Here is a 144,179-nt window from a genome sequence, read left to right on the forward strand (position 1 = left end):
CTAATTCAATCTTGCCCACCCTGTATACTATTCCAATATTTGCTTATTTGAAGTACAAATAACAAGAAAAGAAAAACTTCTGACCGGGCTACAAAATAATCATACACGGACACAATGAGCTTCTTAAAAATTCATGGACAGCAGCGCACGTAGATACACTATGTAATACAATAAGAACAAATACATGACAACGAAACTCTCACAATAATTGGAAAGCGCCCTGTGTTTCTGTACATTACGTTACATAAGTTAATAATACTTTACGAACAATTTATATGACAAAATCAATCTCAAAGGTAAACATATTCTCTGTTGCTATACAAAACGCCTCCTGTGCATTGCAATACATAAATAAGATCAAATTCATGAAGAAATTAGCCTCTAAACACTTACAAAAGTGAAATCTGTTGCTGCGCGTTATGTGTAGGCCTCCCAGAAATAACCACTTCCAACTATGCCACAAACAATGCATACGTTACATACAAAGGTTACCTCGTTTAGAAAGATTCTCCATCTTGATCAGTTTGCCGGTGAGTTTTTTGTTTCCCATCTAACGTCTTCACCTTTCTTCTGTTTTGGGCTTGGATTATTCTTGTGGGATTTCGGATCTGCATTGAGCGTGTGTGCCGTGGATCGATAAGTACTGGTAGTAGACACTCAACATAGAATTGTTGTAGCTGCGTTTCCATATTCTTCTTCCAGAATTGATCATCTCTCTGGATGTATTCTATTTTAACACCTTTATGTGTCCACAAACCAAAGATACAGTACCTTCTCCGTGTAACATGGAGTTGCCCCTGCACTTGGTAATAGTAATTATGTGTGGTGTTCACGATATTGGCGTTAAGCTCTTCGTCAAATTTCCAGAAAGTTACTTTCTTCGTCTTGATGGCATGTGCAGGTGTTATATGTTTCACAGAAAAGGTACCCTTAATTTTGATAATGCCATCCTCACCTACCAGGCCGTCTGGGTTCGCTCCTAAATAGGGAATTGTGGGGTCAACAAACATGGTGTTACCGTCAAGTTAACCTCATTTTCCACATGTTCAATGGCAGTGAGTTCTTTTTCCCTACCGTGCCGCATTGCTTCACAGTCCCAGTCACTGTAGAGTAGGTTTTTGACTAGTATCTCGCAGCCAGTGTAGGGCTTTCTCTTGCACACTACCCCGAAATGGGATGCTGTGAGTAACTTACGACTCTCTTGCTTCCAAATTCTGCAGTTCCTCTGCATTACAGTGCTCCTTTCGAGCTCTTGACGTTCCTGTTCTGTGTGTGATAACGACTGTAGGAACTCTTGACATCTTTGCTGTAGCATATCAGGCGAAAGGTCTGGATTTTGGGCATTTGGACCGTAATCCTTGTTATGCGTATTACCAACAGACGTAGGCTCAAGTCGCAACCTCTTTCTGGTTCTGGGATGCTGCCGGTTCTTGGAGAGGTTTAGTCGACGCTTTCGCCTTGACTCTAGCAACTTCGTGAAATATCTGGGCTGTTCTCGGCGCACATTTCTTTGTGTAGGCTGTAAAATGGAGTGTGTGTGTTATGAGAAACCAGAGCAGCGGAACATAGTTCTCTCGTTTTCGCTTTAGGAAACTTTGCTATTATGGAGTTGAACTGTTCCACAGGGTTGTTGTCTAAGTTCTTGAGGAGACTTCTGCAGTGAATTGCGAGTTGACCCAATGCTTCCACGATGAGCGGGTACAGACCGGCTCCCTTTAGTTCTGGAACAATATTAATTTCTTCTGCAGATTTTCCAGAGCAGAAGTAGCCACACTCAACGCAATGCAAATGTTCACCGAACACATGTCTTGGCCCGTTGATAATATCTTTATACAACTCTGTATGTCGACAAGCCGGTGTCAAACCGTCCTGACTAATAAGATGTTTCACGGCCTTTGTCACTGCTCCTCGTAATCTCAGAATGCTGGATCCGATTCGTTTTCTCAGGTGAACATACTTCAGTTTACTATTAGTGCTTATGAGTCTCAATTTCTTACAATAGTTCCGCAGTAAGTGATTAGTACACTCTATTTTTTCCATTGTGAAATCGGTGTAAGGTCTGGCTTCTAGCATTTTTGCATACACGCTGGAATCCCCATCAGCCACAAGAGTAGCAAACTTCACACCGTACAACTCCAAACCTCGTTTAAAGCCCTCCATAATTATATCCGACTCCATGCTCGAGGATGTTTCCGTCCAGTTCTTGAAGCAGCGATGCGGCCGGACTACCTCATTCCTGGACGCTGCCCTGGCGCACATTGTGCAGTACTTGTTTCTCACCCCGATATAAAGCACCTTCTTAGTGTGGAAGTCCACGATGGCGGCCTGTGGGGCACAGAGTAATGTAATTATTCACATGACGATTCGTACACTTACTAACAGTAAATACATTACGAATTTCGTAGATATCTCAAAATGGCAATTTCAAGCGTTTAAAAAAATAAAAAACACTTCCATTTTTTGGTGCCATTTTCTTAAACAAGCCATTTTTTTGACATGTAAAATTATGTCAGATTGTTCTTACGTACATGAATATTAACCATGCCAAATTTTGTAATGACTACATGTCTCCATACCTGAAAGGTTGACCATTTGTCTTCTTTACTTCTAATCATAAATTGCACTTAACGTTAGTTTTTAATTTTCCATAAATTTTTAGAGAAAATGTACATAATTTCCATACTAAAAATTTCAAGCAAATCTGAGGCTAAAATGTGAGACATAACTAATATGAAAAAACCTTATCTAATTACATTATACCAATGTCTATCCCAGTGACACAAATTTTGAATTTATCAAAGCAGAAAATTAGACTGATATTTCATATATAACTGACCAGAAGATTCAGCCCTATAATTAACACTGTAGTCCAGCAACACTCGATCTTCTAATTAAATAAAGCACCTTTTATAAACTGAAAAACTTTCTTGCAGTTCCATGCTTACACACACTATACATTATTTCACATAATACTTTATACATATTCGTTTTCAAAATCAACAAGAATCTCATAGAAAAAGAAAAGGAACAAAATGTTCATAATGACGAATTAGCAGTTTGGCAGTTTGGTATATGCCCTGCCTGAAATGAAATGGAAGGCACCTTTAGTATTTTTTTTAACAACACATTGCCTGTTCTTATATATAGCTGATATTTTTGGCTTGTAGTGTGCCAAAATACAATCTGTGAGCCTACTACAATTACTGCTACCCCCTCCATGTAGGACTGCCTTGACGGGGCGAGGGGGCTTAGTAGGGAGGTCATTTTCATCTCATCATTTCACCATTCTTCACATCCATATCTCACGTTTTTCACCATTCCATCACGTCATTCATCTCCATATCTTTGACCTCCCTCTAAGAAACTAAGGTAGGGAGGTCATTTTCATCTCATCATTTCACTCATTCTTCACATCCATATCTCACGTTTTCACCATTCCATCATGTCATTCATCTCCATATCTTTGACCTCCCTATAACTAAGGGTCCTGCTAGAGGAGACAACCTCGATAAAAAAAAACCTATCCCAAGGTGTGAGTTGCACGTGCCGATGGGACAGTGTTGGCTGTAGGGGTAGGTGCAGTCGCGAACGTGGCCTCGGGGATTTCGGTTTGGTCCTCGAGTAGCCTCCATTTTTGGGGGTAGGCCTTCCTCGGCATAGAGGGCATGTCGAGGCGACAATTTATGGACCCTCCACTTAACATAATTTTTGTATATGGGTACAAAAAACAACTCAAACGGGCGGAAACCCCCAAAACGAGCGCGGCCTTCGAGCCCGCTTCAATTGGTGGAAAAGACAAGTAACGTGCCACGTTTCCTTGTGATTAGCATTGTGCAGAAGACCGAGAGTAACGATGAATCTGCAACAACCAAGAAACCTGGAGCTGCTACATTAAAGGATGTGTCACCGTTCCTGATCAAGAAACAGCTAGACTACACCGCTGGTTCAGACGTACCAGAAATAAAAAAGCTGAGAAACGGGAGTCTACTGATCCAGACCACCACAGATCGCCAGACCAACAACCTTTTAAAGATAAGATCTTTGGGCGACTTCCCTGTTAATGTTGAACCTCACCGTCAACTTAACAGTAGTAAAGGTGTGATTCGCCACTGGGATCTGCTAAATGCTGAGGAGGAAGAGATTCTTAAAGCACTCTCAGACCAACATGTGACCGCAGTGCAGCGAATAAAGACGCGTAAGTCCGGAGAACTAGTACCAACTGCTTCACTTATACTGACGTTTCAAACGACCACTCTCCCAGACAGGGTACGGGCTGGATATTTGAGACTCAAAGTCCGTCCGTACATCCCTAACCCGATGCGTTGTTTCAAATGCCAGCACTTTGGGCACACTCAGCCTTCCTGCAAGGCCACTAACGCCCTTTGTGGTAAGTGTAGTCTGCCTGAGCATGGGACCGAACCTTGATCTTCTGGTCCCAAATGCATTAACTGCCAAGGCGAGCACCCAGTCTGGCATCGTGACTGCCCCTCTTTCCAACAAGAGAAGAAAATCAGAGAGTTGGTCGTCACAGAGAAAATCTCTGCGGGTGAAGCCAAACGACGTCTCCGTGAAAGTATACGCACCACTTTACCTGTGCCATTCGCTACAGTTGCTGCAGCTGCTCTTAGCCGTCGCAGTGTAGGTGTACAAACCAGCGACGTGTCAACCCAAACGACAACGCTTCCCGTAGTAGCTCGTCCTGCTTCGAGGAAACCAGCAACCACTCCTCGCTCCACAGAGAAAAAGTTCAAACAGGTACACACGAAATCTTTAGAATATTGCCATTATACACAAATTAGTTCTGCATATCACAGCTGTAGCTATGTTTATCTTTTGTGTCACGGGAGGCGCTCTGCTTGACATGCGGGGGTATAAATACAGCTTCGGAACCTAATTCGGGGGCATTTTCATTACCGACTCCGATGGATTAACATCTTAAATACTCAGCTCCCTTTGGGGTGTAAGGGGTGTACTTCCACGTAGTACACCCAAATGTCAACCTCACTTCCACGTCAGTACACCCTGGACTGCAGACTAACGAGGCTCTGGCGACTGGCACTATGGCCAGTATAATTTTGTGTGTTTTGTCCTGTTTTTTGTCCTTGTGTGTGCTGGGTGCCCATTTACAGCCTCAGCTTTTAACAGAAGTCAGAACATTTTAAGATTTTTAGTTATGCAACGTTCGAGTTGTTATTTGTAATGATAAGGGGCTGGCCCCCGCATAATGTGACGGGAGCAAAATAGCCTAAGTGCTGACGCTCCCAAAATTTTAACTTCAAATCAAAAACTCAGCTCCCTTTATGGGAGGGTTCAAGAACTCAGTCTTCGTTCCCAAATTAGCTTAGAGACATAGTTATTCTGTCGTATGGGTAGGTTCGCCCTGTGGACATGCTAACATGTCACCATACGAAAGAATAAGTTCATTTCAACTTTATTTTGAAGTTTTCTGAAATTTTAAATAAAATCTTCACAAAATAATGTTAAATTTCGACTCAGAACTTACTGTTATTCTGACGCATGGTAGGTTCGCCCTGTGGACATGCTAACATGTCACCATGCGTGAGAATAAGTTAATTTACGATTTCTTTCAACTTTGTGATAATTCAGTTTGATTTCTTCGAAACATATACGTAATATATTTTCAATTTTTGCATAAAGCAACAGGACTTAATGTTATTCTGCCGTATGAGTAGGTTCGCCCTGTGGGCATGCTAACATGCCATCATACGGAAGAATAAGTTGAGATTATTTCGTCTCCATGATTATTATTTATTGATCAAGTTATTTATTATTGATATCTGGCATGGTTAGGTTTCGCCCTGTGAACATGCTAACATGTTGCCATACCCGATATCAAGTCGATGTCTCTAATATTTTACGAATTATAGCCGTTTGTATTTCTGCATATATCTTGAAGCCAGACCATAATGTCCAATTTATATTAAGATCGGAGTCAATACTTAAAACCTTCCCCAGTCACGTCAAAGTCATGCTTCATTATGTCAAGGAGCGTTCATAAAGTTCCAAGCAAGCGCCTGGTCGTCTTTATATAACTGATATGACAGCTTGATCCATATTATGTAAATAAACTGCAAACGTCGCGTGGATTTAATTATAAGAAGGAAATATGTTCTGTAACTAAGATGTAAATTTATAAAAGTATCTTGGAAATAAACCATCTTCAGGAAAATAATTGCCCATAAAGAAGCCTACTGAAGACGTAGACCTTTCTTCAGAAACAGATGTTATTCATTTATAAAATCTCCCTTTTCCCATAGCCTGTAAAATGATTTAGTACATAACAGTCGAAGCTTCATATCCCACGTATTTGTACTACTATACCCGTACCTGAGAGGGGTCAGAGTATCCCATTAGCCCACTGAGTTTTAGCCGAGGTGAAGAAACAGATGACATAGGATATTGAAAGGTGATTGAAGGAAATAGGAAGGTAAAGATGAGGATGGACGCTTTGTCTTCGTGATTTTTTTTAATGTAATAGCTGCGATTGTATAGTTTTTCGAAGGCGATTTATGCTCGAGGACGCTGACGACAGAGGGTGGCCTAAAGGTTCGAGAGAGGAACCGCCACGAAGCCTAGTTCAGTATGAGAGCAACCTAAAGTGTCGCGATGGATGTTTCCGCTCACTTTCTTCGTCTCCTTCGAAGTTTAGAGCTGGCGATCGAGCGCAGGTCTCTCTCCAGCCATGCAGCTAAGAAATGATGATTTTAAAAGGATGGTATTTGTTTTATTTTGATTTTGAGCGTTTTCCCTCATCAGTTGTTATGTTTTCCTTCCTAATTTTGCGTAACGCTATGCGTCGCTCTTCATAGTCATTCACCTGTTCATACGTGCTGATAGGAATATTGGCAGCCCTGAAAGGACTCTCCCTGGAATTGAAGGAAATGAAGGGAGAGATAGGTGTTGATAGTGATCACGGCGGCATCTTACACAGTGTTCTCTGTGTTCGGCGAGAATGGACGATAATTTCTATGTTTACCTCCTATCATCTGCATCGGAGGAATACTTTCCAAGCAACACCCTCACCCATTTCACCGTAAAACTTGCTAAACGGATCGATCTGTCTCCAGAATTGTGGGAAGTTGGATTGGCAGAACTACATTATTCAACTCTATACGACAATATTTTGGAAACTGATTCTGGAATGTTAACTTTTCCTGTTCGGACATATGCAAGTGCTGAGGACCTGATATCTACCATCACAGAATCTCTCCCCGACGACCTGGAAATAAGGAGATCCGTTCTCGAGAAATTCTGGCATTTTTTGACGGAACCGCAATGGGGAACATTTGGATCTACAGTTTGTCCGGATAACACACTCTATATTAACGAACAACCATTTAATTTTCCTGCAACAACATATACGATAGAGGATCTGATTTATTTCCTGAAAACAGACCCTGCGAATGTAGCTGTTCCTACTCATCTCAGGTTTTTCTTCAAAGAGGCCGTGTACAAACATCTATCCGTGATAGGGGTTCCGAAGCCTGAACCTGACGATGCTCCAACAAATACCGTTACACCCATAGACGAAACTGATGACTATGCTAAATTTCGATATGACATATTGAAATCTATTTATTCTACGCACGCAATGTCCAATAGCGTTGTGGATAAAAAATCCTATATATTCATTTACTCCGATCTGGTGAAACAACAATTGGTCGGGGGAGAAATGGTACGTCTGTTGCGTCTTACCCGAAAACAGTGTTCGGACACAAATACATCTTGCACACTACCCGTAGCCCATCATACATTCGACCCGATTCATTACGTTCCTCTGGATAAAGCCTCTTTCGAAACAATAGAAATTGCGTTGTACGATAGAAAAGGAAATCTCCTACCTTTGAGAACTGGGTCCGTACCCACAATCGCTGTTTTACATTTTCGTAGAAAAGCAAAGTCCTTTTAAAAAACAGTAGACCTTTATTTCTCTCAGTCTTTGTCGAAAAGCGAATGAATCACCATGAATTCACAGACCGAATATTATAGTAACCAAATCCGTGGAGGAATTGGACCCATCTACCGTTCAACTAGAAATCAAAAAGGGAGAGGATTGGGGTCACTTTTCGCAGGACTCTTTAGAATGGTGAAACCTCTACTCTGGAGCGGTGCAAAAACGATCGGAAGAGAAGCTTTAAAAACAGGAGCTAATATTATCACCGATATTGCAACAACACAACAAACTCCGAAAACTATTGTTCGTCAACGGATACGTGAAGCGGGTCAAAATCTTCAAAGTAAAGCACAACGGAAAATCGACTCTCTGGTAGGTTCCGGTATAAGAACAAAACCTGCAACAAGATCAGTTGATGTTAAAACGTTCAGCCATCCGTATTAGAACATCTACGATCCGTAAAAAACTAGCATCCAAAAAACGAAGGAAAACATCCACGAAATCTTGGAGAACACGTAAAAGAAAAATCATACAGAAGGTCGCAGGAAAAGATATTTTTGGATAATGATGGAGGATAACATGTGCATGATCTCGCAGTTCGACCTCTTCCGGAAAAAACCTATTCAGCAAAATGTGGAAAAAACGTACACAGCCACCTACAAACCTATCGCTTCCATCGATAATCAGAATATAATTCAGTTTGTCATACCGGGGGCAAAAACTGATTTTTTCGATCTTTCATCTGCCTATCTCCGTCTGCAAACGCAAATGGTTAAACAGGATGGAAGTCCCATGAGCGCTTCCGAAACCGAAAATGCCCTCACAAAAAACTGCGGGGTCGTGAATTATCTTCTCCATTCACTTTTTTCCCAATGTACAGCGACTCTCAACGGCATTGCTGTAACAACCGCCGATAACAATTACGCATATAAAGCGATCTTCGAAGCAGCTATCAATTACGGAAGCGATGCCGCAAACACTCATCTAACGAATGCCCTGTGGTATTTGGACACACCTGAACATCAAGATAAAATCACTGCCGACAACACAGGTTTAACCACCAGGAAAGAATTTTTCCAGTACGTTCCGACGACTAGAAATCCTACGGAAGTGACAGCCGTGGTCGAACTTATGGGAAAACTTCACATAGATTTCTTCCACCAGTCTAAATACCTGATCAACGGTGTTGAAGTACGTATCGATCTAGCTAGATCACGTGACGCTTTTTACATCTGGGGAGATCAGACATCACCTACAGTCTGAATAAAAATTTTAAAGGCTGTTCTCGAAATAAATCACGTCATTCCTACTCCTACCACCAGTTTGGCCATAGACAGAGCACTCACTTACGCTCCTGCTCATTATCCGTTCACCAGAAGCGTCATCAAAGCTTATTCTTACGTCGCAGGAACGCAGCAGATTTCGATCGATAATGCTTTTCAAGGTCCTTTTCCGAATGTTGTTATTTTTGCTATGGTATCCACCGCCAGCTTTCTCGGAGACAGTAAGAAAAATCCGTTCGACTTTAGAAGTTATAACCTATCTTCTTTCCATCTTGTGAAAAATGGAGAACTCGTACCTTCCGAACCTTTACGGATCACCACAGGAGGAAACAGCGGATTGATAACACGTGCCTCTCAAACTCTATTTTCCGGTACAGGCATTCACCACGTCAATTACGGACACCAGATCACACGGAAAATGTTCGAGAACGGATTCTTTTTCCTGATTTACGACATAACGCCAGACTCTTCAGGAAACGACACCTACACTAGTCTCCAGGAACAAGCTATCATCGGAGCCGAAATGCAGTTTTCTCCTCAGCTGACGGAAAATATAACATGCCTTTTATATGCTGAATTTGAATCTGCAGTAGATATACCTAAAGATAGAAGTGTTATCGTCCATCAGTGAGACAGAATTTTCTATAAATATGTGTGCCTGTGTTTCTGACTCACAGTGTTATCGAAACAACTCCGATGTAAACATTATACTGCTTGTGATGGAAAAACCTACCAAAGTGATAAGCCGTACTATTAAGCATAGTAGTGTTTCTTCGAAAGTGACAACTTCAAAACCTGTGAACATACAATCGTTTCCCGAACTACTTGACAGCAGATTTTACCCTGGAACCGTAGAAATGACCAAAGACAGACACGTTATTATACATTATTGAAAACATATGTAACATGAGATGGGAAAACTCATCGAACTGATACTCAATGATATTATTCATAATAGTGTTTTTTTGACAGTAGCAACTGCCGAATCTGTTGACACGCATTCGTGCCCCCGAATGGTAGACGGATTTCACCCTGATAGTATAAAGTGCCCAAACCTGTTGACACGCTACCGTTCCCCCAAATATTAGAAGTATATCACCTTGAGAGTATAAAAATAACAGAACCCTGCACTCTTATTTTACGTTTTCGAAAACATAAGCAGCATGAACACGTCGCAGATCAGACAGATTCTATCTTGTAACTGTTCCACCAGAAACATTTTCTACGGTGTTTACCCGAGAGATCTTTTACCTCGGACGTTTTCTACCCCGGCCTTGATCATCGCAAACACTGACAAGTCCGACTCCCGGGGTACACACTGGGTGGCCTTCTATTTCGACAAAAACAATGTGGCCGAGTATTTCGATTCATACGGATTTCATCCTTTCTATCAAGAATTCGTAACTTTCCTGAATCGTCATTCCTCGGTTTGGACTTACAACAACATTCCCTTACAGGGAGTATTGGCCACAACATGCGGACATTACTGTTGCGTGTATGCTTATTACAAAGCGCGCCATGTTACAACCAAGGATTTCATTCAGGCATTTCCACCAGGCATCAGTAAAGATGGATATATCCTACACCGTTTCCGTCAGATCTTCAAATGTTTACCACATTCCACGTGGGTCAGAGGGGAACAAGGGTGTTGTTCTATCCACGCGACCCGGTGTTGTGTCATGAAAAAAGCTATATAAAATGTGTGCTTCCGTATGTTTCTCTCAGTGTCATCGAGACAGCTCCAGCTAACACATCATGGAACCCGCTGTGGATTCTACAATGGAAAAACACGACAAACTTGTGAAACGTATGACCCGTCAGGATGAGGCTTCCAAACGTAAAACTCGCAAACGTGTGCAACCTGTTAAATTCGAGACTGTCACTATCAAGAACGAGACGGTGGACGAGGGAATGGATGTGACTACGGATTGTGATTTCATAAAAAAGACGTAGGTAAATAGGCTTTTGCACAGATACAATTCAGTGTCCTGAACTACACACCGTAGAGACATGTTTCGATCTCTATCTTGCGAACACGTATTTTCTGAACAAAGAGAAGAGCAAGTACGTAGCGATAGGATTCGAAAAGGAATCCCCTTTCAATTTAGTGTGGGAGTTTTCGCAACAGGGGAGATCACCCGTACGTATCGATTCTAAACAGATTAGAGAACTGTGTGCTTCGAAATCTGACTTATTAAATTACGTCGAAACAGGTCGACGATTCAATTATTTGGTTACTGGAAATATCACCGTTAGTGGTGTAAATTTTTTCGGGAAACGGTGTATTTCAATGTATCAACATCATTCACCAGATGCTTTTATTTTCACAGATTCTGAACTACACTTATTTTTGTGTAACCTTTTTAGACCTCTGCAAAAATTAATGAACGACCGTTATCATAAATTACAACCAGAAATGGAGACTTTTGTATATTGTGTCAAAAAGAATATGAGTTCAGAAAAAAAAGAAGTACCCAATGTAGTGAACTTTTTTTATGTATTCTGGTACAACGAATTGATGATTGAAATATATCTTCAGAACAATCTTGGACACACATTGACATTGTAAATAAGTTATGTTATGTATCTGATGCTGTAAAGTATCCATTGTAAATCTATTCCAAATTGTAAATGAACCATTGTTATTTTCATGTATTGTAAATCAGTCTTTCTTATTTTATGTATTGTAATATAACCCTTCAGGTATTGTAAACCTTCTATATCATCAATTGTAAATAAAACATTTGTGTTATTCTATATCCATATTATCAATTATAAATAAAACATTTGTATATTTTGAACATTTCTTTTATTTATTACAATAAAAAGTGTACATTTTCCAGACATTTTCAACTGCACAGGTTTTTTCACCTTTACCATGTTTTTTACATTTTAAACTTTCTGAACTGTTTTTGACACTGTTTAACATTGGACATTCAAGTTCTTCGATATTGCATACAGTCATTTTGTCCTCACCTTTTTTCCCCACTAATGTTTTCACCCATTCCATTTTCTCCGTACCTTTAACATAAACTTTCTGATTCATAAGCACTAAATACAGAAGATCTTCTAATTTCTCGTACGGTAGCCATCCATCATTCCAATCGAGACCATGTTTGTTGGTACGGAGCCAGTAATTCACTCGGCGATACTTTTCACTCAACAAGTGTAAACCATATGGAGGTTTCACTAAACAGTCAAATGCACTGTCGAAAGGAAATTTTAAAATTCCTACTTCTTTACACACAAATTCTCCTTCGACTCCTCGAAAACATTGAATGTCCGAAAAACAGGTATCCATTTTGTTCAACAGGTGAACACTGTCAATGTATCATCAATACTGCCCCGACATACCGCACACTTGTCCAATTGAGAGGCACAGAGACCACAGGCTACAAAATGTCGACACGGAAGAATTACCACACTGCAAGGGTTTTCAAAACATATTTTACAGAGTAGCACAGAATCCACACTCTGATTATCGGATGTTTTTACAGTAGTTTCCACACTGTCGCAATATTTGCAACTTTTCGAATCACTGTGTAACGCTGCAACACTCTGTATGTAAGTACAGGCTGGTATTGCCTGGTAATGTTCTAGAATCGGGCAATCTTCGGATGTCCAATCACACGCTCCGTACCCACAATGGAAACATGTTACCCTATCACTGAATCCTGAATAATAAAAACCTGCAGTGACTAATTCTTCAGCAGTCTGACGTAATCCTATTGGCCACTTTGTGTAAGTCTTGTATCTCGCATTCACCGACATATAATCGGTGGTATAAGGTCCGCCTGCAATCAGACGAGTATGGTAAGTATACACTCTCATATGTCGAACAAAGGAAACTCGTCTGATACTGTAGGTGACGGCGTTGTAGGTATCGGCGATAAATGTTCAATCTGGTTATCCTCACCATCAACACGAAACAGTGATCTGCGAACACCGGAAGAAAACACAGGGAAACAGGGATGTCCTTCTAATTTACGTAACAAAGAACGGTTGCAGGCTGAACACCACACGGAACTTCTGTTTTCCAGCAAAACAAGCCACTCTTTCACTCTTCCCTTCAATGCTTCATGGGTCTCATCCTCATCCTTCCTGCGACGTAGTTCGCACGTACACCTGTGACTTGGGAATTCTGTTTCTTCATCTACTCTTTTTTTTCTCTCGTCTATCTTCTTTAGCGTCTCGCAATATTCATGGACACCATTTCCTAATTCGTCAAACAGGTAACATCCACACCAGGGAGGTTCACGTAGCCCCACATACATAAACGGAAAATAGTTCAACAGACGGTGCAGGGCTGTTCGGTCACTATCCAGCTCCCCGCAAGATCGAAACATTTCCCAGAACTCCTCGTAACTAAATTCGTAAACATTCAGCCATCTACTAAACAATCCTGTACCACACACGTCCATTCTAACATAACTATTTTCCAACTCTTCTATTTATACCTTCTTGTATCTACGTCACATCCTCCAACGGTCGTAAACGCTCAATACATGTTCAAACTTGCCCCGATTAGCAAACCAGACATTTACCATCCTATCTCCCTAATTAAACGCACATCAACGCCATCACCGGAAACACGTATCACAATTCCAAGAAAAACAACCGCCATTTCCCCCGAATTTCAAACAACGACCGGAAACACGTACTCCAATTCCGAGAAACCGTCACCGGAATCCACTACTTTTCCTCCTCACCCCAACAACCAATCAAAATCCTCCACAGAAAATAAAACTCCACCCACACACCAATCAAAATCATCCTCACAAAATAAGCCACGCCCTTTTTATGACGTCATCACGCAAAAACCCACACTTGCTTGCCCACACACCTACATCATCAATTGATCTTTGATCGATCTTTTCCAATCAATTGATTTATCGACTTCAACGCGGGTACATAACTACTGGATATAACATTATTTTTCCCGTTTTGAACGTCAGGGCTTTAAAAATACTCCGTCCTGATTCCGTCCTGACCAAAACTTTTGCGTCCCACACCCCTTGCTCTTCATTAAAGGTAAAAGAGAAATCATTCAATTCTCGACTTTTCTCTCTGTTTTGAGCAAAAATATTAACTTTCCTTTCAAAAGATGCTCGGTCATAGTCAGTTAGATTACACGCTATGTTCTTGAAGAATTCACGGACTGTATTAAATTTTTGTGTAACCAGAAAGAAAAAAAATTGTGTAACCAACAAGAGGAAATACATTTTTGTGTAACCAACCAGAGGAAATAAATTTTTGTGTAACTAGAAGAAATAGTTTTTTGTTCAACCAGAAAACTAAGTGCGGGTACTATTATTAATTTTCGTTTCTTGCAATGGAAATCTCTTCAACATTGATAGAGAATAGGTCCTAGGTTTGAGCACTGGTCAGGCAATGGTGTATCATTGTGTTTGTCCCATCATTATTTTTTCCAGTTTATTATTCATCTTCATCGTCATGCTTAACACAAATAGCAGAAAATTGACTTAATGAGCGTTTTGTATTTCTGCGTTGCCGCATCCATCTGACTCGCCCAGACTGAAGACAGAAGAAAAAAGCTCCCTTTTCCGCTTTTTATATGTTTGTACATCTCGCATTTTTTCACTTAAAACAAAAATGTATGCATCCAAAGATTTACGTGCTTAAAGCGCTCTCGCTGTGTAAGAAAAATTACTTTCTATTAAATATGTAAGCTACAAATATCGCCAAATGCAACGACGGTCAGCAAATGCATCTCATCCTGGAAAAATGCCGTATTACTTCCGAGTTGCTCATCCAATTGATATGGAAAGGTCTTTACTTTACCCAGATATCTCTTCTTCTCCTCGTCGTCAAGTGCTTTCATATGATCCATTTCATCCGATATACAAAATGAGATGAAAGGCTAAAAGTACGCCGGCCTATATGAACTTCTAGGTTTCTCCAACAATAGCAAATAAGAAGCAGGTATTAGGCACATAGGTGCATTTATACCAAAATTCTTAGCTATAGAAACATTGAATATTCACTGCAACATTGCCAAAGGAATGATTATCGAAGCTGAAGAAAATTCAGTTGGTAGCCACAAGGAGACAGGTATCATTGCTACATTTAAGCCAAATTCAGAATTTATGGAACCTATCATCTATTCCCCAATCCCACCAGTCTATTCCCTGTTTCTATTGATAATGTTAATTACATAGAGATAACAATTACGAATGAGAAAAATGAGATCATCGATTTTGCCGGTGCTAATACCACTGCGATAATAGAAATTAATATTTAAAATTAATAAATAAATACCAATGGAAAATATCGAGAGTTATGAGTTGCAGTCATTTGTTCCAAACACAAGGACATTTGCTAACCTCAATGACCCGAATAAGGAAATTAAATTTGATATTACAGTAGGGGATGGTTTTATTCATCCACATAGATCGGATCTGTATATAAAATTTGATATTGTCAAGTAAAGTAATGGTGAAGAATATCCCCCTACTGCTAATGAAAAACTTATAGATAATTTTGTTCCATTTTTATTCTCACAAATTGAAATCAGAAAGCATGGTACAGTCATTGACAGAATTGATTATCCTGGGATTACATCCACTACAGTGGGGACATTAAAATTATCCAAATCAGAGAGTGTATATTATAAAGTTGGTGGATTCGAGGCTGGAACAAAAATTGAAACAAAAAGTCACACAGTACTGTTCCCCATGAGATTTCTATTTGGCTTTTTCTCTGATTATAAAGAAATTCTGTGGAAAGGTGGTTTAAGTATCATATTTCGTAGATCACCCAAAGTTCATAATTCGATAATGAGATACAAAACTTTGAATCCAGATGGAACAGCCAATGATGCTAGTTTACACGAAGCTATAAAATGTGTGATTCAGTCTATGGAGTTATGCATGCCTATAGTTGAATATGAATCTAATTATGCCCTCAAATACAAAGCCAACATTTTGAAAAATCCTCAAATTCCGATACAATTTTATACATATCAATGCATACAGAAGCCACTGGAGGGTAAAGTTTTGAGTTCGATATTACTAATCAGTTTCAATCTCTACAATACGATATGCCAGAGTTTGTAGCTGTATTCTTTCGGACAGGGAGAGATGACAATCAGGAAAAAGATAGCAGCGAGTTTGATAATTATAAAATTAAAAATGCATATGTGAAGAATGGTCGAAATGAGGTATTCCCACGTGAAAATTACTATTCAAACATTGCAGATCAAGATTATTTGAAGTTATATGAAGCATTTAGTGCATTTAAGAGGGTAACTGTAGGAAACATCGATATGTATTATAATCCAGACGAGTTTATAATTCACAGACCAATGTTTTTAATAAATGCATAAAAAAGAAAATTGCTAGTTATTAATGATCGAACAAATATTAAGTTAATATGTGAGTTTCATGAAACTTTACCTGAAAATACCATATGCAATGCAATTTTAATTGTAGAGAAATCATACATATATGATGTAAAGAATGAGAGAGTGATAGAACAATTTTAATAGAATAGAATAAAATATAATATAATTTTATTTATTTACTTTAGAGCAAAATTTAGCCTTACGGCTACTCTACTCCACCTAACTCCGCAAATAGATATTACAATAAATAAGAAAAAAATGTTAAAAAAATATATTAATGTCTATATTAATTAACATTTATCACATTGTTTACTTGTGTTATAATGTCCATATTCTCTAGTATGGACATTGCAATCTAATATTTGCAATTTATTATCATTGCCATCAAGAGCTATTTTGTTTCTAAATATTGTATGCACCAGGGTTGGCATGTTTAAAACAAAAGTGTTTAAAACACTTTGTTTTACAAATGTTTCAGGGCCGGTTTTTCAATTTCCAGTTATTCTTTCTGTTAACTATCTGCCAGTTGGAGATAATCGCCACTCTTAACCAGCACCGGTTTTTTGAATGTGAAAGTAACTGGGAGTTAGCGAATCTTGAGTTTGTACTCGAAAATAGTATGTTGGTAATCAGTGGTCAGAAGTAGCGAGCTACTTGTAGCGTTGCTACTGTAGCTAGCTACAAAATTTCAAGCTGTAGCTGTAGCGACGCTACATTTTGAAAATTGTAGTTGTAGCGGTAGCGAAGCTACAAAATTCCTGTAGTTGTAGCGAAAATTTCGCTACAGCTACATTTTTTCTCGGCATTTTGAGGTGAATTTTGAATGTGGCAACAGCGTCAGAAAAAATCGACAATAACCCTTAATTTTGCAGGAGGTTCATAAAGACAGTCTATTACATGGAGGTACAGATTATCTAGATTGTAGATTATAGATATCTGCGTAATTTATTTAATTAGTATCTGAAGAATTCAGATATCCAGATAAACTACCTGACATATATGAATATGTTCCAGCTAACAGCTACGTTTTTTTAGCTGCATCGTTATTTTGGGGAGAAACATGCCTCGTTTGCTGCACCACTGGAAAAAAGTGGCTCGTTTGCGTCACCCCCGGAACAAATCCTGTGGATATTCATGGTGTAAGAGACACCAAAATGTCATTAATTGCTGTGTAACACAACTTGCAGTGCAAAAACGAGCAATGGAATTTCCACTGCACTGACAAGGGAATAGTGCCAGCAATAAATGGCTCAGTACGTTAACAGCATTGATCATCGTCAGTATATAAGATCTCACCAGCAAGAAATCATTGTTACAAGAATCATAGAGTTTCTGGAATTACAATTATTTTCGCGATATTATTTGTTCACAAATTTTAAAATTACAATACGTTTAGAACACTCAGGTTTACACGACAGTTTCGTCAATGATTTTATCATATTGCAAAAAAGTATGTACGAGTTATTGACTTTCCTGTAGAAAAGACAATTTTCTTTAGTTAATATACATAGTTTTCAAATTTATGTATTTCTCCTACTTTTGCGTCACTTTTCTGTAACTTTTGCTAATCATGACATCATCATCATCATCATCCTTCGCTGTTTCCTGCCTCTGGCTGGGTCGGCATAGAAGTCAAGCCTCTCCATTTTTTCCTGGTCTTTCACAACTCCTCTCTTTCCAAGGTGTTCCAATCTTGTCTCCTAACACTCCATTATCTGCTCTTTCCACCGACATCTTGGTCTCTCCCTTGGCCTTATTCCCACTCCTTGTAAATTGTAAGATATTACTGGTAGTCTTTCTGCATCCATCCTCTTCATGTGTCCAAACCATCTCATCTGTGCCTGATCTATCCTGTCCTGAAGCTTCACCACACCCACTGTCTGTCGGATCTCCTCATTCCTTATTCTATCCCTTCTAGTCTTCCCCAATATACTCCACTGCCTGCGTCTTTTCTTTGTCTCTCTATGTCATTGTCCAAGTCTCTGCTCCATACGTAATTATTGGCACATAGTATGTGTTACATATTACCTTCGTGCATTTTATAGGTACATCCCTATTCCATATTAATCTTCGAAAGCTTTGATATAGTCCACCATCATTCATTTGTCCTCTTCTGTTTACCTCCTCATCTATTCTTCCACTTCTCTCAACCATGACAATGAGGATAAATGGTTTATTTGATTATTCTATAGTCACTTTCTGCTACTTTCGGCTAATTGTGAGAACGAGGAAGAATGATGAATGATGAGCAGTGTGGAGAATGGAGGAGCAGGAGGATCTCATCCTCGCAACTTGGCGTCTTTCCCAGTTTTTGTTTTGAGTCCATTTTATGCATAGATAATCTGATCGAGACTGGATCCTAACCATTATGTGCCTCTCCTGGGTATCGAACCTGGGGTCCTTTTGTAGTCAAAGGGCTCCAGGTACTTTTCATTCAAAATGCGAACTTCATATCAGTCTATAAAAAATGAAATATTTATTCTCAAGAAAAATATGTTGATGTGAACATAAAATACGTAATCCTACCAAATTTTATTTGTGTATAGTTGTAATAATTATGTATTTTGGGTAACACCCTAATTGCAATATTCATATATCAAATTTGAATTGATATGAACCTTGCATAGGTATGGTATTCTCAAAAACTATAGTAAAATAAGTAACTGAAATAACATTGCTATCAAAATTATCGAATGACTGGAATCATTATAAAGAATAACAGAATATATTTACCAGTAGTAGGGGATTTTTTAATACCCATATCATTGTTTTCATTTTTTATGCAGAAGTAGCGCAAAAAGTAGCGAAGTAGCGACTAGCGAACAGGAATAGCGTAACGAGCTACTTTTTGGTAAATGTAGCTGTAGCTGTAGCGAAGCTACATTTTGGAAGAGTAGCTGCAGTTGTAGCGAAGCTACTTTTAAAATGAAGCGTTTTGATCACTGTTGGTAATGCTGAAGTGCGGAAAATAGGGAATCGATCTGCGCGCCATCTATTAGTATAGTTTCAAACCACGTGGATTGGCATACAGCCTGGCGTTCAAATATAGAACTACAAGCGCGCAGCGCTCGAAAGCACCAAAAAGTATACACGGAAAGAGCGCTAAGTCCACCTACAAATGGAAATTTCGCCGCGCATGCGCACTTCATCTCTTGAGGTCTGCGACACTAGCGACCATTCTCTTTGCTAGCGACGTCGCACCTTAGGGTAAAATCGCGTGAAGCACGTCGCTCATCGCACATCGCCAGAAAATCGCAGAGACACGTTTCCGGTAATTCAAAACCATGGAGTTAAATGGGGAAAAGCATAGTGGAGACCCGCTCATCGCGAGAGGTTCCCAAGAGCAAACACGGTTTGATCTTGGCATGGTATTACGATAGAAGTTGTATATTCTAATGAAACCTTTCTCGTGCGGTTTTGAAATATATCCTCCAAGTGTTTAGTTTACTTCAAAATAAAGTAGTATTCGCGTCTGTTGTGACAGTAAAATAACAGTATCTCAGCAGGAAATTTAGACATACGAACTATTTATTTAAAACAATAATCATTAGTAGACTCTTCACTCAACAAATAAAATATTCGCCCCAATCATTAAGGCCGGCTTTAGACGAAAGCATTTCCTTTAGCATTTTTGCTATCATAAATGCTATGTAAAAGTATCCAAATATCTTATAGCAGATATACACGCAACGCAAGCATTTCATGTAACTTTTCGGCTAGCTTTTGCGACTACAATGTATAACAAACATATACAGCATGCACGTCGAGTTACAGCATCTATGTTGAGTGCACGGTGTTTAAATTTGAAACAACTAAAGTATTCTTTCATACGTATACAGTAAACATGGTAAAGTATGTATTTAAGCAGCGCCATTGTTTTCAACCTAATAACGTTTTACTCGAAATGTTATTCCTCTCGGTTGAATAGTTATCGGCTTTTAAAAATGTGAAGTGATGCATTGTTTACATCTCACGCGGCCGCCATTACTATTAAAAGTGCACTCGTGACCTAGAGGTCTCTTGTGATTGGTTATGTTTCCTTCTTCAGCTGCCAGTGTGTTCCTCATTTCTGATTGGTAGTTCTATAGTATTAACGATGGATTTAGAGACGGTTTCTAATTCTGTCGGGAACTGAATAAAAGATAGCTCTCACACGATCGTTAAGTAACGAAGCTAGAAGTCAATGCCAAAGTGAGGACGTACCTATTTTTCTTAACTGCCGTGTGAGACTGGCTTAACACAGAGAAAACTTGACCTAATATCTATTGCGTGTTCAACTCAATGACGTCGTATGGGGATATATGTGATCTACTTGCCTGAATATAGCTGACGATGTCAGCTCTTCTTGTTATTGTGGTAGGCTTTCATAGTTTATTTGACAATAGACAGAGCAACGACGTTAGTCAGAGCTTTTTGTAAAGCTTCTTCACTCGACGATATTAAACAAATAAACATGGATGAAGGTTCCTCAAAATGCTTTTGTTGTGTACTTGCTGCTTGTCAGACAAATCTTTGATTTCCTGAGAGAAGAATGCACGTTGTGTTATCTTGATGCAAGCAAGTGTGGCGCCTTGAATTTCAAAGGTGGTAAGGTCTTCACTCCTTTTGTCTCTTGAGTTTCTGCAATTGCTGATGAACCTTCTGCAGAGTGACACTACTCTCAGTAGCTTGGATAAACTTGAATATCTAGATATGATTTCTTCTTCACTTGTTACATGAGTGACCAATGTGGTAGCTGCTACCTTACGCTGCTCTGGAATAGTGTTGTTGTCTGGACTGAATGTTAAACTCGAGGATGGCCACTGTGTCTCGTCTTCCATGCCACCAAAGCTGAAGTGATCTGATTGTTTTTGCATCGACTCCTCGTGAGATCAGATCTGCTGGATTGTCCTTTGAAGGAATGTGCTTCCAATCACTGACATGTGTGAGTTCCTGTACAATTGCCACGCGGTTGGCAACAAAAGGTTTCCATTTACTGGCTGGTGACGCCAGCCAAGCTAGGACGATTTTTGAGTCGGTCCATAGGTGAATGGTGTCTATGCATAGACGCAGTATGGGCAATGCTTTGTGTACCAGTTTGGCTAGTAGAACTGCCGCACATAATTCCAAACGTGGAAGAGTGGTTCTCTTCACCGGAGCCACTTTGGACTTTGAACACAATAAGTTCACACTTATGTGACCCTCTGAATCAATTGATCTTACGAAGAGAACACTGCCATAGTTTCTGTCTGATACATCAGAGAAACCGAGAATTTGAACTTTACTTATGTCTCCTGGAGCCAGAACGAATCGTGGTATTTTTACTTCGTTAATACATGTGAGCCGCGAATGAAGATGACGCCATTTTTCCTTCACATCTATAGGAAGCAGATCATCCCATCCTACATTGTGGAGCCATAACTGCTGCAGGAATGATTTGTATGTGATCACCACTGGTAATATTAGTCCGATTGGATCGAACACTTGTGCAATTATCCTGGCAACTTGACACTTTGAGAATCCCTTCAATGAAGCCACGTCTGCTGCTACGGCAACCTTACTGTCCATGAGAAATTCGTCCGTGGATGGGCCCCATGAAATTCCCAATGTTTTTATGCCTCCTGTGTCGAATTGCACTAGGTCCTGTACTGCCTTCAATTCTTCAGGAATAGATTGTAACACTGCCTTGCTATTGGAGCACCATTTACGTAGATTGAATCCTCCCTTCTGGAGTAATTCTGTGAGACGTTCACGCAGCTTTATTGGACCTTCAATGCAATAATTTCCTCCCAGAAAATCGTCAACGTAGAAGTCGTGTGTTAAGACATGAGTGGCTACTGTGAAATTTGATGATTCATCTTCTTCCAACTGTTTGAGGCATCTTGTGGCCAAGAATGAACTTCAAGTTAATCCATAAGTGACTGTGTTCCAACTGTAAACATGGATCGGTTCGTCAAGTGTTGCTCTCCATAAGATACATTGAAGTGGTCTGTGTTCTGAATGCATGTTAATTTGCCTATATATTTTAGCCGTGTCTGCAGTCAGTGCGATTCTGTGTCTACGAAATCTGAGCAGGATTGAAAACAATTCTTCTTGTATCGTGGGACCCCTCCCCTCCATGTAGGACTGCCTTGACGGGGCGAGGGGGCTTAGTAGGGAGGCCATTTGCATCTCATCATTTCACCCATTCTTCACATCCATATCTCACGTTTTCACCATTCCATCACGTCATTCATCTCCATATCTTTGACCTCCCTCTAAGAAACTAAGGTAGGGAGGTCATTTTCATCTCATTATTTCACTCATTCTTCACATCCATATCTCATCCTTTCACCATTCCATCACGTCATTCATCTCCATATCTTTGACCTCCCTATAACTAAGGGTCCTGCTATAGGAGACAACCTCGATAAAAAAACCTATCCCAAGGTGTGAGTTGCACGTGCCGATGGGACAGTGTTGGCTGCAGGGGTAGGTGCAGTCGCGAACGTGGCCTCGGGGATTTCGGTTTGGTCCTCGAGTAGCCTCCATTTTTCGGGGTAGGCCTTCCTCGGCATAGAGGGCATGTCGATGCGACAATTTATGGACCCTCCACAATAATAACATTTTGTATATGGGTACAAAAAACAACTTAAACGGGGGGAAAACCCCAAACCGAGCGCGGCCTTCGAGCCCGCTTCAATTGGTGGAAAAGACAAGTAACGTGCCACGTTTCCTTGTGATTAGTATTGTGCAGAAGACCGATAGTAACGACGAATCTGCAACAACCAAGAAACATGGAGCTGCTACATTAAAGGACTTGTCACTGTTTCTGATCAAGAAACAGCTAGACTACGCCGCTGGTTCAGACGTACCAGAAATAAAGAAGCTGCGAAACGGAAGTCTACTTATCCAGACCAGCACAGATCGCCAGACAAACAACCTTTTAAAGCTAAGATCTTTGGGCGACTTCCCTGTTAATGTTGAACCTCATCGTCAACTTAACAGTAGTAAAGGTGTGATTCGCCACTGGGATCTGCTGAATGCTGAGGAGGAAGAGATTCTTGAAGCACTTTCAGACCAACATGTGACCGCAGTGCAGCGAATAAAGACGCGTAAGTCCGGAGAACTAGTACCAACTGCTTCACTTATACAGACGTTTCAAACGACCACTCTCCCAGACAGGGTACGGCCTCGATATTTGAGACTCAAGGTCCGTCCGTACATACCCAACCCGATGCGGTGTTTCAAATGCCAGCACTTTGGGCACACTCAGCCTTCCTGCAAGGCCACTACCGCCCATTGTGGTAAGTGTAGTCTGCCTGAGCATGGGACCGAACCTTGTTCTTCTGGTCCGAAATGCATTAACTGCCAAGGCGAGCACCCAGTCTGGCATGATGACTGCCCCTCTTTCCAACAAGAGAGTTGGTCGTCACAGAAAAAATCTCTGCTGGTGAAGCAAAACAACGTCTCCGCGAAAGTATACGCACCACTTTACCTGTGCCATTCGCTACAGTTGCTGCAGCTGCTCTTACCCGTCGCAGTGTAGGTGTACAAACCAGCGACGTGTCAACCCAAACGACAACGCTTCCCGTAGTAGTTCGCCCTGCTTCGAGGAAACCAGCAACCACTCCTCGCTCCACAGAGAAGAAGTTCAAGCAGGTACACACGAAAGAATACTTTCTGACATCCAGTAGCTCTCCAGTCAGGGCGGCATCGACCACCCTGAGACTTAAAGCGCAGCTGAAAGCTGCCCGGCGGGCGCTAAAAGCACCCGCCACCACTGCCCCTTCTTCATCCCCTTCGCCCTCTGTGTCCTTACCCGAGGACATGATACGGGACGAAGCCGCGGATGAAGAATTTATCAAGGTGACAGGGCGTAGAAACAGAGTACGCCTCAAAAAGTAACTATAATACCTACAGCTATGGCTTATTGTCTCCAATGGAACCTTAACGGTTTCGGTATGCATCTCGAGGAACTGCAAATCTTAATATCTGAATTTGACCCTGCCATCATATGTCTCCAAGAGACACATTTTCGTCCAAATGAATCAGTGATTCTGAATGGATACACGCTTTACCGCACCGACAAGCTTCCTGAGGGTCGTCGTGCACACGGTGGTGTTGCAATCGGTGTTCGAGATAACATCCACTCAACGCCAATCTTTCTCACCACCACCCTGCAAGCTGTCGCCGTGCGTGTCCGTCTACCACAGCCAATATCTGTGTGCTGTGTCTACATCACAAGGGAGGAGCGATTCTCTCTTGACAACCTCCTTTCTATTTTCGACCAAATTTCGTCTCCTGTAGTTCTTTTGGGCGATTTTAATTCCTACCATCGTTTGTGGGGCCCCGTTCAGAGCCCCGGGGTCAAAATGTAGATAAATTCCGTGAGGCATAAGGTTTAACGTTGCTGAATGATGGGACTCCCACATATTTCAGTCCTTCCTCAGGAACACACTCTGCGTTGGACTTGTCCTTCTGCAGTCCCAGCCTTGCTCCTACCACATCTTGGAGTCTTCACCCTGATCTCTGTGGGAGTGATCACTTCCCACTCATTCTTACCTTCGAACATCTTCAGCAATCACGTGAACAACACCCTCACTGGCATCTCAGTCGGGCCGACTGGGATGCCTTCGAGCGTGCAGTGGACCTTGAAGTCGATCTTGCGTCGACTCTACCACCAATCGACGCCTTAGATGTCTTTGTGTCACGAGTGCATGATGCTGCACGCACCTCCATTCCACATCCCAGTAGACACCGTCCACCATGCTGGTATACGTGTGTGCTCTAGTGCCTTTCGGACCAGTCCAGTCGCCAGTTTGTACGTAGACGCATCTGAGCCGTCGCTGTCTCTGCGAAGACAGCGGTTGGTAGTGAACTACTTCCTCCATCTTCGCTCGATGCCTTCACATCCTTCATTTCACACCATCTCAGACGAGAGTAGGCTGGCAAGGTATCGGCTCCACCCTAGTGTCACTAGACCATTTGGTGTTCGTGCAGACGAGATCCTGTCAGCACTTGATGTTGACAGTTATCTTCCTGGCGTCTCTCCACTCATTCCGCCTCTCCCTACCTTGGAGTTTCTTGCACCTTCTATCGATTTCTCTCTGACGGCCCTTCCAAAGGCAGAAACACCAATGGTTGTATACCAGCAACGGTATTTAAAACTTCGTGCGAAGCACCCAAATTTTAATGTGTTTTACACGGATGGGTCCAAGACAGTCGAATCAGTTGGTTGCGCCTTCGTCCTAGACTCTCAAAGTTCCAGTTTCTCACTACATCCTGCCTGTTCCATCTTTACGGCAGAGTTATACGCCATTCTAAAGGCACTGGACTTTGCAGACGTGAATGGGCTGCAGAAAGTCCTTGTGTGCTGCGATTCAACCAGCGTGTTGCAGTCTCTGGATTCGCCGTATTCCCGGCATCCAGTAGCGCAACGCATATTCAGACGGCTTGTGTCCTTATGTGCCAGCGCGGATGTACACTTCTGTTAGGTCCCTAGCCACGTGGGCATTCAGGGGAACGAAGCAGCTGATGCTGCCGCCAAGTCTGCTCATGCAGATGGCGACGTTCTCGTCCACCTTTTGCCAGCTAGCGACCTGCAGAATGTGTTCCGTTGTAGACTTCTTGACACTTGGCAGGTCGAGTGGGATGCGGAAACGGGGAACAAGCTTCACGCTGTTAAGCCCACCATAGGTGTTTGGCGTTCCTCGTCCCGTCCCTCTCGGCGAGAAGAAATTATTCTTACCCGCATGCGTCTAGGACACAGCCGTCTAACGCACGGTCACCTGCTCCAAGAGCTGGACCCTCCGTTGTGTCGTGTTTGCAATGTTTTTTTTAAGTACTCGACACATTCTCTTTGAATGTGTCGATCTTGCTTACCTCCGGCAGACTTTTATTTTAACCTTTCTGGCTGTTTGTCATCCCTCTTGGGTGATGACAGCAGTATTTTAACAAATGATTTTAGTTTTTTGCGAAGAGCTGGACTCTTCCACCGTCTGTAAGGAGGTGTTTAGTTTGTTTGTTCTGACTTTTTAATGTGTCGTGTTTGTCTCGTGCAGGTCTCTTTACAACATTGCACTTTTAGTTTTTCCCAAGGGGCTATCTACACCCCTTTTTTAAATTTTCAGTCAGAATTTTAGATAAGGGGACATTTCCCCGTATATATAGAAGGGTGCGAAATGGCCTTAAGTGCCGACGCACCCACAAATTTTAATTCAATCAATCAATTGTATCGTGGGACCAATCATCTTTATACTGTTCAACGATTCGCCCGTAGTTGTGGGCGAGCTTCCATCAAAAACCACTCTTAAACGTGTAGTTTTGCTTGATTCCTTGATCACACAGTAGTGTGGAATGTAGTACCTTGCCTCCTTGTCTCTGGATATATCTTCCAATGTCCCAAATGGTTGCATGTGTTTGAGTTGTTGGTAATCGACCATGAATTCTGTGTACTCTCTTTTCAATTCCATGTTCCGATCAAGTCTTCTTTCTAATTGGTTAAATCGTGAAATCGCTGCTTGCAGAGGATCCCCAAGAACGGATCTGTCCTTCTTCAAGGGTAGCTTGACTGTGTATCGACCTTCTCGATCACGAGATGTAGTTTCCTGGAAATGTTTTTCACAGGCGATTTCTTCTGGCGAAGGCAACTTATCATTTAGTTCCTCCAAATCCCAAAATCTCTGTAATTGGAAATTGACTGTATCTTCTGTGCGAACAAAGAATGAATTCGAAGGTATGTTTGTAGATGGTGCATTAGGAATTCTTCCTGCTACAATCCACCCAAATTCTGTATTTTGTAACGCTGGATAGTTTCCTGTTCTTGAAAGTTTCTCTGGCTTGAGAATCGTGTAGAACACATCTGCAGATAGAAGTAGGTCAATGCTGCCAGGTGTATGGAAGCTAGGATCTGCTAAATGTACGTCACTTGGAATTCCCCATGTGGAAGTCTCGAGCCTCTGAGCAGGCATGAAACCTTTGATGTTTGGCAAGATGGAACAAGATATGTCCATGGTGAATCCACTAATGCTGGATTTAATCTGCGTCTCCATGGTGTGAAAGGCTTGCACTGTAGCTTCATTTATCCCTTGGATAGGTATTCGGCGTTTTTGTTTCTTGATGCGTAGCTGCTGAGCAAGATGCTCTGTCATAATGTTACTCTGCGAGGCTCCATCCAAAAGTGCACGACATGGGAGCCAATCGCCGTACGCGTTCTTGATTTTTATAACTGCTGTGGCTAGGAGAACTTGCGGAAGTTTCTCTGTTCTTGACAGAACAATATGTTGCTTTAGTCTGGTTATCATTATCCTGAAAACGAGTATCATCGCCTACTGCCGATTTACTTCTGGATTGACTGGGCTGCTTCTGTGTTTGACGTTCTCTGCTGTTCTTATCTTCATGAAGAAGGGAATTATGTTTCTTGCCGCAATACTTGCAAGATCCTGCCTTGCACCTTGACCTAAATCCCTGGTGATCTGACTGTCCAAGACAATTGAAACAGATCTGGTTGTCTCTAAGAAATTTGTACTTCTGAGCTATCGTAGCTGCTTTGAAAGAACTTCACGCAAACAGCGGGTGCTTATTATTCTTCATAGTATCCTTGCAATACAGGCATGAAGGAGATACAGTTGAAACATACGATCTTGAAGGAGAAGGATGCGCAAGTTTGTGACTTTGTTGTTTGGTGTTGCCACTAAACTGTGGCTTGATTGTTGATCTTTCATTGGAAATTGGTTTGAATTTCTCTAAAGCCTTGGTTCTGTGCTCTAGAAATTGAAACAAACTGTCAAGAGTGGTGAATTCAGAATAATTCACTTCTAATTCAAAAGCTTTTCGTGTGGTGGCATCAAGCTGAGAAGTAAGATGTTGAACTAACACTATATCTGATAGTGAACTATCTCCTGCTAATAATTTTAACGCTGAGATGGAGCTAATAGCTGTGTTTGTGAACAATCGCAATTCTTCTGCGTTTTCTTTCAACACTGGTTTTATATGCAAAATATCATTGACGTGAGAAGCAGCTATGAGACGCTTGTTGTCAAAACGCTCTTGAGTTGTCTCCACGCTACACCGTAGTTGGATGCTGTAATTGGTATGCTTTCAATGATTTGCAATGCCTCACCCTTCAGTGCGATACGTAAATACTGGAATTTCTGAATATCTGAAATATCCGAATTATCATGTATGAGTGAAGAAAATGTGTCTTTGAATGATGCCCATTGGGTGTAGTTTCCACTGAAATGCGGAAGCTCTATTAATGGCAACTTGACTTGAGATTTGCACGACGCCCTATGTTTATTTTCCGCGCCGTTTGTATTTGAATGATTTCCCTCAATTAATGTTAGCATCTGCGACTTGAGATCGAAATATGAAAGTTCGATTGTCTTTCGAACTGCCGTGTGTTCATCGTCTGTGGCTTCAAATTCAATGCTATCATGAATTTCTTCTAGCTTGGGCCATAATGTGTTCAGTTGCTCCAGCCGAACCTTGATCTGTTGAACTTTCGGCGTCTCTGGATCAACACTGCTAATATACGACTGCAATTTCGTTATTTGCCCCCTGTAGGCGGCACTTTGCTTTAGAAGATGTGCTAAGTCTGCCATGCCTCAAGGTGGGAAAGTCTAAGAAATGCGTTTTGAAAGGAAAGGAGAAAATGAGGAAGTATTTGAACCAAACACTATTGTACTCACCGATCTGGCATTCTGGACCATCTGGGCATCTGAAGTCCTGGTTAGGCTGCAACACTGTTGGTAGTTGTTGACACTGACGAGTACTCGAACAGCTGATGCACGGTTGCTATGGTGATGTCACGTCTGCACGCGTGGGCTGCTTGATGCACCTCTCCGCGATACTTTCTCCTCGCTAGAAGTTTCCCGCACGAAAACGAACGAAAAAACCAGTCCCGCGGAGGAACAGAAAAAGCTGCAGTCTAAAAATAACTCAGCAACACACCACGGGTGGATGACGTCATGTCACTGGTCGCGGACCGAAAATTCCTCGTACAGCGCGAGGAGCGAAGGGAGTGGACTGTGAAACGTCACTGACAAGCGAACAGCGAGTGTTCTGTCGGTCGGGAAAGTCCCGAGCGTGTCCTTCAGCCACGTGGAAAATATCTCGCGCGCTACAACGAATGACGTAATACTTTCAATAACTTGTAGTTACTGTACTTGAAAATAATGTTTGCACAACACAGTGTCACTAAAATCACTGATGGTAACGCACCTCTTGTTCAATTCAAAGGAGATCGCGGCCTGCGGAGGACCATAAATGAATGCGTTCCGGACCGTAAAGAACCAAAACTGAATGTAGAACCTGTCCGGCTGTGAAGGACCAGAAATGAATGATGATCTGAACCGGTAGGATCTAATTGTAAGTGAAATTGTAGGTTACCACTTACATATCTCTGGTATGGATTGTGTCACTACAGGGCAAAGTTCACCGCGATCCTCTTGGGAGTTGTAAAGAAAACACAGGCACACACACTGATAACTATAACTATGTATTTTAAGGTATATACACATAACACTTGATACACTTCCCATGCACTCCTGTCTAGGGAAAGCTGTTTACACGAAGTTGCAGATGGTGTTACAACGACGCGCCACTAATGAAACGTAGCCACGTTAGGCTTACGGTATCCATAATTGTCCGCGACGGTTTCTGGCTGTGTCCCGAGTGGCTTCTCTACGCACACTGGCTGGAAGTAACTACCGCTCTAAGATGGCGGCAACTAGACACCGCGCTCAGAATGAATTAGCCAATGGGAGTGCAGGTTACGTAAGGCATTTGATATACACAAATAAACAATTGAAGCTATATGCAATATAAAATATATAAAGAAAGAATAAACGTGGTTACTTTTATAGATAAATCTCCAACAAAGATAAAAGTAGAGCCCATCTCATCAATCTATTGTATGAATGTTTTGAAATGGCTCGATCAGGAGAAAATATAAACTTTACAGCACGTGCGTCTGTAACAATCTCGAACTTGGATCCGAGTAAAAATTTGTGAAATCGCTTGATTCCGTGAACTATAGCTAGAGCTTCTCTCTCTACCCGGTAGTATCTCCGCTCCGTCTCACTGAAGGTGGTAGAAGAGCAGGCGATGGTCTGTAGACCGCTATCAACTCGATGACACAATTGCGCGCCACACCAGAAAGGAGACCCATCGGTGATAAGTACAACTGGCTTTGTTGGGTCGAAAGGGACAATAGGATTTACCTGTCGAAGTTCCGCCATGATGCTGTCGAACTCGTGTTGACAGTTTTAGTCCCAGTTCCAAGAGACCTTTTTCTTGACTAAAGAAAGCAAAAAGTGAAGTTTCGAAGCTAAGTTGGGTACAAACTTTCGATGAAAGTTGATCATCCCGAAGAAGGAACGTAATTGTGATTTGTTTTTGCCACGTCCTCTCACGTAAGCATCTGCCAGCTTAGCACAGGGTAGAAACAATGAGATACCTCTGGGTACAGATCAGGGTGACTAACACTACGAATATATGGAAAGAAACAATATATTTAACCCACTACGGAGGGTACAATTTGTAATATACTCTATGTGATCAGAAGTATCCGGACACCCACCTGAAAATAAAGTACAAGTTTGGGCAATCCTCCATCGGGAACACTGGCAGTCAATACAGTGTTGACCCCCTTAGCCTTGATGACAGCGTTCACTCTCACAGGAATACTTTCAATCAGGTGCCGGAAGGTTTCCTGAGGAATGGTAACCCATTCCTCGCAGAGCGCAAAATGAGAAGAGGTATTGATGTGGATCGGTGTGGTCTAGCACGAAGTCGGCATTCCAAAGCATCCCAGAGATGTTCTATTGGTAACAAATCAGGACTCTGCGCAGGCCAGTCCATTAGTGCGACGTTGTTGTCGTCAAACCACTCCCCCACAAGCCCTGCAGTATGGACGGGTGCTCGGTCGTGTTGAAAGACACAATGGTCATCCCCGAACTGGTCTTCGACGGTAGGCAGCATGAAAGATGTTAAAATGTCAACGTAAGCTTGTGCTGTGACATTGCCATGTAAAGCAACAAGGGGGGCAAACCCCCTCCAGGAGAAACATGATCACACTGTAACACCGCCACCTCCGAATTTCACTGTCGGCACTATACAGTCTGGTAGATGTCGTTCACCAGGCATTCGCCACACCCACACCCTACCATCGGATCGCCACATTGTGTACTGTGATTCATCACTCCACGCAACGGTTTTCCACTGTTCTATGGTCCAGTTTCGATGCTCCTTGCACCACACGAGTCGGCGTTTGGCATTTGTCTGTGTGATGTTTGGCTTATGGGCAGCTGCTCGGCCATGGAAACCAAGTTGCCGCACCTTGCGCGAAACAGTAATGGTTCTGGGAGTAGATCCTGATGCAGTTCGGAATTCCTGTGTGATGGTGGCGATGGATATTGACGATAATGCTGTACGACCCTCTTCAACACTCGATGGTCTCTGTAGGTCAACATGGGAGGTTGGCCTGCACGCTTTTGGGTTGTACACATCCCTTCACTGTAACATTGGAAACAGTGGACAGAGGGATGTTTAGGAGGGTGGAAATCTCACACACAGACTTCCTACACAAGTGGCACACAACCAACTGATCACGTTGAAAGTCTGTGAGTTCCTCAGACCATCCCATACTGCTGTCTCAAACTGTCTGCAGACTACTGAGTTCGCTGACTATGTGTTCCACGCGGTAGATGGCAGTACTATGTCGCCCTCTATGACAAACACACGTTTCGCGGTGTGTCTGGATGCTTATGATCACATAGAGTATTCTTGAATAATCATGTACAAATATTAGATAACTTTGGAAATATTTTCATACAATATTTTTCTTCTATTTTTATTTCTTATTAATTGTAGGCAATCTTCTTCTTTGGGCTTCTTCTTCTAATCGCTAAGGCTTCTTCTTCTTGTAATTACTAGGTCATCATCTTCTTGTAATTACTAGGTCATCTTCTTCTTGTAATTACTAGGTCATATTCTTCTTGTAATTACTAGGCTTCTTCTTCTTGTAATAATTAAGGCATCTTCTTCTTGTAATTACTAAGGCATCTTCTACTTGTAATTACTAATGCTTCTTCCTCTTGTAATTAATAAGGCTTCTTCTTCTTGTAATTACTAGGTCTCTTCTTCTTGTAATTACTACATATTGTGTATTTTTTCTTCTCTGGGATTCTTTCTCGATCTTATCCAAATTGACGTAATTATTAAGAAAATCGATCTCCCAGACAAACAAAGAGAAAGGGGTTAGTTAAAGATCGCCGCCTGGCCGGCGCTAACCTTAACTTGGAGCTGCAATAGATGCGCCTACCAAAAGCGCTTGGGTGCCTGCCGTGAGGTGGCGCTACACCTGTGAAAAACAATCCAAAAGCCGCACGAAACTCTCAGTTCGTGGGAACGGAAATAGACCCAGAATCGTAATTACAATTCGACTTCTTTACTTTTATATAATGATCACTTACGCTATTACTGAATATTAATTACCCATTCCACCTTATTTATATACTGTTATTGTGCTAAGTTCATTTATTTCTTCCATTATAATTAGTATTAATATCTACAATCATTATTTCACCACATAAGCGCTTTCCTTTTTCTATTTTTACAATTGTATACGTTTTCTTGAGTGCTGTCATCTCTGGCCCACTTTCTAAACTGCTTTATGCATCATCAAACATAAGTGTCGTTCCTTTTGCATGCTGACAGCTATGATCCTCTACCTCAAACACCAACAATGCAGTTTGTGTACGTGACATTTTGAGGTGGTGGATAATTTAGGACGGCCTTCAAGTTCTTGTTTAACGGCCGTATACCTGTGACGTTAATCTTGTATCCTAGGTACTCGATACATGAGGTTAGGAATTGGCTTTTGCTGGCGCTCGCTTTGACATTGTTGGCCAGACGACTCAGGACAAATCACAATTACGTTCCTGCGGGACACCGTTCTCTTGTTCATGAAGATCGGAAAATGAGTTCCCAGCACGTGCTCGGAAAAAACTATCTGATAAAAAGTTTTGAATAAAGTACGTCATATGTCCACGGACGCCCCAAGAATGGAGCTGCTTTATGATGCCAAAACGCCACGTTGTGTCATATGCCTTTTGGAGGTCAAAGAAACTGTAAAAAAATGTTCCTTGTTGAGGAATGCATCCTGAATATGTGTTTCCAGCTGAACCAGATGGTCCAGTGTGGAACGGTTGGAGCGAAAACCACATTGAAAATTAATTATCAAAGAGTTTTCCTCCAAAAACCAGGTGAGACGCTTGTTGATCATGCGTTCCATCAACTTGCACACACAGCTAGTTAAGGCAATAGGCCTGTAACTCGAGGCTGTGGCGCGTTGTTTACCTGGTTTCAGGATGGGAACAATAATAGCTTCATTCCAGGAGGTGGGGAAAGAGTCCTCCAACCAAAGCCTGTTGAATACCGCCAGAAGGAAATCTTTTGCTCCAATGGGCAGATGACGAAGCATCTCATAGTGGATCTTGTCCACTCCAGGAGCTGTATTCTTAGAATTTCGAAGCGCCTGATCCAACTCCCATTCAGTGAATGGAGAGTTGTATGGCTCGGTGTTATGACTTCGAAAAACTAGAGGGCGACGTTTCTGACGCTCCTTCTCACGGCGGAAACGTGGTTCATAATTTTTCGAGCTAGACGCATCAGAAAACTGTGTGGTCAAGATATTAGCTATGGCCCCGGAATCTGTGTACAACGTCCCATCGTGCTCCAGAGCACTGAGAGGAGTAGATGCGTCCCCCTGGATGCGACGTACTTTGGTAAGTCAGTGCAGAGAAGAAGTGAGCCACCTTTCTTGGTAACAACGACAAGTGGTGAAGCCCAATTAGAATATTCGACCGGTTCCCATAACCCTACTTTCACTAGATTTTGAATAGAATCCTGAACACGGTCTCGAATACCGTAAGGAACTTCGTAATGTCTACGAAATATCGGTGCAGAGTTGGACCTCAGTGGTATATCGACCAAATAAGGTGCAACGGGCTTGGTCAAATCACCATCATAGATTTTCCCGTATCTTGAAGAAATTTCTCGCCTTAAGTCGTCGGCACCAGCGTTAGTAATAGTGCCTTGTACGGTGTTAGTTGAAAGAACACTGGCTGCAACTAATAATCACCTCCAAGATGGTTGAATAATGTCCAACCATGTACAACCGATCAATGGATATAAAAGTTTCTCCTGACACAGATAGACAGGTAAAGTATAATCCCTATTGTCTATGTATAGTTTGACGGATGTTTGTGCTGTAACACATACATATCCTTCGTTTACACCTCGTAATCGTAGGCTGGAATTAGATTTAACATAGTGTGGAAACAACTGGTCAAAATACTTTTCGTTGAAAAGAGTAACAGCAGACCCAGTATCAACTTCACATTTAACAATACACTTACTGATTTGGAGATTTATTATGAAGCTATCCGAACTGAATTACTGTGGAATGATGACTGAGCGCATCAGTGTTGAGATGGTTGAAGCTGAACGTAGACAACTCATCGGATGTTGTGCTCCGTTAGGTTGAACTGCACTTTCTATTCACGGCTCTATCTTTCTGCTTCTTTTTGCATCGTATATTCCAATGGCCTTGTAGTTTGCAGTAGCTACAGGTTGCGTTTCTTGCCGGACACAGACCTTGTGGGTGATTCTTTGTGCAGTTGCCGCACTGGAAGTGTGAATTTTGCCTGGTATCTGTTGATTTCTGAGGTTGATTGCGGCTGTTCTGCATCATTTTGCCCGGACGTGAACTCGTCGAAGGTCCTGTGTGGCGATCTGTATTCATCCGCGTCAAATTTCTTGAGTTGGTGGCAAAAGTCACAGAATCAGCATTGTACTTATTCGAGAATAATTTAAGTTCTCGTTCTAATAACTCACAATGCAAAGCAATTTCTTGACATTTAGCAAAGGAAAGATCACTTGCAGATAATAATAATTTTCGAGTACTGTCTCAAAATACTGCTCATACACACATTTGACTGCTTGTTGTTTTAATCTCACTACGAATTAAGTAACTGATTCTCCTTGAGACTGAATACATTTTCGAAACTTGAACCTCTCTGTAAACTTGTTGGTTATTGGCCTGAAGTGCTGAACCATTTTGTCGTGAATGACAGCATATGATAGATTATATGGCATTTCAGAAGCCGTACTCATATTGGGGGGTTAGGCGTATAGCTGACAACTCTGCACTGTAAAAAGACATGTCAAGAAACAGCAATATAAGGCCATGGATGTTCCCAAGGTAAAATATTCCGGAGGTAAAATAGTCCCCCGTTCGGATCTCCGGGTGGGGACTACTTTGGGAGGTCTCTGGACTAAGGATAAGATCTACCTTACGAATAAGGATATTAAATTAAGCACCTGGAATGTTCTGAGCCTTTACCGGCCTTGGGCATTTCAGTGTACAGTTAATGAGATAGTTAAGTATAAATTAGATGTAGTAGCTGTCCAGGAAGTTAGGTGGCCAGGAGAAGAGAATTGTAAAAGTAAAAATTATACTTTTTTCTATGGTGGTACTGAAAATCATAATTTTGGAACAGGCTTTTTCATAAATAATAGAATTATCTCGGCTCTTAAAACAGTAGAATTTATTAATGATAGGATATCATATGCAGTTTTACAGGGTAGGTGGTGTAAAATTATTTTAATAAACATACATGCTCCAACGGAATATAAAGATGATAATACTAAAGATGATTTTTATGCAGAGTTAGAACAGGTCTTTGATAAATTTTCTCAGTATGATATGAAAATTCTGTTAGATGACTGTAATGCACAGATTGGCAAAGAAGAGACATTTAAATCCACGATTGGTAAAGAAAGTCTTCATTAATTAAGTAATGATAATGGTATAAGATTAATTACTTTTGCAACCTCAAAGAATTTAATTGTGAAAAGTACCACTTTTAAACATAAAGATATCCATAAATATACATGGTCTTTTCCAGATGGTGAAACTCATAATCAGATAGATCATATTCTCATTGATAAGAGAAGGCATACTAGTATAATTGACGTTCGTACATATAGAGGTGCTGACTGTGCCAGTGACCATTATTTAGTAATTGCTAAATTAAGAGAAAGACTCGCAGTGATAAATCATAAGCAACAAAATCTAAAAGTTATATAATTTAATACAGGAAAATTTGCTGATGAAAGAATTAAGAAAGATTACCAAATTAAACTGTCAAATAGATTTCATGTTCTGCAGGATTTGAATTATGATGAAAATATAAATGAAACAGATGTAAATAAGAATTGGGAGCACATACGAAATGCAATAGAATCAGCAGCTAAAGAAAGTATAGGATAAACCAAGAAAAGGTAAGCCATGGTTTGATAATGAATATCATAATCTAATAGAAATAAGGAATCAGGCTAGACTTAGGTGGTTAAATAACTCTGATGATACAAATCTAAGCAATTATAATAGAATAAAGCTAGAAGTTACCTGCATGTTTAGAAGTAAAAAAAGAGATTACTTGAAAAGCAAAATTAACGAAATTGAAATAAACAGCAGAAACAAAAATATCATAGATTTGTATAAAAGTGAAAATGAATTTAGAATGGTGTGGCAACCTAAAGTAAACTTGATAAAAGATAAAGACGGTGATTTTCTAGCTGACCCAAGCGATATTCTAAATAGATGGAAGAACTACTTTAATGACCTTTTAAATGTTCATGTAGGAGATAAATCAGAAGTAAATGAAGTCCACACAGCAGAACCTTTAGTTCCAGAACCTAACTTGACTGAAGTTAAAGATGCTATTAAAAGGCTAAAGAACAACAAAGCACCTGGCATTGATTTAATACCAGCTGAGTTAATTAAATATGGTGGAAATTCATTAATATGTCAAATTCATAAATTAATTTGTTTAATATGGAATAATGAAGAAATCCCTCAACAGTGGAAAGAATCCATAATTGTTCCTGTGTTTAAAAAAGGTGATAAAATGAACTGCAATAATTACCGTGGAATTTCTCTACTCTCAACAACATATGAAATATTATCTAACATTCTTTTAACAAGACTAACCCCATATGCTAATGAAATTATAGGTGATTATCAATGTGGATTTAAACGTAACAGATCAACTACAAATCAAATTTTTCACATCAGACAGACACTTGAAAGAAAGTGGGAATATAATCAAAATGTCCATCAGCTATTAATTGATTTCAAAAAAGGATATGATTCGGTCAAAAGAGATAAATTATATAATATATTAGTCGAGTTTGGAATACCTAAGAAGCTTGTTAGTATGATAAAAGTATGCACCAGTGAAACAGAAAGTAAAATTCGTGTGGGTATTAATGTGTCTGACAAATTTACAATTCATGATGGGTTAAAACAAGGAGATGCATTATCGCCATTGCTCTTTAATTTTGCCTTAGAATACGCTGTTAGGAAGGTAAAATAAACTAACGAAGGACTAAAATTAAATGGTATGACTCAGTTGTTAGCATATGCAGATGATGTAGACTTATTAGGGGATGATATAAATACAATTAAGAATAATGCTAAAATATTTTTCAAAACTGCTAAAGAGATAGGTTTGGAAGTTAGCAAAGAGAAAACTAAATATATGCTTACAGGCCGAAACAAGTGTTAGGTAACAAACTAAAAGTTAAAATATACAAAACAGTAATATTGCCTGTAGTATTATATGCGTGTGAAACTTGATCCCTTACATTGAAAGAGGAACACAAATTGAGAGTATTTGAAAATAAGATCCTTAGGAAAATCTTTGGACCTAAAAGGGATGAGGAGACAGGTGAGTGGAGAAGGTTACATAATTTAGAACTACATAATTTTTATTCATGTCCAGATATTATTAGAATAATTAAATCAAGACGACTTAGGTGGGCAGACCATGTGGCACGAATGGGAGAGGAAAGAGGAGTTCACAGGATTCTTGTTGGGAAACCTGATGGTAAGAGACCTATAGGAAGGCCAAGACGAAGATGGAGGGACAACGTTGAGATGGACCTAAAAAAATCGGCAGAGATGGAAAAGAGTACATAGATAGGGACAGATGGAAGGCCTGTGTTGCTGCAGCCATGATCCTTCGGGTTTAAGAAGGCTAGAGAGTTAGTTAGTTAGTTAGTTTTCAGGAGCCGTAATATTGCGAAGTACTTGGAAAGCCTTAGGACCAATGACTGCTAATAAAACTGCTGCCTTTCTTTCATTTGTCACATTCTGGGCGAGACAGAGTTGATCAAAACGCATGAAATAATTCTCGATATTTTCATTTTCTTCAACAAATTCACTGGACGTTATGTCCGAAACATTCAAATACATTGAAGAATGATATAGCCAGAATTACACACAGAATACATCTGCTTATGATTTATCTTCTTCTGGCCGTGAAGACCAAGCCTTGTAGCCATACGCTTAATACCTGGACCGTATCATTGCTTTTCTCACTCTCGTCAAGTACAGAGCAGTAGCTGGTAAGACTGCGCGTTTGCATGGTCATGCTTTTCGTTTGTTTTCTGCTGAACAGCGGCGGCGCCAGGATTGTTCATCTAGGGGTGCGGAAAGAAATTTAGGGGGTGCGATTCTGAAAATAAGGAAAACATGAAACACGCATGCAACCTTTCAAAACTGGGGGAGAAAGGTGCCAAAACTGGGGGGGGCAAGGACAGTTTACTTTCCGTTGGTAGATAAGGTTTCGAATAGTGAGGGTGCAAAAATAGCAAAAAAGGCGGGGGGCAACTGTATCCCTAATCGCCGCCACTAATTAACATAAATTACTGACTATAACTTTAGATTGACATTCATTTCCCAGGAATGCTGCCCCCTCCCCTGGACGTCCATGATGATATGTATTAAATCTTCTACTCCAAGAAAGTGGTCATACAGTGTAAACATTCAGATACACGTTGCAGTCTTATTGAACTTTGGAGTGAAATATAAAATAAAATCATCCTGCCCTTAAGTAGTGCAGGTGGCCCGGTACTGAATAATCATTTGAGGCTCGAATCATCATTTGAGGCTCGTCGTAGCCTTTTATGATGTATATTTTGAGGGCAGAGTTGGCAACACTGTGGGCCCACTGTAGCCTTTTATGAGGGGGGGGGTTTATTGCCCTCTGTTTACATCTGGTAACACTGCCGTAGTTTGACAGTGTTGTTAACCTACTGGGTTTTTTTTCACTGAGGCTCGAATTATTATTTGAGGCTCGTCGTAGCCTTTTATGATGTATATTTTGAGGGCACAGAGTTGGCAACACTGTGGGTTTTTACTGTAGCCTTTTATGAGGGGGGGGTCTATTGCCCCCTGTTTACATCTGGCAACACTACCGTAGATTTTTTGACAGTGTTGTTAACCTACTGGGTTTTTTTCACTGTAAATTTTTATTAAAGGGTCTGAGGGGTCTATGTATTTTTTATGTCTGGCAACACTGTTGGGGGCCTAGTGTTGGCGACACTGTGGGTTTTTACTGTAGCCTTTTATGAGGGGGACCTATTGTCCTTTTTTTATATTTGGCAACTCTATTGGATGTTTTTTTTGAGGCTTGGGTTTTACCAACCCATCCGAAGAAAATTCCACTATATGATTTTTTACTGGCTAAGCTAACCTACAAATAGAAATTGCCAACACCGACGAGCATCAAATGATGATTTCGAGCCTCAAATAATGATTTCGAGCATCAAATGATGATTCGAGCCTCAAATAATAATTCAAGACTCGTCGGTGTTGCCAACCCACTCTACAAAAATTCCACTATATGATATTTTGAAGCCTTTCACGGTGTATGTTAACCTCACAAGCAGTGTTGCCAACTCGGGGGCGAGGCGTAGCCTTTTATGGTGTATGTTAACCCTACCAGCAGTGTTTCCAACTCGTCGTAGCTTTTCACGGTGTATAATTTTTACACGCACGCGCGTGTATTGTGACGAATGCACTCTCTCATCCTTGAAGGATGAATGCATCTTATCGTAATTTTCCAACTGTGGGACCAAATGTTTATATATCGTGACCTTTGTAAACCTCTTTCGGGAACAATATGTCGCACACACACACGCGCGCGCGCGTGCCTGTATTGTGACGCAAGCAAACAAAAAAAACTTTGCCTGTCATTACAAAAAAAAAACTTTGACCGTATTCTTAAATAACTAACAAGGACAATGAATCTTTTTGGCTTCCGCAAACAGATCAACATGGAGACTGCACCGCCAAATTTCAATAACCTCTTACCTTCCGTATTATCTAAACTCAATGGTTTACTGATTGTTCATCTCAACAGCATTTGGACGAAACTGAATGACGATGTGGGCAAGATGTTTTATGTTTTTAATAACAATTTACATTTCTACGAAATTCCGATCGACGGGAAACTTCAAATCACCGTGAATCCGGAAAACGCAGGCGAAATCAAAATTTCTACCGGCAAGAATATTTTTCGAATCAAGCACGACAAGATGCTTTCTAACATTACGTACGATGTTTCTGCAGGAGATTATTTTTATATGGAACTTCTCGGAGATTACGACAAACTTATTCCTCTCTTTGTAGAATTACGAATCGTTTATCCTATTATAAATAACCGTTAACCAAAAATGCCTAACGACATTTTCGGCAACACCAAGCGTGTAGACCACGCAGAAGAGATTCTCATGTTGGACATTCGAGTTAAGAAGTTGAGGACCGATTTGATTGCTTTGCAGGAGACCTTAAACAAAAGTTTAGAGTCGGAAATCGCTACGCTCCAAACGCAATGTCTCGACCCCATTCTGAAAATCGATTCCGAACTGAAGACGCTGATAAAAAATTATGTCGACGTACCTTCTTACGACAACGTTCAAAATATACAGTTGAGCGTGGATTCGCTTCAAAATGATTTGGCCAAATTACAGCAATTTCAATCGAAAAATGAAGATTTGGAAAAATTGAAACTCGAAATCGAAGAACTCTACTGCACCAGGTTCGGGCAGGATAGTTCGTGCAGGCTTGTTGGTACCACAGTAGAACATGTGGCGAGCTAGCTTCTCAGCAGCAATGTTGGGTTTTCTGATGCGCCGGTAATCCTGCTGTTCTCGATTATGAAATATAGCCAAGCACCTGCGACACACCTCGACGTGGCGACTATCACTGCTCCGTTGGGTCGAAACAAGCCGAGAGAGGGAACGGATAAGGGTGTAATGGTGATGGGTTTCGTCCTTGATGAGCAGGAGGTTGATTTCTCGTACCTCGTTGTTGTTGCTCACGTTGCTCACCCGGATGGGGTGGACCTCATTTTTGTTCTCGGTGAGACCGTAAACATTGATGGCTAATTGTAGGCCCAACAAGTCACGAGCACGAACCTCAAACTTGCGAATATGCGAGACTTCTACAGGGTAGGCAATCCCGGCCATTGCATCCTCCAGGTCCGACTCATACTGCTTGTAGTGTGCAACATAGCGTGGACTGTTTTCCCTAGGTATAGGGTGTAATTCTGCCAGCACCGACCAGAGGAAGCATTTGGTGTCTTTGTTCTGAATATTGAGAACAGCTTTCCTTGCTTCAACCTCGGGTGGCAGGGCAATATAGCTAGACCCTGCCAGTGGCAGGGACTTGCTAAGTTTCAGACAAAGTTCGTGGGGGTCGCCACACAGCGAACCGCCCGAGCCTTTAGCCTGATGCTCCTCGTGCTTTGCCACAAACTCCTCGACAAACTTGTCGTAGATGCTGTCGAGGTCAGTGATATCTGCTTGATGCAGTGTTTTTGCTTTTGTGGCATGGAAGAATTTATATATTTCATCAGACGGTTTCTTATACTTGCAGCATAGCACAGCATAGAATTTAGTGGAGTATGTAGCCAATGCATCGTTGAGGATGGATATTATCTTAGCTCGCTCGCTCTCCAGAAAACTACGCACATCGCAGAAGCTGTCTGATGTTATGTTAAAGTCTTCTAATAAATGCTCAAACGCAAATCGGTCTGCTTTCTTCGCCAGCTTGACGCGTTTGGCAGGTGGCGATGCATCGAGCGAGATTACTTCTACCTTTCGCTTGGAAGGTTGCGGTAGAGATGTTCCAGTGCTCTTGCAAGTAAGCTGGTGTCGCTTGAAGTTTGCAATAGAAAAATTTTTTCCACACTTAGAGCACAGTTTGGTTGCACATATTCGCTTTCCCGGCACACAAGTACGACAGAGTCTTTGAAAATTTTTACTTAACACAGCAATTTGGCACGTAGGGCAATTTTTTTCAGAACGCATAATGCAGAGATTTTTTGGGGGTATGTTATTTAATACCTAATGCTGTGCAATGCAAAATATAATTGTTAATTTTTTTTTAACTATTTTCTATGACCTTATTTGGGTTTTTTTTTCGCCAAATTATATGCTTCTAGTCTCCTATACAATACAATATACGAACAATATTGTCAACAGTATCATATTTGAGCAGGTCGCTTGTCACCTAAACACTACAGCTCACAGGTTGGTAAAATCTGACATGAAAGCAGATAATACGCTTATGTCTTATTTATATATAATTTTCACGGGCGTACAATATTGTCAACAGTATCATATTTGAGCAGGTCGCTTGTCACCTAAACACTACAGCTCACAGGTTGGCAAAATCTGACATGAAAGCAGATAATACGCTTAAGTCTTATTTATATATAATTTTCACGGACGTACAATATTGTCAACAGTATCATATTTGAGCAGGTCGCTTGTCACCTAAACACTACAGCTCACAGGTTGGTAAAATCTGACATGAAAGCAGATAATACGCTTATGTCTTATTTATATATAATTTTCACGGACGTACAATATTGTCAACAGTATCATATTTGAGCAGGTCGCTTGTCACCTAAACACTACAGCTCACAGGTTGGTAAAATCTGCAATGAAAGCAGATAATACGCTTAAGTCTTATTTATATATAATTTTCACGGGCGTACAATATTGTCAACAGTATCATATTTGAGCAGGTCGCTTGTCACCTAAACACTACACCTCACAGGTTGGTAAAATCTGACATGAAAGCAGATAATACGCTTAAGTCTTATTTATATGTAATTTTCACGGACGTACAATATTGTCAACAGTATCATATTTGAGCAGGTCGCTTGTCACCTAAACACTACAGCTCACAGGTTGGTAAAATCTGACATGAAAGCAGATAATACGCTTATGTCTTATTTATATATAATTTTCACGGACGTACAATATTGTCAACAGTATCATATTTGAGCAGGTCGCTTGTCACCTAAACACTACAGCTCACAGGTTGGTAAAATCTGACATGAAAGCAGATAATACGCTTAAGTCTTATTTATATGTAATTTTCACGGGCGTACAATATTGTCAACAGTATCATATTTGAGCAGGTCGCTTGTCACCTAAACACTACAGCTCACAGGTTGGTAAAATCTGACATGAAAGCAGATAATACGCTTAAGTCTTATTTATATGTAATTTTCACGGGCGTACAATATTTGTCAACAGTATCATATTTGAGCAGGTCGCTTGTCACCTAAACACTACAGCTCACAGGTTGGTAAAATCTGACATGAAAGCAGATAATACGCTTAAGTCTTATTTATATATAATTTTCACGGGGCGTACAATATTGTTAAGAGCGTCAGTTTCCGTAGAGCTCTTTTTTTCCATCTTCCCTCTATACAGTGAAGCTGTAGAAGACACAATTAGCTAACCTAGCATACAACATACTTTCCTAATTAATATGGATATTGTCACACATTCCTCTTATTTTATACTGTTGTCAATGGAAAAGATTATGTACGGTAAATGTTTTGTATATTATAGGGAAAAAATGCAAAATATCCCCCAACTTTAATTCGATCCACCTCTGAATCGAATTTTTACATATTCTCACGCCGGCACATATGTTGTTCTATTTTGCTTCTTTTACTTGCCTTGCTTAATTAACTCTCGCTAATTAGCATTTTTTTGGAAGAAGTCAAATAGAACAACATATGGCGGTATGAGAAATATGCAAATTAAAGAATATTTTAGTAATATAAGGGCCCTAGCAATTAGCTTCGTCGACTAAGAGTACTCTTTTAAACATCTTCAGCTATCGTATTACTACGTGAAGACGTTTAAAATGTTTGGGTGTTGAAAAAGTTTGACCTATTTTTTATTTCTATTGTTTGCTAATAGATGGCGCTGATAGTACCTCCTCTCTCTCTCTCCCCTCTTCTCCTCTCCCCCCTCTTTCTCCTCCTCCTCTGCTGTATGACAAATAGCACAAACATAAAATCAAGATTTTGGAGAGCAAACCATAAAATTTGCATGCATCTGATGTCGAACTAGGAACTTTATCTTTCGGGGAGTCAACATTATTTTTTTACTCAGTCGTCATATAACATGAACACACGCAAATATTCACATGTGCTTTTTATTATTTCGTGTTCGGTAAGTACAAGTATATTCTTACATAAATTATTGTTTAATTTAATAAATTGTAAACTCGGAGCCTGCTATACTAACATTTCTTCTGTCTATTGAAAGCGAATGTTGCGTGCATACGGAAATAACACAGAAAAAAAAGCGGATGGAAGCAATTTAAAATCAGTGGAGCAAGGTTAGTATTACGAGAGCGTAAAAACATGTGCTTTCATTCAACTTCGAAAAATAAGAATAAATGTGTGCATACAGAACACATAAGCTTTTCTTTTCACAGTTGTAAAATCATATAAATTGTACATGAAGTAAGTTACGGGAAGGCTCTCTCTTTTATGTCTGTGTATATGTTGTACAATTAGGTACAAGTATTGTACAATTAGGTACAAATTGTTGTACAATTATTTTCCCCAGTTGTCCAGTTGGAGTTGGGGGCATAACACTGGTACTATTTGTAATCACAGTGCTTACTCATGTATTTTGTTTAATATTTTATTTCAAATTTACTGTCAGAAACTAGTGTTGCCAGTTCCTGGATGTAGGTTTACCTACTCTGTTGGTTGTCACTGTCAAGCTTCCAGTATTCGTACAGCATAAAAAGCTATAACCCCCCCCCCTCTCAAAATATATACATTGTATACGCCAAGATGCCCAATAGCCTAGCAACACAGCATGAAAAAACATGCCAAGAGGACCCAGTGGGTTTATAAGTCAGTGCTGCCAACTCCTATTTGTAGGTTAGCTTAACCTGTAAAAAATCATATAGTAGAATTTTTGTAGAGTAGGTAGGCAACACCGACGAGCCTCAAATAATAATTCAAGACTCGTCGGTGTTGGCAATTTCTATTTGTAGGTTAGCTTAGCCAGTAAAAAATCATATAGTGGAATTTTCTTCGGATGGGTTGGTAAAACCCAAGCCTAAAAAAAAACATCCAATAGAGTTGCCAAATATAAAAAAAGGACAATAGGTCCCCCTCATAAAAGGCTACAGTAAAAACCCACAGTGTCGCCAACACTAGGCCCCCAACAGTGTTGCCAGACATAAAAAATACATAGACCCCTCAGACCCTTTAATAAAAATTTACAGTGAAAAAAACCCAGTAGGTTAACAACACTGTCAAAAAATCTACGGTAGTGTTGCCAGATGTAAACAGGGGGCAATAGACCCCCCCCCCTCATAAAAGGCTACAGTAAAAACCCACAGTGTTGCCAACTCTGTGCCCTCAAAATATACATCATAAAAGGCTACGACGAGCCTCAAATGATGATTCGAGCCTCAGTAAAAAAAAACCCAGTAGGTTAACAACACTGTCAAACTACGGCAGTGTTACCAGATGTAAACAGAGGGCAATAAACCCCCCCCCTCATAAAAGGCTACAGTGGGCCCACAGTGTTGCCAACTCTGCCCTCAAAATATACATCATAAAAGGCTACGACGAGCCTCAAATGATGATTCGAGCCTCAGTAAAAAAAAACCCAGTAGGTTAACAACACTGTCAAACTACGGCAGTGTTACCAGATGTAAACAGAGGGCAATAAACCCCCCCCCTCATAAAAGGCTACAGTGGGCCCACAGTGTTGCCAACTCTGCCCTCAAAATATACATCATAAAAGGCTACGACGAGCCTCAAATGATGATTCGAGCCTCAAATGATTATTCAGTACCGGGCCACCTGCACTACTCCCTTAAAAACACAATTTTTGAACCTTTCAATGTAACCAATGGAGGAACAAAATACATAGTATATTCTATCTTCCGTCTGCCACAAGACAAAATGCGAAGAGCACAGCACCTGTGTCATCTTTAAAATCCCTTCTGCCGCACTATCCCCAACAACGAACTGTAAAATTTCTTCGTGAACATTGGGCCTCTTTCTAACAGTTTTTGAAAAAGCTTGAAATGGCACGTTTACTAGACATGTTACGTGGGACAAATACATTAAGAAGAAAACTACCCTTCATGTTACAACTCGCATTAAATAATTTTCCGAGCATGACCTGGTGATACCTTAAAAGCAGCTGAAATTTTTGCTTTAGTGTAAGGAAGAACAAGAACAAACTATTGAGTTTCCTATAAAACCTAAATCTAAATTCTAAACCCAACATTCTCAATAAATCCATGTATATTTCCGATAATTTTCTACGGCCTCCTTACTATTGAATTTCCTTAAAAAAAAACCACATTCTGATTCTAACCTAACATTCTCAATAAATTCATGTAGATTTTCGTATAGAGAATTCCAAAGCAATGCCGTTGTTAAGAATAAAGGCATTTTGGAAGAGGTAAATGAAGATGCTTGCCAATTTTATGATTGAGTCAAATTGGAAAGAAGTCAAGAAATGGACAGAAGAAATTGATTTTTTTATATATTGAAGATATTTCTACAGCTTGAGTGCTATTTGAAGAAACATGAACGATCCAAAGATGGATAACCACGAGGAAATCAAAAAGAAAGCAAGGAAGGAACGTAGAAGCAGTCCAATCTCCACTTCACCGGGTATAAAAATGATGGTAACGCTTGTCTCCTTTCAGAGTGATTAGCGCTACGAAGTCAGAGGCCGTAGGTTCGAATCTTTCATAAAACATGGACGTTTCATCAATTCTTGATTAGGGACCTTGATTTTTTTCAAACGCGATAACGTTGAAAAATATTAATTGTTGAATTAAAATGTTTCTGTATGCACAGTGACATGTTCTAAACAAATTTTGGTAACTCAAATTTCGCGTAAAATTCGAATTGTGGCCTTTTTCGCAAATTTCAACACATTACTTAAAAATGTAAAAATGCCGCGAAAATACAACATTCGTGTGTGTTAGGCTAAAAAATAAAATATACCATATTTATGACCTATTTCCAAAATTTTATACTTCAAAAAAAACTTTGGTGCGTGTCATACATGGATTAATTCCAAGAGCTAGGTGAAACAATGTTTAAAGGGATGTTTTGCACGATGTTTTACCTTTTGTGCGAACGTTGTGAATCACCGAGCAAAGTTGCTTGGTTCTAACGGAAGATCAACGTCATTCGGGGGTCAAAATCTTTCAAAACTGGGGGAGAAAGGTGCCAAAACTGGAGGGGGGGGGCAAGGACAGTTTACTTTCCCTTGGTAGATAAGGTTTCGAATAGTGAGGGTGCAAAAATAGCAAAAAAGGCGGGGGGCAACTGTATCCCTAATCGCCGCCACTAATTAACATAAATTACTGACTATAACTTTAGATTGACATTCATTTCCCAGGAATGCTGCCCCATCCCCTGGACGTCCATGATGATATGCATTAAATCTTCTACTCCAAGAAAGTGGTCATACAGTGTAAACATTCAGATATACGTTGCAGTCTTATTGAACTATGGAGTGAAATACAAAATAGAATCATCCTGCCCTTAAAAACACAATTTTTGAACCTTTTCAATGTAACCAATGGAGGTACAAAATACATAGTATATTCTATCTTCCGTCTGCCACAAGACAAAATGAGAAGAGCACAGCACCTGTGTCATCTCTAAAATCCCTTCTGCCGCACTATCCCCAACAACAAACTATAAAATTTCTTCGTGAAGATTGGGCCTCTTCCTAACAGTTTTTGAAAAAGCTTGAAATGGCACGTTTACTAGACATGTTACGTGGGACAAATACATTAAGAAGAAAACTACCCTTCTTGTTACAACTCGCATTAAATAATTTCCCGAGCAAGACCTAGTGATACCTTAAAAGCAGCTGAAATTTTTGCTTCAGTGTAAGGAAGATCAAGTAGGCGGAAAATAAACCGTTTATCAACAATACAAAAGTGAAAAACAAACTCACATTAAGCTATAGGCAATTATCAGAAACCACGAACAGAGCACTTGAATAAACAAAAGAAGAAAGAATTCATAACAACAATGCTGACAAGAAAAAGTGGCCGCTGATCTTTACATAGGCTGCCGCCAGTACAGAAAAGGGTCGGCACCTCTTTCAGCGCTTACCTGTTGCATACAATAATATCGGTCTTACTTCAGTATCTATCATTCGGCGCTCAATATGACGACATGACATAATATTACATACTAATGTTAGTGTTTTCAATTGAACGTAGGGTTTGCGGAAGAAAATTAAGGGGCGCGCAATCACACCCTCGCGCTACCCTGGCGCCGACCTTGCAGCTGAAATATTGTTTACTGAGCTTTCTGAAATTTACTGTATGTTGGCAAAGGATATTGCATCCTGTGTTACTTTTTCCGTATGTTACTATAGATTCATAACTTCAATGAAACATAATGAACAAAAACTGCGTAGTTTTGCCCCATCTTACTCTATATATTGTAGTTATCAATATTGTATAGCCTAAGGCATATCACTGCTTTATTATCACTTTCCCTTCAATTTGAAGTTTCAATAACTGAGAACTGTTTATACCTTATGTGATTTGTAATTACACTGTTATTAGTTTTATAAAGATAGTTTATGCTTTGAAACATTCGGTCGCTAGTTGGACAAGAGGAACATTTAAAAATATGATCGAAAGTCTTTAAAACAGTCAAAGAGCAAGAAATTTCTTCAGAACGATTTGTCATGATCATAAAAGTTTAAGTAATTAAATTTAGCTTACGAACAAAAGTTAGAAATACTTCATGAAATTAGGATACTTACCGGTAAAACAGAATATTTGGACGATTTCTATTCTACCGATTCATACGTCCAAATGCCGAGTTGGAATATGCACATTTAATTTCTGCAAATATTAATTGAGATGTAATCGTAGGTAACCAATAAACATTCTTTAAGATCTGGTGGCTATATTTAAATTATTGATGCCTTTTAAGACACGCAAATAAACTTCTCTAGGTCCTACAGTAGTTACAGTTTCGTTCCGCTCGTCGATCTTAACTTTTTGTCTAGAAATCCTAGAGAACTCAATGCACATTTTTTCAAGTCAATTAACATTAAGACCAGTTGTCCTTGTGTCACAGAGTTCAGTGAGTAAATGTCGAAACTAAAGCATAGGCACTTTGATATTTTTTGAAGTATTTATTGCCTGCTATTCCAAAGTCTACACCTTTCGCACCTGATGAGTTGAAATGAAAGTCCAGAGTTTCGTATTTCGGGACATTTTGTTGTTGTGGGTGTTCTGTCTTGACAGTTTGACACTGAAAGAATAACATTAGTACATATTAAATTGTTTTCAGCGTGTGCTGTGGTGAGAAGTGCACCCTAAAGAATTACCTTCTAATCACGAAATATAATTATAGAGTGAACAATGCCTAGAGGTGTTACAATCGTGTCCCTCTATAGTCAGAATCTAATATACGTGGGAGTGCAAAAGTAGGTATACGGCTGTTAGTTGTATACATTGCTCAATGTTACTTTGCTATACCAGCTCTATTTATAGTGATCGACACACGATTCTTCTAACTGAAGGTTTTCCGGATAAGAGTTTCGGCCTGGCATTACTGCATCATTCGTCCTCAACTTTGGAATTTTCCTCAAATGGTAGAAAGTGCTGCACCTACTCGGGCATTGGACTTAAGACAAAAAGGTGTAAGGATGTGTGTGTGGGAAACGCAGAATGTAAGAAAATTGAATTTTAAAAAAGCCTGAAAGTTCTCATATTCCTACGATTTTTCTTTGATTATTTGTAACAATCACAGCGTTAGAAATCTCAAGAACAAATTAACCGATGAGAATGGTTAGGTAAGGTAAGGGAAAGTTCCCCATGTATATAGCGCCATGAAGGCACATTTAGGGAATGCAGGTGTAGGGCCGCACACGTTCTCGATCTCGGACATTTTGGGAGCGATGTGATCAGCACCACACTTCGGCCATCTTTACTACCAAGAGTTACATGGTGTCCGTTGATTTGAGGCTGGGTGAGCCCCAGAGCCGCTTTATCCGGGGATACGGCCGGAAAATTTTCGACCTTAAAGTAGATCACCCACACAGGAAATCAAAGAAATTGTCGGTGTTTATTTACCATACTAGGAACAACCAATTAAAAACCTTTTTGAAAAGAATCTCTTTCACTCTCTCTCTCTTTTTCTCTCTCTCTATACATTTCAAAATATTATATTCATGGAGTTATATCAAGAAATGTAACTATATACCTACTATTGCACCCCCTAATACCCTTTGCAGCTGGGACCAAACCAAGTGACCATGTGCTACTTGGCTCGTGTCCAAGAAACAATAATATATATATATATATATATATATTCGTACACATAGTGTGTGGATGGGTGTTCTATGTATGTGCAACTAATTGTTATGTGAAGTTTAGAAAATTCGGTAAATAGAATACTACAAAGTAGGATGTTCCTATTTTTGTGACTGTTGTAGTGAATACCAATGTTACTCTAAAATATAAATGAATCGTGTGGTTGAAAACTTAGCTAACATCAATATCAATGAGTGCTGTTTTATTTCTATTCAATTTACACTCGTTTTATATAAATATTCCACAAAACAACAAGACTTACCTGTAAACGCTGCTTCCCTTGATCTTGGCTGGCTTTAAATTCGATGCTGATCGCTGCCTAAGGTTTTTTTTTTAATGATTCCGCAGACTGGAGTACCACTCTCTAAGAGGCAGACTAACCACACCTCCCATCCTGAGCTCTGAGGGCTTCCTGGACCCTTTAAGATCCAACTCGGCCCTCTGGCTCCCTTTCAGGGCTCCCTAGGGCCCCTTTGATGACCCCCGGGACCCTTTTGAACCCCCAATCTCCCTTAAGGGGAAAACCAACACTGCAAAGGAGATCCTGGAAAATGGGGGAAGCCCAGGTCGGAGGGGGACGTGGGGTACCCTCATGCCTTCCGCCCTCCTTCCCACCGAATCCCCCCTCCTCGTGGGAATGAGCCCCCCAGCGCTCCCAGACTCGGCAGTGATGGTGCAGCAGAAGAAGATCTAGGGATCAACCCTCCGTAGTAAGCGCAGAAAGGGACGAGAGAGGCCCACACATGCACAGCACAGATGCACACACACATTCACACACATACAAACCCAGCACACACACAAAAAAAAGAAATCCAAAAGCTATGAGCTAAACTAAAGATGGAATTGGGAGTTAACTACAATGACCCTAGTCTACTAGCTACCGTGTCTCCAGCTGCCATACAGCAGCCGGAAGATCACCCTTACTTGCTATGTGGTCTTCAGCCGCTTGAACGGCCGGAGATCACCCTTAATCATTACGGTGATCCCAGCTGCCATACAGCAGCCGAAGATCATCCTTATTCTCTATAGGGTCTCCAGCCGCTCGAACGGCCGAAGACCACCCTTAATCATTACGGTGATCCCAGCTGCCATACAGCAGCCGGAGATCACCCTTATTCTCTATAGGGTCTCCAGCCGCTCGAACGGCCGGAGACCACCCTTAATCATTACGGTGATTCCAGCTGCCATACAGCAACCAGAGATCACCCTTAATAGCTATAGTATCTCCAGCCGCTCGAACGGCCGGAGATCACCATTAAAATCCCATATACTACCTCGGAAATAGCGGTAACACGGAAACCCTGTTGTATATGGAGATAGTTTTCCTGTAACAGCATGTTTAGGCCCAGCCTCGTCGCCGTTCCCCCTTGTCTCTTGTTGCCTATTGAAACTCAGATAATAGTAAAGATGGTGATTGTAGTGTCGACAGAATGGATATCATATTAAAAACTACTTGAGTGATATCACAAATACTGTAAACTATCGTTGTTTTTATCTTAAAAAATCATCTAAAGAAACTTATAATTTACCTAAGCTGAACTTAACTATACATTTCCCTTATTTCTCTATCAAATTTTAATATGATTTACAGTCTGGAACCTCGTTTCCGCACTTATGAAAATACATTCTAAACTTAACATTCTCAATAAATCCAGGCAGATTTTCCATGATCGACGGCCGTCTTACTATTGAGTTTCCTATAAAACTTAAATCTAAATTCTAAACTTAACATTCTCAATAAATCCAGGTAGAATTCCGATGATTTTCGACGGTCGTCTTGCTATTGAGTTTCCTATAAAACCTAAATCTAAATTCTAAACTTAACATTCTCAATAAATCCATGTAGAATTCCGATGATTTTCGACGGCCGTCTTACTATTGGTATGTATTGAGTTTCCTATAAAACCTAAATCTAACTTCTAAACTTAACATTCTCAATAAATCCATGTAAAATCCCAATGATTTTCGACGGCCGTCTTACTATTGGTATTGAGTTTCCTATAAAACCTAAATCTAAATTATAAACCTAACATTCTCAATAAATCCATGTAGATTTCCGATGACTTTGAAGGCCGTCTTACTATTGAGTTTCCTATAAAACCTAAATCTAAATTCTAAACTTAAAATTCTCAATAAATCCATTTATATTTCCGATGATTTTCTACGGACGCCTTACTATTGAGTTTCCTAAAAAACCTAAATCTAAATTATAAACCTAACATTCTCAATAAATCCAGATAGATTTCCGATGATTTCGAGTTTCATTGAGTTTCCTATAAAACCTAAATCTAAATTCTAAACTTAACATGCTCAATAAATCCAGGTAGATTTCCGATGATTTCGCAGGCCGTCTAACTATTGAGCTTCCTAAAACTTAAATCTAAATTCTAAACTTAACATTCTCAATAAATACAGGTAGATTTCCGATGATTTCGACTGCCGTCTTACTATTGAGTTTCCTATAAAACCTAAATCTAAATTCTAAACTTAACATTCTCAATAAATCCAGGTTGAATTCCGATGATTTTCGACGGTCGTCTTGCTATTGAGTTTCCTATAAAACCTAAATCTAAATTCTAAAGCCAACATTCTCAATAAATCCATGTAGAATTCCGATGATTTTCGACGGCCGTCTTACTATTGGTATGTATTGAGTTTCCTATAAAACCTAAATCTAACTTCTAAACTTAACATTCTCAATAAATCCATGTAAAATCCCAATGATTTTCGACGGCCGTCTTACTATTGGTATTGAGTTTCCTATAAAACCTAAATCTAAATTATAAACCTAACATTCTCAATAAATCCATGTAGATTTCCGATGACTTCGAAGGCCGTCTTACTATTGAGTTTCCTATAAAACCTAAATCTAAATTCTAAACTTAAAATTCTCAATAAATCCAGGTAGATTTCCGATGATTTCGACGGCCGTCTTACTATTGAGTTTCCTATAAAACTTAAATCTAAATTCTAAACCCAACCTTCTCAATAAATCCATTTATATTTCCGATGATTTTCTACGGACGCCTTACTATTGAGTTTCCTAAAAAACCTAAATCTAAATTATAAACCTAACATTCTCAATAAATCCAGGTAGATTTCCGATGATTTCGACGGCCGTCTTAATATTGAGTTTCCTATAAAACCTAAATCTAAATTCTAAACTTAACATTCTCAATAAATCCAGGTAGATTTCCGATGATTTCGAAGGCCGTCTAACTATTGAGCTTCCTAAAACTTAAATCTAAATTCTAAACTTAACATTCTCAATAAATCCAGGTAGAATTCCGATGGTTTCGACGGCCGTCTTACTATTGAGTTTCCTATAAAACCTAAATCTAAATTCTAAACGTAACATTCTCAATAAATCCAGGTAGATTTCCGATGATTTCGAAGGCCGTCTAACTATTGAGCTTCCTAAAACTTAAATCTAAATTCTAAGCTTAACATTCTCAATAAATCCAGGTAGAATTCCGATGGTTTCGACGGCCGTCTTACTATTGAGTTTTCTATAAAACCTAAATGTAAATTCTAAACTTAACATTCTCAATAAATCCAGGTAGAATTCCGATGATTTTTGACGGCCGTCTTACTATTGAGTTTCCTATAAAACCTAAATCTAAATTCTAAACCCAACATTCTCAATAAATCCATGTAAATTTCCGATAATTTTCTACGGCCTCCTTACTATTGAATTTCCTAAAAAAAACCAAATTCTGATTCTAACCTAACATTCTCAATAAATTCATGTAGATTTTCGTATCGAGAATTCAAAAGCAATGCCGTTGTTAAGAATAAAGGCATTTTGGAAGAGGTAAATGAAGATGCCTGACAATTTTATGATAGAGTCAAATTGGAAAGAAGTCAAGAAATGCACAGAAGAAATTGATTTTTTTATAGTGAAGATACTTCTACAGCTTGAGTGCTATTTGAAGAAACATGAACGATCCAAAGATGGATAACCACGAGGAAGTCAAAAAGAAAGCAAGGAAGGAACGTAGAAGCAGTCCAATCTCCATTTCACCGGGTATAAAAATGATGGTAACGCTTGTCTTCTTTTAGAGTGATTAGCGCTACGAAGTCAGAGGCCGTAGGTTCGAATCTTTCATAAAACATGGACGTTTCATCAATTCTTGATTAAGGACCTTGATTTTTTTCAAACGCGATAACGTTGAAAAATATTAATTGTTGAATTAAAATGTTTCTGTATGCACAGTGACATGTTCTAAACAAATTTTGGTAACTCAAATTTGGCGTAAAATTCGAATTGTGGCCTTTTTCGCAAATTTCAACACATTACTTAAAAATGTAAAAATGCCGCGAAAATACAACATTCGTGTGTGTTAGGCTAAAAAAATAAAATATACCATATTTATGACCTATTTCCAAAATTTTATACTTCCAAAAAATTATGGTGCGTGTCATACATGGATTAATTCCAAGAGCTAGGTGAAACAATGTTTAAAGGGATGTTTTGCACGATGTTTTACCTTTTGTGCGAACGTTGTGAATCACCGAGCAAAGTTGCTTGGTTCTAACGGAAGATCAACGTCATTCGGGGGTCAAAACACAGACATTTTTCACGCGTGAAACCTTTTGCTTTATCGAGCAAAGTTTCATGATTTTGGCGGACATCGAGTGTCCACTTATCGTCACACGGGTGCCGTAACATTTGTCGCGTAAGAAAGATTTTACATCACCGACCACAATGACGGAGATCTGACGGTCATACAAGAGATGTAACATCAGTATTTGTCGCTCAAAAATAATGGAAAATAACTTCCTCAAAAATCGTTTTCAAAGTACGAAACTGTCACGAACAGCGAAGGCCACGTGACCTACAAATTAATACACTAGTTTAAAAGCACAATGAAGGTGTATTTTTAGGTAATGTTTGGCAGAGAAGTGTGCTAAAATAGAACGTGAATTTTGGGATATATAGCACGGAAAATTAAAAAAGTAACACGAATTTTGGAAAAAATGCAACACCGACAAATCTAGGTCCTTACCTATTATCTTCACGATGTTGCGTGAACAGCAACATTTTGGAACTTGCATGATAACCCGCACCTAAATCATGACTTCTGACCTTGCGGTTACGCGGGATCTCTGGTTCACATAAAAAAAAGGTTTTTGCAAATCTTATGTAAAGGACTCATAGACACGAGTTAAGGAACTAAGTGTCACGTTTCTCGCTGGATGTTAAATAAGTAATATACATCAGGTTCGTTAGTAGGACCGAGGGTTTTTGGACAGTCTTTTCTGTTAAAGATATATTTGTTTGATGTCAAAAGTAGTTGATATTCGATTAATTTGAAAAAAGAAACATTCATAACGTTTGTTTTATTTGTCATTTTAATGCCGAGTGTAGCTTGATGGTTGAAAATGCAAATTCTGAGGAAAATGACACGAAAAGCGGAAAAAAGCACAGATTTTTCCTTATTTTAAACGCGAAAAATCAAGATCCCTCTTCATGATCCATCCTATTCATCGCGATAAAGCTTGAGAAGTACAAAAGCGACGGAAAGTAATAATAATAATAATAATAATAACTGTAGCATACAGGGCCTAAGAAAATGACAGGAAAAGGCCAGGACGGTAGTAATTTAAATAAATGAGGATAAGATGTAAGATGCAGTGGCTGTAATAAGAGGGAGCGTGAGGACAGTTGCCCCATTTTTGGCCCCGCACTATGACTATGACCTCTTAATGCTAAGCCTTGTCTACCAAGAAAAATTAAACTGCTCTTGCTCCCAGTTTTGGCTCCGAAGTGCCACTACCAAACAAGAAGAACTATGAGCAAGAGGGTCACGGATGTAAGAAATGATGAGCTAGAATATAAAGCTAAAGGATAAATATTAGTGGGCAAATTTACCAATGAAATATAGTTAAGGGCATACGAAGACTCGCGTGAAAACACTTAGAATTATAAAACGGTTACTAGTACCCCTTTATTAACGAAATTGGTTTCCGTGATAAAGTGACAAGCGTGGTGGCTACGAAATCAGGACTCTTGGGCTCGAATCTTACTGAAGGCATGGATATGTCGTTATGTTTGTCCTGGTAATATATTTCATCATTCATCGTCTCGATTAGTACGGCGAGATAGACATGTGACGTAAAATAACTACAAAGTAAGATTATGAGTAAAGACTGACTCACAACCTAGCATTATACACACATACCAATGATACATTTGACAAACAGCAACTTATATTAAAACGAACGATGTAAAGCGAATGGAGAAAATTAAAAAGAAACATATATTCGTGGTCCAGTGACTCATGTTCACATTCAGTATCCAGTGGCTTTTGGATGACTACGCCATTTTACCTACTCTAGGTGTGAATCCTGATTGAGGCATGCATGTTAAATTTGTGTCCCTATCTATTCAATAAATTAACTCTTCATCCTCATCATCGCGATTACCTTATAGAAGTAAAAGGTGATGTAAAAATGAAAATACGTCGTTTGTTCTGTGTCAAAGCTAAAGTAGAATCTCCAATTTTTCCTGTAACTGCAATCTCCTTATTGGGAAGTAGCCTTCAGTATATCTGACCCAAAATACGTATGTGTGCTTGTGTTTTACTAAATGTTGCTGAGGAGAAGAGAGAGAGTTGATTCATGATCACGTGGTGAGATATATCAAATCAGGACGTTTAAGATGGCAGGACATCTCATGAGGATAGGCAGGTTATCACACTTGGTATTAAACCAGATGAGGCCCAAAGGAAGACCAAGGAGGAGATGGATGAATGCAGTTGAAGATGATTTGAGAAGAATGAATGTACGTAATTGGAAGAATGTATCTAGAACGAGGTGGAGGAAGATTGTTTAGGATGCCAGAGGTCACCAAGGGCTGCAGTGCAAGCGAAGAAGTAGTTGAGGAGATTTGAACACATTGTGTGAGAACCTGTAGACCTTAGTAGTGGCTTAAAATTAATTTAGAAGCTTTATAAAGATATGAAAATGTGTCACATGGAAAATTTATAGACATCAATATATTAAAGTAGGAGTCTGTTTCATGCTAGAAAGGACCAGGGATGAAGAAAGAGGCTTACGAAGTGTCTTGCATGAATCAAAATGTGGACAATGACGAAGAGAGGGAAAGACTATAAGCCTTCGAGATGTGACTTTGGAGGAGAATGGAAAGTATTAAGTGGATCGATAAGGTGTGAAATGAACAAGAAGAAGATTTTAAAAGTGGTAGAAGGAAATGGAAGTCGACAGGAGGCACTGTCGTGTGAAAGAGGCATAGATAAACCACGAGAGGGTAAGAATACTGAAGATGGTATGTGGAAGATAGCAGGAAAAGTAAGGAAGATATCAACGCTTTGGGCGGCTTAATGGGAAGAAAGGGTTTGGATTGCCAGATGTCCTCTTTTTCCCAGAAATGTTCTATATTTTAGCCGTATGTCCGGCGTCCAGGAGGAATTTGGAAAGTAAAATCATAAATGGCCTGTATTTTGAGCGTCACATAATTTAAATTAAGTTGAACAAAGAGAAATCACGCAAGTTAGAAGTCTGTGGATTGCATTTCCCAAAGTCAATAGTGAAATTTATTTCATTCATACATTGAAAACAATAATGTGTTGTGCTTGAACAAAGAGAAATATTAAAAATCAAAGTTTTGGTGTCACGTTCTGTTGATGTTACTGTTCAATGCCCGAATGGTATTTCTGTACCGATGGATCCTACAAGGTGTTTGCCAATCTTATTCAATATTATGATGGTATTGAACTGAATACCATCCCAAATGAAACATTTGGAACAATTTCAATTATGTTAAGGACATTATGTTTCATATTTCGTATTTCAAGTTATGTTAATTGCTGAATATTTGCTCGCTATTCCAGGTCATAATGCAAATGTTGAGATACTATTTTCATTAATGCCAGAAGAATGAACTGCCGAGAGAAATAAATTTATCATAGTCTGTAAAAGATTTGGTACTGATTCAGTACATTTTCAACGAGTTTGGTTATTCAGAGTTGTACATGTATATTTTGATTAAACCTGACATTTGTCCTGATAGAAGTACGAGTGAAACCAAAGAAGTTTAGTTTCTTTAGTTTTGGAAATTTTGTAATCAAGAAATCATGAAAAAATCATATTTTAAAAGATAAAATGATTTAGTTTTACATTACTTACTAACATGTTCTAGAAATGTATTACTTATCGCGAATGATTTGAGTCGTACATTTTGACTTAAAATGTCCTATTTTCCTAACCCTAAGAAAGGAGTAGAAAACATGAACAGAAGCTGTGCCTAGGCGCACATTCCCAGATTACGGTGACAGTATAATAATTAATATAGATGTGATAACATCTATATTATATAGTGTGGTGAGAGAGATCTTTATTATTAAGGGCAGTTGTGTGATATTAGTAGCTACGAGGTCTGTAGTTACTTGAGATGTTCTGTAATAATATAGAATATACAGTTTCGATGAGGTTTTGGTCTAAAATATGAATATTTGTATTTTGGGCAAATATTTATAGAGTTTGTATTTGTGATTTCGAGAAGATTTTGATATCTAAACTGTGATAGGAAAACTATAAATAGAGCTTCTATGAATACTACCTGGTGTTCGAAAGAACGCATGTGATTGGTATAGTGTGTCCCAATATATGTATACACGCATTAACACATTATAATTCACATAATTTTCGGACCTTTATTTAAATTTAATAGGAAATTTAACCTAAAGTGCCACAGGAAGATTGAAAATTCAGTAGAGGTGCAAATACAGTTTAGGAGAGAATTGCAAACCGTTTCTCCTACGTACCTTACCATCACTTGAATTGAAGCAGGTAGAACTGTTCAGAATTTCAACACGAAATTTTCCGGAAGAACGCGGACATCACAAAGCAAGAAAGGTTGAATATAACGTATCGCCAGAGTACAAGAAAATGTGTGCGGCAAATATCGAAATCAAGCGTCCTTTGCATTTTAAGGCACTGGCATTGAAAGAGTTACATTCCAAGAACAGTCTATGCTCCCAGTGCAGATGATTCTGACCGGAGAGTGTATAGTTTTGTGAGTGGTGCTTGGTAAAATGTGTCGAACAAGTGGATTAGATGAAGATGTTCTGAAGAATACCCTCTGCCTTCACCAGACCTCACGCCACTAGACCGAACCTTTGTTCGGGAATACATAAAATATCATGTTTACGGTACAAAACCAGCAAGAGTGGACGAATTGAAGCAAACGATTGAACGAGAATGCTCCCAAATACTGAAAGGAGTGATTCTTGATGTACGAGATTCCATTACTTCGCATGGTTCCGGCAGTGCCTGGACCAGAACGGTCATCAGTTTGAAAACAATCGTTGACAAGGAAAAATTATTCATGTCTGTAGATTCTGTTAAATTTCGGAAATGAACTTTACCTTATGAAACACTGGCGTGTGAACATTCAAGGTGAGTATACATTTTATTGAGACACCCTGTATACGTGGCAGATGTTACGTGTCAGTGATTATGTGAATTCCTGCACTAACACACTGACTATGATAATGATGGAGTGGTTAGCCTAAAGCGCTTTGAAGTAAGAGGTCCTAGGTTCGAATTCTGGATAAGGCATGAATGAGTCATTGTGTTTGTCCCTTCTGTTTTGTAATTCATTTTTGCTGTCACGATTTGCCTTATGAAGTAAGAAGGGGATGTTAAATAACCAAAATGCAATGTAGCCAAAGAATGCTGCATAGCTGGCTGCTCTGCTTGTGGACCATGAGTCACTGGAAGAATACTGGAAAAAATCTTGAAAAAATGGAGAGGAGATGGTACTGCTTCCAGGCGAGACCGAGCGGTGTGGAGTGTAGAAGAGCGAGTCGTGCGAGTTTCCATGCAACCACTACATCCCCTGCAACCCTTCCCCTACACAGCTAAGGAGGGAAAAGGGACGGCCTTCCCCGCCTCTCACGAACACCGACAGAGGCGAGCATTCACCCACGCCTCCTGTACGCCATCACACCACCCCGATACCGTGACCAAGATCTCCGAGGAGCCCATTCAGACAGGGCTCGTTAAAGGGTGGAAGTATGGAGTTTTCACCAACGACTGCTTTTTCAGCAACCCGCTGGTGCCTACGTCCCTCCTGGCCTAGGTTACATCCCCCACGAACCATTCACCCCTCCACAGTGTTAGTTCTCCCCCTCTGAAACCCTCCCCCCTTCCCCTACCCGAGAGTCAACCGTTTAAAGAAATGGACCCCAGTGTTTCATCTGGCACAAAAACTGGCCTCTTATATAGGGAGGGATTTCTTAGGCAACGAACTACAACTTTTTTTGTTTTTGTGGAACCTGAAAAATAGAGCATTTATATTAGTCCTGTTTATGAGATTGAAAAACAATGTAAATTAGCAAGTTACTTTATTTTGTTAATAATAATCACTTCAAGAGGCATGGCTCATGGCTTGCTTTTCCGTACAATATAGATTGATTGTGTTGTCCGTCTTCCTGTTGAGAAATCTTGGCGCGACTGTTGTCACTGACACGCCCTTCTTCACTGGCCTTCGGGTTTAAACTGTTAACAAGTAAGATTTACGATAAATATGCCTTACCTTGTATCCTCTGACAATTCGCCACTAGAAAAAAGCACCAGATAAATTTCCGGCAATATAATTAAACTGCGTTGTGTATCCTTATTGTAAAAAATCTGGAGGTTTACAAATCAATTGTTGAAGGTCATTTAAGGATTTGTGAAAATCCTCACTGATATGCAAACTAAGTTTGGAACATTTGTCGTACGTCACTGAAACAAGGAGTTGAATTACGGTTTTATACAGAAAGACGTTCCTGTCGATCGGCAGCGACTCGGAGTCGTGGTCGACTTTATATCTCACCACCGAAGTTCCCGGGTTTGAGTCCGTGCATGGCCATGGGTACTTTTCTTCTCCAATTTCATCTGATCATCACTCGTTCTCATCGCAGCGATTAGCCAAAGTGACAGAAATACGACAAGAATTAGCAAAAATCCAAATGGAAAGCCAGACGTTTATCAATATTTATCTCACATTCCAGTAATGGAGAATCTTTCCCAACGTATGTAGTACAACAGCTCTGCTCGCATTAGCTAAAGCAGCCTGGGCAACCCGCCGTATTTGTGGAAGAGCGCTCTCGTATGCACGCTTTGACTGTAGCGTTGTACGAGTAGCGGGGAGAAGGAGTCGGGCGAGGCAAGAGACTTATTATAATCGTGCAGTGGCAAAACCCTCGTCATTTGATTCATGAGTAACAGTGCAGGGTGGCATTCTTATCATGGCAGAGGGAACGGCAGGTGGTTCCATGAAAGGGGGGCGCCTTCTATGACACTATTTTTTCTCTCTGAACAAAATATGCTTCCCCACTTCTGCTCTCCTGCTTGAGGTGCAGGCGTTAAGCTCACACTGCAGGAAGCGCTCATTGTCTCCACAAGGGCAAGCGAGTTGCACAAGCCTTCGTTTAAGCATTGCAAAGAGACAGTCAGTTGCGTACCTAGGGTTGGCATGACCATTTGGAAGGGTTAAAGTTACAGTGGTGTAAGTCACTTTCTTAAAAAGAAAAAAACAGTCTGGCTCATAGCAGTTTGCTGATCAACATAACAGCTGTTTCCTTTATCACTAGACCTTAAACTGTCATTTGGAGACAGGTGAATGAATCTCTGATATACTTTACGTTTTCTGTTAATAGATTGACTTATATATGATAGATCTGGTATCTGTGTCTAAGTATTTTTTCTAAAAAAGTAACTTACACCACTGTAAATTTAACCCGTCCATTTAGTAGTCACTATTATTTTACAACAGCGTTTCATTACTTGTTGTATGAACGTTGGGTCAAAGGGAGATTATAACCACCACCAACCCCCACCCTATGGTCACTCCTCTCAAAATAATAATCTAATCCCCGATGGCGTAGTGCTGTGGCGAATCGTGACTTTCTCGGAGTGTAAGAAGAAGTAATAATAAACCGAGGAAGCTTTGAAAAATGCGTTCAATTACAGTAATACGTATCGCTTGTACTATCCTTTGCATTTAGAATGTTAGCTCCAGGCCCATGCTCAAGGTATTGCAAGGTGCCCTTGAACTCGGAAATATTTAAATGTGAACCTATAAAATCAGACGAAAATAACATTGACGAAATTTCAGAGTTTGCAAGAATTTCGATTTTTTCCCCTCCCTGTCGTCGTGTGGATTGACGATAATAAGTGCTGCTTAAACTTCGAAATTATGCTGAATGCTTCTAAATTGTGCTAGGATTTATTATTAATTATTTTTTCGGATAATTGTAATTCTGCATCTACTTTTCTGGTGTTTTGAACTTTTGTTACTTATTTTTAATAGTTACGTAATATTGTAAATTTTCCCACAAAATTGTTAACAATGGTGCAACGAACAACATGGGTTAAACATAAAACTAAAAAGTTTTGAGAAAATTGTTTACACCCAACTTTCTACCGATTTCCTATCATAAAACCTCCTGAAGAACTAAATCGAGCAGGATGAAGAAAAGATAAGAGGATGGATCGTGAAATGGTGTAAAAAAGCTTGACACTGGGTCTGCATACTCCCTTTCCTTTGAAACATGTCCACTGGTGAAGTAGAAATAAGATTTGGACATAATTTTATTTTCATTTCCTGAAAACATATTCCTTTGAATTCGATTTCCCTTTCCCAGAGACTAACGTTTGCAGATTATGCTAGATTTGACCATTATGCCAAAAGCAGGGTGCTAAGTGCCAACAAAGATCAAACTGTGCTTGGTTTAGTACAATTAGCTGGGGTTGGCATCGCTGATTGAGGAAACTCTTGTTGGTTCCTCGGCCCTCGGCGATCTTCGCAACCCTCCCCCTCCCTTCACTGCCCCTTCTACTCCTCACCAATCTGTCCGTAGAATGACCGCCGATGTTCCTCAGCGAGCGGCAGCCAGCCTGTGTCTTTGGGCTACTGCTGGAGGAAGCGAGAGCAGTCAACTCTTGACAGTAGCTAACCTAGGCAATTGTACATAATACATTGTGCTTATACTATTATAACACGAGTTAAACTCCTAAAAAGTAGATAACTAGAAATACGTTCAAATGAACTGTAGGATGTTCTTCACTTCCTACGTGGAAGAATCGCCCCTGGCGTAGTAGCAACGTCGTCGCCTTGTAATTAAGGGGTCTCAGGTTCGATGCCGGTTGGAAGCACATAGTGCTTCGGATCCCACTTTAAACTATAGGTTCAGTCTCGATTTGTGTGTTCATAAAGCGGACTTTAAACAAAAACTGAAACAAATCTAACAATAATATGATTTAGCAAAGTGTGAAATGGTTGACGGTTAATATTTCTAGGCCGTCCTGGACCTTTCGTCTGAGCTATGATATTCCACATTCTGAAAAAACACACCTGTTCAAAATTCCTTCCAAATCACTCAAACGGATATTTGTGTGTTTTAATTCCTCTGCTGTCTAGATATCTGTGGCTGATAGAAAATAGCTTACGGTGCCACAATATATACCTAACAGTTTCTGTGAAAGAGGAACATGAAGTTTCGACAATTAGGCTAACACTGTCCAGAAAGGCAATTGAAACTACCCTTTATGCAGCCTCAAATAAATTAGTCTGTATCCTCCTATGATGTTCTTAATATGTCATTAGAATGCTGTATTCTACAAAGACAGAACATGTTCATACTAAGAATGCTGTTAAGTCAACAACGTTAGTAATTATAACAAGAAGACTGGAAAACTGACAAACTGAAAACATATACGGGAGCGCATTAAATACATGAATGCATTGTGTAAAGAAACTCAGCCCTGCCTGTGTAGTGCTTATTAGCATGTTATCAAAGAGCGACAGAGAGAATATGATATAAGTGGTACTCACCAGCCCTGTGTGAGTCTTCCGCTCCGATGAGGCAGCACTTGGAGTATGACTGTCGTTTTCGTCCCTGTGTCACTCTGTTGGCTCTGAAAGGGACAAAGTAAGACGCAAATGAACCAAGTGCTGTAATGTTATTTATTCTCAGCTGAAGGTAAATGCAACCAGAAGTTATCAATAGTCTAGTTGGCTACACTTTTTGACACAAGGTGTAGTGCAGGTGCATCCCAGTGTCATGCTGGTGCAAAGAAACTGTGTTCAACCAAGTACACGATAAGCGGTGTTCAAGTTCAGAAAATTCAACAAATGCCTGTATGTTGCTTTCATCGTTCATTTGATTGGTCAGCACGTAACACGTGACCATACACCGCACTGTACACCGATTCAGAACGTGGTGCAAATGGCGCAGACACTAATGAACGACGTGGCACCAAATCAACGAAGTGTTGCACTTTGTAACCAACTGAACGCGCGAGTCGAAAAAGTGCAGCTACCTAGACGGGAATAATTAAGCCAGCGGCCTTACTTATCCAGACTGTCATGAACATAGGAAGAACTCACACACGCTCTTACTAAGACGGACTAAAGAATCTAAACACTTTTGTACACACGTCCCTTTGTTTAATCTGAAATAAATAGTCCAAGCAGCAAAACAGTATAGTTTCCTGATGTCTGGAGCGAATCGATAACCTCTTAATGTTAAGTCTTGATTTTACAGATATCTGACTTGTCTGGTTCCCGCCTCGCTGCCGAAACTAGATCTTTCTAATCCAAAAATATGGTCTTTAGTTTCATTGCTAGACCAACATTTTTTATATCGAGGCTCAAACAATCAAAGCATGCGTTAATCTTGTTAATCTTCAAAGCTTGCCTTCTACTGACAGACCCTCCTCTTAGCAGGTGATACATCTTGGATGTCTTCTTCAATGTTGTTGGCTTGTCTGACGTCATAGCCTGGTTAGGAAGTTGAACTAGGGCTGCATCATCCAGCAAACACGGCTTGTTGAAGTTGACATAGCCTGAGAAATAAAATGTAAGTTTGTGTAGAAATTAAATCATTCTATTTCTTTGCAATAATAAGAGCTATCTAAAATGTGTAATTTTAGTTTCCCGACATCTGCAGGAGAGATCTAAATGTGATTTCAAAGTTTACGAAAGAATGAAGACGGCCTCCGTGGCGGAGTGGTTAGCACAGCGCGCTATCCCATCAGTTAAGTAAATAAGGCACCCCCCCCCCCCCATACTGCATTGTTTCCATGTTGCTCCATACAACCATCTTCCCCTTCCCCTAATAAGCATAACCTCAGCTAGTAATTTCCACTTCGAGGACTGGAGAGAGCAAAAAAAACAACTTATAATATTAATATTATGTACTATAATTACCTTATATTCTTTGAGATGCATTTCAAGGTAGACTTAGATTTTAATAGCGTTTTAGTATGATAGCTTCTATGGAAATGTTTAGCACACAAGTATTGTTGTATTGAAATAAACATTGTCTTCAGTATATTGTCGCAACAACAATACAATTCGATCGGTGAGACCAAGAAGGGAAAGATTCCACTCGACCTTACTTTCGGGAAATAAAACAAAAACTCATAGCAACCAAAACTAAAAGATGGATGAAGAAACTTACAATTACAAACTTATTCATCATAACCATAGCAACAATATTACATAAGTGGTTTGTTTTTAAAACCTTTATTTTAGCTCTGATATGTATTCAAAGTATTCAGCCCATTTTGTTCTAAAAGTCGAATCTTTCCCTTCTTGGTCTCACGGGTTCAATTATAATACTACCAGACGTCTTAATTTAGTACCCTTGAAATACCTTTTATACAAACGTTTTCTGGTTGCAACGGTGCGGCCGCATAACTGGTTGCGTTTTATAGATCAACCTAAATGAATGGATATGCACAGCCTTCCGTTTCACATTACCGCCAGGCTTTGAGAAATATGCCATCGCGGTGTTTTAGAAAACGCCACGGCAAAAGTTCTAAAATATTTTGTAAGTACATGGTGGCTCATGGTTCATTTACGCAAACGCGGCGTTTTCTGTCGTCAGCCGATTTACGCATCAATATTCTCTATCTGACAAAGGTGTATGCACCGGGGGGGAGCAAGAGGGGGCAAGAAGGTGCAGTTGTCCCCCTAATATGCTTACTTCAATTTTACAATATAATTACTATTATCAAATAATATTATGTTCTTTAAGAAATTGAATATTTTCAAGCCGACGAATGTTCCAAGCACTTACGGAAGGGAGGAAGGTGCAACATTTCCCATGAAATTGAACTATCCAACTTCGATCTTTAGCAAATTCTTTGTTCTTAACACGCCTACACACTTTAATCGTTAATTGTGCTACGTCTATGTGTTTGCAGAATAAAGTGTCCATACACTGGAAATCAGTAGCGGCGATTGGGTAACAAAAGTGGGTAGGGAGGAGTAAGGACAGTTTATTTCTTCTTTGTAGACACTTTTCTTTCAGTCCACTTTATGCACAGTAAGGCTAATCGGGACTGGGGCTAAAGCTTAAAGTGAAATCCGAACCACTATGTGCCTCCTCCGGGTATCGAACCCGGAATCTCTTGATCACAAGGCGACGACGCTACCACTGCGCCATCGGGGAGGCCAAGAGGCCGTAGCGGGGGCAAAAAGTGTGGGGGACAACTGCCCTCCCCCCACCAAATCCTAACCGCCGTCACTATTGGAAATGAATAAATGGTGTGTGGTTGTTTTCAATCTGCTGTACGAAACCATGTTTAAATGTTAAATAGTCTCTGAACCACAGAGAGACGAAATAAAGGAGAGAACATTGGTGCCACGAAAGTTTAAATTCTTCTAATACAGTGATGTGCGGTTGCCATCAATACAATAAAACAGTGAGATGAAATGAAGATTTTCTATCTCCGATTGAACTTTTCAAGTATTTTGCCCCTTAATCAGAGGGTATGCGCACGCCTATGCTACCTGATAACTTTAGTGAAGTTACGTGGAACTTTTAATGAGAGTGAGATTGTGTCAGATTGCCTCCTAATTATATTATTTAATCCTAAACTATTCTGTGACTGGCAGAATTGACGTCAATTGGACAGAAACCCTGATGTTCCGTTCTCATTGAGGCTTGTAACCAGTGTACAGCCTCAAGGGTATATACTGAGCTGAAAATTCAAGCGCATTATATTTAAAACCTCATGTTTCCAACTACTTTCCCATATTTCCATTCTTGGCCATCTGCATTGCCGTGGTGTCGGACTTTTGAATCACCCTATATATAGGTATTCAGACTGTCAAAAAATTAACTATTATTATTTCATGGGCTTAATCTGGCACTATTTTGAAACCACCGTTGAGTTCTGGAACCTCCAAAACATAGGGTTTGATCCGAAACATGACCACATAGCTGAAAGGGTTATTTATTTTTATATTTTTTTTTTTTTTTACTTTTCACGGCACTGCCATATTGACCGCCATATCTACTATTGTATGATAAAGTGGTTCTTTTCAATTTCTTGTTATCATGATAGGGAGTTATAAACTGAAAATTAGGTGAAAATAAGATGCCACGAATGATAAATAACTTTAGCCTTTTGGGACCCAAGCGTCTCGATCGAGATACCCAAATGTAACCCTCCTGGTACCAAGCGTCTCGATCGAGACGCTGTGTCAAGGTCGTAGTTTTTACGTTATAACTTTTCTATTTTTGGCTAGAATATCGATTTTTTTATATTGTTCCTAACACATGTATTTAACAGAAATGTTTTTTTGCATTTTTTTTGTCTTCATGAAAATGGAGGGGAAAAGGCGGGTCAAGGTCAAATTTTTGCCGACAAAGGAAGACCGGCTTTGTTGTTCTAAAGCAATGCTTTTCACTCCCTCCTGTTAACTGCATTCGAAGGAAGCTTGTTTATCAGTATCCGATGTCAAAATGAAAGTTTTGCGTGAGAGCGCAAGCAGGGGGTGGGAGGTGGGGGAAGACTGGTTGTTGAATCTGCGTTGTGAGAATGGAATTTCGAAGCGCGCTGAAGAAAACCTTTGTATTTTAGCACAAGTGTCCACATGTTGCAACAGGGATTACCCTGCATTATCTAAAAATATAATTTCAAGTAGCTGCAAGAATCGGCGCTCATTTTTCACTGCGTTCTAGCTTTTCGTCCGTGAATGTTGTGTGTAGGTGTCGTTTTGTGCCCAAGTGCGAGGACATTTTTTGGGTGAAGTGACAATTTTTTAAAACCATTTTTGGGGATTTTCTCCCTTCCCCCTCCATATATACAACAAATTTGCATAAATTTTGCATTTTGTGCATTTTGACATTTTTTCGGGGGGCGAGGGGAAACACCATTTTTTTAAGAAAAGTATTTTCGAGGGGATTTCCCCCTTTCCTCCTCCATATGTACGCCGAATGTGCATAAATTATATATCGTCTGAATCTGTGATTCATTCTGCGTACAATGGTATATTTTTCATATCTCTAGGGCATTTAGTTTCTGAGCTGTAGTCAATTCAATGTAATTCTGCATTTCGCTCAATTCCGAAGCTTGAGACAGTGGCGTACAAGCCTTTCGTTTCAGGTTACAACTCGCGTTACATTGGTCATACGACAATGATGCAAATATTTTTCTGTTTCTTACATGCCAGCGATAATTTCTATGTGCATTTTGAACTTTTCATATCCTTTTTTTTCAGGGGGGGAAGAAACCCCATTTTTTAAAAAAAAAAGTATTTTCAGGGGATTTCCCCCCTTTCCCCCTCGATATATACGCCGAATGTGCATAAATTATATATCGTCCGAATCTGTGATTCATTCTGCGTACAACGGTATATCGTTCATATCTCCAGGGCAAATAGTCTCTGAGCTAAAGTCATTTCAAGGTACCGCTGCATTTTGAAGCTTGAATCAGCGGTGTGTCGACCATTCCTTTTGGGGGTACAACTCAAGTTACATTTGTCATATGATAATAATGCAAATATTTTTGTGTTTCTTACATGTCAGCGATCATTTCCATGTGCATGTCGACACTGTCATGTACTTTTTTCTTGAGGGGAGGGTGGGGGAACCAAATTTTTTCCCGAAATTTTGGAATTTTGAGAGTTAGCCCCCTCCCCCCGCCACATATACGCCGAATTTGCTTAAATTTTATATAGTCTGAATATATGGTTCATTCCGCGTACAACGGTATATCACTCATCTCTCTAGGGCAATTAGCCTCCGATCTACACTCATTTAATTGAAACTCTGCATTTTGCTCAAAATCGGCTTGGGCATCAAGCATGTGAAAATGGCCTTGGGCACCAAAAGGATAATGAAGTAACAAGTTTCAGGAATGAAATTTTCGTCATGACCGCCATTTTGATGACGTCATTACAGACAAACGAGGGCTTAAAAATTTGGAGTCTGTGGCGTTTTAGATTCAGGAATGAATGTGGTATCCGCGCGCAAAAGGGTACGTTCTTCGCGGAAGTGAAAAAATATTCCTCCACTTTCCCTTGCTTTATAACCACACTGTAGCTCTTCTCAAATCTTACGGCGGGCGATCTACATGCTGGCAAGGGAAGTGGGGAGCGGACAATACGCCGCAGAGACCCACCAGACAACAGCGGTGGCGCCGAGAGTTACGACGTCGCGGGAGGAGGTGCTGCGTGCACCTCATTCTACAGGCTGCAGTGTTTCACATCGCGCTGGATTGGTCGTTTCGCTGCTCCCTACTGCCCTTGCCAGCATAAAAGCCGCCCGCCGTAAGACTGGACATGACACATGAGCTATAGTAAATGCTGTTGGGACAAAGCAATTTGTGTGTACCATATGTCAGGATCCCCCAATATAATGCAGCACGTGCGTATATTTACACTGATCACTATTTATCCGTTTTACCCTTCAGAGCTAAATGGATCAAGTGCAATGGGGAGAAAATATTTTTAATGAATTGTATTCGTCTGGCTCATACCATGAAACTACAGTTATTTTTGGTGTAATTTTGTATCACTATAGCTCTTTTCAGTTCTTACGGCGGGCGCTCTAGAAGCTGGCAGGGGAAGTGAGGAGCGGGGATTACGCAACAGACCAACCAGACAACAGCAGTGGCGCCGATACGATAGACACGACGCGGCCGGAAAAAGTACTACGTGAAACTCGTTCCACTGGCCGCTACGTTTCTTATCGCGCTGGATTGGTTGCTTCCCCGCTCCCCACTTCCCCTGCCAGCTTCTAGAGCGCCCGCCGTAAGAACTGAAAAGACCTATAACATTATTCCAGGGGTACCCATCCCTCCCAAGGCCAATGGCGCATCCCCCCCCCAAATCAAATCATTCTCGCCCTCAAACCATATCCCTAATCCCCACAACGTATTTAATTACGACAGCGTGTCTACCGAAAGTAACTTTTTTCTTAGCTTTACTGAACACTATACTTGATCTGCCCTTCCTCCCTAAACAGCGACGCCCATCACTCAAGACCACCCCTAAAATCGTTAATCATAATCGAGACTATTGAGAATATCGCTTGTCTTGTAATGCAGCTATAGTATAAAAACTTCACGTTCACCTCATTGAAGTGCCAAACACGCATGCTCGCAACAGAATAATGCGAGCGAAGCGACCAAGAACATTTTTTCATCTATTTCTTTGCCGGTTTTCAAGAATATTAATTTAATGGGTTATCAATCCTTTCTTAACATTCATTCCAGAGATATTTAGTCTTTTCCAGCTTCTCCTTTGGCACGTTCGGGGTCGAAAACGTGTAAATACAGTTTCCGAAATTTAATGTTCGAACTCTCTCTCCACTACAGAAATCCCTTGACAATCTAAGATTTAATACTTTATTAAGAGCTTTCTATCTCCCCCCCTTAAATTTAATATTCAATCCTTCCACCAAAATATCCATGCCAATTTTAGACTAACTAAAATACATGCCATAATCTAAGACCTATAGTTGGATACTGTCCACAACCGAAGTTTAATTCAGAACCTCCCCCTCCCAGAACCCACGTGTCAATTAAGGCCTAATATGTATTTCTCCCCCCCCCCCTTCGATAATACCCTTAAACACTTTGCTTTCTTCATCTAATGGATTAAATATGGTGCATTTAAGGTGTAAAATTTTTACATATACGAGGGATGATCGAAAAAAAAAAAAGGTTACAAAGCCTATTATGGCTTATGTGTTAGACATAGCTGGAAGATCAACACACCTGATGATGGACGGCACTCAACACTAGTCCTCGATGTAATCACCTTTTTTGTTCAAGCATTTGTCACACCGGTACATGAGGTTTTCCATACCGGTTGCACAGAAATCCGCGTCAAGTTCTCGTAGCCACCGTGAGGCAGCTCTTTTCACATCATCACATGTCAGATAATGGTGGCCAGCCAACCAAATGGTAGTCCCGGCTCAGCTGATATTGAGCGTAATGTTCTTCTTCTGTCCTCACGAATACACTCATCCACAAGACCCCCTCCATGTAGGACTGCCTTGACGGGGCGAGGGGGCTTAGTAGGGAGGCCAATTTCATCTAATTATTTCACCCATTCTTCACATCCATATCTCACGTTTTCACCATCTCATCACGTCATTCATCTCCATATCTTTGACCTCCCTCTAAGAAACTAAGATAGGGAGGTCATTTTCATCTCATCATTTCACTCATTCTTCACATCCATATCTCACGTTTTCACCATTTCATCACGTCATTCATCTCCATACCTTTGACCTCCCTATAACTAAGGGTCCTGCTAGAGGAGACAACCTCGATAAAAAAACCCTATCCCAAGGTGTGAGTTGCACGTGCCGATGGGACAGTGTTGGCTGCAGGGGTAGGTGCAGTCGCGAACGTGGCCTCGGGGATTTCGGTTTGGTCCTCGAGTAGCCTCCATTTTTGGGGGTAGGCCTTCCTCGGCATAGAGGGCATGTCGAGGCGACATTTTATTGACCCTCCACTTAAAATATTCTTTGTATATGGGTACAAAAAACAACTCAAACGGGGGGAAACCCCCAAAACGAGCGCGGCCTTCGAGCCCGCTTCAGGTAATGGAAAAGACAAGTAACGTGCCACGTTATCTTGTAATTAGTATAGTGCAGAAGACCGATAGTAACGATGAATCTGCAAGAACCAAGAAACATCCAGCAGCTACATTAAAGGACTTGTCACCATTTCTGATCAAGAAGCAGCTACACTACGCCGCTGGTTCAGATGTACCAGAAATAAAAAAGCTGCGAAACGGGAGTCTACTGATCCAGACCAGCACAGATCGCCAGACAAACAACCTTTTAAAGCTAAGATCTTTGGGCGACTTCCCTGTTAATGTTGAACCTCACCGTCAACTTAACAGTAGTAGAGGTGTGATTCGCCACTGGGATCTGCTAAATGCTGAGGAGGAAGAGATTCTTGAAGCACTCTCAGACCAACATGTGACCGCAGTGCAGCGAATAAAGACGCGTAAGTCCGGAGAACTAGTACCAACTGCTTCACTCATAGTGACGTTTCAAACGACCACTCTCCCAGATATTGTACGGGCAGGATATTTGAGACTCAAAGTCCGTCCGTACATCCCTAACCCGATGCGGTGTTTCAAATGCCAGCACTTTGGGCACACTCAGCCTTCCTGCAAGGCCACTACCGCCCTTTGTGGTAAGTGTAGTAAGCCTGATCATGGGACCGAACCTTGTTCTTCAGGTCCCAAATGCATTAACTGCCAAGGCGAGCACCCAGTCTGGCATCGTGACTGCCCCCTCTTTCCAACAAGAGAAGAAAATCAGAGAGTTGGTCGTCACAGAGAAAATCTCTGCTGGTGAAGCAAAACAACGTCTCCGTGACAGCATACGCACTAGTTTACCTGTGCCATTCGCTACAGTTGCTGCAGCTGCTCTTAGCCGTCGCAGTGTAGGTGTACAAACCAGCGACGTGTCCACTCAAACAACAACGCTTCCTGTAGTAGCTCGTCCTGCTTCGAGGAAATCAGCAACCACTCCTCGCTCCACGGAGAAAAAGTTCAAGCAGGTACATAGTAAAGAATACTTCCTCAAAACCAGTAGCTCTCCAGTCAGGGTGGCAGCCACCACCCTGAAACTTAAGGCGCAGCTCAAAGCTGCTCGGCGGGCGCTCAAAGCACCCGCCCCCACTCCCCCTTCTTCATCCCCTTCGCCCTCTGTGTCCTTACCTGAGGACATGATACAAGACGAAGCCGCGGATGTAGAATTTATCAAGGTGACAGGGCCTAGAAACAGAGTACGCCTCAAAAGGTAACTATAATACCTCCCGCTATGGCTTATTGTCTCCAATGGAACCTTAACGGTTTCCGTATGCATCTCGAGGAACTGCAAATCTTAATATCTGAATTTGACCCTGCCATCATATGTCTCCAAGAGACACATTTTCGTCCAAATGAATCAGTGATTCTCAACGGATACACACTTTACCGCACCGACAAGCTTCCTGAGGGTCGTCGTGCACACGGTGGTGTTGCAATCGGTGTTCGAGATAACATTCACTCAACGCCAATCTTTCTCATCACCCCCCTCCAAGCGGTCGCTGTGCGGGTCCATCTACCACAGCCAATATCTGTGTGCTGTGTCTACATCACAAGGGAGGAGCGATTCTCTCTTGACGACCTCCTTTCTATTTTCGACCAACTTCCGTCTCCTGTAGTTCTTTTGGGCGATTTTAATTCCTACCATTGTTTGTGGGGCTCCGTTCGTACAGAGCCCCGGGGTCAATTGTAGATCAATTCCGTGAGGCATCAGCTTTAACGTTGCTGAATGATGGGACTCCCACATATTTCAGTCCTTCCTCAGGCACACACTCTGCGTTGGACTTGTCCTTCTGCAGTCCCAGCCTTGCTCCTACCACATCTTGTAGCGTTCACCCTGATCTCTGTGGGAGTGATCACTTCCCTCTCATTCTTACCTTCGAACATCTTCAGCACTCACGTGAACAACACCCTCACTGGCATCTCAGTCGGGCCGACTGGGATGCCTTCGAACGTGCAGTGGACCTTGAAATCGATCTTGCGTCGACTCTACCACCAATCGACGCCTTAGATGTCTTTGTGTCACGAGTGCATGATGCTGCACGCGCCTCCATTCCACATCCCTGTGGACCTGCGAGGCGACGACCAGTCCCATGGTGGACTGCGGAGATCAGTGCAGCCATCAAGGACCGCAATCATGCTCTCGATCGATTTAATAGAAACCACACTGCCGCAAAACCTAGAGCAGTTCCGCATTAAGCGTGCCCGTGCCCGTCGGCTCATTCGAGCCAGTAAGAAGGCGTGCTGGGTCCAATACGTGTCTTCCCTGACGAAGCAGGCTTCGTCGAAAGCCGTTTGGACCAAAGTACGTCGCATCCAGGGGGGTGCATCTACTCCTCTGAGCGCTCTGGAGCACGACGGGACGTTGCACACCGATTCTGGAGACATAGCTAATATCTTGGCCACGCAGTTTTCTGATGCGTCTAGCTCTGAAAATTATGAACCACGTTTCCGCCGTGAGAAGGACCGTCAAGAACGACGCCCTCTAGTTTTTCGAAGTCATAACAACGAGCCATACAACTCTCGATTCACTGAACGGGAGTTCGATCAGGCGCTTCGAGATTCAAAGAATACAGCTCCTGGAGTGGACAAGATCCACTATGAGATGCTTCGTCATCTGCCCATTGGAGCAAGAAATTTCCTTCTGGCGGTATTCAACAGGCTTTGGTTGGAGGACTCTTTCCCCACTTCCTGGAAAGAAGCTATTATTGTTCCCATCCTGAAACCAGGTAAACAACGCACCGCAGCCTCGAGTTACAGGCCTATTGCCTTAACCAGCTGTGTGTGCAAGTTGATGGAACGCATGATCAACAAGCGTCTCACCTGGTTTTTGGAGGAAAACTCATTGATAAGTAATTTTCAATGTGGTTTTCGCTCCAACCGTTCCACACTGGACCATCTGGTTCAGCTGGAAACACACATTCAGGATGCATTTCTCAACAAGGAACATTTAGTTGCAGTTTTCTTTGACCTCCAAAAAGCATATGACACAACGTGGCGCTTTGGCATCATAAAACAGCTCCATTCTTGGGGCGTGCGTGGCCATATGGCGTACTTTATTAAAAACTTTTTATCCGATCGTTTTTTCCGCGTACGTGTTGGGAACTCCTTTTCGGATCTTCACGAACAAGAGAACGGTGTTCCGCAGGGAAGCGTATTAAGTGTGACCCTGTTTGCCATAGCAGTGAACAGCGTTATGGCAAGCATTGTTGCCCCTGTACATGGTCTACTGTATGTAGATGACCTCACGATCTTTTGTCGCTCACGGAATCTCGCGTCAGCTTCTCGTCAACTCCAACTGACGATAAACCGTTTGGTTGAGTGGTCCTCCCAAACAGGTTTCACCTTCTCATCCGAGAAATCCGTGTGTGTTCACTTTTGTCGTCAGCGTACATGTCATTTCGATCCTGACCTGTACATGGGGAAATCTCCCCTGTGCTTCGTGAATGAGGTCCGCTTCCTGGGCCTCATTTTCGATAAGAAATTAACATGGCTCCCTCACCTTCGCCAGTTAAAATTCTCTTGTCTTCGAGTTCTCAACCTTCTACGCGTTTTATCTCATACTTCTTGGGGTGCTGATAGGACGGTATTGCTTCGCCTATACCGTGCACTCATCAGGTCGAAGCTAGATTATGGATGTGTTGTGTATTCTTCTGCCCGCCCATCTAGACTTCGCATCCTAGACACCGTCCACCATGCTTGTATACGTGTGTGCACTGGTGCCTTTCGGACCAGTCCAGTCGCCAGTTTGTATGTAGAGGCATCTGAGCCGTCGCTGTCTCTGCGAAGACAGCGGCTGGTAATTAACTACTTCCTCCATCTTCGCTCGATGCCTTCACATCCTTCATTCCACACCATCTCAGACGAGGGTAGGCTGGCAAGGTATCGGCTCCACCCTAGTGTCACTAGACCATTTGGTGTTCGCGCAGACGAGATCCTGTCAGCATTTGGTGTTGACAGTGATCTTCCTGGCGTCTCTCCACTCATTCCGCCTCTTCCTACCTGGGAGTTTCCTGCACCTTCTATCGATTTTTCCCTGACTGCCCTTCCAAAGGCAGAAACACCAATGGTTGTATACCAGCAATGGTTTTTAGAGCTTCGTGCGAAGCACCCCAATTTTAATGTGTTTTACACGGATGGGTCCAAGACAGTCGAATCAGTTGGTTGCGCTTTCGTCCTAGACTCTCAAAGTTCCAGTTTCTCGCTACATCCTGCCTGTTCCATCTTTACGGCAGAGTTGTACGCCATTCTAAAGGCACTGGACTTTGCAGACGTCAATGGGCTGAAGAAAGTCCTTGTGTGCTGCGATTCGACCAGCGTGTTGCAGTCTCTGGATTCGCCGTATTCCCGGCATCCGGTAGCGCAACGCATATTCAGACGGCTTGTGTCCTTATCTGCCAGTGCGGATGTACACTTCTGTTGGGTCCCTAGACACGTGGGCATCCAGGGGAACGAAGCAGCTGATGCTGCCGCCAAGTCTGCTGATGCAGATGGCGACGTTCTCGTCCACCTTTTGCCAGCTAGCGACCTGCAGAACGTGTTCCGTTGTCGACTTCTTGACACTTGGCAGGCCGAGTGGGATACGGAAACGGGGAACAAGCTTCACGCTGTTTGGCCCACCATAGGTGCTTGGCGTTCCTCGTCTCGTCTCTCTCGGCGAGAAGAAGTTATTCTTACCCGCATGCGTATAGGACACAGCCGTCTCATGCATGGTCACCTACTTCAAGGGCTGGACCCTCCGTTGTGTCGTGCTTGTAATGTTTTATTAAGCATTCGACACATTCTCGTTGAATGTGTCGATCTTGCTTACCTCCGGCAGACTTTTAACCTTTCCGGCTGTTTGTCATCCCTCTTGGGTGATGACAGCAGTATTGTAACAAATGTTTTTAGTTTTTTGCGAAGAGCTGGACTCTTCCACCGTCTGTAAGGAGGTTTTTAGTTTGTTCTGACTTTTTAATGTGTCGTGTTTGTCTCGTGCAGGTCTCTTTACAACCTTGCACTTTTAGTTCTTTCCCAAGGGGCTATCTACACCCCCTTTTTTAAATCTCAGTCAGAATTTTAGATAAGGGGACATTTCCCCGTATATACAGAAGGGTGCGAAATGGCCTTAAGTGCCGACGCACCCATAAATTTTAACTCAATCAATCAAATCAATCATCGACAAGAGCACAGTTCACGTGAGTGGTTGAGGTACTGGGCCTACCGCTGTGTCCAGGGTTGTCATTAACAATATTGGTCCGTCCTTCTTTGAAGGCACGACACCACTTCGCTACATGTTGCCTTGAAATTGTCCCCTCCCCATACACCTCCACAATCTGCCTATGAATGTCAGCAGGTGTAGTGTTTTTGGCCCACAGGAACGGCACCACTGCCCTCCCTTCTACTCTTGACCAATTTTCTAGACGATCACCATTTTAAATGTCCGCTTCTCGGGTATACATGGTCAGAATCCGAAGTTCTCAAACTCGCAACAAGACAAACATGTTATTAATTTACACATAAATTTTCGTTACGTTACAGTGAATAAAACGAAAGTTATATGCTTTGTAACCTTTTTTCCGATCATCCCTCGTATTTTGGAAAGAGATATAAATGTTGAATTGTATATTATTTGGAGGGAAAAAATCCCCCCCCAAAAAAAAAAAATTCGATGGCGCAACTTGCGCCATAATCCCCTCCTGTGAGCACCCCTGCATTATTCGATAGGTAATAAAAACTGTTGTAAAGCAAAAACTGATCCGTAAAGCCCAGGTCGCATTAGAGGCAAACGAAGCAGCTGCAGCTGCTGCCAAAGTCTTCCGAAGTGCTTTCCACCTTATATAGGCCAGGGACCTTCAGAATGTCTTCCGTTATTTCCTCCTTGAGATTTGGCAGGATGGGTTGATTGATTGAGTTGGCAGGATGGAGTAACAGGGAACAAGCTCAACTCAGTCGATGCCATCATTGGTGCATGCCGTTCTCACACCGTCCCCCCGCAGAGATGGGACAATACTAAGTCGGCTTGTCATTGGACGTCTCACCCATAGTTCTCATCTGCAAAAGTTGGACCCTCCACTCTGCAGTGTATTTAATGTTATTTTAAAGGTTCGGCACATTCTTATGGAATGCGCTGTTTTTAATGTCCTCAATTTTATCTTCTTTTCCACACCTTAGCCTATCGTTCATGTTGGGAGGAGATGACAATGTTTAACCAATTATTTTAGATTTCTGAGAAGCACGGATCGTTTACACTGTGTCTAAGTAATATTGTAGTGCCTCCTGATCACATCACCCCCACTCACGACCGGATCAAGAAAGTGTGGGGCGTTACCCCCACACCCCCTATACGCCTTCATGGCGTGGTGCTATGCACAGGGGAACACTTTACTTTTACTTTTTTTTACTCCTGATCCTTTATATCACAATATTCTAATGTTGTTGCTTTTGTAACTTTCATAGACATAAGTGAAAGCTTGGAACCTAACTTTGGGGAGCAGAAATCTAACTTGGGGGAGGGGGCAGAATGAAAAAGTGTTGAAACCCATAGAAATATCATCCACGACTATTTTGATAAATAACGGTTACATTTGTAAAATCATAACAATTTTGTTACTTTACTCTCTCAGGTTTCAGGAGGTTAACAAAAGTACCATTACCTGTAAATTTTCATAAACCTGAGCATTTGGAGGGGGTTGTGTCCCTCTTGCGCTCGCCACGTTAGGCCTATGCTCGTAGACATTTAAATTTCCACATAGACTTAAAACATTTCAAATTTTTCCTGTTCCAACGTGCCAGCACATACGTTTCCACTACATGTTTTCACTTTAATACAAGGTGGCGCAAAATTCAGTTCCCCAAAACAGTCACAATCACGGTACGTTTGTCAGTTGCACACCATCTCCTAAACCATTCCTCACAAAGCGAAATTGCAAGGCAACCAGGGTTGCCCACAGGGGGAAATTATAGCGCAGACTGCGCCATCGAAATTTTATTTGTGGGGGATTTAAAATAAAATAATGTAAAATTCAACGTTTACATATTTTTCTAAAAAATATATATAAACGTTTACACCTTAGGTTCACCATATTTAATCCATTAGATGAAGAAAAGTAAGTATTTATAGGCAGGGGTGCCCACAGGCGAGTTTATGGACGCACAGTGCATCCACCCATTTTTAGGGGGATGGGGGATTTTTTGTAATATAAATTTGATGTGAAAAGTTCAGAATTGGACACAAGTGGAATTACGTTATGAACTAACCATTCCTGTTATATACGAGTAAATAGCAATTTGCAGATGCCAAGGGAATTGTAACAGGTAGTATTATCGGGGCAATGCCTTAAATTGACACGTAGATTCCTGGGTGGGATGACGGGAATTCTAATTGAGGGGGAGCATTAAATTTGAGGGGATATCAAACTCTTGTGTATTGCTATTACGTCTGAGACTGAGAATTATTATTATTATTCTTTGTAGGGGTAATATCTACTCTTCAATAAATCAACATTGAATATTAAATTTGAGGGGGAAATATGAAGCTAAAGGTGGCAAATCTTATGTAGGACTGCCTTGACGGGGCGAGGGGGCTTAGTAGGGAGGTCATTTTCATCTCATCATTTCACTCATTCTTCACATCCATATCTCACGTTTTCACCATTCCATCACGTCATTCATCTCCATATCTTTGACCTCCCTATAACTAAGGGTCCTGCTAGAGGAGACAACCTCGATAAAAAAAACCCTATCCCAAGGTGTGAGTTGCACGTGCCGATGGGACAGTGTTGGCTGCAGGGGTAGGTGCAGTCGCGAACGTGGCCTCGGGGATTTCGGTTTGGTCCTCGAGTAGCCTCCATTTTTGGGGGTAGGCCTTCCTCGGCATAGAGGGCATGTCGAGGCGACAATTTATGGACCCTCCACAATAAAACAATTTTGTATATGGGTACAAAAAACAACTTAAACGGGGGGAAACCCCCAAAACGAGCGCGGCCTTCGAGCCCGCTTCAATTATCGGAAAAGACAAGTAACGTGCCACGTTATCTTGTGATTACTATTGTGTATTCATCTGAGTACCGATGAATCTGCAACAACAAAGAAACATGGAGCTGCTACATTGAAGGACTTGTCACCATTCCTTATCAAGAAACAGCTAGACTACGCCGCTGGTTCCGATGTTCCAGAAATAAAGAAGCTAAGAAACGGGAGTCTACTTATCCAGACCAGCACAGATCGCCAGACAAACAACCTTTTAAAGCTAAGATCTTTGGGCGACTTCCCTGTTAATGTTGAACCTCACCGTCAACTTAACAGTAGTAGAGGTGTGATTCACCACTGGGATCTGCTAAATGCTGAGGAGGAAGAGATTCTTGAAGCACTCTCAGACCAACATGTGACCGCAGTGCAGCGAATAAAGACTCGTAAGTCCGGAGAACTAGTACCAACTGCTTCACTTATACTGACTTTTCAAACGACCACTCTCCCAGACAGGGTACGGGCTGGATATTTGAGACTCAAAGTCCGTCCGTACATCCCTAACCCGATGCGTTGTTTCAAATGCCAGCACTTTGGTCACACTCAGCCTTCCTGCAAGGCCACTACCGTCCTTTGTGGTAAGTGTAGTAAGCCTGATCATGGGACCGAACCTTGTTCTTCAGGTCCCAAATGCATTAACTGCCAAGGCGAGCACCCAGTCTGGCATCGTGACTGCCCCTCTTTCCAACAAGAGAAGAAAATCAGAGAGTTGGTCGTCACAGAGAAAATCTCTGCTGGTGAAGCAAAACAACGTATCCGTGACAGTATTCGCACCACTTTACCTGTGCCATTCGCTACAGTTGCTGCAGCTGCTCTTACCCGTCGCAGTATAGGGGTACAAACCAGCGACGTGTTCACGCAAACAACAACGCTTCCCGTAGTAGCTCGTCCTGGTTCGAGGAAACCAGCAACCACTCCTCGCTCCACAGAGAAGAAGTTGAAGCAGGTTCACACAAAAGAATACTTCCTGAAGACCAGTAGCTCTCCAGTCAGGGTGGCAGCCACCACCCTGAAACTTAAGGCGCAGCTGAAAGCTGCCCGGCGGGCGCTCAAAGCACCCGTCCCCACTCCTCCTCCTTCATCCCCTTCGCCCTCTGTGTCCTTACCCGAGGACATGATACAGGATGAAGCCGCGGATGAAGAATTTATCAAGGTGACAGGGCCTAGAAATAGAGTACGCCTTAAAAGGTAACAATCACACCTACAGCTATGGCTTATTGTCTCCAATGGAACCTTAACGGTTTCCGTACACATCTCGAGGAACTGCAAATTCTAATATCTGAATTTGACCCTGCCATTATATGTCTCCAAGAGACACATTTTCGTCCAAATGAATCAGTGATTCTGAACGGATACACGCTTTACCGCACCGACAAGCTTCCTGAGGGTCGTCGTGCACACGGTGGTGTTGCAATCGGTGTTCGAGATAACATCCACTCAACGCCAATCTTTCTCACCACCCCCCTCCAAGCTGTCGCCGTGCGGGTCCATCTACCACAGCCAATATCTGTGTGCTGTGTCTACATCACAAGGGAGGAGCGATTCTCTCTTGAGGACCTCCTTTCTATATTCGAACAACTTCCGTCTCCTGTAGTTCTTTTGGGCGATTTTAATTCCTACCATTGTTTGTGGGGCTCCGTTCGTACAGAGCCCCGGGGTCAAATTGTAGATCAATTCCGTGAGGCATCGGATTTAAAGTTGCTGAATGATGGGACTCCCACATATTTCAGTCCTTCCTCTGGCACATATTCTGCGTTGGACTTGTCCTTTTGCAGTCCCAGCCTTGCTCCTACCACATCTTGGAGCGTTCATCCTGATCTCTGTGGGAGTGATCACTTCACTCTCATTCTTACCTTCGAACATCTTCAGCAATCACGTGAACAACACCCTCACTCGAATCTCAGTCGGGCCGACTGGGAAGCCTTCGAGCGTGCAGTGGACCTTAAAGTCGATCTTGCGTGGACTTTACCAACAATCGACGCCTTAGATGTCTTTGTGTCAGGAGTACATGATGCTGCACGCACCTCCATTCCACATCCCAGTGGACCTGCGAGGCGACGCCCAGTCCCTTGGTGGACTGCGGAGATCGGTGCAGCCATCAAGGACCGCAATCATGCTCTCAATCGATTTAATAGGAACCACACTGCCGCAAACCTCGAGCAGTTCCGCATTAAACGTGCCCGTGCCCGTCAGCTCATTCGCGCCAGTAAGAAGGCGTGCTGGGTCCAATACGTGTCTTCTCTGACGAAGCTGGCTTCGTCAAAAACCGTTTGGACCAAAGTACGTCGCATCCAGGGGGGTGCATCTACTCCTCTGAGCGCTCTGGAGCACGATGGGACGTTGTACACAGATTCCGGAGACATAGCTAATATCTTGGCCACGCAGTTTCCTGGTGCGTCTAGCTCTGTAAATTATGAACCACGTTTCCGCCGTGAGAAGGACCGTCACGAACGACGCCCTCTAGTTTTTCGAAGTCATAACACCGAGCCATACAACTCTCCATTCACTGAACGGGAGTTCGATCAGGCACTTCGAAATTCTAAGAATACAGCTCCTGGAGTGGACAAGATCCACTATGAGATGCTTCGTCATCTGCCCATTGGAGCAAAAGATTTCCTTCTGGCGGTATTCAACAGGCTTTGGTTGGAGGACTCTTTCCCCACTTCCTGGAAAGAAGCTATTATTGTTCCCATCCTGAAACCAGGTAAACAACGCACCGCAGCCTCGAGTTATAGGCCTATTGCCTTAACTAGCTGTGTGTGCAAGTTGATGGAACGCATGATCAACAAGCGTCTCACCTGGTTTTTGGAGGAAAACTGCTTGATAAGTAATTTTCAATGTGGTTTTCGCTCCAACCGTTCCACACTGGACCATCTGGTTCAGCTGGAAACACACATTCAGGACGCATTCCTCAACAAGGAACATTTAGTTGCAGTTTTCTTTGACCTCCAAAAAGCATATGACACAACGTGGCGTTTTGGCATCCTAAAGCAGCTCCATTCTTGGGGCGTCCGTGGCCATATGGTGTACTTTATTAAAAACTTTTTATCTGATCGTTTTTTTCGCGTACGTGTTGGGAACTCCTTTTCGGATCTTCACGAACAAGAGAACAGTGTCCCGCAGGGCAGCGTATTAAGTGTGACTCTGTTTGCCATAGCAGTGAACAGTGTTATGGCGAGCATTGTTGCCCCTGTACATGGTCTTCTGTATGTAGAAGACCTCACGATCTTTTGTCGCTCACGGAATCTCGCGTCAGCTTCTCGTCAACTCCAACTGACGATAAACCGTTTGGTTGAGTGGTCCTCCCAAACAGGTTTCACCTTCTCATCCGAGAAATCCGTGTGTGTTCACTTTTGTCGTCAACGTACATGTCATTTCGATCCTGACCTGTACATGGGGACATCTCCCCTGTGCTTCGTGAATGAGATCCGCTTCCTGGGCATCATTTTCGATAAGAAATTAACATGGCTACCTCACATTCGCCAGTTAAAGTTCTCTTGTCTTCGAGTTCTCAACCTTCTACGTGTTTTATCCCATACTTCCTGGGGTGCTGATAGGACGGTACTGCTTCGATTGTATCGTGCACTCATCAGGTCGAAGCTTGATTATGGATGTGTTGTGTATTCTTCTGCCCGCCCATCTAGACTTCGCATCCTAGACACCGTCCACCATGCTGGTATACGTGTGTGCTCTGGTGCTTTTCGGACCAACCCAATCGCCAGTTTGTACGTAGAGGCATCTGAACCGTCGCTGTCTCTGCGAAGACAGCGGCTGGTAGTGAACTACTTCCTCCATCTTCGCTCGATGCCTTCACATCCCTCATTTCACACCATCTCAGACATGAATAGGCTGGCAAGGTATCGGCTCCGCCCTAGTGCCATTAGACCATTTGGTGTTCGTGCATACGAGATCCTGTCAGCACTTGGTGTTGACAGTGATCTTCCTGGCGTCTCTCCACTCATTCCGCCCCTCCTACCTGGGAGTTTCCTGCACCTTCTATCGATTTTTCTCTGACTGCCCTTCCAAAGTCAGAGACACCAATGGTTGTATACCAGCAACGGTTTTTAGAACTTCGTGCGAAGCACCCCAATTTTAATGTGTTTTACACGGATGGGTCCAAGACAGTCGAATCAGTTGGTTGCGCCTTCGTCCTAGACTCTCAAAGCTCCAGTTACTCACTACATCCTGCCTGTTCCATCTATACGGCAGAGTTGTACGCCATTCTAAAGGCACTGGATTTTGCAGATGTCAACGGTCTGAATAAGGTCCTTGTGTGCTCTGATTCGACCAGCGTGTTGCAGTCTCTGGATTCGCCGTATTCCCGGCATCCAGTAGCGCAACGCATATTCAGACGGCTTGTGTCCTTATCTGCCAGCACGGATGTACACTTCTGTTGGGTCCCTAGCCACGTGGGCATCCAGGGGAACGAAGCAGCTGATGCTGCCGCCAAGTCTGCTGATGCAGATGGCGACGTTCTCGTCCACCTGTTGCCAGCTAGCGACCTGCAGAATGTGTTCCGTTCTCGCCTTCTTGACACTTGGCAGACCGAGTGGGATGTGGAAACGGGGAACAAGCTTCACGCTGTTAAGCCCACCATAGGTGTTTGGCGTTCCTCGTGTCGTCCCTCTCGGCGAGAAGACGTTATTCTTACCCGCATGCGTATAGGACACAGCCGTCTCACGCATGGTCACCTACTGCAAGGGCTGGACCCTCCGTTGTGTCGTACTTGTAATGTTATTTTAAGCATCCGACACATTCTCGTTGAATGTGTCGATCTTGCTTACCTCCGGCAGACTTTTAACCTTTCCGGCTGTTTGTCATCCCTCTTGGGTGATGACAGCAGAATTTTATCACATGTTTTTAGTTTTTTGCGAAGAGCTGGTCTCTTCCACCGTCTGTAAGGAGGTTTTTAGTTTATTCTGACTTTTTAATGTGTTGTGTTTGTCTCGTGCAGGTCTTTTTACAACCTTGCACTTTTAGTTTTTCCCAAGGGGCTCTTTACACCCCTTTTTTACGTTCTCAGTCAGAATTTTAGATAAGGGATATTTTCCCGTATACATAGAAGGGTGCGAAATGGCCTTAAGTGCCGACGCACCCAGAAATTTTAACTCATCATAATCATCATCTTATATGCTCAAGGGCCTCCTCGATGGCGTAGTGGTAACGTCGTCGCCTTGTAACCAAGGGATCCCGAGTTCGATACCCGGTGGAGGCACATAGTGGTTCGGATTCCACTTTAAACTGTCGGTCCAGTCCTGATTAGCCTTTCTGTGCATAAAGTGAACTTAAGACAACAATTCTTAGATGGTCAAGGGATGTCTGTAGTAAGGGGAAGGGGTCGAACATTATATTTTAGGGACTACATTTAACGATATGGTATGCACACGTTTTCGGTGCCGAACGTCCAAAAAGGAAAGATGGAAACTATGTAAGTATTGACACCCCATTAAATTAATAACCTTGCAAGCCTGTAAAGAAATGGACATAAAAAATTTCTTTCTCGCTTCGCTCGCAATACTGCATTTCTAAGATGGATTTTGTGAAGTGATTGCGAACAAATATATTATAGCTGGCCCGCATGGCATAAATAATATTCTCGATATTGATTAATAATAACATTTCTTAAAATATAATGCTTAGTGTAACGGCAGTAACGGCGATTGGGTGCCAAAATTGGAGGGGGAAGGACAGTTTACTTTTCCTTGGTAGACGAGGCCGTAGTGCAGGGGCAAAGTGGCAAAACGTGGGGAGGCAACTGCCATCCACGTCCCCCGAATCTCCGCCACTGTATATTCTCGTTCCGACCTTAGGCATTTCTAGCTAGACTTCTCGTGAAACAATAATTTATTCTGTCACATGAACAAGTCAGTGTTTGGTTAACAGATAACTGCCGTAAATTATTTGGTTTGCCCAGATTGAATTTTCTATTTTAAGTTGTGTAACAATTTGTGTTAAATACGCAAATTGTGGGTCTTTAAAATCTAATTCTCCACCCACAAACACTGTTTAAATACATATTTATATAATTTACTTTATGACATCTAGGTTTCCGCTAATTCGAAATTTCAACAATTAAAAAACTATGGGTAATTTAACAGGTATTCAAATAACAATAAATTATTACGTATTCATCCAAACTATTTTGGGGGGGTAATGAATGCACGTTCTTGGGGGAGGATGGACACCCTGATTGGGAGGGGCGGTTCAAGTATAGTGTCAATAAAATTTAAAAAATGTTACTTTCAGTAGACACGCTGTCGTAATTAAATACTTGATGGGATTATGACATGATTTTTGGGGGGGACATGACAGTGATTTGGGGGATGCGCCATTGGCTTTGGGGGGGATGGGCACCCCTGAAGGCAACCCCAACCTATGAGTAATCACGAAATATCGCTATGTGTGAACTATTTCGATCATTATTTCCTCATTCCGTCATTAGTTCCATTGGTGAACTGACTTATGAGCCACCCTGTACTTCTACAATTCGGACTTTAGACTCTATTATACCTTCATACATTGAAATGCAACACATTCTAGCTACTGCTACAATTCATGAATCGAGAAACAACCTTTGGATAGAGCTTTATGTTATTCATAATATTTATTAGTCTCAATTATTGTTCCTTGGATATCTAGATTTGCCCAAGGCCGTACGGTTTTAGCATTCTGGCTATACCTGTAAGTTGCTCTGAAGTACGTAGATGAACAATACCTCCAAAGATCATTTCTTTAGTAATTACTTCCTGGTCATATCTTAATTCCACCCTATTAACAAGGTGTAAAAGTTATGATAATAAAGCCTATGTACACTCGAAATCGAATGAAACGCCCCCCTTACGGTTATGCAACCCGGAATTTTATATCATCTAGTTTCGCCAGGAATAGCAGCTCGCGAGAAGCGTAGTGTTTCCAACTCTTGAATCTAGCAACAGATTCACGCGACCGGATGGAGATCTTGCTTTCCTCTTGATTTGATTTTAACGGACAAGAAGTTTATTTTGAGAATGTCTCTGGTAATAATAACAAGTGTTATTAACATTTATGCTTGAGTTTTTTATTATTCTTTTACCACTTCCGAACGAATATGTGAAGATTTTTTTTTTTCATTTTGCAATAACGCTTTCGTCATTTTTCCTTCAGAGTTATTCTTTTTGTGTTTAAATTTTTGGTGACATCTGATTTGGAAAAAGTTCCACGAAGTTTGTTTTAAGTGTAGATGCATCTGGACATACAGTGGAGAGTGGGATTCGAACAACAAATATGAGCTTCCGTCGCGAATCGAACCAGCGCTCCTTTCATTATGTTTTCTTTCCACGTTTATTAAAATTTGCTTTCTTCAGCCTACTTCCGATTGTCGTATATTTCAATTCGTATTCCCGTTTTTTTTTTCATTTGCATTGTTCGAGCCGTGATAACTTTCTCTCTTAATCTGGTTATTCGAATACTTTTATACTTAATTTTTTTTCCTTTTCTCGATTTTCCCTTCGCACTCATTACAGATTTCGGTATCGCGCTTTTCCATATTTTCAGTAATTTAATTCTTTGACTATTTTTAATTTGCCCTTAGTCCGAATCAAGAAAATATGTTAGGAAATGTTTCCGGTGTAAATCTTATTGTATGGTGGTGTAAAATTGATGCCAGCTTTTTCTTGCGATAAGGGTTTTGAAAGTGCAAGGGTCTCATTTATTAACCATGGTGGGAAGGGGGGGGCGGAGGGGTGCCAGAAACCTTCCAGTCGGAATATGCCTGAAACGAAAAGTATAGATCGACCACAACGAAAAAAATCCTTGGGACGAAAAGTACCCGCGCAGATCTCCCTTCTTCCCTTCAGCTCGGGCCATAAGGAAGCATGGTCCACTCTCCCCCACCCCTCCTCGCGGGAGTACGGTGCACAGGAGTCGTGGGTCTGCTCAGGTTGTTTTGCTTGTGGTTCCACTCTTCCATCAGCAGGTGGGGTGCTGAGAAGGCTAGGCTATCTGCGAGTGAGGGGGAGGGGGTGACGAGCAACACTGCCACAGCGAGTCGCTGTAAATGATTTCATCGTCTGTGCTGGGTGAAACCGGTTCTTGGTGCTCCTACACTTTTCCGATACATTTCTGCCAGCCTTTCTAGCGAAGCGAGGTCATATGTTCCAGATTCGAACTCTGGTCAGGCATGAATGTATCACTGAGTTTGTCCCGTCACAATTTTATAAATTGATAATTCATCCGTATTATCGCGATTAACTCAAGAGGCAGAAGAGTGATGTAAAATAACCGAAATAGAAATTGATACATTTGTGCCTGGTGCTAGTGGAACGACGAAGTTAACTCTTTATAAATGATGAAATAGGTAGCCCTTGCGCTCAAATACACTTATACCTTGGCACAAAAAAAAATCTAACTTATCGCTGATCTCTTACTACATTTGGAATACAGCCAAGAGCGATGTAAAGCAATGCAATTAGATTGTGAATGTTTCACATCCTATAGTCTTTCTTTTTCTCGTAGCGGGGGCGGGGGTTCATTCATTACAAATATCTAGGAATGGATTTAGCAGCAATCCGTGATATACTTAAATATCATAACATGCTGCGTAGCCAGGGTTCTTGGGTCCTAGCCTCTGATAATGAGTTTTTCTTTTTCGTTGTTTCTTCAATCTTCATCAATTTCCCTGAAGCATCATTCATCCTCTGTCGCCATTGGCTATATGTAAAAGTTGACATAAGATTAGTAAATTTTGAAAAGAAAACACAAGGATCTGCTTTTCTCATAGCTCGCCAAACATGCACATTTCTGTATTTTATGCTTTCAGCGCTATCATTATTCTTGGCAGGCAATGGAATTGAAGCAACTCTCACAACTAACGTAAACTACATATCACTCAGGCATGACAATTCTCGCGGGCAAAGTGGATTTTTTTGGCACATGGTAGCGCAATAACTATCTTCTGGCCTAGATTTAAATCCGTACTTTTTATTCCAGTTGAGTGATTGACTCACAATTTTGCCATTGAAGGTTTGGGTTGTATTTGGGTTATACGTATTGTGTTTTTGGTGCGCTAGGAAAAAGCAATCCCAAAGGTTCGCACTGAACAGAAAATTGTGTGCTTTTCCTCTCTCTCTCTCTCTCTCTTCCAACTCCGTCCCTCTCTCTCACCCCAAATCCCCACTATTTAGGTAAACTGTTGTTAGAAACATATTTTCCGAAGAATATCCACATTGAAAATAATATTCCCCAATTGTTTTGATAGGGCATTTCTATTGCTCCGAACGAATTATCTCCGTAAGAGGACTAGGGCCTCCCCTATGGCGCAATCGTAGAGTCGTCACCTTTAATCAAGGGGTCCCGGGTTCGATACCCGGTGGAGGAACATAGTGGTTCGGAACCAACTATAAACTGTAGGTCCAGTCCCAATTAGCCTTTCTGTGCACAAGTGGACTTAAAAAACAACAATTCAATTCAATTCAATTGAATCATCTTATCAATATTTTTAAATCTGCATGCACCTGCTTAATTTAATAGATTATACATTTATATTCATTGCGGGCAGAAATGTGCGAGAAAACAATGCATTTTTTTAATGGAATGCATGAGTCAATAATAATGTATATTTTACGGTATATACTCTTTTATATTGCATTGATTCAATAGTATCCTTATTTCCTAAAGCAAGCGTGAGTTCCTTTGCACACACCACACAGGCCCTGCTTGACGTAAATCTCAGATGCAGTAACTTCACGGTTGCCTTTGCCACCACGCTTTGGCTTTAATTCGAGCCCCGGTAGGTGCTTCGTTCGAGATCCTGCAGCAGTTTTACTCGTATCTATGCCTTGAGCATGTCACTTGCAACGGAACCAATAAAATGAAACTTTTTGCACCGGAATGGGCGTGAAACTCTATATGCACCAATGATAAGCTGTTTTCAAGAGGCATGTCCCACGTGCAGCATGTCCCTTCGGTCCGAATGTTCCTTTACGATATCATTTCATCATGCCTTACACTTCGGAATTTCCAAGAGAGGAGATAGTCCGCATGTTCTTGTGCGGCGGATCTGCTTTCAAGAGTAGATTGGCCAGCTCACGTGTTTGATGTTTCGGAGAGTTTAAGGAGAAGACCAAACATCTGCTCGTGGAATCCTTGCCTCGTCGACTAGATGATGTGCTTGAATCCAACGGCGGGTGAACACAGTATTGAAACTCCGCACTGTTTAACCGATGTTCTTTGCTACATCCCAGAACAAAACTAATAATTACACACATCTCCATATGCAACTTATCTTTCCAATTCTTTCTTATTGATACCTTGGTGCTCTTGGTTACTTTTTCGCACACCTGAACCATTATATTATATTCTATAATATTAATATTCACATTATTGACAGATTTGATTCACATGAAATTCAAATGCGCAGCACACATGCACCCATTCCTAACACTTAGCTGCTGTTAGTTACATTACACCTGTCACGTTGCCACAGTTCTAAATCAGGGGTGTCCAGGGGGAGGGGCATTATGGCGCAGACTGTGATGGAAATTTGGCTGAGTAAACAGGGCACAAGTTGAATTACGTCATCAATTAGCCATTGCTGTTATACAAATAGTCATTTGTAGATTGTCAGGGGAATTGTTACGGGTAATAAGTAATATTGTTGGGGGGGGGGCGATATCCAACTCTTACATATTAGGTCTTAGATTGATAGGGAAATTATGGTGGGCGATTAATGAAGTTAGTGAGATTTTAAGGTAGCGGGATTGATAATTATTTGGGGGGGCAGGGAATCCCAAGTCTTGTGTATTACTATTACGTCTTAGATTGCTTTTTTGGAGGGAGCAATATCAGCAGGAAGTCTAAAATTAGCATGGAAATTTTGTTGGGAAGATTGAGTATTAAATTTGAGGTGGAGGGGAGGGGAATGAAGTTTTGATAAAATGGTATGTCTTAGATTGTGAAGGGATTTCTGACGATTAAGAAATTGACAAAGATCCGGGCGGGACTCGAACCAGAAACATTCGGTGTCTGGATCGTTAGTCCACCACTAACCCCACTTGGTCGCAGAGCCGGTTCTCTTTGGTGGCCAGATACCACGAAATTTCCGGGTTTGAGCCACGGCTTCAGTATTGGTATCATGGCATCAATTTAATCTAATCGTCACTCATCCTCATTAGCCGAAAGTGGCAGAAGAGCGACTTAAAATAACAAAAGGTACAAAAACAACTTTAACACTAGTAATTTCTGATCTATAGATGCGTATTAGCTTTGATTGTTGACTCTTGAATGATAAGCTTACGATTATTATTCTTAATATAAATTGCCATCCATCAACAGAAGGACGGACCAATCGATCATTTAATTCATGACGTTTTTTTGGTATTTATTGTCCCTTCGGATCAGCTTCGAAACCTAAGAAAATTATTAAATGTTTGTCTGAAGTTAGTGACAATGGTTCTTTAAATTCCTGTAGCTCTTTCAGCCGACGCGGGAACCACCTTTATGGCAGTGATCCTCTGTTGCCGCGTTTACCTACGAAGGAACTCGTGGTCAATCAACCAATTAGGCCTACCGCTTGGGCAAGAAACGATAACTTCACAAAGCCCTCTTCTCCGAAGCAGCCAGCAGGGAAACAGGATTTTGTCACAATAACCCTTTTGCTCTGTGAATGAACACCGGTTCTAACAACGTTTCTACTTAATTGGACATTATCCATTGTTTTTCCTTTTGATTGAACATATATTCTATCTATATATTTCGAGACATTTCAAGAGATCACCTCTTCTCTCATCTTCAGGCGAACAATTTTTGCTATATCTGTAGTGTGATTGGAACTATGACAGTCCATGATTTTGCTCCAAATCCGGTCCGCTAAGCAACCAGTCTTAGATGCCCATTCGAAATCCACAGCTATAAAGCAAAATATGTTTGAAGTGAAGATCTTATTGAATGAAACATAGCTCGACTCACCCTCACATTTGCATTTTTTTAGATAACTTGCATGCACTTCGTATAGAAGACTGAAAATTCACACTATTTCGCATGGCAAATAGACCTTATTCCAGCTTCGCTGAAAGTTCGATGTATGTAATAATTGTCAGTCATGACGTTCAACGCCCTCTGCGCGTGTGTTGTGATGGGTTACCGTGTTTTAATTCCATTTCATGCTCAGAAAGGCTACCCGAAGTGGGACCTACAGTTGAAAGTGAGATCCGAACCACTAGGCAGTTGTGTCTCCACCAGGAATCGAACCTGGGACTCCGTGATTATAGGGGGTTAACGAGTTCATGGCTTTACAGTTTCGTGAATTGAAGGAAGCCAAGGTGAGAAAAATGTGAAGAAATGTCTTCTACACGGAACTAACTATGTGTGTGTATGTATGTATGTAAAACTTTCTAGCACATCCATTTTCCTACCTTCATTTTATCATCATTACGTTGAATTTTGCACCAGTGATTTTTCACTACGTTCTAGGTCACGTCACTTTGAGTCGTAAAGTATTGTCTGTAATTCAGTTTTAGTATAGTTTTTAGCCTCTCACCCAAGAATTTTTAAGGTGGGAGAAGGGAGGTGGGACTCAACTTCTGGAGAAAATAGTGCGAGTTCAATTGAGAATACGAAAATGGAGCGGAATGATTATATTGCTAAAATATCTTCAGGAAAGTAAAGCGTAAAATTGAATTCTGCCTCTGAGTGAGTCCATGATATTGTTTATGTTTGAAGGTAATATATTAAACATGACTATCAGCATAACCGAACGCATATAATGAAATGATTTATTAGTGTTACAAGGCTAAAGGTGTGGAGTGCGGCATGTTGCCTCTTTCATTACGGAATTACACATGTAAAAATTGATCAGCTCTTATTGCGAGTAACCATTATAGGCTTAGACCAAATTCTGGCGTTTATATTTCAATTCACTTCCTCAACAAATCCTTTCTCGATTGACTAGATTTTAAGCGGAGCGTCATTCAGTTGTCTGTGAGTGTTCTTTTTTGCAGAGGCAACAGAAGCTCGCTCGCGCCCAAGTGCCCCGCCCACTCGACGAGACACGTTGTCTGTGCAGTGCAGAACAGTGACAGTGTTGCCTCTCTATTCGATCTTTGTATTCTCCTTTGCCTGCCACTACACACACATTTCAGACAATTCTTCCCATACAACAAATGGAAAAGCAATCAGGCAACTGTTAAATGGCTCTTTTCTAGATTTTCTATTAACACTTTCCACGGTCAAGATATGTTAACTTGGTTCTGTTTCGTATTCCCACAATTTGGCTTCGTGCAGCAGGGGTTTATATTGCAAGCTTAAAAAAAAAAGTAGGCAGGTATTTTAACATTTTAATTTTCATCAGTTGCATGATTGTATGAAAGAATATGGTGGAAAAATACACTACTTAAGACAATATCACTAATAATAATTGGCCGCCTCTGTGCCCGAGCGTGGTAAGCCGTCGGCTTTTGATCTCGCTGCCGAAATTCCAGGGTTGGAGTCCCGGCCTGGGTATGATTGTTTATGAGTGTTCCTTCATGCATTTTATCATACACTAATCCTCATCGTTGTGATTAGCCAAAAGTAAAGTAAAAAAAGAAAGATAATACTAGTAATAATAATAATATGAATCTAGCCCCCATGGTTTCTTTATGACTGTCCTCTTATCAATTTCAATTTCATCGAGTCATCATTCATCCTCATTGTTGCGATTAGCCAATAAATGGTAGAGAAGCTGCGAAAAATAAGATGTAAAATAATTACAGAATTTTCTCCGCAGAAGGAAAAATAAATGCTCCAGAACACATGCAATACAGGAAAAGAGTGTCCTGTAATGTGAGTCTGTAAACCAAATGTAACTCACGAATGAAGAAGTTTACGTTAAGGTTTCGTCTTCTACGAAGCAATACATGCTTGGATGGCGCAATGTTATCGTCGTCGCCTTGTAATCAAGGAGTCCCGGTGGAGGCACAAAGGGGTTCGGATCCCACTTTAAACTGTAGGTCCAGTCCCGATTAGTCATACTGTGTATTATGGACTTAAAACACCAAATCAACAACCAACCTACCAATACAGGGTTGGAAACACTACAGCTATAGGTTTGGAAACACTGCTCTTCTCGGGAACTACTCTACCAGGCGAAACTAGATGATATAAAATTACGGGTTGCATAACCGTAAGGGAGGGCGTTTCTTTCGAATTTGTGTGTACAACTATTGTTTTTAGGTTTGAACTAGGAATGAAAATATTCTAATTTCCTCCTCTTTCCACATTATTTTGTTTAACTTTTGGCATCGATTGTGTAAAATAGTTGCAGAAAACATTAATGTTGTATTCTCGTATACTTATTACAAAACTTCCATTTCTACAAGGGTCGTTCAAGGTTGACCGGGACTTTTATTTCTGCAGAGGAAATAGGTATCAGAAGAAACACCAAACTATGTCAGTTTTTCAAAGTATTCTCCGTGCGTGCCGAGGCACCGTTGCCATCGTTCTGGCAGCTCCCGAATTCCTTTGGCGTAGAAAGAACTTGGTTGTTGTCGTAGCCACTGGAGGACATCGCTCCGCAGTGCTTCGTCTGTCGTGAATTTCTTCCCTCCCAGATGGTCTTTAAGGGGTGCAAACAAATGATAATCACTGGGGGCTAAATCCGGACTGTAGGGGGGATGGGGCAGAACTTCCCAGCGCATGTCGGCCAGAGTTGTTGTTGTCACATTGGCCGTGTGAGGGCGGGCATTGTCGTGGAGAAGAATGACATTTCCAGACAATATCCCAGGTCTTTTCTTGCGAATGGACTTTCGTACAGCACCACTCAACAATGTGGAGTAATACTGGGCATTAATCATGCTCCCTTTGTCCAGAAAATCCACATGGATAACGCCTTTCATGTCCCAGAAGACACTTGCCATGATCTTTCCGGCGGACGGCTGCGTTTTGCTTTTCTTGTGCCGCCACTCCATGCTGCGTCTTTTGGTCTCTGGGGTTGAATTGTGCAACCATGTTTCATCACACGTGATGATGGATTGCAAAAATTCATCACCTTCTGCTCGAAACCGATTCAGAAGCTGTTCACAGACCGTCCTGCGTGTCCACTTCTGATCGAATGTCAGCTGGCGGGGAACCCACCTTACACAGATTTTGCGGAAGCGTAAGTGGTCGTGAATGATTGTCTCAACACTCCCGACACTGATATTCACCTCGGCAGCAATATCCCGCACTGTTACTCGCCGGTTCTCAAGAATCATTTGCTCAACATGTGCGATATTCACTGGTGTGACTGCAGTCGGGCGAATGTGTCCATGCGCTTCATTTGTCACCAGCTCCCGTCCTTCGCGAAACTGCTCACACCATTCGTACACTCTTGTCCGCGACATCGTTTGTTCACCATACTGTGCTTGCAATCGTCTGAAAATCTCAGCTGGTTTCACTTTCTCCTTCACGAGAAATTTGATTACACACCGCTGCTCCACAGCCACAGAAGACTGCTTGCCGCCATGTTCGCTGCAACTGCTGCGCATGCGCGAAATACGTCATGCCGGGCGCTAGTTACTCGCGAAGGAATACATTACGTCACCCGCACGTTTCATCATGATCCGGCTATTCATCGATTTTTTACGTACGAAAATCCCGGTCAACCTTGAACGACCCTTGTATATGAAAATCAGCATTTTCAAACCTCTTTAAGTGAAAAATTACAAAACATTTGAGTGATTATGAACCATAACTACGCTGACATATCAAGATACGCGTATAAGCATTTTTCTACTCGACTTCAGGTTTTCACTTTGTGCTCTTGTTCATATGTGGATAATGCAACACGTTCCGCGAATTTTGATACTTATTGTGTTTAGTGATCATTAATTCTTGGTTTGAATGAGTACAGACTGCATATACTTACTTTCAGTGGCGTCGCTAGGCCATCTGCTTTGGGGGGGCTGCAATCAGATACATGACTTACTACTATTGTAAATATTTTTAATGTTTGAAAATAGCAAAGTGATTAATAAGACAATAATATATAACAAGCATAAGGAATTAAAACTAACATAGACTTACTGCATTAATTTTTATGACAACAGATGGATATTCTTGTTCTGTTTTTCTAATGCTGGTGAACTATGTCTTTATGTATCAGCTGTACTCTGCTGTTCGAATTTCTTGCAAAAGTATCAATAACACAATCCACACACAATTCGTGACACTCTTCCATTTCCGATTTTCGATTTCAGGCGCTTACTTCGAATAATAAATTTGCCCATTGTTGTACGAACAACAGTAAATGTCACAAAAAGCTTTGATAACAAACACACAATATCACAAACTCCGTAACACAAAACGCACCACTACCGTTTCCTCGCGTAGCAACCGTTGTGAAAATAGAACAAATGACGGAGATCGTTTGCACTGTTGCCAGCTAAAGACATGATGTGTCAGATGTAAGATCGTGGTTTAAATAAAACTATGTCACAACGAAACGAGTCTTTCCCAGAATATGTATCTAGAGGTATGTTCCTGTATTAACAATTGTTCAAATATGTTTTCTCGAAATACTGTAAGTAATAATAGCTAAAAATTGGGGGGGCTTATCGAGGGATTGGGGGGGCTGAAGCCCCCTCCAAAAGGGCCTAGCGACGCCACTGCTTACTTTCGTTTTCTTGTTGATTAAATTTTAGCTTTGAGAATTGTAAGAAGCCAAACAATTCTGCAAGTATTCTCACACAGCAACTTTTTTCTTTGCCATTTTTGTAAGATAAACTCTACGGAAACGACCATCACGTGCGCATTGTTGCACTGTTGTATTATCGTAAGCAGTGCCGGATCTACAAGCCGCAAAACCTCGCAGTTTCCGGGTAACTCGGGGAGAAGTAAGCCTTTAGGGGTCCTCAGCCATTGACATAGTAGAGGGTCCGTATATGTGTACGTAAAAAATATACGTAGTTTCTCAGGGGTACAGAAACGAATACAATATATACAGGTAAAGTTAAAGTTCCCTGTGCATATAGCACGGTGCCATGAACAGTGGCGGCCGCCCATAAGGACGATACGGACTCCGCACTGCCGTGTGTAACCACAAGTGAACAGACATTACATTAACATGTATGTATGGTTTTCGCATTATCTGCATTGAAAATATTTCGTTCCTCACAGATCGTTGGGTAGTCGGTTTTTTTTTTTGTTTTGTTTTTTCGGGCGTGGTTGCGAAGTTTGCAGGCCACTGCGAGAATGTAAGACTTCACTCTTGCAGCGAGAGAAATCTTGCGCATGCACTTTTCGTCCCTGTCAACATTCTCTGGCGAGGTCGGGCGAGGAGCGAGGCCAGGCAGCTGGGAAGAATAATACGCACGGGGGGACCAAAGGGGAGGACGACGGTTTTCGTCGTTCGAAATCCCAGCCCCTACTGAAGCTGCCCTCTCTTCCTGGAGAAATGTAAACAATGAAGAGTGACATCTTTGTCTGTAAGCGACTGTGTGGCTGATTGTTGGGGGTGAGATGTGTGTGTGTCGGTAAGTTGATTTCTTTTTTGTTACATTGGACCATATGTTGCAACTCTACAATTGTACGTTTAGCTCTAGCTGCAATACTACCATAACATTGGTGGTCGCATATAATACTCCAACAGAAAAGCAACACAAAATAACATAATTCAATCAACTTCACAGCTATCTATCTAATATATATATATAAACATATTTTCGTACCTGACCCCTCCCTTCAAAAAATCCTAGTTACGGGGCCTGCTATGTAGGCAACTCTGTTTTCTTATCTGTCAATCATCGTCATCTTTGCGATTAGTCAAAAGTGGAAGAAAAGCGAAATAAAATAAATCAAATCAGTAATAAAAAATCAATAACAATAAGCTTTTTGTTTTAATAAAACGAGGGAGATTTTATACAACAACGTCTCTTAGCGAGGATCGAACCTGGGACCGCTTGGAGTCTAACCCTAACTAGAACTCCACGTCCTTAACATACATTGGAACAACAATTTTCAGTATTCTGTCGGCTCAATATTGTAAATGTTGTTCGAAATTTATATTTAAACTTTCAATTTCATTTTGAGATCCTTTTTTTCTTATAATGTAACAGCTTTCTGAGAAATAATTTTCGAAGTGGTGCAGAGAAACGAGAATATACGAGTTATTTCTTCAAATGTATATTTATGATTAGACATTATTAAAGGAAAATATTCAGAGGTTTCAACACTGTAGAACGCCTGTAATACAGTACTGAAATGGACGAAATGGTTGTGTATTGACGAAAATGTTATGTCCTGAAAAAACTTATGGAATGTTATTTGTTGTTATGTAAGAAAAATATGCAAAAACGTTCGCAGACTGGTGAAAAACTAAACAAACTGAAAAATATATTCATAAGACATCACGTTAACCCGAGTAGTTGTATAGAGACTCGTAGGAGCTGGGTGAAATCGTTATTTTTTTCCTTCAAAAGAGTCACAATTCTTAACATCGACCACCAGTCGTTCCTCTTTCTTTGTATTTTATTCAATTCACACACGTTCTTTTAATTGAGTTTAAAATAACAAAGATAATATTACGAAATATTGCATATGGTGTTCACGTAAACATCTGAAGAAAGTGTTTAGAAAATAATAATAATTCACCCGTGGCGTGAGGGGCAGGCCTTACCTATTGACTGCCGGCCTCAATCATTATCTTATCTATCTAACCTCAAGATGGTCTTGACTCAATCCTGCCAAGGTGGAAGATCAGCCAACCAGTTACGGGGTGACGTCAGCACGAGAAATCCCCAGTTGTTGTTATAGGTTTCCATGACCGGGTTACGCTACTCACTTGTAGCTCCCCAATTTCCCCACGATGGTGGGTGGCTGAAATTTCAGGAGAAAAGTTGTTACCCTCCCCCCCCCCCCTTCCGTGCTTACCATCAGAAGACTCCATCCACCGCGCGTCCCGTAGCTCGAGCCCAAAGCCTGACATCTTACACCGCACGGGCACGGTATGGAAGAATTTGGAAAATATTTTTATTAAATTTAATTATTGATAAGTTTTATTAGCTGCATATGTCCCCTTATGTTCAAATAGGTTGGTTACTTGGGTTATGGACAATCGCAAACTTTTTGTTTAGTAGGCAATACTTGGTTTTAGACGACAGAGAAACGCTGGTAGAATTTAAAGCGTATACTATATACGTATTTCTACGTTTGGAATGGAAACGATGAACAAAATAACATGTTTTTCAAGGGATGTCACAAGCAATGCACTATTGCAAGCCCTTAAGACTTTCGGAACGCACCCAAAGTCATTCGATTGGTTATGACTTTCGGAACGCATTTTTTTCGAACACAGCACAATTCGATAAGCTATCGAAATGAGTCGCATATCTTAAGAATATCGACTGCATCAATTCGATACTTTTTCTGTAGTCTGCAACTGCAATAATGAAGTAGGTGAGTTATGTCATTTACCCCCTGTAATGTAATTATTTAACACTTACTAATTGTCTAATTGAACTTTGCTGTGAAAATGTAGAACCATTTGTTATTAACAAGTCGCCAGTTTTGTTTTCTGGTATAAACCTTGAGAGCAAAACAACAGATAATGCAAGAGCAGAAATGGAAATAATTGTAATTTTATTCACAAATCCACTGTTTTTATCAGGCAACCAATTGATAATAATTAGGAAAAAGACATTTCTCCATAATTGAAACTGCACTCTGATTTTTTTGCCAATTGGTATGATTAGGACTGTATTCTGCCTTAATTTAAATGACTTGTCATCTCGATCAATACATATTTTAAGCAAGCAACTTTCATCCAGAACATTCAGCTATGCAGTAGCAGATTAATTATGGTACTTGAAACTCCATATTCTCGAACAAAATAAAGAGAAAGGGTTAGCATTACTTGTCGACTGAAAAAAAAATGGAAAGTGCAGTACACTCATGGAGTTAGTGAACTTCAAATACAAATTTTGGCTAGAGTCTAGTTTACGTCCTTCTTGCCCACTCCTTCTTACCCGTTTACGTCTTTCTTGCGCACTCCTTCTTGCCCATTGACAAAACCGTGCTAGCAGACAGCCGGCGCTCCGGCATCCGTAGAGTAAGTAAGTTCTTCTTTTTACACTTCCTGTCACTAACCATTCACGGGAACGGTATGCCTACGAGGTTAGGTTAGGCCTGTTAGATTAGGTTCCATTAGCACTCATTTCACCACTAAATATGTGCTTCATCATCGAAAAATGTCCTCAGTATGTTCAATCACGCATATCCGGACAACATCGGTTTTTCTCGATTTTCCCCTCCAGGAAACATTTCCTCGCCTTGGGATTTACTTCGTTGAATTCCTTATAAAATAACCTTTCCAACGATATATGACACGTATTCCTTAGGAAAAGGACGTAAACTAGACTCTTACCCAAATTTTCACTGGAGGAAAAAAACTGCTTCCTCGAAATGCAATTGTAGTTGCGACACTGTTGTGGATAACCATTAAATGGCCACCTAAAAATCGCGTTTTGTTCGATTTTTTTTTAGTCTTCCTCCACAATAAAGTCCGTTTTCTTACATAAGTCGGTAACAGTTTCATACATCGGAGACACATTTCTTCAATTTTACACAAGAAACTACTTATGGAAATGAGTTTATCCAAGTTTACAACGTTCGTCGAGGTATTTTCTTTCATCATGGAATATATTTAACCAGGAAATCATGTATTTTTCAAGAGAAATATCATCGAAAAATGTCCTCAGTACGTTCGATCACTCATATCCGGACAACATCGGTTTTTCTCGATTTTCTCCTCCAGGAAATTTTTCCTCGCCTTGGGATTTACTTTGTTGAATTCCTTATAAAATAACCTTTCCAACGATAATTGACACGTATTCCTTAGGAAAAGGATGTAAACTAGTCTTTTACCGAAATATCTCACCGACGCACAATTGCCATTGCTTTAATTTGCTTGCCCTACGACAACCGGATGGGGTCAGGTACCCTATTCTACACCCTCGAATTTTCAATTTTTTTTTCTTTCATTATGAAGATTATGTGATCCTAATTGTGAATAAAAAACAACTGGAGCGCGGAAAGAAGTATTTACGACTGTACAGCCATTTAAAGTTGAGATTTTGTCGTTTGAAATTGTTGAGTCCAAATTTCCCACCGATTCCGGGCTACGCACCTGGGGTAATTGACTTACCGCCCACTACCGCGGCCCCGCCTTTATCTATAGAGTCCCTTTTAAAGGCATGTTAGAAATTGGCCGGAGTCACCTGACCCCAACACTTTTTCTCACAATTTCCGCATTGACACATGAAGATACTAAAAATGAAGGCTAAAATTAAACCTAAGAAGGTAACTTACCTCTTTTTACCAAGGCCAGGTATTGAATTGTGGGTCGAAGTTCAATTTGTAAGTCCAAAAATGAAGTAACTCCTACGTTGAAAGTCCTTGTTGTCCTTTTCCACAGAATACCAACCTCCACTCCCTTCCCATCATAAAAATTAGAAGTTGCAAATTATCCCATCCCACTAGTCATTTAGAAAAAACAACCCTCCCCTTTACGGCCTGCAGTTTGCCAAAAAAGAAATAATTATTTCCAATTTCTGAAGTCTCATAAATGAAATCCAATGTCTGAAATGTCCAATCCGCCAATATATCACACAAATAACATATCGCAATCGCAAATGTTCCCATTGCACAAGTCAATCATAAGAAGAAAAAGAAAAAATCACACATGCGCCTGCGACATGAATCAATGATCCAAAATCTTCAGACTTGCGCCTGTGACATGAATCCATCATTCCCCATCATAGAAGTTCTGAAAAACCTTTTTGACGTTACACAAGGAATTTTAATTTCATAAAAAACATAAGTTTCGTAGCACGTAGATGTAAAAAATTAACTTCCGCGCTATTTGCAAACACTGTTCGTTATGAGGAACTAAATATTTTCACGAAAATATTTGAAATGTGCCTTAAATCGAGGGTGTAGAAAGGGGTACCGGAGCCACCGGATGCTGCATACGTTTGATAACGAAACCCGCTGTCACTGTTTCACCCCCCCCCCCCTTTATTTTTACTATGCTTGCCTAACATAACTAAACCTAACCTAACCTTATCGGAAATGGTTCGTGGGGCTATCTGTGAATGGAAACACTGCATGCCTACTACGGTAGTCAAGATTTGCCTGCCATCTTCTGTGTTATTGAAGTGAAAAAGGAGTCAAAGAAATTACTCTCTATGTGAAAAATTGTTGTTGTTTGTTGTTGTAAAAAGCATAATGGCACCTTGAACTATGTTCCGCAATACAAAATTGTACGAACCATGCGAAACACAAAATATCCGATTTTAATGTGTGTCCGATCCATGAAACTGTTACCTATAAGTAATTTTAGCCCAAATCAGAACCACATACCAAGAAAATATATAATACAACAGTTATTTTGGCCCAAGTTCCTTTCGTTTTATTGCGATTTCATCATGCTACGAATGCAATTTTTACATGGTTCGATGTCGATTTACATCAGTTAACACATAGTGTGGAGTTTTAACGATTACTAAAGATTTTGTTCAATATATGCTTTTGTGGTTAGGTTAGGCAGGTCAGCTTTGGTTTTCTTAGTATAAAGATAAAAGTCCCTAAATGCATCCTACTGAGGTTCCGGTTTACTTCTACATTCATTACCACTAGTCTACGATACTTAGAGTGCATTCCGAAGGTCTTAACAAAACTAACAAATTTAAGGAAGATACAGGCTTATGGGACGCTCTAGACAAAAACTCAGGCAGAGCGTTTTGTTTAGAGAAACTTTCCACATGGCATCCAGCGGAAGGGATGTTCTTCTGGCAGAAATAAACTCTACTTCTGATTCTGTTACTCATTTTAATCACATTGTAAGAGCAGGTAAGGCACACTCATCTTGTGCATGTAGCTTCATATTGCTCTGTTAAAATTATAATACATTTTCTGAACTAGTGCAGTTTGTAGCCATCATGCACGCGTGTTGTCTGCAAGCAGCAAGTGATTCTCACCAAACAAACCAGTCTCCTGGCCTGTGTGTTTGGTGAATCTCGTTCTTGCACGGAAAGCTACTTTTACGACAGCATAACGAACCTCACGAAACGCACAAGAGCACTTATGGGACGGCCAGTTACCATAACTCGTTAACTTCGTGCCACTTTCGGAACTGGCCCTTACGGAGAAGCAAGCATGCTTGCATAAGGTTTTTTTTTTTTTTTAAACATCAATAACTTTTTTTCGAATCCAAACAGTGCTTATTATTTTAAGGAAGGTTCAAATTTCGTGTGACAATGATCTCCAAAATTCTACGATAATGAGTTTTTCTACTAGGAGAACTTGAAAAAAATCATAAAACAATCGGAACCATTACCGTTATTTTAAATCAAGAAATCAGTTTACGAAGATACCACATGCCCTCCTCCCATTCACCAAAGATAAATTATGAAATAAATTGGAAAATTATTTTATGCCATTTCTCAGAACTGGAAAAGATCACTAGAAAAAAACACTATGTAGGCAGATCGCTCAGCCTACAGTCAGTAACATCCAGTTCATATATTATATAAGCTCATTTAAGTATAAAGTCTGTTATGAGGACACATCTTCAAGGCACACATTCATATATTATTATTGCTAATTATCTGTAGTATGTTGTGTATTACATTTTAGGGCTGAGCTGATATCATTTGAACCAACTCTTACTGATACTCATGCTTGAAAATTGTAACAATTAGCTACAGGTTGTTTCAAATATTTATTAACCCATTGACTGCCACAGTAGAATTTGTTTTTCTTGGGGGCCACAATTTTTTGTTACGAAAATATAATGAAAACGTTGAAAGCAATATGTTTCTTGATGATTAGATGAAAAAATTGTTATTTTTAATTATTTTATGTGTGCGAGTCATTTGCAACTAGAATCAACGGTACTAATCTGATATTCCCCGGACAGATTTCTTCATTTTTACAGAAGAAACTACTTACGGTAATAAGTTCCTATAGCATTGTCTAACATCTGAAAGGTGTTTTGTGTGATATGGGAACGTTTCATAGCGGAAATTCAACCATTGATGCATAGCCCCACAAACCATTTCCGGTAAGGATAGGTTAGGTAGGGTCACGTATAGGTTACAATAGTTAAAAATTGGTTTAAAAAAAAATATATATATATAATAGCCCCACACACCATTCTCGCATAGCCCCACGAACGATTGACACATAGTCCCACGAACCATTTGCGGAAACGTACGTTCTTCAGTTACAAAAACAGTTTTTTTAAAAAAAAAATTGCAATTACTTTGATCAAAAAAACGTGAATACACGTTAAAGAATATTCCGCGAAGCAGATAGGTAAGTATAAATTTCAAAAATTGACAAAACAAAGAAGTTATAGGTGTCCGGGGAATATCAGATTTTTACCGAATCAACTATTACGCTGCACACCATGTGAGCAATATTTGGCTATTGTTTTTTCCTGGGCATTGTTATTATTTTTTTCTGAGCACTGAGTCTTTTATTTATTTACCAGGCTGTGCCATATACTATTGTACCGATATCGTTCACGAAGCTGGCCAGCAAAAATTTAAGGCCAAACGCACAATCAGAAAAAAACTTGAAAACGAAAACAGTTCGTGAGGGAATATGTTTTTTTGTTTACTTGTCAGATTTAAGTAAAATTTAAAAGCAATAATAAATATAAAAAAAGTTAATGTACATATTCATTTGATCCATGCTTTTTAAATTGTTCGTATTAATTGCAACAATAACAGCAGCACTAAGTAAGATTTTGACGAACAATCTGCAAAATTTGGTCCACGGGGCCATATGTTATATGCTGTGAGTTGCCAGTGCACCACGAGGCTCTCAAGGTAAAGAGACGTGTGAGGCAAATATGCTTCATGAGGCCCCTTGCTTAAAACTAGTGTGAGTTAAATGAAACTCATATGGCAGTTAACGTCTTAATGTTAGTGGGTGAGTATTTCACTCCAAGTATAAGTGTCAATTTACCAGAGTTTTGCTTCAAAAATATTTAAAATATTACATCAGATTACTAGAACACCTGTTACGTAATTACAAAATATTTTTTTGCATAATATTGGTACAAAATCAATGGAGCTTGGAATTTTGCATAACTTTCAGGATAATTAGACTGCAAAAGTGTACCATGACTTTTTTGTAGACCCTGCAACCAATCAAAATGCTGGAAAAATATCGGTAAATAGAATCCAGCTGATGCTTTCCGTTACTGTATCAGCCCAAGTCATAAAAATACTGCATTACTTTAAGTGAATTATAGATTTGACTACCCATATAGTTAATTACTATAATTAGTTTACTAAATTCTGTGTTTGTGCATTACAGATGTGATGAAATCTGCAGGAACTGCACGTCAGCTGTAACTGCAAGAAACTAGCAGCAGTTGGGATGGGAGATTGCAAGAGTGAGAACAAATTTTTCTCCTCAACTTCTCCATCACATAATACAGAAACAGAATCCTTTGAATTCATTTCTGTAAAATGTGAACCTGCTAGCGAATTGGAGCGAGCTCTTAGTGAAGAACTTGGCCATGAAGAGCAGCCAGTGTTACTGGACAACAAAGCTGTTGAACTTCTTGATATTAAGAAAGAGGAGTGTTGTATGAAGGAAATAGGAGTGTCTTCTAATGATGCGACAGAACATACCCGTGAATCAAATGTGACGGAGCACTTAAATTGGTCAGTATCGAACAGTGGAAGTTCCGTTGAGGCAAGTAATGACGCAGCAGAGAATGGAGACAATCTTAATGCAGAACTGCGCTCTTTTGTGATTCGTAACTGTGACAGAAGAGCTTCGAGAGAAAAGGAATCCACGTGCGAGACCAGAGAAATTAATGAGCAACAGTTTGAAATTTCAAAGGCAAAGTTAGTAAATGTAGTTTTAACCAAGAGTATAAACATTTTTAACGAGTGTGCATTCTCCCCTTCCCCATTATTCTTTTGAAGTAACAGTTACTTTCACAAGGAATGAGTCAGGGGACAAAAAACTTAAAATAATTCAGGCACCAGCCTTTTTTTTTGGGAGGGGGATACTATCCAAGAAAGCCACGAATCCCACTAATGTGAAGCTACAAATTTTGAAATGTGATCTTAATGCATTTAATTTATTAATTAATACAAGATTGGATTGAAAGTAATTAATTTTTGCGCTGGAGTGGCTTTCCCAAAGAAGGTTCTATCGGTAACAGCATGAATAATTATACTAAGCCCTGCGACAGGTTAACCTTGCAGCAACTTTTCGCTTATATGGACCCAAATGTGCACGCAGAAAATAGTTCCTCTGCAATACTGTGATATGAACAGCTCAGCAGTTAAGGTGAGACTGGCACAGGGATGCTGAGTGCTGCTCTAGAGTGGACGGATACATAAAACCTGCTGCAAACTTAACCTGTCGCGGGGCTTAGGTCTGTGCATTCAAATATATGGCCGACTCTACCATATAGCCACATATTTAGAATTCATCTAGCAACAGTGCAAAAATGTATAATGTCATGTTTATTTTTCTGATTTAATGATGCAAATGATACAGCAAACACACTAACATTAAAAAACACATATTGTACTCATTAAAAATAAGTTAATGGAAATTTCCTTAGAGCTGTGGTGGTCTAGCTGATAGGGCGTCTCCTGGGTGGTAAAGGCAGCTGATCACATCACCTCCAAAATAGCCTTCATGGCACTGTTCATATGCATGGGGAACTTTATCTTTACCATTGGAAATTTCCTTAACCCTTCAACTGCTACAGACTTTCTCAATTGTAATACCATGCTGTGCTAACTACTTTTTACATTTTAAGAGTTTAATTTAATTAATTTTTCCCTTTCAATTTTAACGATTTAGAGTGTTTCAACAAACAAATACTGCTAAAAAGTTGTACATATTATTATTTATCACCAAAAAAATTACACACAAAATACACATAGGTAACTATATAAATGTGTATATATTTTTGTAAGAACTTTTTTTGTATATGAAATCACTATATTATTATAAATGTATGTACAAGAAACTATCATAAAAGGGAGCACTGCTAAAATTTGTTGAGAAACAAATTAACATTTATCTATCTAATATACACATAACAATACACAAATAATGTTAGTAGTTTTTCAAAGCACGGTACTACACAAAGTGCGACATTACATTTTTGCCACATATAACGAGACTCTTTTCTCTTCTTGGGTTCTATAGTCGAATTGGCACACACATGACATTTTCTGGTAGGGTCTTTCTTCTTTTCTGTAGCTGGAACTAATGTCGAAAAATGTCTTTTAAGGCAAAGTGGGGAATCATCAGAAAGCCTGCCGGGACCCTGTTTTTCCTTTTCATGATTGAATACTTCTAACATTTCCTTGATCAAGTTCAGTTGATATGTAGCCATTGGTATTTTTTTTTTCTCGTACTTGCGCGACTAGAAGCCATTGCAAACAATAATGCTCAAAGTATACAAAACAACGACTGTTCTCGCTATAGATGGCGGTAGTTATCAACAACAAGTTTCACAAACTCACATTGGCAATTCCACAACTCAAAAAACATAGGCTAATCTTTAGGACCAGTATACTCGCCCATAGCAGAGCTTAGAGGTTTCAGTATATATGAACATAGTTGCTTTGTACCTCCCAAGATGGCAATAGCTATCAGTGATCAACAAATTTGAACCTGCATTGTGCTGATGCCAATCTAAAAATAGCGAACTAGTTTGGCGAGTATACTCATCTGTAGCATATGAGTGTATTATTCCTTGAACGAGTATACTCGCCGGTAGCAGTGAAAGGGTTAAGCAAACTCAAAATGAAAAAAAAAACTAACAAATGGAAAATTCAGGACTAGGTGAAAATTTCCAGGCACCTTGGATTTTCCAACCCCTAGAATGAGTAATGAACAACTTAACAACAGGTAGTTTTCTCTAAGTTTTCCGAAAGGAGAAAAGTTCTGCTCGACACAATTTTCTCAAAGTAGGAGTTTATGTTATTACAGCATGGAACCTTAAATGTTGCAAAAATCCCCACTTTTTCTTTCTCATATTGAAATTATTGTAATTATATTCACAAACTACAGTTTTGAGGTGATAATTATTTGAAATCTTTGCAGGAGTACCACATGTAAAAATCCGATGGAAGTACAATAAAAACCCCACTGTACTTTTACCTACAGTGAATCTCATGGAGAACATGTATGTCACTTCTGACAATTTGTAATATATGTATTGTATATTTATTTGGTTCATTTCAATAAGGGTTGAATTTTACTTGGTCTACTGTATTATATTAAGATACCCTTTGGGGAGGGGGGGGGGGGCAAGTGCAGACACCTGTTTCCATACCTGATATAGCATTGCACTCCACTGATCACAAGGCTACATTGTCAGTAAAAAAAAAAAGAGGCACAAACAACGTGCTCTATGAACCCTCAAAGTAGTCCCCCAGAGTATCCACACTATGTTGTCAACTATACAGAGGATGGTTTCGGACCAAGAGGAAATTGCCATTGCCGTGAAACATGAGATGTTCGGATTTACACCTGATGAGGCGTATGGTATTTGATGCCTCCCACATGTGGAAATCTTCCATTTTTATATTTCAAATTATTGTTCCGGTCCTACATTCTTGCGAAAAAAGAAAATAGTTGCCACGGCTCATACAAACTTAATACAATTTAACGTTGTTTATTTTATACAAACATATTGTACACTTCCAAACAAAAAAAATTGCTTTGCACTTGACTGCAATGTATTTCTACTGTTGGCTACTATAATGAGATAAAAGTTTCTGTAGAAGTGCTAGTAAATGGAAGCACCAGTGGCATATTCTCCATGTTACAAGTTTACCGCCAGTAAACCAAATTTTATCATATATTTTACACACATTTTGTTCTAACACATGGATAATAGCTCATAATATATTATGCTAACTATTAAAACAAGCTTCTAAACCCAGAATTTAAGTAAATCATTTAAATAGTGGTTTATGTACACCACTGATTGTTCTCCACTGCACCCTTCTGATGGCCGGGTTTCCTCCCTGGTTGTACACAGGGAGGACGTAGGAGCTGAAGTGAGTGGCTATTTAAAACCATGCAGGCTACAGGGTCAGTTCACCGCTGCAGTGTTGGCAGGAGAACACTGCTTGTTCATTCATGCTTTCTGTGCCACACTTTGCAGAGGCAGTGTTGCTTACATGAAGGAAAATTTTCCTTGGTGCAGGAAAATGGGTCCCATTTTAGGTAAGAAGGAAGTTTTTATGAAAAACATAGAAATTGCATTGTATTTTTAGTACATCTAATTAATTTAGATGGAGTATACATGTAATGAATATATACAATACATAAGAATTGTGTGGTAAACCAGGTCAAATTTTAAGAATATAATACTGGGTAGCACGAATCAATGAATGAACGAGTAAAATTTTTGGGAGCCTTGGCACATATGGCCATTTTGCACCCTTCATTGTATATGGGGTACCTGAAGTTCTTAAGAGTTAGAAAGAAAGGGTGTAAAAAGTATCTTGGAAAATGTAAAAAGTGCAAGGTTGCAAGGGGATTTGCACAGGACAAACACTATACATTAAAAAGGCAAGAATACACCAATAACCTCCCCACAGACGTAGACTAACTAACTAACTCTCTAGCCTTCTTAAACCCGAAGGTTCATGGCTGCAGCAACACATGCCTTCCATCTTTCCCTATTTTGAGCAAGTTCTATATACTCTTTTCCATCCCTACCGATTTCCCTTAGGTCCATCTCAAAGTTGTCCCTCCATCTTCGTCTTGGCATTCCTACAGGTCTCTTACCATCAGGTTTCCCAACAAGAATCCTGTAAACTCCTCTTTCCTCTCCCATTCGTGCCACATGGCCTGCCCACCTAAGTCTTCTTGATTTAACTATTCTAATAATATCTGGACATGAATACAAATTATGTAGTTCTAAATTATGTAACCTTCTCCACTCACCTGTCTCCTCATCCCTTTTAGGTCCAAAGATTTTCCTAAGGATCTTATTTTCAAATACTCTTAATTTATGTTCCTCTTTCAGTGTAAGGGACCAAGTTTCACATCCATATAATACTACAGGCAAAATTACTGTTTTGTATATTTTAACTTTTAGTTTCTTAGATATTAAATGAGAATACAAAAGTTTATGAAGAGAGAAGTAACATGCATTTCCTGAATTAAGCCTACTTTTTATTTCCTCTTTAATATAATTTTCATTTGTTAATATTACTCATAAGTATTTGAATTTGAAAACTGGTTCAAACGAGTTGTTATCAATAATTAGATTTTGATTATTACCTAACACTTGGTTTCGGCCTGTAAGCATATATTTAGTTTTCTCTTCATTAACTTCCAAACCTATCTCTTCAGCAGTTTTGAAAAATATTTTAGCATTATTCTTAATTGTATTCACATCATCCCCCAGTAAGTCTACATCATCTGCATATGCTAACAACTGAGTCACACCATTTCATTTTAGTCCTTTTTTACTTTCTTTTACCTTCCTAACAGCATAATCTAAGGCAAAATTAAAGAGCAATGGAGATAATGCATCTCCTTGTTTTAACCCATCATGAATTGTAAATTTGTCAGACATATTAATACCCACACGAATTTTACTTTCTGTTTCACTGGTGCATATTTTTATCATACTAACAAGATTCTTAGGTATTCCAAACTCGACTAATATATTATATAATTTATATCTTTTGACCGAATCATATGCTTTTTTGAAATCAATGAATAGCTGATGGACATTTTGATTATATTCCCACTTTTTTTCAAGTGTGTGTCTGATGTGAAAAATTTGATCTGTTACGTTTAAATCCACATTGATAATCACCTATAATTTCATTAGCATATGGGGTTAGTCTTGTTAAAAGAATGTTAGACAATGTTTTGTATGTTGTTGAGAGTAGAGAAATTGCACGGTAATTATTGCAGTTCATTTTATCACCTTTTTTAAACACAGGAATAATTATGGATTCTTTCCACTGTTGAGGGATTTCTTCTTTATTCCATATTAAACAAATTAATTTATGAATTTGACATATTAATGAATTTCCACCATATTTAATTAACTCAGCTGGTATTAAATCAATGCCAGGTGCTTTGTTATTCTTTAGCATCTTTAACTTCAGTCAAGTTAGGTTCTGGAACTAAAGGTTCTGAGGGTGTAAGGGGTACCTTCCACGTAGGCGCCCAAAAGTCAACCTCACTTCCACGTAGTGCACCCTGGACTAAAGACTAACGAGGCTCTGGCGACTGGCACTATGGCCAGTATAATTTTGTGTGTGTTGTCCTGTTTTTCGTCCTTGTGTGTGCTGAGTGCCCGTTTACAGCCTCAGCTTTTAATAGAAGTCAGAACATTTTAAGAGTTTTAGTTATGCAACGTTACAGTTGTTATTTGTAATGGTAAGGGGCTGGTCCCCGTATAATGTGACGGGAGCAAAATAGCCTAAGTGCTGACGCTCCCAAAATTTTAAATTCAAATTCTAGTCAAATTCTAAAGGTTCTGCTGTGTAGACTTCATTTACTTCTGATTTATCTCCTACATGGACATTTAAAAGGTCATTAAAGTAGTTCTTCCATCTATTTAGAATATCCCTTGGGTCAGCTAGAAAATCACCATCTTGATCTTTTATCAAGTTTACTTTAGGTTGCCATCCCTTTCTAAACTCATTTACACCTTTATATAAATCTCTGATATTTTTATTTTTGCTGTTTGTTTCATTTTCGTTAATTTTGCTTTTCAAGTAATCTCTTTTTTTACTTCTAAACGTGTGGTTAACTTCTCGCTTTATTCTATTATAATTGTTTAGATTTGTATCATCAGAGTTATTTAACCACCTAAGTCTAGCCTGATTTCTTATTTCTATTAGATTATGACATTCATTATCAAACCATGGCTTATTCTTTCTCGGTTTATGGTATCCTATACTTTCTTTAGCTGCTGATTCTATTGCATTACGTATGTGCTCCCAATTCTTATTTACATCTGTTTCATTTATATTTTCATCATCATTTAAATCCTGCAAAATATCAAATCTATTTGACAGTTTAATTTGGTAATCTTTCTTAATTCTTTCATCAGTAAACTTTCCTGTATCAAATTTTAAAACTTTTAGATTTTGTTGCTTATGATTTATCACTGAGAGTCTTTCTCTTAATTTAGCAATTACTAAATAATGGTCACTGGCACAGTCAGCACCTCTATGTGTACGAACGTCAATTATACTACAGGGTGTCCCATGAACGGCGCAACTGGGAATTAAGAGTGGCATTACTTTGTAACCGAAACCTGTACATACATAAGTCATACACCAAATGTTAGCCCTGTCCAAGTAGATATTTTTAAACATAGAAACAACAAACGGGGTGCAGTGTTGTTCATGCAGTGTTGTCAAATGTAAGTGAAAGTGTAAATTTATTTTTCCACAAAGCATGGAAAATTGCATGTCAAACATTCGTACGGAAATTTGGACGTCAATTTCCACCTTGGGTAGGTGGACTATTTCGCCATCTATAGTTCAGAGACGAAAACCGATCGTTTTCGCGTATAGCCAATCCTGAAATGCCTCGTAAAGGCGTACCGGTCCAAATGGGTGTTTTAAAAAAATTATGAGGTACAGTGGCAACACTGTTGATGTTTGAAGGCAACAAAAGGTGTGTTTAGTGATGGTCTTGAAAATGAAAATTTTCTTTTTTTCCTGTTTCCAGTATTTCCATGTCATAGACCATCACTAAACACACCTTTTGTTGCCTTCAAACATCAACAGTGTTGCCACTGTACCTCATAATTTTTTAAAAACACCCATTTGGACCGGTACGCCTTTACGAGGCATTTCAGGATTGGCTATACGCGAAAACGATCGGTTTTTGTCTCTGAACTATAGATGGCGAAATAGTCCACCTACCCAAGGTGGAAATTGACGTCCAAATTTCCGTACAAATGTTTGACATGCAATTTTCCATGCTTTGTGGAAAAATAAATTTACACTTACATTACATTTGGCAACACTGCATGAACAACACTGCACCCCGTTTGTTGTTTCTATGTTTAAAAATATCTACTTGGACAGGGCTAACATTTGGCGTATGACTTATGTATGTACAGGTTTCGGTTACAAAGTAACGCCACTCTTAATTCCCAGTTGCGCCGTTCGTGGGACACCCTGTAGTATGCCTTCTCTTATCAATGAGAATATGATCTATCTGATTATGAGTTTTACCATCTGGAGAAGACCAGGTATATTTATGGATATCTTTATGTTTAAAAGTGGTACTTTTCACAATTAAATTCTTTGAGGTTGCAAAAGTAATCAATCTTATACCATTATCATTACTTAATTCATGAAGACTTTCTTTACCAATCGTGGGTTTAAATGTCTCTTCTTTGCCAATCTGTGCATTACATTCACCTAACAGAATTTTGATATCATACTGAGAAAATTTATCAAAGACCTGTTCTAACTCTGTATAAAAATCATCTTTAGTATTATCATCTTTATCTTCCGTTGGTGCATGTATGTTTATTAAAATAATTTTACACCACCTACCCTGTAAAACTGCATATGATATCGTATCATTAATAAATTCTACTGTTTTAAGAGCCGAGATAATTCTATTATTTATGAAAAAGCCTGTTCCAAAATTATGATTTTCACTACCACCATAGAAAAAGTATAATTTTTAGTTTTACAATTCCCTTCTCCTGGCCACCTAACTTCCTGGACAGCTACTACATCTAATTTATACTTAACTATCTCATTAACTGTACACTGAAATGCCCGAGACCGGTAAAGGCTCAGAACATTCCACATGCCTAATTTAATATCCCTATTCCTGATGTAGATCTTATCCTTAGTCCAGGGACCTCCCAAAGTAGTCCCCACCCGGAGATCTGAACGGGGGACTATTTTACCTCCGGAATATTTTACCTTGGGAACATCCATGGCCTTATATTGCTGTTTCTTGACATTTTTTTACAGTGCAAAGTTGTCAGCTCTACGCCTAACCCCCAATATGAATGGAGGAACTACTACACAAGACACACACAAACACATTAGACAGCACAACTACTACACAAGACGAACACAAACACATCACAACTATAACACAATATAAACACAAACACACTAAGTGTCTCAGTTATAATAATAATAATAAAATTATATTAAATTAATGAATACTGATTAAAGTATATTAATTAATTAATATATTGTTATGATCACACGAATAGGTAAAACGATGGTATAGGAATAGAAATATAACAGCACGTATTCATTATCAAGCTTACATGTAGTTAAGATCGGCGTAATTTGCACAAAATAAGTGCCCTGGCAAAGAAATTAATGTCAAATAAATTAAATATTTATTGAATAACAAAAGAAAAAGGACGTTGGTTCCAGTTTGTGAAAAGTAAAGTTTCTAAATTAATATTTTATGAATATTATCACAATATTCAGAGCATAATATATTCTGAAATAAAATTATAATCTTCAGCAGTCCCTTCTCTAACCAAAATGCCCAGGGCAAGAGTTGCAACTACATATATTCCTTGATTTTATGTCAATATATAATAGACGTAGAAGCCAAACCAAAAACATTTGCCAAAATGCTGTTGTCATCTCCAAACAGGTGATGATAAACAGCTCGGAAGATTAAAAGTCTTGCCGAAGGAAGCAAAATCGACACATTCAAGAACACCCAATATGACACCACAGACATTACACATTGGAGGGTCCAGTCCCTGCAGCAAGTGGCCATGTGTGAGATGGCTGTGTCCAATACAAAGCCAAGTTTGAACAACCTCCTCCTCAACGGGAGGGACGATCTAACTAATGCCAAGCATCAGTGGTGCGCTCAACAGTGTGAAGCTTGCTTCCTGCTACTACAGCCCACTCCTGCTATGTATTAAGACTCGACTGGACATTTGACAGCTGTAAGGGTGAATTTTTTCAAATTTTCCTCTCCATTCGAAAAACCTTTTGATATTCCAAAATATGAAAAATTACATCTGCGTAGAATTCTTTTTAGAGTATTGACGTGAATTTTGGTGTAGTTTGTTTTCACTGTTATCTATATATCGTATATATTATCAATAGTTTAATAGACTTAAATAATCGCGAAACTATTGATAATATGTAGATAACAGTGAAAGCAAACTACACGAAAATTTACGTTAATGCTCTAGAAGGAATTGTATGGGAATGTAATTTTTCATATTTTGCAATATCAAAGAGGTTTTTCGAATGAAAATGAAAATTTGCCCTTACGGCTGCCAAAGGTCCAGCGAGCCTTAAGAAGAAGGGAACAACAAAACATGTTACTCAGCTGGCAGAAGGTGAATGAGAATGTCACCATCTGCATAAGCAGACTTGGCGGCAGCAGTGTTGTTGCATGGCTGTTGCTCGTCATGCAAACCTGAAGAAAATCCTCCCTGTAGATTTGCCGCAAAGGAAATGTTAACTCAACAGTTATCGTATATATTATCAATAGTTTAATACTTACATAATCGCGAAACTATTGATAATATCTAGATAACAGCTAAAGCAAACTACACGAAAATTCACGTCAATGCTCTAGAAGGAATTGTATGGGAATGTAATTTTTCATATTTTGCAATATCAAAGAGGTTTTTCGAATGAAAATGAAAATTTGCCCTTACGGCTGCCAAAGGTCCAGCGAGCCTTAAGAAGAAGGGAACAACAAAACATGTTACTCAGCTGGCAGAAGGTGAATGAGAATGTCACCATCTGCATAAGCAGACTTGGCGGCAGCAGTGTTGTTGCATGGCTGTTGCTCGTCATGCAAACCTGAAGAAAATCCTCCCTGTAGATTTGCCGCAAAGGAAATGTTAACTCAACAGTTTTTTTTTTTTTTATATGCCTGTTGTTTCAATATTTTTGTTAACTACCTATCAACATTTTTTATTCATTGTTCATAAATCAATGCCACATTATTTTCTTTTTATTTTTCAGCTGCTTGCATACAGCTAATATGGAGTGTGATGATGCAGGCTTGGATAGCACCACCATTAATAAACTTCCAGATGTTTTGAGGCAGTTAATAGCCTACAGCACAAAATATCCATTTTCATGTGAGCAGTGTGAAAAATCTTTTTCTCGGAGGGATGACTTGCTACGACATATTAGAGGACACAATGACGACAGGCCATTTTCATGCGACATCTGCTTCAAATCATTTCCGGAGAGCTGGGTGCTGGTAAGACACATGAAAACACACAGTGAGGAACGGTCATTTTTTTGCGAGCATTGTGAAAATTCTTTTTCTCGAAGAAGTAACCTAATAGTGCATTTGAGGAAGCATACTGGTGAGAAGCCTTTTCCATGTAATTTTTGTGGAAAGTCTTTCTCACAGAAAAGCCACCTGGTAAGCCACTTACGCTCTCACAGTGCGAACAGACCATATTCTTGTGAACACTGCGGAAACTCATTCTTCCAGAGAATACATCTAGTGAGACATTTACGGATCCACAGCGGAGAACGTCCTTTCGCATGCAAGCAGTGCGGGAAAACCTTCACTCAAAAGGGTACGCTCATTATCCATCTCAGGAGGCATAGTGGGGAGAGGCCGTTCACTTGTGGTCAATGTGGGAAGTCTTTTCGACAGAGTTGCCATCTTTTGAAACATGCCAGAACTCACAATGGAGAGCGTCCACTTTCTTGTGAGCAGTGCGGGAAGTCCTTCTCATGTCGAACTAATCTCGTAACGCATGTAAAGACACATAGTGGTGAACGCATGTTTTCATGTGATGTGTGCAAACTGTCATTCTTTCAAAAGATACATCTGCTCAGTCATCTTCGGACCCACAGTGGGGAACGGCCATTTCACTGTGAACACTGTGGGATGGCATTCTCGCAGAGAAGCAACCTGGTGATCCACGAAAGAACTCACAGTGGAGAACGTCCATTCTCATGTGAACACTGTCGCAAGTCGTTCACATGTAAAGCTAACCTTGTAAGACATGTCAGAGTGCATGCAGTAGACAGCAGCCTCTCCCTTTTAGGTTTAGAAGAGTGTTCTTTAGCCCTATCTGTGGCAAATTGTTCAGTTCATGTGAAGTGTGAAAATTTGGACGACAGTGACACAATATTGAAAGATGTAATTTCAGGTGACATTGAAGATGAGTGTTACCAGAGCATAAAAGATGAAAAAACAGATGATGATAACTTTGGCAACATTGTGGACTGCAGTTTGGTCACAAGCTTGGCCGAAACTGATAAGAAAACTATAGTAGAGAAGTTCTCGAATCATCTTGTAAGTAGTGAAATTGTTCAGAAATAAGTACTGTTAGTGGTTCTGACAATGTAGTTAAATTTGTGAAATTAATTTATTAAGTGGCCCTGGTTATTTTTTTCTGTTACCCCTCACTTCTTCAATTGGAACAAAATTCCTAAGGGTGTAATCATGGGAATTAACACTGACTTGCAATGAAACCACCCCCCCTCTTAAGGATGCACTGGACCTTTGACGGATGCCAGCCAGGCATTTTTAAAAAAAAGTTCTCCACTTTCGATAAACCACCATGATATTCCAAATTCTGAAAAATTACATCTGTAAATTCCTCCTACAGCATTCATTTGAATCTTCATGCGGTTCGCTTTTGTGATCATCTAAGTATCCACAATAGTTTCGTGGCTACATAAGCCAATTTTTTCATCAGATATCTCAACAACAGCAAAAGCAAGCTGCACAAAAAATCACGTGTTTTTTTTTTTTACAAGAAATTCTGCGCAGATATAATTGTTCAGAACTTTGAATATCATTGTGGTTTTTCAAAGGGGGAGAAATTTTTGAAATCCGCATGGCTGGCATCGGCCAGGGATCCAGAGCAGCCTTAATCTGAATTGTTAACACATTATCTGCTACGTTGGTCCTAAACTGGTGCACACCAATCTTGTCATGTTTGTCTTTTTGACCAAAGCATGTGGCTTGACTTTGGTTTTCCTATTGTTCCGTCGGTCATGAGTATAACAGTGATGCACATAAGGCATAACTGATAAGGTGTGGAGAGTCGAGTGCACATAAAAGTGTTTTGGCTGTTCTATTTTTTACAGGAAAAAAGCGAAATTTACGAATTTGCGAAATAAATTCCAATAACCACTTTGGCGCAGGAGAAAAAATTGGTGAAACTCTGGCAGAGAAAGTGTTAAAACAAATATACTGATTTACACTACCATTTTCATACAATGTCCAACAGCAGCACACACTGCTTCAGTGTGCTTTTTACCAAGTTGTGGAAGAAATTTTGGCATTTCATTTCTTGGCTAAGTCCTTTCCAATTTGAACATCAACATGCTTTCTTTGATTTCCAGATACCTTTATACATTCATATCATCAAACTTGACAGCAGAAAAGAGTAATATGAATTGAGAGATCATAGAATTTTGTGATCACAAAACTATATAGTGTGATGACGAGGAATGAAGCAATGAATAGGACATTTTAGGCTCAGTAGGTTAATTGGGTGCAGACGTACAGTTTTTAGTTGGACCTGAAGGACTGGGTCAATGATCATCCATTAAGCATCGAACCCGAGACCCCTCTTTTTTTTTATATGGTCTCAGTATTACACTCCTCACAAAGAGTTTGAAATATTGTTTCGTTAGACAATAGGTGATAGACACGGCCTTGGAATGCAACAACACTTTGTGTCTGTCTGGTGGACGTTTTAGTCTTTTTGCCTATATATGCCACCGTGTCTATCACCTATTGCCTAATATAATAATATTCCAAACTTCTTGTGCCTAATATAACAATATTCCAAGCTTTTTCTGAGGAGTGTAGTTTGATTTTGTTTTTGTTATTTAGTAATGCTTTTCTGCCACTTTGGCTAATCACAACAATGAGGATGAGCGATGATAATTGATGAAGGGACACTCACAAAGAACATCCATGCTCATGCCAAGATTGAACCCACAAAGAGTGTTTGTCATGACACATGCCCTCAAAAGTGAGGTAGATAATAAGGTTGGGCTGACAACTAACGAAGGAGGCAGGAGTTGACCCTCCTAGTCAGATTTTGATGAAATTTGGTGCACATCTTTGCTTTGCTCCAAAACTGACATTTGCAAAATGATTTTGTTTAAATATATTATTATGTATTACATGAGAATTAACGAAAAACTCATTTTTCACAGACTGCAATTTTCTACTGCTCAGTCCAATTTGAACATTGTTCAAATTTGAAGTTTGAACAGCCCAAAACACCCCCTAATAGATGTTCTCATTTTTTGATATTTTTAACTACCACCATTCCACTTTCAACTGAGAATGTTATCATTGTGTTTATCCATACTAGGAAGAAAAATGAGATTGAAATTTGTCCTGCACCAAGAATGAACTGAACCCTATCGGACTGAGTCTTTTCATTTATACATTGTTATTCCCATGTTTTTAGCCATGCTTTTGTAGGACGAGATATGTCCATGTTGTGGAAACTGCTGATGCTATGATATTCCTTGAATAGATGTAGCATGGCAAAATCTCTTTGACCTGCTTTTGTATCTTCATTCGTTCTCAAGATATATGCAGGGCCTCCCTGATGGCACAGTGGTAACGTTGTCATCTTGTAATCAAGGGGTCCCGGGTTCGATACCCGGTGGAGGCACATAGTGGTTCGGATCCCACTTTAAACTGTAGGTCCAGTCCCAATTAGCTTTACTGTGCATAAAGTGGACTTAAAACACCAAATCAATCAACCAAGATATATGCATTTGAAAATTGCATGTTTGTGAAAAATGAGTTTTTGAACAACCCTCCTATAATACATCATAATCATATTTCATCGAAATCCTTTCACAGGTATCGGTTTTGGAGCAGAACAAACCTGCGTATCAAATTTAATCAAAACGTCATTTCCATGATTTTCTGTGTTAAAAGAGAGTTGTCATTTCAGTTCTTTCGAAAAACATTATCCCATTCCGAGAGGGTAACAGGCAGGAGAGACTCTCATCCACTAAAGTGCTATGAGACAACCAGATGGACATAACTTCAATTTATCAAATATACAGGGAAAATGTATCCTTAGGAATATGCCTGACTAAACAAAATTACCCCTAATGAGAAGAGGTGGAGGTGGATTTATGTTAAAGAAACCTGCATTTTTGGAGGTACGTGCCTTGACAAAAAGTTAATCAAGTTTTCTCCAATGTTGATGTACCCACCCAAAACCTATCACTCATTGTAGAGCATTAAATCTAATACAGGAGTTAGGAGACTAACAGAGTACTTGAATTGAGGTTCGAGTGGCCAGCTATTAACCTTGCCACTGAAGGTTCTGCACTTCAGTCCTGGGTATGTTCATATATAGTATAGCATTTCAATTTTTATCATTGATTACTTATCATTCGTCTGTATAATTGCAATTACCACAAATAGGTGTAAATTCAATATTACATAAATAAATTTGCACAAAAGCATATACTTTGTTACAATCATGCTATGTATGCATACTTGTAAGAAGTTCCTTCTTGAATACTGTTATCAAATGCACTACTGCACTCACTACACTTTAGATTACAAAATAATCGCATTGATTTAATTTTGTCTGTGATTACATTTTTTTTCTTTAGTAGAACTAGCTCTGTTGTTTTAATAAATGTATTTTGTAGGAGAAAGGCTTTGTTCAATGGAGTAATTTGACTTTTTCTTGTCAAATAACTGTGTACAATTTGTACAAAGTAATAATAAATTGTTTATTTTTCAAGGCATGCAAATTTATTTACATTGTTTAACTACAGTGTAATTTCAATGAGTTTTTCTATTTCTTTGTACTACTTGAAAGTGAGAAAAATTTATTTAAGAGGAAAAAGGTGATTGGCTCATTCCATGTCAAATCAGCCGATAAAATTATTTTTAAACCTTTAGGATTCAGATTTTTAGATTATTTGTTCATACATTGTAGCTATCAAGAGGACAAAAACTGCCAAATTTCAGATTTTTTCGGCTTTTAATTTTTGGAGTTATTGACATTCAAAAAAGGATAAATCCCAAAATTTGACGACATTTTCAAATGTTTAAACAGCTGCAGATCAAACACTATTTAATCTAGAGCCCAAATTAGTGTCATTCTCTTCTGCTTCTAATGAGCTTTAATTTGAAACGCAACATGACTGTGGTATTTAAATTTTGTAATTTTTAAAAAACTTGAAAATCTCAAAAAAACAATTTTTTTAAAATGTGTTTTGAAGACATCAATTGACTATTTGTTTGCAAAATTTCATAATGGGACGGCAATGGGTTCCTATGGAAATTATGTTTTTGTATTGTAATGTGTGCAAAATTTGTTGACTTCCATGTTAAAATCATAACTTAAGTTGAGTGATTGATGTTGAAGTCTTAATATTAGTCTATTTTATAATTTTCGGACTACAAATAGTGTGAAAATTTCTATTATTTATCACTTTTATACATTGGTACATATTGTATAAAAAAATATCATTGTATATAACAACTTTAATGTATAAATGTATGATATTAAAAATTGAGGAGTTTTCAGACCAAAGTGACATGCAACAAGCGACACATTTTGCTTGTCCCTTACATCTTGCTCAGACTTGGTCTTTTTTTCAATAAAGTGCATCATGTCGTTTCGATTTGTTGTTCGCGCATGCACGGCGAATGCTTATAGACTGAAGGGACTCATGTAGCTTGTTTGTCACTTCGGTGTGAATCCTTGCTGTCGCTTTGGTCTGAAACACCCCTTACAGGTATTTGAAGAATAAAAAGTATTTAAATCTTGCGTCTTAACACAACATAATTATTGATGAGAGGTAAGATATGTGAAGTATTCCAGTCCATTTTACGAGTCATAACAGAAAAGGAACAAATCTAAAGAGGAATAACTAGCTGCATTTGATTGTTTACAGGGATATGTGGTAAACTTGGGTTGCAACTGATAGTGGATAATCTTTAATGCATTGTCCATTTTCCCCTCCTTTTCTGCATTCATGCAAACCCACACACACAAATGAATAGATTTTATTGTTTCAATAAAATTTGGGAAGTGAATGCTGCAATTGTTTGATCTATCAGTGCTAGACTCTTCAGTCAGTTGTCTTTTGTGAATGCTCAGTGATGCTTTTAATGTGAATTAATTTAAATTAATTGTTATTAAACTGTGTGATCTGTGGATGATAAGAATTGTTATTAAGTTTATTATGAATATTACGTATGAATATTTTTTCCAATATTAAGACCTTGTATTTGTATCTAGATATCAGTTTTGCGGTTACGCGGAGATAGGTAATTAACTCCTAGACTTACTATTCATTTTTCTGCGTAAGTTATTTTCAGCGATCGATTTCGCCACTCGTCTGGTGGCTTCATTAGGCGTGGACCATGCCAGCTGCAGCAAGACAGTTCACGCCTGATGAAGCCACCAGACGAGTGGCGAAATCAATCGCTGAAAAAACTTACACGGAAAAATGAATAGTAAGTGCATCAGAGTTAATTACTTGTATTTGTATAGTATTCTAAAATGTAAAGACAAATATATATTTTTCAATTCGATTACCAGATATTAAAAGTGATAAACATTACAAATTTTCATATTATTTGTAGTCCAAAAATTATAAAATACAGAAGACTTCAAAATCAACCACTCAACTTAAGTTATGGTTTTTAACATGGGGAGTCAACAAATTTAGCAAATTTCGCACACATTACAAAGAAAAGAACTCTTATCGCATTAGTGCTGTGGTGCAAACCAGATGAGAACGTGCAGAGTTGAGTTTTGAAAGCAAACGGACGTGTTTTGGGTTGTCTCCAGAGTGCAGTGAAGCGGAACAAGATGGGAAATTCCGTGGGGCAGTGGCGGCAGGCTATCGGCCTCTTTCGCGCAGCTTAGTGCCCAAACATCCGAACGGAAATGGGAAATGTTTTTCCGAAAACTGTGTACTATGCTTATGGAGTGGTTGTGCTATCATTGCTGATTATAGGCGGCATCGAGCAAAATTCAGGCTCCCGTAACAATGTTAATTTCTCAAGCGAAATTATAGAACTGAAGCAAGTTATGCTTCAAGTGAAAAGTTCGAATGATGTTGTTATGTGTGAGGTGAAGCAGCTGACCATCACTGTGAACAGTCTCGTTGGAAGGATTGACATGATTGAGGCCAAGACAAGCAAGATTAAGTGTGACATCGGCGAGCTTCAATCGTATGTTCAGACTCTGGAGGATCATCTGGACGATCTCGAAAACGGATCGAGGCGACAAAACCTTGTTTTCCACGGCATGCATGAAAAAATGAACGAGACATGGGATGAATCGGCTAGCGCAGTGCGGCAATTAGTCGAAGAAACACTTAATCTCTCCCTACCAACGGACACAATCCAGAGGGCTCATTGTACCGGAAGCATGAGGTCCGGAAAACCTCGTCCCATTGTGTGCAAATTCCTCTGCGATACAGAGAAAGAGAAACTTCTTCGAAATAGCAGCAAATTGAAAGGCTCAAATATTTACATCGAGCAAGACTATTCATTTTCAGTTAGGCAACAATGACAGAGACTTAAAAAGCATCTCTTCGAAGCCAGACAGCAAGGATGTAGAGCTCATCTGCAATATAAATATCTCAATGTCGACGGCAGACAATATACAATTTGGGACTTGGAAGACAACAAGAATGCATCGAGACCCGAGGACCTTCAGCTGCATCCAGTTCCCAGAAATAGGCTTTCCCTCCACCCCCCAACAATGGAAATGTGACGTCTCAGGGAGCGCAAGTGACAACGACCGCATTCCAGCCATCTTCATGCGGTGACCCGTTTCCCCCCTCCACCTCCAATGGAACAAGGAAAGAGGAGAACAACCGGATATCGCAAATAGGTCACCAGTTTCCCCCTCCCACTACTCAGCGATATCACAAGCGCCAGGGAAGCAACCAAGGAACGAGAGCCTGAGGTGAGGCCAGATGTAAAAAAGTAAGTGGTAATGGTCATGTGACCAGCAATTATGTCAATAAAGGAACTGCAAGTGTAAGTGTTTCCGACCAAAATGTGAGGGGCTTAAGAACTAAACTCAAAACATTCTACCCGAATGTATGAAGTAACGAATTTGATGTAATCATGGCTACGGAAACATGGTTAAATCCATCGTTCAGTGACAGTGAAGTAATTGACGATAGATATATTTTGTTTCGGTCGGATCTCGATGTAGAATCTTCTGACAAAGGCTTGGGGGCAGGGTACTTCTGGCTGTAAACAGGGCATTTCGAGCTATCGAAATTGAAACTCCGGTAATTGACTCTCTGATAAATTACTTGTTAGTAAAAATTAGCGAAATAAATATGTATATTTGTGTAGCCTATTTCCCCCCAAATACGAATCGATCTGTATACAGTTCCTTCTATCAAAGGTTAGAATCACTTTATGAGCAGGGGTCTTCCCTTATTATTGCAGGGGATTTTAATTTCCCTCAGATAAAGGGGGCGGATCACAATCTCTTATTCTCAAACGAAGCTTGCGTAGAATTGAGTCGTTTCATGTCACTCCACCTACTAAACAGCTTCAATGACATAAAAAATGATAACGAACGAACGTTAGATTTGATTTTAAGTAACGTTAATACCATAACAGTCACAAGGGAATCCGATCCTCTCGTACCAGAAGACATTCATCACCCAGCTCTAAATATTGACATTTCCATGACTAAATTTAAATCTATCACGAAAAATTCAACTCAAGCAGAATATAACTATAACTTTAGGAATGCAGATTTTTTAAAAATGTATCATCTTATGAGAGCTGTAAATTGGAATGATCTGAAGAAATACACTAATATTAATGCCGCTATTGATAAGTTCTATGAAATGGTGTATGACATATTTAACAAATGCGTACCTTCAACGAAAACTCAACCGAAGAAATTTCCGAGCTGGTTCTCACGGGAAATTATAAAGAATATCAGGAAAAAAGTATATCATAGGCAAAAATGGAAAAATAACGCTCCCCACGCTGAACATCATGATGAGAAATTTAAAGAACTTCGGAATATTGTTAAACGAGGGATTCAAAAAGCATATACGCATTATATTTCAAGCACAGAGTATAACATACTTCATACCCCTAATCTCATCTTCAGCTTTGCCAAAAAAAAAAAAAAAAAAAAAAAAAAAAAAAAAAAAAAAGCAGAACCTTTTCAATATCAAGGTAAAGTAATTTCTGACACACTAGAAATAACAACAGCGTTTACTATATTTTCAATCGGTGTACCGGCAGGATGATTGAAAAAATAAGACTGAATATTCAATCTTCCAGTGAAATCGATAAACTAAACCTATCGGATATTAGTCTTAAAGAAACCGAAGATACCATTAAAAATCTTAAACCGAAAAATATATTGGTTCGGATAAAATTCCACCTTACATACTTAAAGGATGCGGTGAGATACTCAAATACCCCTTGCACACGCTGATCAATCTTGTACTTTCCACCTCAACATTTCCAGATATTTGGAAATTAGCAAAAATTACCCCGATACCAAAAACAAATAAGCAAAATGATGTAGAGAATTACAGGCCGATAGCAGTCCTGGCTGCACCTGCCGAGCTCTTAGAGCAAATTCTTTACAAGCACATTTCTTATCACGTACTATCAGTGATCTCTCTTTATCAACATGGTTTCTTATGTAAAAAGTCTGTCTGTACCTACCTATCAGAAATCACTCATTTTATCGCAACCGTGATGGATAGCGGAGCTAAAGTAGATGTAATATATACAGATTTTTCGAAAGCGTTTGATACCGTAAACCATAGAATCTTAATAGAAAAACTGAAATCATACAATCTATCGAATCCAATGTTACAATTGTATCAATCCTACTTAACAAACCGCAAACAGTACATCACGTTTCAGGGAAATAATTCCGATGAATTTGAAGCTACATCCGGGTTCCCCAAGGCTCTAACCTTGGTCCCTTATTCTTCCTCATGTACATATATGATCTTCACGAACATCTGAATCAATTGGGTAAACTACTTTTTGCGGACGATTTAAAAATATACAAAAGAATTTGCAGTTACAGTGACTGCACCAAGTTACAAGCGGACATAAACAGTCTTGTGGAATGGTGCGAAAGCAACAAACTAATATTAAATAGCGAAAAATGTTACCAAATGTCATATACTCGAAACACTACATCAATAAAATACGACTATTGCATAAATAAAAAAAAAATTAAAAGATCTAGGAGTTCTGTTTGATTCTAAACTTACATTTCACGGGCACGTTAACTTCATAACAAACGAGGCTCACATACTTCTGGGATTTATAATGCATATATGCAAAGAGTTCAAAAATCTCGGAAGCTTAATGATGCTCTATATTGCTTACATTAGAGCAAAAATTGAATACACAAGCATAGTGTGGCACCCTCGAACCCAGCAATATATAAACAAAAAAAAAAAAAGTAAAGTGCTCCCCTGTGCATAGCACCATGCCATGAAGGCGTATAGGGCAGGGAGGTGCAGTCTGGCGTTCGGAAAAGTTCGGAACCATTCGTAAACCTCCACGGATGACGTCAGCCACGGGACATGTCAAAGACGAGCAACAGCATAGGAATTCACACTTCTTCCGTGTTTTCGGAAATAAATTTATTTTAAAAATCGAATGAGTGTTCTGTGGTGTTTGTATAAGGATATGTATAGAGCAGACTATATCTAGTAAACTGGGTCGCTGAAAGTTAACTATCAATAGAATTATATGTAATGGAAAGCGGGCTCGGAGGTGGAGCAGAGGTTTGTTCAGAATTTTCTATTTAAGTGGTGTAAATTCATATTTATGGGGGGTGAAAAGTTATACTTAGAGCTTAAATGACCACAAAGTTGTCCTTTTTAAAACATTGTGTGGGGTGTTAGGGCGAAGTTGTTGTACACGTATCCAGGAATTCCTTTTTTGGAGGTGGGTGAACACCATTTTTTAAGTGGTATTGTATGTTTAAGGCCAGTGGTGGCAATTTGGTTCTAAAACGGGGGGTTGCAAGGAAAGTTTACTTAAGAGGACATAGTGTGGAGGCAAGAATATGGGGAGCAACTATCCCCTAAATCGTCGCCACTGTTTAAGACTGTCATTTTAATCAGAACGTGAAATCGGGACATTTTTTACCACTCGACTCCTCTGTTTCCATGCTAATAACTTTGTGTGCAGGAACCATTTCAGTATGTGTGTTTGTGAATTTCTTCTGGTCAGGATCAAACCATCTGTGTACCAGAAGTGCTTTTACGAAGCTGTTACACATACACGAGATGCACAATCCACTCGACAACGCGAGATTCAAACTGTGGGCTGCGAAGTGGACACAGACAGTTCTCGAATATTTCTCTCTGATTCTAGCCTGAACACTACTAATGCGTCTTGTCCTCCCATGTATACAGCTCTTATAAAAGCAGAAACCCACCAAATTGTTCATATCCAGGCCTAAGCACTCGCAAGTGTTCAAAATTGTCTGTCACAGCTTCCGCAGTCTTCTCACACATCGGCACGAAACAAAGGAAGTCTTCTAGAATACAGCTGGATCGCGAAACAATTGATGCACAGTGAAAACCCTTTCGTTCCCAACACATCTAATGTTTCGTCTCCCAATATGATTAAATGCTTACTTATTTATCTCCAGTGATGTGCCCAAGGGAGGGTTGGTGGGGTCATAGCCCCATTTGAACGTTAAAGACAGGAAAAGATGACAAAATGAGGACTGATCACCAAAAATAGTATATACGTAACCACTCTCCCTTCCGAAAATCCTGGCAACGCCACTCGTTATCTCGGACACATTTTTTAAATCAAGTAACCAGAAGTTTTTATGATTTCGTATTGGAAACTGAAGTAAAGCGCCTTGTACACAATCAAATAAATCATGAACAAGTCCTTGAATTGAACGCTTAAAAGGAAATGACAGTCAGGGACGTCATTTTTCTCATTGGATCCAAGGTACGGTCAAAGAATATTTATTTAGGAATGGTTCTAATTAACGCATATCTATATCCTCACTATATTCTAGAATGTTCCGCAGATAAACGATTCATAGATATTGCCAGCAGTTCGACTCCTCTTATTCAAGAACATTCCCTCTCGCGTCTTCGAGAGATTAGAAATTACAATGAATCGCCCTACGTGTGGACCTTTGTTGTGCAGCTTCCAAATACTGACAAGTCTCTACATAGTGCTCAAGTTCACTGCGACAACACTGAAAACTAGTAAAGTTTACTTGCAACATTCAACAAAAGGGTTTTTCTCCATCTTGCTTTCATAAGTATTTAAGAAGATAAAAAATAATTTTATGTAGTGTAAACTGAAAAATTACCTGATGGGACTCGAGCCACCTGATCGCCATCTTGGATACGCGCTAGTAACAATAACAGGGTTATAGAACATTCTCGGTAATTATTTCTCTCCTTAAATTATTGTCATATTATTGACGAAGCCGAAAGCCTAATTTTATCTAATGTAAACTGAAAAATTTCCTGGAGAGAGGAGGTCAAGCCCCCTATACCCCACTTTGGATGCGTGCTATTATCAATAACAGGGTTACAGAACAGTCTCCGTCTTGCCTTCATAATTATTTATCTCCTTAAATTATCGTCACATTATCTTATTTCACACCACAAGAAACCAAAATCCTCATTTTATCTAATTTAAGCTGATAACTTGCTTGGATATGTGCCTGTCCTACTATATTTTTTGCGTTGTTCGGGCACAAAGCAACAGCACAATTGCGCGGCATTTTCCTGAAATGTTATTGTTGTTGGAAAAAAAATCTCCACAATCACACAAGAGCTACAGAAAAAGGAAACACAAGGCAACGTTCCTTCATACAAATGCAGATCCTATAACAAGTGGAAAGGTCAGTGACAGCGTCACGTCTGTCCAGTGAGTGACGTCAGGTTTGGGACCACCCACGACCCTCTTTTTTCAGCTTCGGGAGGGAAGACTGCGCTACTTTCTCAACTATATAATATACTTACTTTGGTATAGGGGGTGTGGGGGTAACGCCCCACACTTTCTTGATCCGGTCGTGAGTGGGGGTGATGTGATCAGCATCACGCCCCTGACCGCCTTTACCCCCCAGGGTTTCCCCCAGGTACCCATGTTATTCGACGCTGGGTGGGTGCCGGGGCCGCTTCCATCGTTAGAAAAGTTCCCGGATTTGAACCGGCTGGGGATCGAACCCGGGACCTTTAGCATGGTAGTTGGATGCGTTACCGACTGAGATAGAACAAATTCAAAGTAAATTCTTAAGACAATTAAAGTACAAACTAGATGGTATATACCCTCAAATGGAATCCCGTGAGAACCTTCTCAGATATTTTAACCTAACAACTCTCAACAACAGATGCATCATGCATCAGCTCATTTTCCTCCACAACATTTTAAATAATCTCATTGAAGCTCCTTTCCCCCTGTCACAGCTCGACTTCTACGTCTCCTCATGCAAATTACGACCAAGAAGGCAATTCTTCACCCTCCCTCGTAATAGAACCAACGCTCTGACAATATCCCCAATTTGGAATATATGTAAAACATTTAATGATACCATCAAAAGTGAAAACAGTGTGGACTTATTTTGCCCGACCGCAATTTTGAAAAGGAATATATTAAAATTACATAAATTACGATAGAACCTAAGACTTGTATGTGTGTCTATATACTACATTCATCTGTGCAATATTTCAATAATGTTATCACAAAATTATTGTATAATGAACACCATTAATGGGTAATATACCTGTTGCGTTCAATTTCTGAAATAAATAAATAAATACAAGAAATAATTTCCATAGCAACCCATTACCGTCCCATTGTAAAATTTTGCACACAAAAAAATAAAAAATGGTGTTTTTGAGATTTTCAAAAACCCTTTTTTCAAGTTTTGTTAAAAAATTACAAAATCTAAATACCACAGTCATGTTTCATTTCAAATTAAAGGTCATTAAAAGCAGAAGAGAATGACACCAATTTGAGCTCTCTAGGTGAAATAGTCTTTGATCTACAGCTTTTTAAAGATTTCAAAATGTACTCAAATTTTGGGATTTTTGCTTTCTTGAAAGTCAATAACTCAAACACTAAGAGTCAAAAAAATCTGAAATTTGTTGGTTTTTGTCAACTTTACTGGTACTACCACGACACCAAAAATTATCAGTTTCTCTTTTAAATTAAAGCAGAAGACAATGACACCAATTTCAGCTCTCTAGGTCAAATAGTTTTTGATCTACAGCTGTTTAAAGATTTCAAAATGTAGTCAAATTTTGGGATTCTTGCTTTCTTGAAAGCCAGTAACTCAAAAACTAAGGTGAAAAAATCTGAAATTTGGCAGTATTTGTCAACTTTACTTGTACTACCACTGCACCAAAAATTATCAATTTCTGATATGTCAAGGTTCAGACCGTGGTGGATTTGGCATGGAATGATCCAATTACATTTTAAACTGGCAGGATCTACATTCTATGTTAGGACGTAGGGACACGTGCTGGGTAAATTTTAATCAAGCATAATGGCTTCATAAATATGATTTATAATTTTTTAAAGCATGTAAATAATAATATCATTGATTAAATTAATTTTATTAGGTTTGAACATTTTTATTGTATTATGCAACTGATAAAAATGAGGGGGGGGAGGCAGTGCTCTCAGCCATAATGTACGGTGGGTGAATTTTACCCATAAGCAAAATGACTATTTAAGTTGAAATTTCTATTGATTTTGAACATTTTTATTGCATTACACAATTGATAAGAATGGGGGGAGAGAAAAAAAAACATTGACATACGAAACTGAAACGTATGAACATGTGTTTCGTGAAATTTACCCAGGCAGTGTTTCTACTATCTTTGCAAGTGGAAGTAACGAAGGGTTGCAGCTGATTTAACGTTCCAGCAGTCACAAGGGTTCAATCGATAGGTACTGAGAAGGCTTGCCTCAGCCACTCATTGGAAATGATCAAAAATATATTTGAAAATCACATGGCTAATTTTTACCCATACGTGCATCCTTACAGGTTAAATTATGTAAAGTACAAGGTACTCAAAATTTGCAAACAATGATGCTGCTGCTGTGGCTGTCAACAGGGTAAGTAGCAGCTGGAGTAGTGGAAAACCTGACATTTTGTTGTGGTCAATTCAAGGTAAAGTCTCTTCTATCTTCACTTTATAGAGCATGACACCATGCAAGAAAGGAACCAGTATTATCACCTTCAGTGTGGAGGAAACTTGCAACCAGAGCAGATGACGTCTGTCCTTTTCCTGGTGCATGAAGATGTAACGACCGCCATGCTAGGCAGATTTCAGTCGTATATTTGCATTTATCTTATTCCTATTTTTTCAAGTTAAGAACTTGGATTAAATTATTTATATTTAATTGTTTTCATAATTCATGTATATATTTACGTTTTATTTTATAATGTTATTCACATATTTGTGCAACATTTATTCAGAATTTATAGGATAATAATTATCCCAAATAATATATGCAACGTTTTCATTGTTTTACAAATCCAAAATGGCTAGGATTATTACTATCTTTCACGCAAATTTTGTTGTTTAAGCACAAGTTAAATCCATTTCTTCTTAATATCGATTTTTGTTCAACAATGTACAAGATTGAAGTAATTTGTCTTAGTTATAAACTAAATCTTTATTTAATCATTTTTTGCAAGGACAAATATGAATTATTTGATAATCAGTTTAGTTATTTCTATATACTTTAATATTGTAATATTATAGCAAAGTATTTCTCCCTCGTTTTCAATAAAATATCGTTTTCCTATTGGCTGTTTATGTTAGGAGTGGGGGAACCACGCTATGTGTTTTTGGCGATGTAAAAAATTCCACGGCATTTTTAATTGTTGCCAACCTGAAGTTTAGCTTACTATCGCTAATTAACATTGGTGTGATATAAATTTTCAGCTTTTCTTATGTTATTTTATGTTATGAGTTTGTATTATTTGGTTTGAGTTGCTGTTTTAAGTCCACTTTATGCACAGTAAGGCTAATCGGGACTGGACCTGCAGTTTAAAGTGGGATCCGAACCACTTGTGCCTCCACCAGGTATCGAACCCGGGACCCCTCGATTACAAGGCAATGGGGGAGGCCCCAAGAGTTTGTATTATTGTAAGATAGAACAATCTGTTATGCTGTACCTCGCGCTTGAGGTAGGGAATTGAGGTCTTGCTATTAACTGTGAAGGCGGTGTGTGGAGACTCTAGTTAAATAAGTTGCTTATCACTGCTTACAAGCGTGCATGACCCAACAAATTATAATTTTAACTTGTGCGAATCAGTATGTATCCGTGCGATTCGTGATTAAATGTTTTGGACATTTTAATTATAAAGTATTTGAATTTTATTTGCTGTCACATGTCACAATTCGGTGGTTTCCTTCCTGAAGAAATGTGGATCGCCTTAATCCCGATCCCTGGGTGAGAACTGGTGCTTCCAACTGACCAGCCGGAGCAAGGAGCGGTGTGTTGCCAATTTGGATCTTCATCCTTGGAGTTACGAGTGGTGGCATGTTGCATTGTTTTTGTGGCGCTGCAACTAAGGGCCGCGAAGAAAGAAGACTTCCCCCTTCCCAGTGCTCCCTTAATGTTTTTTCCACCTAATCCATTGCCATTTTCCAGAAGAAGGATCGTGGTGATCGTCGGGTACTCAGGAGCCAAGTTCGCACTGAGCCTTCCGATACTTCAGCAGCGTGCTGCAGCCAGCCATGGAGCAATGCTTCAGGTTACCAATGTTGGGAGTGTTGGCTTCTTTATCACCTGGAGTGCTGTCCAATGACAGAGACTGTTGTGGATTGAGGTGATCAGGAGTTTCGATGCCAGAAATGCTTCGAACTGCAACTTCGGCCAACTCAGACGGCTACTGTTTCGTCTCCAGCAACAGTGATGCCTGAGTGGGTCAATGATTTGGTGGTCTCCCTAGCAGAAAAGGATCGTGAGCGACATGAACAGCTGATCGCAGTGTTCACAGAAAAAGACAGGCAGCGCGAGGAGAGATTGAAAGTTGAAAAAGAGGAAGAGAGAAAGAGACATGAACAGCTGATTGCCGCTTTCTCAGAGAAAAACCGAGAGCACAAGGAGAAATTGAAAGTTGAAAAAGAGGAAGAGGAAAAGAGACATGAACAGCTGATTGCCATTTTCTCAAAGAGAAAGACTGAGAGCGCGAGGAGAGATTGAAGGCCAAAAAGGAGGAGGAGAAGAGATTCCATGAACAGCTTATGGGCCAGTTATCCGAAATGGTTCAGCAACTTAGTTCCATTCATGCACGGATTCATTTAACTGAAGAGAGGATAACTCAGGTGGATTCGGCACAATAAGAACTCATTTGTAAACAGACTGTTCTAGAGACTGAAATTGTTGCTGTACAGGAAGAGGTGATGGGACTCAGTGGTTGATTGTCAAGTGAAATTTCAGGACTTCGAACACATGTGCAGAGTATGGTCAACGAAACACGCTTGACCTTAATAGACACAATAAAAGATCTTGGTGAACGAGTGACAAACTTATCGCTACATGCAGATACGGCGTTCCATGAAGGTACAGGTTTAGTTTCACCAGAACTTCCACCTCCAGTGACAAACGAGCGTGAATTAAACCGTAAGTCAGTTCCTGGTCCCCAAACAGCTGATGGATTTCACAATATGGGTAATGATAGACAGTTAACCAATCATGTACAGGTACCCGTGTCTCTTCCCACCTAACGAGCAAGAAACGATCAGCGGCATGGAATGAAATACGAAGATCCTTCCGACAAAGTGTCCTGTGCCAAGATCGTGTTTTTCGAGTTCCCCGTATGACAGACATCAACCAGCTGCCGAAGTTTGATGGAAACTTCGAAGCCCATTCTGCGGAGAAATACCTCCGCAAGTTTAAGTTTCGATCTGATACAAGTGCCAGATGAGTGTCGATTGGACTTGTTGTCGAGAATTTTTATTGGCACGGCAGAGCACTGGCTCTCGGCTGATTGCGACCAGTTTCTCAACTATGAGGATTTTTGTGATCAGTTTAAGGCACAGTTCCCTGCTATTGAGACCAAGCAAAAGCAACCGGCAGCCTTGCGAAGACGGCGGTACTCGCGGCAGACAAATGTGAGCATGGAAAGTTATGCCTGGAGCATATACGCAGGTTTTAAAAATTTATCTGACACACTGCGAGAACCGGAAGTTGGTACGCTAATTATCGAACAATTGCCCTTCCGTGTACGTCATTTGTGCCTTGCAAATGCACCCAGAAACATTCGTGATCTCACTGCTTTCCTGAAAAGCTACGAGTCGTGCGAAGAACCCATTGGCTTCAGACAAAATGAGAACTCAGGCGGTGAGCGACGTCATGATGAAGACCTTACTTCTCGCCATCCACAGAATATCGCACGATTAGGCAGAACATGTGGCCTAACAGACAGGTTCAGAGAGAATATCACCCGTATCCAGAACCTCATCGCCAAGACCAGCAAAACTGCCTGGTGCAAACAGACGAGCACCTAGACAGGACCAGATGCTGGACTCCTCCCAGAAGAGGAAACTTTTACAGCCAGAACTGTGCAAACCGGTCAAGATTTGATTCACCGCAGCTTAGACCAATGGTTAACGCAGAGACTAATACTGAAGAACTGCAATTAACACCTGAGCAGCAAGAGGCCATAAATAATACAAGGTGCTACTATTGGAGTCTGGATGGTCTTGGTGGCCAGGAAAACGCTAGTCTTGCCTAATTAAATCGTTCTGAGTTGGGCAAGGATTGTGCAAGGAGCGAGCCACCTCAGTAAAATCACCTCATGTTAGTACTACACTAGACCTATCAAATACTGAAGAAACTGACATAAAAGAGCCATATGTAAAGCCCAGGACTTATCTATAGACTGTAATACTCCAAAAGTAACACCACTTTAGCTGGACTGTTTGTTTATTCATAGTGGACACAGGAAATTTTGATGGGCATAAAGTCAACATCTATATTGTGAAGAATCTCCCTGCTGACATATTTTTGGAGTTTCCTTTCAATGTGGTTACTAGAGGAAAAGTAGACTTGCAAGTAAATAAGTTGACACTTGAACTATGTGATGCATCCTCAGTCACCGAAAATATTATATGTGATAAGAGTGCCAAAGGATAGTATAAATGTGAGCATCGTATCTGAGAAGATAAGTAGACGGGAAATGCACAAAACCTGAAGTGTAAATTATATGAGTGTCCAAATGTATTTAAATTATTATTGGCTTATGAAGTAGAATTTACCGAAAGGTGAGAAAGATTTAGCGGAGTGGAGAGTGAATTAAATTTAGTGAAACAGGTGCCTGTATTTCAAAACCTTTTATCGATGCCAATCAGCAAACGCAACGCTCATGAGAAAGTTTTAGCTAAGTGGGAAAACAGCTGTTTTAAAATTCGAACTGAATGTTACTGTACATGTTTTTTTTCTAATTCCATATTTTCAAGATCAGTTGTGGCTCGCTTTATACAATAAACATATGGTTAATGAACATCGGCGTTGCTCCTTCGGAACCTTTTATTCAATCCTCCTTGTCCAACGACTCAAGAACCAGCACAATATCAGTGAATTTTATTCACTGCGCCATTGGGGAGGCCATGTTCATATATAAAGTTTCAGCATTGTAACAATCAGTTATTTTCTTTTCTGTCTTGTTTATTTTTCTTTGACTGAATCAAATGAAAAAGTTATGTAACAACAATGGCGCAGAATGTATAATACCATTGTTGATCAAACAATAAATACAACTGATTATTGATAGCCTCAAGGAAGCAAGACTGAAAGTATGTCAAATGAAGATTGTGCTCTTTATAAAAACTAGGTCAAATAACTGACCAAAAAGGAATGTAAATTTTGGATGAAAGAATTGCCCAACCTGTAAAATGTTTTGTTACAGCAAGCTTATATTTACGAAGGTATATCTTATATTATCCAAGTTGATTGTTTATATATGTGCATATTAATTTACATTCATTCAAAGTTTCGACGTTAACATGTAACCTATAAATTACATATGCCAAATATTGTTTTTCAAAGAAAACTTGGGTCAGTCAAGTACTTATGTCCTCAGCGTAATCTGAGAGTATAATTTTATAATTGTTTTAATAGAATATTATTTGTGTTATGCGATAGTAAGCATCTAGTTAAAAAAAAAATACTTCGATACACTCAGCCATTTATGCAACAAGGGGGGAAATTTTAACGACCACCATGTTAGGCAAATTTCAGTCGTATATTGGCATTTATCTTATTTGTTTTCATAATTCATGTACATATTTATGTTTTATCTTGTGTTATAATATTATTCGCGTATTTGTGGAACATTTATTCAGAATTTAAAGGCTATTAATTATCCCAAATAATGTAGGCAACGTTTTCATTGGTTTTCAAATCCAAAATGGCTAGGATTATTACTATATTTCATGCAAATTTTGTTGTTTAAGCACAAGTTAAATACATTTCTTCTTAATATCGATTTTTGTTCAACAATGTACAAGATTGAAGTAATTTGTCTTAGTTATAAACTAAATGTTTATTTAATAATTTTTTATGTGCAAGGGCAAATATGAATTATTTGATAAAATCAGTTTAGTTATTTCTATATAGTTTAACATTGTAATATTACAGCAAAGTATTTCTCCCTTGTTTTCAATAAAATATAGTTTTCCTGTTGGCTGTTTATGTTAGGAGTGGGGGAACCATGCTACGTGTTTTTGGCGATGTAAAAAATTCCACGTTCGCATTTTTAATTGTTGCCAACCTGAACTTAAGCTTACTATCGCTAATTAACATTGATGTGTTATATATATTATCAGCTTTTCTTATGTTATGAGTTTGTATTATTGTAAGATAGAACAATCTGTTATGCTGCACCTCGCACTTGAGGTAAGAAGTTGAGGTCTTGCTATTAACTGTGAAGGCGGTGCGTGGACTCTCTTGTTAAATAAGTTGCTTATCACTGGTTACGGGCATGCATGACCCAACAAATTATAATTTTAACTTGTGTGAATCAGTATGTACGCGTGCGATTCGTGATTAAAGATTTTGGACATTTTAATTATAAAGTATTTGAATTTTATTTACTGTCACATGTCGCAATTCGGTGGTTTCCTTCCTGGAGGAATGTGAATCGCCTTAATCCCAATCCCTGGGTGAGAACTGGTGCTTTCAACTGACCAGCCGGATCAAGGAGCAGTGTGTTGCCAATTCGGATCTCCATACCCTGGAGTTACGAGTGGTGGCACGTTACAACCAGAGCAGATGAAGTCGGTCCTTTTCCTGGTGCATGAAGATTATATTTAAAATTCAGAGTACTTTACCTAATCTGGATTCTTCTACCTCATTAAAGCAAACAGTTCACACAGTCTTGTGAAAAGAAACATGATCACAAAACTTTCAGGTCTGACAAGGGTTACGATAACCGCAAAATAAACATACACTTGTATGTACAGTGACACTAAATAAATATTAAGGGGGCAAGAGAGGAGACAATTCCAGGAATTTTTGGCCACATGGGCAAGTGCAATAGACTGGCTACACGTGACATCACCAGAGCCAGTGCCCTGTATGTATGTTTCCAAACAAACTGCTCACATCAAAGCCCGTATGCTTTGGCATTGCAAAATGATTGCAAAGGTGTGACGTTCATTACAGTGGCAGCAGTTAGGAAACAGAAACATGATGTTTATTGCAAATGTATAGCAATGCAAAAACTAGATTCTGGAGAATACCTAGATGTTTTACTCATTCCTCATGGATAAGGGATTAGTGAAGAAACAACATAGCAAAATCTGGTAGTTTTTCAAGAAACACTTTGACAATTTACTGTACGAAGATCTATATAGTCTTTGCACTGAATTACCATACATATCAGTATGTATGGTACTCTATGTGACGCCGATCTATCTTTCTTCTCTGTTGAAAATGCAATATATAGTGTCAAATATTGAACAATTTTTCTTCGTGTGGTAAGTGTTTACTGTCTCCATCATCATTTGGATTTATCCACCCTTCTGGCACCTTTTCTCATCCTATTCCTGTGTTTTATATATACATATATGTACAGGGTGTTTGTTTCTGTGGCTGTGTTACAGACTTACAGGTATGATTGAAGGAAACAAACGCAACAAAATGAGATAGGGAACCCTGGTCTGGAAATGGCCTTAGTCAAAACCATACAAGATGTCTAGGAAAGTGGAAAAGAAGCAGAAGAAACACTGTGGTGACTTTAATGAGTAGTAACTGCAGTCATTATTACAGCAGTTATTCAAAGTGACTCCTTACTGCCTCGATACAGGCACGACAGCGTCGCAATAAGCTCTGTCGCATCCGCTCTAATTTTATTACAATACTAGCTTATCCCAATCTTCTATTAAAGTTGTCCGTTGGAGAAACATGGCGATCTTAAGTCCATTCCGCAGTACTTAATAGACTACCCCTGTGACTTGTTGATCGTGATCAAGAAAGCAAGTCTTGTCTCTCTCTCTCAAACATCATCGTGAATGTCACCAATTAACTTAGCGACTCCAAAAAACTATGGATTCGACACTAATGTAGGACATTTTATATTTCACCCCCATACTATAGGTGATGAACTTGGAGTTGAACGGCATTCGTAGTGTCACTATTCATCTTAGCAACCCCGAAAACTATGGATTTGATGCTAATATCAGTAGTTTTCGATTATTTTTACGTCACCCCCTTCCCACCCCCTCCCCTTAGGAATGCCAGGGGTGCCTTTGAGTTGAACAGCATTGGGAGTGTCATTATTCATCTTAGCGACACCGAAAACTATGGATTCCACACTAATATCGGTCGTTTTAGATTATTTTTACATGTCACCCCTAGGGGTGCCAGGGGCGTCTTACCCCCACAGTATTTCTTTCCAGATTGTAAATGATATGTGTATCAAGTTTAGTTGAAATCACTCCAGAGTTATGCCGGAACAAACACACACACATCCATTTTTATATATATATAGATAATTTCATAATTACCCCCTTGTCTGTAAGTAATCTAATCTGGAAACAGATGTGCTATGTATCTCACTATTTCGCTTGGTAACTGCTGTCACTGTAACAGAAGTTACCCCTTTCTGATACATTTTCAATGCAAAGGGATATGAGCAAGCGGATTGAAAGTTTTGTCTGTTTGATTGATTTCATTGCACAATTTTACTTGGCTTCTTGTGCTCGTGACACTTTTGGCTAATTTGTAAAGATGGAGATAAGTGATGATATGATGAAATTGATGAATGGACTACGAAACATCCATGTCCAGGCTGGGATTCGAACCTGATATGCTAACCACTTTGCCACCGGGACAGAATTTTTTATTTGGAAACATACACATTGGACATCAGTGCTAGTGATGCCACTGCTTAACTGGTCCATGTATGGGATAACTTTGGGTGGCCAAGTACAAAGTGTTAAGAATTTTACAAGTAGTCAAACTGAAGCAGTGTTTTTTTTTTTAGGGGACAACACTATCACGGGAAATATACTTCATTCCCTTCCCCCCAGGAAAAAGTCTTGCTTGCAATTTCCTGAAAAAGAAAACCCTTCAGATGTCTATGTATGTCACTGGCCTCCCTTGAACAAGCTGTTCATTTCAAATTTCCAAACATGTCTTGTTTTACTAAAATGAATCAAGTCACTGGCATTCATCAGTTTCATTCGCAGATGCCTTCTAAAAATTGATTGGTATTTGATTTAGTGTTAAAAGATGCATGCATGTTCCATGTGTTTTTTATGTTTCTTTTTTTATTTTCAACATAGCACCCCTAGATGATTAATTCTAGCCCCGCTGCTGGTGTAGCTCAAAGGAAAACCAGTGTTTAGTTGTTGAAAGCATTTAGGGACATTTATTTTAATACTAAGTGCCTTAAACTTGACCGACCTTACGCCCCCCAAACCCCCTTCCTTGGTTCGGTGTTCTGAATTATACACGGTTGCATGCTCTGATGTTTTAGCTGCAAAACAAAAGTTATCCGAAGTAGATTGCTCCCATAGTGCCAGAGTTGTAACAATTTTCTGAGTAATATGCAAATTACCTATTTTTAGTAAGAAAACAGAGTTTCACAATTTGGCTTATTATTCAACTTTTATCGCACCCAAGAACATGAAACATGTTTCATTCTCTTTGGAAACGTCCATTCTTTGAAGAGAATATAAAAGGTTGCGCCTTCTCCCCAGAATAGCGGGAGAAGAGGAGGCAAACTCCAGATTTTTGTTTTGTTTTTTTTTCATTCAAATTCGGGGGTCGTGCCCCCAAGCCCCCTTCCTCGGTCCAGCGATCTGAATTGTACACGGTTGCATGCTCTGATGTTCTGTCTGAAAAATAAAACTTATCCGAAGTAGATTGCTCCCATAGTGCCAGTTATATAAAAATGTACCTCCAAAAATGCAAATTACCTATTTTTCGTAAAAAAAAAATATCACATTTTGGCTTATTATTCAACTTGTATTGCACCCAAGAACATAAAACATATTTCATTTTCTTAAGAAATGTCCAGTCTTTGAAAAGAATGCTAAAGTTTGCACCTTCTCCCCAAAATAGCGGGGGAAGAAGGGGCAAACTCTAAATTATGTTTTTCCATTGAAATTCGAGGGTCATGCCCCCAAGTCCCCCTTCCTGAATTGTACACGGTTGCATGCTCTGATGTTTTAGCTACAAAACAAAAGTTATCCGAAGTAGATTGATCCCATAGTGCCAGAGTTATAACAATTTTCCTCCAAAGAGTGTTTGAATTTAAAATTCCCGCCGACAAGCCCGGGCGAAAGAAATTTCTCTCTCTCTCCTCCTGCCATCACTGGTTTCTGGCACCGTGGTTGTGTTGCGCATAAAAGGGGCCTAAAAGTTGAAGCCCAAACTTACGAACGAGATTTCCTGTTCCCGTGCAGAGTTCCATAACGATATCTTAAAAAAAATCAATGAAGACTAAACTCCCTGACTTTTTTTGACACCTCAAATTCCCTGATTTTTCACAGTCTGTCGCCACCCTGCATGCACTATTGTCACTCTGTAGGGCTTAAATTTAAGGATTTTAGCGGCTCTAAATGATGTGTTTTTTTAAACACCCTTTTCTTGCGAGAGGTGGCGGATAGATTTCTGAGGAGTCTGTTCCAACCCTTGCTCTATCTCATCGAGTTTTTCCTCAGCAAGTACACGTGGGGTTTTCTTTCCACTTTTATTCAGAACTGACCCTGTTACTCTAAACTTTTTTACGAGGTTTAATATAGTGGTCATATGTGGAACGGGAACACCAGGAAATTTCGTTGCAAAACATCGTCACACGTCTCCACAATTCCTCTTTCCGGAACGACTTAAGCTGACCGGACCCCTCTCCTATTTTCTTCATATTTGGCAAACTCACTAATTGAGGCATCCTAATCACGAATCTGAAGTTAAAAGTTGTCGGAAACGTCTAGAAATTGCAAAATAAGCGAAAATATGGCGTTAGTTTTCGGAATGGAAACCATCTATTTTCGCATTTGTTTTTGTTTCACAAGGAAATATATATATTCCTGATACTACCATGACACCAAACAAAACCAAAACTAACCTAACCACACTTCAATGGTTCGCAATTATTTTGCAATTTATAGAAGTTTCCAACAAATATTAACTTCAGATTCGTCATTAGCAGGCCTCAATTAGTAAGAATGTCAAATATGAAGAAAATCGGAGAGGGGTCCGGTCATCTTAAGTCATACCCTCTTTCCAAAGTAACACTCGACAAGATAAATCCTGTAGCGTGCGACTGTCACGGACCCTGTTCATCGGGAAAGACAAGTGCTGAAGCCGGGCCCCTTTGCCGCTGAGTCTCGTAGCAAATGTCAGGGAATGCTCTGTAGAAGACTTGGTTGTAACCAATTACACACATAATTGGAAAGTCTAAAAGTGCAGCAAACTAAATGGGGCTAATCAGTATGTGCTCATAGACCTGAATGGAAATTTAATCATACAGAAAATGCATTAATCAGAATTGAACATTGGGTACTTGGACCTCATCTGGTAAACAATACAATCATCGAATTTGTGTACATTTAAAAGCATTTATCAAATTATTTTGTTCAGCAATAGTTAGCTGAATATTACACTACAAAATTCAGTAAATTTCTTATATCGGACAAACGGATTTCTTCAAATTTACAGGAGAAATTACTTACCGAATACAGTTTCTTTATAGTTGTGGAAGTTTGGGGAAGTATTTTCTCGCATTGTTCATTGAATTTTGACGGTAAATCATCTATTTTTCGATATAAATGTGTGACAGATGCACCGAAGCTGTTGCATCCATTTCCTTCCAGCAGGATGTTCCCTGTGTGTGATGACGTAATCCCGGTCAGTGTTTCCAAACACGTGTTCTTGTAACAGAAGAAGGAACGTTTCCGCAAATGGTTTGTGGGGCTATGTGTCAGGGACAATCCATGTCAAGTGGTCCAGGATATGAGAAAATCGTTGCTCGACAATTTTTTAAAAAATAATTTTTTCTCTGCAGTTACTTTACCATGTTGTTAGTTGAAAACAGTCATTATTTTAATTTTAGTGGCTGTAGGTTTCGAGTGGCAGCCATATTTGTTTTCAATGATCCGCCATTTGGTGGTGTCGTAAGGGGTTACCGTATCTGAAATATCTCAGCCCCTAATTAGCCTATCGATGTGGAACAAAAACCAAAATGATCAGCAAACTGTAAGCTACAAGACTGTATTAGCCATTGTTATATATGAATTATGAAAGGGTGAAATGTACGTTTGAAAAAGTAGGTCATTGACGCTAAACGTCCCGATTTTAGCAGATAATATTTGCAAGAAGGGAAATGGTCAGGAAGTTGAGCTTTACTGGATAAAGAGCTTTGATATAGATGTGTTCATTCACCACGTTTCAACCCTTAGACATGCCCCCGTTTTTTTCTAGAAATGATTAAAAAGTTAGAAAAGTAAAAAAAGTGCACACTATAGCGATAGCGTACTGGTTCAGGGCACGTTGTGAGTGTGTTTTGTCCATTTATGCAGTGTTGCAACCTCGTTCACCGGAAAATACCTACTTTCATGCCCAGACTTGAAACTATGCTAATACCAAGCAAAGCAAAGCATTGACGTTAGCCCCCAAAAACCATTCACACTAGCCCCAAAAACCATTTTCCGCAAGGTTAGGTTAGGCTAGGCAAGCATAGTAAAAAAAAAAATAATAATAATTTAAAAATACTAGACATCTCACGT

General features: G+C 40.0%; 3 protein-coding genes across 4 annotated transcripts; 2 read left to right on the forward strand and 1 right to left on the reverse strand.

The window, feature by feature from the left end:
* Window positions 1–21,304: 21,304 nt before the first annotated feature.
* On the reverse strand, window positions 21,305–99,892 carry LOC145996292 (uncharacterized). The gene is made up of 5 exons (XM_083132723.1): window positions 99,838–99,892; window positions 65,816–65,963; window positions 64,951–65,033; window positions 26,888–27,782; window positions 21,305–22,421 (listed from the first exon to the last, which is right to left on the reverse strand). The coding sequence occupies exons 1-5, from the start codon at window positions 99,890–99,892 to the stop codon at window positions 21,305–21,307; spliced, it is 2,298 nt and encodes a 765-aa protein (XP_082988849.1).
* Window positions 99,893–100,309: 417 nt separating this feature from the next.
* Window positions 100,310–118,451, forward strand: LOC145996416 (uncharacterized). Of its 2 annotated transcripts, none has more exons than XM_083132871.1 (3): window positions 100,310–100,358; window positions 106,294–106,832; window positions 116,943–118,451. In XM_083132871.1, the coding sequence occupies exons 2-3, from the start codon at window positions 106,357–106,359 to the stop codon at window positions 118,267–118,269; spliced, it is 1,803 nt and encodes a 600-aa protein (XP_082988997.1). In that variant the 5' UTR covers window positions 100,310–100,358; window positions 106,294–106,356; the 3' UTR covers window positions 118,270–118,451. The 2 variants fall into 2 exon arrangements, with proteins under 2 accessions (XP_082988997.1, XP_082988996.1); XM_083132870.1 differs by having other exon boundaries at window positions 100,328–100,362.
* Window positions 118,452–123,856: 5,405 nt separating this feature from the next.
* Window positions 123,857–124,486, forward strand: LOC145996293 (uncharacterized). Its single transcript, XM_083132724.1, has one exon. It carries the CDS (start codon window positions 123,857–123,859, stop codon window positions 124,484–124,486), a length of 630 nt encoding a protein of 209 aa, XP_082988850.1.
* The last annotated feature ends 19,693 nt before the right edge of the window (window positions 124,487–144,179 follow it).

This window comes from Lepisma saccharinum, chromosome 12 (genome assembly GCF_977018435.1).
Source record: "Lepisma saccharinum chromosome 12, izLepSacc3.1, whole genome shotgun sequence".
Lineage (NCBI taxonomy): Eukaryota > Metazoa > Arthropoda > Insecta > Zygentoma > Lepismatidae > Lepisma > Lepisma saccharinum.

Coding starts and splice junctions, on each gene's coding strand:
- LOC145996292 (XM_083132723.1), bottom strand. CDS start 99,892: ATGTCAGGCTTTGGGCTCGAGCTACGGGACGCGCGGTGGATGGAGTCT. Junction 65,964..99,837: donor GTGGATGGAGTCTTCTGATG/GTAAGCACGGAA, acceptor TTTATTTCTCAG/GCTATGTCAACTTCAACAAG. Junction 65,034..65,815: donor GGAGGGTCTGTCAGTAGAAG/GCAAGCTTTGAA, acceptor TGTCCCTTTCAG/AGCCAACAGAGTGACACAGG.
- LOC145996416 (XM_083132871.1), top strand. CDS start 106,357: ATGGGAGATTGCAAGAGTGAGAACAAATTTTTCTCCTCAACTTCTCCA. Junction 106,833..116,942: donor TTTGAAATTTCAAAGGCAAA/GTTAGTAAATGT, acceptor TTTATTTTTCAG/CTGCTTGCATACAGCTAATA.
- LOC145996293 (XM_083132724.1), top strand. CDS start 123,857: ATGGGAAATGTTTTTCCGAAAACTGTGTACTATGCTTATGGAGTGGTT.